This window comes from Empidonax traillii, unplaced genomic scaffold, assembly GCF_003031625.1.
Source record: "Empidonax traillii isolate 1590-97213 ecotype Southwest subspecies unplaced genomic scaffold, ASM303162v1 scaffold325:size649781, whole genome shotgun sequence".
NCBI classification, from domain to species: Eukaryota; Metazoa; Chordata; class Aves; order Passeriformes; family Tyrannidae; genus Empidonax; species Empidonax traillii.
Window position 1 is genome coordinate 1 of NW_020955518.1, and position 116,814 is coordinate 116,814.

Here is a 116,814-nt window from a genome sequence, read left to right on the forward strand (position 1 = left end):
CACCTTCTTTTTCTTCTCTTTCACTGTCTCAGAGGCAGAGTGCTCTGGTTCAGTGGCAGGAAGTGCTCTCAGAGATGGGTCTGGCTCTACCACTGTACTTTTACCCTGCTCCACATCTATGTAGATGTGATCAGCTAAAAATGGTTCTTCGTGGAATAACTCAGCAGGCTGGGATGACTCAGGTGAAGCTGAAATCGAAAGTTTACCAGTTAGGTAAAACTTTTTCAAGCAATGCTATCATAACATTTGATGATCGTCAAATAATTATGTGGGTAAAGGTTTGACCCTACACTCAGCACAATAAAGCACACCTGTGAGTGTTAAGCCACTTAGTAGGTCCTTTGCCTTTTTATTTGTGGTCAGAATGGAATACTTACCTTCCTCAACTTCTGCAGTGTCTAGTCTGTTAGGTGCAGCCTGAGGATCCAAAGGGGTTTTACATAGGAATTGCTTAAGGCAATTGATGGTATGTGTTCCAACAAGAGTACTCCTCCCAAACGCTCTCCAGTCGACCACGCAGATGCTCAGTGGTGGATGCAGGAGTTCGTTTTCAGGCAGCTCCTAGTGTAGGAGGACACACAGCAGCATGAGGATTGATAGAGAATATAGAACATGTGTAGAATATTTCTTGTGCGCAGCAATGAGGCTTTTACTCTTGACTCCCTTCTCCCCTTCAGCTACTAACCTACTCAAAAGGCAAAATGCATTCAGCACAAGCAATATAATTTCATCTCTGGTTTTCTATAAAATCTGGAGAAAGCCTTGTTCTTAGGAATACAGAGTGGACTGTACAGAGTGTGCTGATGAGTTGGGTCCCATGCTGTCATATACAAGCATCTCTTGCTAGAATAAACTGGGAGAATCAGGAACATCCAGAAAGAATGAATACTATCTTGGAATTTGGGAGTCTCAATGGTACTTCTACTGTGTTGAAGGCTATTAATCCTATCTGACTGAGTTTTCCCAACCAGGAGATGTGGACACTGGGTGGTTACATGCCTTACAGGATGAACTACCAGAGGGAAAACAGCTCTTTGGACATGTGACATACAATGGATCCTAAAAATGCTGGAGAAACTCTTCTTTGGTATCAAGGTTATTGCTTTAATATCCTTTTTTCTTATAAATAAACCTCTCTCTAGATCCTAGCAACAAGAGCAAATTGAACAGACTAATTTTTTCTGTTGCTGACCTTTGTTCACTGAAAGAACCAGCTCTTATAACCCAAGCAACAGGCGATACATAACTTTCCAGTTCATAAAAGCAAGGGTGACAATGTGCAAAGGTCCAGAGCTCATAAGCCAGAAATGATCAGTGCCCTTAACAGCCCAGTAACATAGGGAGGAATATTAAAAGAATGGAAAGAAAATAAAGGAAACTGAACTGTCAGCAAGTTCCAACCTATCAGCTGGAAAATAGGTTGGTAAGTAAAAATCAGATTGCGACATATTTCCTTGCCTGCTTAGGACATAACTTGAGGAACAACTCCTTCTCTTGTCATACAGTTTTAGCAGAAGTCTTTTAAAAGCATCTTTGGATCAGTAGCTTTTGCATGAGAACTGCCATCCTTTAGTATTTAATCAAGACACAGAGGAAATTATTTGACAAGAAAGGAAGGACAGTGAGAGTCAACACCCTGCCTAACCAGAGCAAGACTGCCTAAACAGAGCAAGGGGCAGCATGGTATACACACCACTTCAAACCAGTCTGCAAGGCCAGTGAAGTTGGGATTTTTCTTGTAGCTCTGTATGACAGAGGATTTCACTCCTTTCCCTGCACATTCGATGAGAACCTGAGGGCGATCTACAGAGAGGAGCTGGACTTTCTTCAGCTCTCGAACACCCCAGAACAGGACCTGTGTTGTGCAGAGAGAAACACTGTTAGCCTGCAGAAATCCCTCAGTCTGGGGAATCCACTGCTGGGATCCTATCACCGCATATCCTACTGGGAATGCACAACTACTAGTAAAAAAAAAAAAAACCAAACAAACAAAAAAACCAACATAAATCTAATATCCAATAACCATCAAAATTCATTATGGAAGTTAAAACAACTAATAATATCCAACTGTTATCAGGAGTTATTGCCAACAGCAAGCCCTAATAATGCATTTGCAAAAGGTGTTTTTTCAGCAGGGAAAGGGGACTATTCATCTGAACAGCAGAGGCTTGATTTGTTTAGAGTGTTAGAGCTGTTAAAGGAACAAACATATCCCACAGGAGCAGAGGTGATTAACAGAGGTTTGACAGCCAAGCTAGCCCTCAGGTCTGCACTGGATGGCAGGAGGTCTCCAAGCAGCTTTCCCTTAAAGGACTGTGCTCCTGATCTGGAGGACAAAAAGGAGACTGGCTCTGTAGAACAGGGGTCTGCAGATAAAATGGGACTTTATACGGAACATGTTGGGAAGCCCTAAAGTAGAGGACTGGGACAGTTGGGGATGGGTATGTTGTGGTTGGTCAGGGAAACTGTGAGTCTCATGAACTGAAATGAAGACTGGAAGCTAAAGGGAGCATGGGGGCTTTGTGGACAACTTGAACTCTGGTAGGGCTGGGGATTTGTGTGAGACAGGGAGTGGTAAGGAGCACTGGAGAGACATGAGGATTGATGAGATTCTGCTCGGTTGCCAGAGGTTCCCAGCTAAAACTGGGGCACACTTGTGTAGTGGCCTTTTCCACCAGTGCAAGGTATAGTCTATAATGTCTTCACAAAAATAGTTGTGTTATATTCATTCTGTGTTAATTGCTTTCTGGATACCCTCTAGAGTTCATCTTTCCTTCAGTTGCACTTCAACTATAAACCTGTTCTTGAAGCAATTTAACTTTCTGGATCTGGATGCAATTTACCTCATTTTAAGCTACCCAAGGTATCAGATGCAGGAGTGGGAATGTCCTGGTGTCCCTCCAGAACCAAAGGATCCAGAGACACACTTCCTAAACATAATTTAATCTATTTAAGATCTGAAACACTCTGGGAAGGTGGCTGCTCTGCTCAGCCATCCAAACAAGAAGGGAGTAAGTAAGGGAGCTTCTAAGCTGGCTACCCTAGAGCTACTGGGGATGAAAGTCAGAGCAACGTAAAATAAAAATGTACAAACAGCACAAAGCAAGAGTGCAAGCAGGGGCAGTGGGAAAGCCTTCACAGCACAATACCTTGACAAACACCTAAATTTAAGGATTAGGTTGTCCATTTGCATCAGCAGAGTAGTTCATGAGGTTGTTTACCTCACAATAGCAGAAGTTAAAAAAAGGAGTACTGCTAACAAAATCTCATTCCTAGGTACAGAAAGCAATAGCTTAACTAAAGGATATAGTAGAGCTAATAACTGTTCTCTGCTTTTCAGCACCTCAGTTCTTGGATCTTTGAATGCAAAGCTGGAATTGCTTTGGGCTTCTGAAAAAGGATTTCTGGGGAAAGACCATCAGGCAACATAAGCAGGGTCTGACTTGGCATGGAAAAATGGGCAAATAGGCAGGTGGTGTGAAGGCTGTAGGATGAGTGGCAGTGAGTGGTGAGGGTGGACAGCAGCATCCAGGCATTGTACTGATACAAAAAGCTGCCACATTACCCTACTTTCTGACATAAGAGTACTTTGGACACAAATGGTGCAAGAGAGAAGGGCGGGGAAGGTGTGGACATTTGCAAGCAGGCAGAGGCATTGTTTGGCTTAAGTTTGGGACCCAGAAAAAGCTGTGAGGTGGCTGATGCCACTGGAGCCGACAGCTCCAGTGATGTCAATTGCAAGGAGAAGCTCTCCATCTCCTACAGACACTTCCTTAGGTTGCACAGAGCAATGTCCATCAACTATGCTCTGCCACAGGAGCAGTCCCTTCCCAGCAGGTCAGGACTGAGACAGAGCCCTTGCTGGCCTCACTGAAAGCACTGCCTTGCATTCCCAGGCTCAGAGAAACATTTTGATCTGAGCTTTCCACATTCATTTTGGATCTCTATGCTATTTTAATGTGATTCCTATTGATCAGGATTTAAAAATCATCATCCCTTACTGTTACATTTCAATAAGAGAATAAAAGGAGATGAGGTCAGCAAATGGAAATATTCAAAGTGACTCACCTCCACTCTGTATTTGCTTAAAACAGGTCGTATATTAGCTGGGACTGGGAAAATCTGGCCAGCATCTGGTGGATCCAGTGGGGGAAGTCTGTCTGGATCTGACTCAGGAATCTGAAAAATGAAGCAGTCATAACTTAGGTTGGTTTTTGGAAGAATAAAATCAGTATCAGAAGTATCTGAATGACACCTATATAGAACCCACCAATTTAATGCCGTTTTATAAGATATATTGCAGAGCAGAGCAGTTGTGGTGTGAGAGGAATGTGACCCAGATTGCTGTCTCTCATGCTGTGATGCTAAAACATTTGGCAGAAACAGTATTCAATAGATTGCATTTATGCACCTTTCTGAAAAAAGGACTCCTTTGTCCTAGGAGGACATAGTCTTCCCTAAAGATATGTATGTGCTGAAGCATGTTAATTCTATTTAACAAAAATCCTGAGCAAAACTGCTTGGAAGACTTCCACAGGAAAATTCTAGATCTGATTCTAGTTAGAAAAGGCCAATGAAAAAACAGCGCACATCAGCTAAACCACACATTTGCCAGAGAGACATAATGCTCTCCAGCTGTTATGGAATAGCAGTCCTGAGTTATTGCATGCTCTCACCATTGGAGGACTTTGAAACCCCATCTCCAGCATCAGGGCTGGGTCTTCTCCGTGCAGCTACTAAAATCTTGTGGCAGGTGGCACTTACGTTCTTTGTGTGTGATTGCACATGAGCCCTAAACCACGATCGGGAGCTTCTCTGGGTGCACACGACTGCTCTGTGCCAGCTGGGTGGGAGGAGAGGAGGCTCCACTGCACCTCTAAGGCTTCACCATCTCCTCCTCTTGCTGTGCTCTGGGCTTTGCCACCTGCTTAGTTCACCTTCTGTGAGAAAGCTCATTGGTTTCATTTCCCAATAATTTCCTAAATTTTAGCAGTGTAATTATAGCCTTCTCAGTCCATACAGGGCAGAGCTGAAGCCTGGCCTGATTTAGCAGATTTCTACATAAAATAGCAGAGGACACCTGATGATGAGTCCTGTCAGAAGCTAAGGCTGAGAGAACAACCTATGGACAGAGCTCTCCTCAGCTTTCACTTGAAGCACAGTACCTAAAGTACATGCAGCTTCTGGGAAGCAGAAACAGGTTTTCTGGAGTGTGTCAGTGGCCATGAGCTAACTTGTCACCGCTGAAAGGTGAAGCAGGTGAGATACAGCTCTCAAAGGATCTGGGAAGTCTTCTGCTTCATTTAATTAGGTCATCTGTCTATGTGCAGTTGTGTGGGAGTTTAATTACCACAAGGGAGAAAGGATGTGTTCCCTAGCACCTTGCAGGGGAAGGAGGAGATGAGTGGAAAATTAATTACTAATGTAGCACCTGCACCATAGGTGAGTATTTACATAATTAGCAGTAACATTTCACATGCACATGTGATTTCCCTTTATCAGTAAACCCCAAAGCAATTAATTTAATAAATGCACAGAACAAGAGGTGAAGAATGATCTAGCACTCAAATGACAGTAAAGGAAAATACCCACAAGATGTGTTTAAAAGGAGATTTTCCTTTTTTCATTAAAAAAAAAATAAGAAATCAGTAAATCCTGAGCTCACTTTGAGCAAAATCAAGACTCCTAGTATTCATTAGTCTGTATTTTTTTAGTCTACTATTACCTTAAATGCCAGGAAGCTTTGTTATAAGAATAATTTTATTCCTTCAGCAAGACCCAGCATTCATTTTGAGAAAGGAGCAAGCACTTCTTACACAACACTCCTTCAGCTGAACCAAACGTTACCTACAGATCAGAGTTACTGAGCACAGTATGCCATAGGAAAGGTTGTGGGTTCAAAATGACAATAAATTAGTGATGAGGGATTTTTGTTTCCATCCTCACACAGAGCATCATCAGGAATGCACTGATGTTGGAAGCAGCCACCAGTGTATCAACTCTGGGAGAGCTTTGAAGACTGGTAGATGTTTACATATATATTTTTTCCCCCCTGAAAATTTCTTTAATGTTGATATTGCTATTGTCTGCCATGTAAGATGCTCTACAGTGTTACAGAGAAAAAAGTGCAGAGCATGAAGATAAAAGGCTCTAGGGTTTTTACTTACAGTTCTTGTCAACTTTCTAGAGACTTCTTAGGAGTACATTTGAGTATATCCCCAAAACAGTGCTGTTTCTTTGTCCCAAAAGATGGCAAAACAAAATACAATACTCTTTCGTTCACGTGAAAGTAAAATTCAACTTAAAAATGGGAAAATTATGGCTAAAATACTAGTCTCTATCCATTGGTGCCTACCATAGTGAGGAAATATTTCACATGGTGCCATATTTCAGGCTTTCACCAAAAACATAATTAGCCACCATCCTTAAAAGCCTGTTTTATATTGGGAATATCTAGAAAACATGTCACAATGTTTCATATTTTTCCCATTTCAGAAGAAACTGCTTTAGATTTTCAGAAGATAGAAGTTTCCTCCAACTGATGGCTCTGGAAATTTCACTGAAATTTTCTGAAACCCCAGGTATGATGCACCCCAGCCATGCATCTGTCAGGCTAGCCAGGGAGGTAAGCTAAATTTTCCTTTTGTCTCACAGCTGGAAACCATGGAATATTTCTTTTAATACAGTAGGGATACCTGAAAACTCAGCCTACCTAATCAAATCTGTATTATTCACCACTTCCTAAGAGTGAAAGCAACATTGGGAGCTTTGAGGTTGGTAAAGTCAGGGCCACGTGCTACTCCAAAGAGCACGCAGGGGGATTTTCTCAGATATTTCTCATGTCAGAGCATAGTTTAGGGCAGGGCAAGTGACAGGCAAAGGAGGCTCAGAGTGTGTGAAGGGTTGGCAGGATGGAGGGGGTGACAGAGATTGCATGGGGACTATGAGGTCCAACGGCAGAATGATCCTGCTCTGGTTGCAATTCCCATTTATTCAAGAGGGTGATGGACCTTGATGCCACGGCACCTTTTGTGAGCCCAGGGTGTAAAAGTGCAATGGCCAAGAATGTTAAGTATACCTCCAAAAGCTCAAATGTAGCAAGAAGGTCTCCTCCTGAAAGATTTCCACAGTACACTGGGTGGTAAGAAAGTTTGGGTGGTTCGTAGCTTTGATGAGCAAGTCTCACCACAGGGGCAGCCACTGTAGATCCAATATATTCTGCCTTACCCTAAATAAAGGAGAATACCTGTCAAATGCATTTGGATTTCACAGCTGTCCGAGGAGCCAGGATGATGTAGAGCTTAGTATTGGTGAAAAAAGCCTTCTTGTGGAAAAGAAAAGGCAAGGTAAATGCAAAGCAGCTATGAAGATGGAAGAACTACTTACTACCCCTTCAGAGCATCCAAAGTTCCCGGGTTCAGTCAGTAAGACTGTCAGAGTCTACATGGTCAGAGAAAAGGCTGTCTTGCCCCAGAAGTCAATACAGTTTTTACAGTTGTGTTCCAGGGAGATGGGAGCACAATGCTTCTGATTTCTGTAAGCCAGCCTTTGGGAGCAAGATTCACTTGGGGAAAATACAAGGCCACAGCTTTGCAAGAACATGAAGTGAATCTCAGGGCTGTTCTCAGATATTAAACTGCAAACCACAGTAAATCTGAGCTCCATTCAGCAAGGTCATCCATTTAATGCCTATTCAGTGACTCAGCTTTTCTTTCAGGCTGGCAGTATGATGCAAAAGCCCAGGTTTTCACTAAGAAGAATTTTGAATTTACCACTGCATCATCATCGTACAGCTCGATGACAATCTCTGGTGGGAACTGAGCGATCTCCTCTCTGTCGCCGTGGAGCACAATGCTGTTGAAGAGCAGCATCTGGTTCCAGGTGGGGGATAATGTCTGTGAAATGATCTAATGAAAGAGAGGAAATGTTTAATGAGGTATGGACTGGTTGGTTTGGAGTCCTTCATCAGGACATGTTGATCTGCTGGTGACATCCTTTCCCACAGCCTGAACAATTCCATGTTGGAGACACCACATTTTTTGGCAGCTATTCCCAGCCAGAAGAACATGAATCTTTCACCTATCTGTTTGCCTCACAGTTCCCTTACAGGCATATCAATATATGACTACCTTTCTGTGTAGACAAACCTCAGTATTAAAGTTAGAGGAAAGCTGCTGGTTTAGGAAAACAAGTACATGCCCAGCACTACTAAAATGAAGTCTTTGTCCTAAACTGAGGCCACTTTTCACATCTCCAGGGTACATTTTTTCAATCTTGTTTTTGCTTCAATGTAATGACGTAACACTTCACGAGGGGGAAAAAAAAAGAAAAGAAGATGTTTTCATTTATCACTCATAATAAATCAAAAGTTTTCCATTTGTTGTAATTTGGCTTATGTGGATGCTTATGGCATTTCATCACAGGCAGTGTTTTAACTATCTAGGCAGGAAATATATTTAACAAAGATAACATTTAAAGAGGAAAACTATGCCAACTGTGAAATGACTCATAACTTGCTATCATTCTTTTGAATGGAACTAAGGCTCTCAACTACAGTTTATTGGCACTTGGCTGATGCTCTTATAAAAATATGTAAGTTGTCAGCTACAATACTTTATTCAGGCAGTGAATAAATTTAACTCTTCTGTGCCTATAAAACCTCATTTTTCCCGGGCCAAATTCTACTTTTCAGAATCTGGTGCATCTAAACCCTAACTTCATTGGATTCATTCATCGGCTTCTATTAGAAGTTGAAATTACATTACAGGAAAAAATCAATTCATAACCTTGAGGCAAAAGCAGCACAAACAGGCATCTGCAACTAAGAGAAGAGTTTTTATTTCTTGCTGCCTTTGGCACAAACACTTTTTCTGAAGCAAGAGCATATTTGGTTTGAAGCAAGACCGTATGGTGGCCCAGCAAATTCTACTTGTGGCATGGGTCTCAGAACTCCTGCCCAGTTTTAACTCCAGGGTAGCTGTAGAGGGCTCAGGATCTCTGAAAATCAGTCTTCATGTTCTGTGAGGGACTGTCCTCCTGCTTATTTGCGAGTTCAAGCCTTCCCTTCAGATCTGTAGAAGTGTCCCCTTCTCTCTAGAGACTCCACCAAATGTCCAGAGGAGTCCAGTTGTCCCCTGAGGCCTATGGGCACGTTTTTGCAGCATTTAAGAGGTGCAGAAACTCTCCCACCTCTCTATATTCTGCTCATTTCCACACTGTCACTCTAAAACCACCAGTGTGCTCTGCTGAATTCCATCACAAGGATCCATTCTGGTTCACTTGGCTGTGGAAGCCAATAAAGCTCTTCACCATATTCAATCATTGCAAGCACAGACTGCAAGCACAGTGCAAGCTCATAGGAAAAGAGAACCACGAGGTTTCGTCTTTATTACAAGCAATGTCAAGAGCCCAAATTTAAAACACATAGAAAAAGATGCAGAGAAAGGTAATTCACTTGCTACAAAGTCTCAGTAGTCCCAGAGAATCTGATATCTGAGCTAAAAAAAACTAGTACTAATGCACTTCATGTTAGAGTAGAGGCTAACACATAAACCTTTGCCTTGTTTGCAGTGCACTGTCAGGGGCTGCCCTTTAATGGAAGGCATCTAACTTTTCCTGCTAGGTACCTCCTTGCAAAACCCAGATTTTTTCCTTTTCATAGCTTAATTGAGGGGAAAAAAAAAAACCCAAGAGTTTTCAGTCACCAAAAGAGACTTTGGAACTTACCTTTGTGGTCTGACAGCGTGATGTGAAAGTAACTTTTGCAAAAGGATCAGAAAGTCCGGTGCTGTCAGCGGCAATGAGCCCCCTCGCCTGATACATGTGGGCTCTCAGCTGGAAGAGGTGTGGGGCTGCATCATTGCAGAGAAAACAGCAATGTCAGCTTCAGGGAAATGATGCAGCACATAGGTGGGAAGGGAAGGGTTCATCACCTGCTGCCCCACCAGGATCTGACAAGGTGAAATGTTGCTAGTGCTATCTCGCTAAAGAAACACCTCAGACACTCAGAAGTTGTGCAAGACTTGTGAATCAATGACTGATATAAAGTCTCTACCGCAAGGCTGTTAACTGCAAACTTTTATCTCCCATCACTATCTTTTCTACTAAGTGTTCAATTCAGTAGCTTCATCAGAGAACCGAGGCGTGCTTCTCCATAAGGAGACAGACCCATGAGACAGGGAACAGAAATTGCAACAGAACAGATTCTTTCTTTCCCTGACATGTACAAAGTGTCAGTGACAGAACTGATGACTTGGCAATGAAACCAGCCTTTTGTGATGAGAAGAAGGTAGGTCATGATCATTTTAGAACAGTTACTTTATACAGGGGTTGTGCCACCCTCGAAATTAGAGCTTTTGGGGCAATTTCTCTTAATTGCTAATACAGAAATGAAACAGTGACTTACTTTTATACAGCAGGCAGGCAGGTGAGGGCACCACACTGTTCCCTGAGCTGGTGTTAGACGGCAGTTCAATCTCATATCCTACAGGTAAATTCTCCATGATACTGTGGGCATAGCTGGCAGGTCCAAGCCACAGGTAGATGTCCACCTTTGCCTGCACAGTCCAGCCCAGAGGGCGCTTGCCTGGTAACTGAACAAAAAATCCACCCATCACCAACAAGCTCAAGAGAGATGGCTGAATGCCGAGTACTACCAAGCCAGAGTAAAATAAAGGAGCATTCGCTGAGCTGATGTACTGACACATGGCATTTCTCCCAATAAGAGACTCTGAGACTCATTTAGCACAAGAAACTTTTGTGATTCTTAGGGAAGAAATAAGTAATATTCTCAATCATCAGTCTATGTAAATGACATACTGCCTAATATGCAGAGGTTTGTGCAGGCTACCTTACAGTGCAATCAGTCATAGCTGATACCCTACTTTGCCCAGACTTCAGCCCAACTTCCATGTCATGAATTTTTGCTGGTCTCCCATAGTTAGTCCTGTATAGTACTAAAAATATTACTCCATTGGGCAGGTTAGGAAACTTTTCCACTATAAAATATTACTAGTCTTGACCTATTATTTCCTTTCCCTCTCTTCCTATTTCATCCAGATCTGCTAGATATTTGCAGTGGACTGCAACTAGAGTTTAGTACTATCTGTTTCTAAGGTAACTCTAGATACTGAAGTGGGTGGACAGTTAATTGTGGATTTTTTTTACTTCATGAAGGTAAATAGTACTTTGTTTACCAAGTACCTATGGCAACTATCAACAGCTTAGATATTTCTATCTGCTCTTTAGCTGTGCTTTATGGGAGTAATCCCCACAGCACAAGGTGAAAAACCACTAAAAAGTCATTATATGAAGTTACTGTTGTCTTGTGTGTTTGGGTTTTTCCTGATGGCCACAGTAACAATTATATTGCACAATATTCCGCTGCAGGTACTACCAGTCACAGTGCCTTTGTAGGAGTATATCCACGAAGACTTTCCTTCAAGACGAATAATCCCATAGCAGTACTTTGTACATATATTGCACAAACCTAGGCAGGCTTTAAAAAGAAGTATAAATAATTGCTCTATTACCCCTGAATAGCTAGGTTACCTTACTATCTGAGTTGCTGAGTGCTGATCTCTTACCAGTCTCCTTCCAGGCTTTCATGTGCTGCATTCTGACATCTTTGCCAGCAAAGAGGCTGTACCTTTTCTGTTTATGTATACAGCCATAGATAAACAATGCTCTATGCTTGCCATAACAAGCAGTCAGAGAATTACTCATACATCAAAAGCCTGGAAGTAATAGAGTGCTTAAATAATGACAAGCATACATGAAAGAAGCAAATATTAATAAATGGCAGATATAAATTTGTATACTTTATACATTACAAAGATGAATCTGTAAAATAAAACCCCTGAAAGAAATTTAAGTACAAATGCTCCCCAGGCATTACCTGTGTTTGCAGAGTGCCACAAACTTACTTTGAGGAAATGAGTTTTAATCTTCCCACAGTCCTTGCCTCTCTGCTCCTTTGCTGGGGAGTAGAGGATGTTTTTTGCTGGGATTCTTGCATATGCAACTCTCTTGTTGTTGCTGAGCATCCAAATGAACACATCAGGCACCGTATTCTGTGGCTGTTAAATGAGGAATATTGAAGTAAAAATGATTTTTTTCTATGAAACACCACCATTATTTTTTGTTGAAACACTCTCCACTAAGAGCTGATTCCCTCATGGCCCCTGTGTAGTGGCAGATATGTACGTCAACTACGAGGCTGTCACCTCACGCTTTGCAGTCCACACCTCCATTTCTAATTACAGCTGAAGGTAAAGAGCTTTGCAAAGCAATTAAGGAAGACCCTCTTCATAAATCATTTCATGACAAACTAAAACTAAGAATCTGGGTACGAGTCTGTCTCAAGGAATAACTTACCCACAGGCTGTATAGTAACTACCGTGGAAATAACGTCAACTTCCTCTATGCCAGCAAACCCAAAGGACCAGGGCCAAACTCAAGCACTAGCATATAATCTGCTCATGAGGATGCTTGATGAGATCACCTTGTCCTGCCCCTAATCATGTTTCCCCAAACAAAGCCTGAGCGTGGTTTGTAGCAAAGATCCGCCAAGGAGCTGTTCCCTGGAAGAACTGAGTGAAAGGTCACTCTTTTAGGAAGGAAGAGAATTTTGGTGTAGGCTGCAAACCATGCCAGGCTGTGCCACTTGCTCTCTGAGCCAGGGAATAGCCATGGCCCTGCTTAGTTTGCTAGCATGGACAGCTCTCAGAGGGACAGCACTGTGCTGCCTGGATTTTGGCCTGACCAAACATGTCCATTCTTCTGCAGAGCATCCTCTCCATACCACATATCCCAGTGCTTCCTACCTTGGTTTGTTAACAACTTTACTTAATACAAAACAGGACTGGGTCCAGATATCCAAAGGAGAATTCTTTAGATAACCAAGCCAGGACTTACTTTTAACATGAGATCATTAAAATCAAAGTCAAGTCCTGGATTTTAAATTCATCTGAATTCTGTGCAGATTACCTCATCAACTAAGAATCGAATTTTATCTATGAAGATCTGAGTCTCACGAATCATTTCATCTAGTGGCATCTTCTTTTTCTGATGCTGAACAATTCCCTTGGCATCACTGGACATTGCTTCCTGCAGCCAAGAAAGACAATATGTACTTTTTATGCATTATCAAGCAGTTTGAACTGGAGGAGAAAACAGTCAAGTTGAAAAGAGAGGATAGAGACACTCAGTTCAAGGTTTCTTTGTCACAACAGAAACTGATCAACCCTTTGAAACTGAATATTATAAAATGAGAATATTCCCCATTTTGTCTCTGTCTGTATACATACTGCATGTATGGAAGTCCTAAGAAATATGTGATTGCCACATGGAATTATTGGGCCTTAGTTATGACAGAAGGTACAACCTTTTGTGCTGCAAACAGTAAATAAAGCTAATAAACATTCAGACAACCTCCAGCCAGTTTGGTTTCTTTTCACTGATTCCCTAGAGGAGGTGACTAGGTCCAGGAATATCAAACACCAGACTTTACTAGTTTTGAAGTTCACCATCACCACAGTAATTAAATGCCTAACAGCAGTATTAATTTGGTGATTTTCCACTGAACTCAGTATCATCCCATTTTAAGATGCAGAGAAAAGAAAAATCAGCTCATTATTATAATGACATTTGTATTTAAAAACAACATTTTCTAATTTATTTTAGAGTATCTTACAAGTCTCTATTAAGCACAGCAAGTTATATTAAAAAAAATTGCTCTCGGATACTATGTTCATATGAATTACAAAGAATTCCAATATGGTGAAATCAAATAGAAAATAAAATACCTGTAACCATCATGCTTTCAGTTAACATAATTGCATCAATGCTTAGAGGGAAAAAAACCCCATACCAGCTCTTGCTTGAACAGCATGAGTCTCTTTTTGTCCAAAGCGGTGTAGTTCAACCCTTTGGGCTTCTTTTCAGCAATGGTCATGAAGGCCCTAGGACACATGAAGAACGGGTTCTTTGAATGTGTTGGTTTTTTTAATGTGAGTTGCTAAAATGTATCGGAATGTTCTGTGCCTAATGCAGTACATGAACCAGAAGACAAAGATTTTGAAGTTCTTTAAAATAAATATTATGCACCTGTAAGACTCAAAGAAGAGAGTCCAAAACTTCTGCACCACACTTCACAGAAATAGATTAATATGTAGAAATTGGGGTTTATTTTGAACCAAATCATGTCATCTGACACAGAGTCAACTGGGTGATTTACACCAGCATATGGAATCCTTTGTCTTTATCTTAACATCGTCCTTTTTTTGCAGTGTGTCTATCACACACTTTATTAAATCCTACTTATTCCACATTCATTCTACTCTTAGGGTCCAGGAAGCCAAATTAATATGATAATGATTGGCAGTGATCTGTCATCAATACTGAATATTGAAAATAACAATAAAACATTTTTTCTGTTTAAGTAGAAAGTGTAATTTGGGAAGGCCTTTTCCCTTATAGCAGAATAAATAAAGTATATAACTTGGTACGTTTACTGTACTTTTTCTTAATTATCATCAATTTCCTTGTCTAGCCTTGAATTTGTAGCCAACATTAAAGGTGATTTTCTGTATTCATCTAGTATTTGCAGTTACCTGCTTTGGCTGATAAAGTCATTTAGGGTCTTCTTCATTTTTTCCTCAGCTGCAGTCTCTGAAACCTTGATCGAGTCCTTTACTTGCTCTAATGATTCTTCCTATGAAAAAACACATGAAAAAGCTGTTATGGAAAGGAGGGCACTTTGTCACTCTGCCAGTGCTGTAACACCATTAGCTATGACGAGCAAGAATGAGGGAGGTGACTTTGTAAACTGGCAGAACAGAACCTTTGATAAATCATTACACTTGAAGTGTGCAGAGAGAAGACTCCAGCAGCAGGATGTATTCTGACCTCTTCCTGGTCTTTCCAATTGCCAGACCAAGATACTACTGCTTGTAGCAGCCTTTTGTTCTCACTTCTTTGATGAAGATCAGCCAGTGGGAAACACTGTCCACTAGATAGGAGAAAAAAAGGTAGTTCTCCTTGGTTCTGTTCCAGCAAGGCATGTAGGTATTCATGTGCACTGACAAATATCTCTCTCTCTATAAATATATATTCAGAAGTTCAATTTTCAAATATCTAAGTTCAAAATGGTATCTTATAAGCCTCTGTCTTCTCGTGATACCACCTTGCGTAAGTATGACTTCAGTGTTGTTGCTCATGAAGCATTATAGAAGGATAAATATAGGATGGGACACTCTTAATCTGAGTGCCCCAAATTAAAATATTCAACATTAGAAGTCACTTAAAAAAAAGAAAAACAAACAAACAAACAAACAAACAAACAAACACAAAAAACCCCCCACAAAACAAAACCTACTTATTTGAGACTGTTGATGATCAATTTAAACAAGGGTAGAAAAAACTAACATTATGGAAAAACGCTATGACTAGAGCATCACAGTGACTGCCCATGAGATGATATGCCATTCTGTCTCTGTCAATGTTTTCAGGGAAACTAAAAGCAAAAAGTGTCCCTTAAAGAGTGCCCAGCATAAACATATGGCAAGAAGACAGAAGAAGAGCCAAGGTGAGAGCATCTCATATTTTAGTTCTTTGAATGGTTTTACAAAGAATAGAACATTTCTGAGGAAAGAAGACCCCAGCCCTACAGGCCCCCCCTATCCCTCCCCCCCACCAAAAATTGTAGACAAGAATATTTGACTGGCTCTAATAGTTCAAAGCAATTGTGGGGGGTAAAAAAAAAAGGGTTGAGATCAGCTACTTTCTCAGAAAATGAACAGCAAGGAATGCATCTAGGGGAAATTTTGAAGGCCCGATTTGGGGAATGTGGCTTCTCACTGCCATCCTTTGCTGAACATGAGCCTGGGAGGATGGTTGCCACTTACCAGGTAATCTGCCATTTTCTCAAGGGTGTTGGAGGAGTACAAACGAAAGGTCTGGTTGCCCCAGTAGCTCTTGACACAGACACAGGGCTTCCTCTCGTCGAATGGCAGGTACTGATAGTTCCTGTGGAAACAAAGTATGGAGCAGATCATGAAGGTGAGGGAGCAGTTCAAGCGGAAGCACAGAAAAGAAAAACTGTTTGGTGCTCTCACAGCACAGAAATGGAAAATACAACAGGATGTGTTCACCTGTGCTAATCAGTAAATACTGGGGAGAGCAAACACAAACATCGCTCGTGCTACCTGTGAGAACCCTGAAGAGAAAAATTTGAAGTCAGTGGATCTAATTCTCGTGCTTTCCAGAGCGGGAGAAAAGCCAGGCAAAGAGGCATGCAGAGAAGCTCTGGAATATCAGTGGTGGGAAGTCATATGGGAAAAAGGAACAAATATCTGATCACCTCTTCCAAAGGAATGGCTCCACACACTGCACAGTGGGCGAGGAAGGGCAGTCTCAACATCATGTTACTTTTACAAGATGCTCTTTTTCAGAAGCAGTAACTTGTGGAAATTGACATTCCCTGGCAGAAGCTGATCTACAAGACCCTGCTTAGTAAAAGCCATACCAAATTCATAAGAACTCAGTGATAAAATGCATCTACTGCTCTCTCTTTTCCCACTTCTGATCTTAGGTCCAAGCTATCATATTGACTGGTTTTGTAATGCTGCTTTCTTTGGGTGCATGAATATCTTGTACTGAAAAAATGAGCATGATGACAGCAGACCCAGAGTCTCTGCAGACCTGCCACAAAGCTGAATGTTCTGATTAGAGCTGTGACAGGCACTATGTCAAGGCCATGTACCCAATAAGCACGTTTTCCCCCATTTATATAAATACTATAACTTTATAAAACACATTGCTCAGCCATACTGGGCTTAATACCAGAGGTCTCACAACTTTCTGTACTAATGGTGAGACAGTGGAGAATTTTTTAATGCCTATGAATGTTTATAAACTGCTTTATGTTCTCAGATACTCCAACACATTTCAGATAGAACTGGCCATATGTGTTTGATCACTAAGCCAAGCCCACAGAAGCCAAATTTCCTGCTGCCCTTGAGCAATAACTCCTAACTTTCACACATTTTTAAGAGGTTTATGTGAGATTTTTTTCAGTTTAAAAAGATTAATATCTCCTGTACAACTTCATTTTACTGCCCTTTGTGATATCAAAAAATAGAAAGAATTTCCCATTTACTTTCTCCTCAACAATCTACAGCAAGATGAGCATTAGACATTGAATTTGGTGAATAGCAGAGCTACACAGGTCTTGGGCATCATTAATTTTTTGCTTTTGTAAAAGGGAAAAACAATTCAACCATCTCCCAGAGCCAGAACATCTTAATCTGAAATTCATAGAGATTGTGAGTTTTTAATTGGATTTACTAAGAAAATTATATAGCTATGAAATAATGCACACAGAAAACTGAACTCTCATGTCTGTTATTCCCACTATAACAATTTTGTGGAACTTTTTCAGTATAAGCTTATCCTTACTTTGACATAAATGTGGAAAATTCCTGGCAGTTTCCTGTTGTCTGCTTTAGAAGTCTTACTGTTCTGCCTGTTCCTTTTAGCAGTTAGTGGGCATAATCTCCAAAATGGACTCTTATTGGTTTCCATTGTTCATTTATGATCCTAAAAAGCAGAGTTTATCTAAACTATTGGATATCCCATTAAGTACTGATTAATACTAATACTGGTGAGATCAGTAAAATGCCATTATGAGATGACAGTCAAAAAGTCATTAATTGGTAACTATGGCTTACCAAACTGTTTTGGGAAAAAAAAAGATGCAGCATTCTACATTAATTTGAGTGAAAAGGAAATTTAATGAGAGAGAACTTTGTTAATATTGGTGTGAGCCGAGAAGCAAATATCAGAATTGAAGACTGATTCATTCTTTTACAATGGTTCTTTAAATCTAAACTCTTGTTAAAGGAAAAACTAAAAGATCCCACAGTCTCTCTCAGGAAGGATAATAGTCCTCCACATGTACCCAAATCTGCAGTTCTGTTAACGAGGAGAGGCAGCTATTGAAACGTTCTTTTTCTCCCCCTTCTCTTTGTTTACTTATTGGAGTAACAAAATTTTCTATCATGATATTTTCATTCTTATTTTCTTCCACTACCTCTTAACCCCACTGAGCCATTGATTGCAGAAAAGAAGAGAAGTGTTTTTTAAGTTCATAGATGTCCACAAATCAAACAGATCCAGGTTGATACTTCCCACCTGGTCCTTGTATCTGTAAACTGCTTGGCCTTCTAAAGAAAGAGGTACCATCTAGTCATGGCAATCAACAATATGGGGTTCTACCTACCAAAGCAACAAAGAAAATATTTCTTTTTATCAGCAGCTTTGAAATTATTTAAAGCTTTATTCTTCTGTTTATAACCAAGGCCATTTAGATCTGTTCTGCATGTTATCTCCATTGCTCTATTCTTTTTTCAAGGACTATTTCCTCCTACTTCTGTTCTTACTTGCTATTTAACTCTCTCTCTGTAATTATTAGCTCTACAAGGTGTTCTGGGAAACTGACTTTGTCTTGACCAGATTTCAATATTTTACATGTGATATTCTCCTTCTGGAGCTGATCACTGGGTGGATGTTACTTGTAATCACAGTGTGGAACCCTAAACCAGGGGTGGCACTAGAGAATTTGCATTTTTCTGTAGCTTTCCAGTGTACGGCTGGTGTCCCACAGCCCTTTTAGAAAGGGTTCAAAAGCCCATGAGGCCAAGATCAGGTGAGTATAAAATGGCTCAGCCATTCACATCAGCGGAAACTGAAAATTTACTATTGTGAAAGATGTAATCGAGGATTTGAAGACCCCAATTTCACACAAACTGCTTAATACTGCCAGGGTTCATCAACGAGTCCCACAGGACTAAAAAATAGGAACAGAATCCTTTGTGATGAGCTTTTGAAAAACAGATCCTCACCTGTTCCCACCTGTGATCAGAGGTTTCTCAGGGAGTGTGGTAGATATCAGGGGTACTCCAAGGTCATGAGAAATGTCATCCCCCCCCTCATGCAGAAGGCCTTCTTCTGCTTCTCCATCACGTGTCTTCTTCTTCCCTCCAGCTCCTGCTGACACCCCATCTGTAATATTTCCAAAGTTACCTAGAGGAACAGGGTTACAAGAGATGAGTGTCTTGGAGGTGCTAAATATGAATGAGGTTTAAAAAAAGAAAAAGACCAGTCATACGAATGGAAAACCTTTGACCCCTCCTGTTCATTGGCTGTTCTGGCCATACCACAGTTCACAAAGGTCCTGGCCTATTATGTTTGATGCCAGTAACATCAGACTCCAGGACAATGCTTCCTTACTTGCCCTATGTGATACTTCTAGTATATCACATTACTAAGAGATGTGACCCTCTGATTGCTGGCTTTGCTAAAGAAATTCAGAAACAAAACCAATACTGCTGCTGACATTTCTAGTCTCAGGAGCCCTGATATGGGATTGATTTACATAGAAAATGTAAGTCTTCTTTACAACATATTGATGATCATTCCAAAGTCTGATCTCAGAAGTGGTAAAACTCATTTTCAGACAAGTACGTTTTGCATACTGGAGTTGCACAGATAGTAATAACAATGCTTTGAGGCCCCAGCTTCAAGCCTAGTGCCAGACAACTCTGCTAATGATACAGTCATCTTCCCTGATAGGATTTTGCCTTAAAGGGCAATTATCAGCACTAGGAAAGAGATGCATCCATCAAACTGATAACTACAGATTTTAAGAGAGACAGGGAGAAAACATTCCCTACAGGAGAAGGATGTGCTGAATGACATCCTGATCTGGACTTTTGGTTCAGTCTTTCATGTAAATAATGTATTAATTCTGACAAGAATCACTATAATTTCTTTCCAAAATATACAAATGAGTTTCTTGTGATCCTCAGCTCTGCTTCCTGCTACATTTCAGCAGGAATCAGTATCACTCATTGTTTGCTGTTTGTCACAGGCATCTCTCCCTGCACACATGGCCTTACAGCTGAGCACAGTCATGTACACAAGCACAAAGACAGGAAATGTCAGGGTACTTCTCTGCCCTTAACTCTTCGTGGGTCTGGTACAGAAATAAACCCCTGCAAGGGAAAGGAGATCAAGCGTCTCTCTTAAGAGAAATTTCTTTTGCTTTGAAAATATCCACCCACTGTTCATGAAAATGTCTTCATTTTCTCTGCTCCTAGGGACAACTTAGCTCCACCATGAGGAGATCCCTCAGGCAGTACAGTCCTGCTTTACACTGGAGGAGGACAGGACTTACCAGGAGGATCAGGAGGACAAGCTGTGCATGCATTTTGAGGCTTGCCTGCAAATCACCCCCATGCCACACTCACAGACTCACATGTAGCTCAGTGGGGTTGGCCAAGACAGTTCCCAAAGGGTTCTCTCACAGCTGGGGACTAACTGCAATGGACACCACAGAATGAACTCTGCCCTGAAGTAAATTATCTGAGTTTGGTCTCCTAAGAGATTAAGAGGCTAAATACTGGCTAAGTTGCTGTATAAAGTGGGTGAGTGGATTTGCATTAATACAAGGCATCTGGGAATAGAAATAGCAGGAAAACAGTATGCCCAGCTTGACTGCTATCTAGAAAAATTATGATCAGGGTTTAACTCAAATGTCAGCTCTACTCTGAAGATGATTCCTGTGACACAGCTATCCATAACACCTCTCATCCCCTTGCTCCTGAGTCTCCTCTCTGCTTTGGAAAAGATGTTAATAAACTTACCCACGGAAACCTCAAAAGTTATTGGTTTGTCCCCAACCTTCCTATCAATCATTGTGACTTCAAAAAATGTCCCAAAGAGAAGGAATTCTTCAAATTTTTCTTCATAAATCTATTGGAGAAGAAGGAGGAAAAATTGACAGTTTATTTTACTTTCTACTCTTTTTTTTTTTTTTTTTTTTACAGCACAAAGAAGTCTTTATAAATCTCAAGCAGTTGTGTTACTATCATAGATTTATCAGTCTGAGGCGATCAGTGAGGCACATTTTGTGGGAAGAAGTAATAGCTCTACTCTGAGAAAATATGTATGTGTGACTTTGGTCTTGTCAATAGAGCCAAATTATAGCATAACTGATTATGTAAAAGCCATTACCCCTCACTTCATACTCTGCCCCACCAGTAGTTGCTGTTTAAATTATTTCAGCATCTTCATATACTCTTATCCCACCATTCAAACGATACACCTATCAAGGTTCAAGGGCAGTTTAAGGGCACTCTTTTAGTACAACAGCAACAGGTGAGTGAGGCCATAGTTCTCCTTTGCATTGCAGCAGGAAATGCTGCCATTGTAATGCATCCAGTTCCACTTGTCTCCTGGATGTCTTTAGGCTACTGCCCATATGTTTGTACTATCAAGACTTCGACCTTTCTCAAAGTCAAGACTTTGACATTTATCTCCCAATGACAACAGTAGATACAAAAATTTTTAGTGTCCACATTTAGATGGCAGCTGTATGCCAAAGCCTACTGAAACAAAGCAGTCCACGGTGGGTTTTTTACCCTGCTGTGTTTTAAACCTCAGGCCCAAAGCTGGGGGGGTCTCAGTGGCTGGGGAAAGGAGGATGGTGGTGAGCAGTTCTCTGCTCTTTGCCTTTCCTGGCATCACAGCACAGAAACCAGTAACCAAGTAATATTATTTTCAGCTTTTGACAGAATGTGGAAGCACAGAGACCAGAGGGTCTCAACATAGCAACACACCCTGAAAAGTGTAATGGTCTTCTGTGAAGTTTTAAGGCTCTGCTAGATTCTGTTTGCACCTATCAGAGACCCAGAATCTGCTTGTCCCTGGTACAGACTCTCACTCAAGGAAGGCCATCTCTGACACCCTTGGATCAGTAACAAAACAAGCTGTTAGCCCCAAACCAAGACTAAGTTCAAAGGAGATATGTTTTATGGCAGTTCTCCCCAAATTTACACCCTGACTGCCATGATCTTTCGCATGCAAAACTCTACTCATTCCACAGCATGGACACCAGAAAACTGAAGCCTATTAGGCAAGATCCTTCTGCTACAGGGTGAGGTGAGAATAAAATATCAGCTGTACATGAATATTTCTTTCCTTAACTTCTGCAAAGCAGAAACAGCTCTTGACACAGCCCATGATTTCTCCATTTTGAAAAACCTCTGTTTTACCCAGTAAAAGGGCATAGGTCTTTGGTGAAAGGATTACCAGCATCATATATCAAAGCCAACACCACAAACAGATTGCAGCTCCAGAGTAATTTTATCTTCTCTGCCCCTTGTTTATTTCCACCATGAAACCTGGAGCATCAGATGCCTAATAAAGCCAAGGCTCAGAGACTACGACACACACATCTATCTCCCATTGCAAAGAAAACAAATTGCAAATGTTGGATATCTTCTTTGCTGCTGGAATAGGTCAATAAACTTGTGCTGTGGGGATGGATAATTTGCCTCTGATGTCTCGGAGGCTCTGTGAGACATTTTTTGCTTTATATGTAATGTCTCCAGTTCTTGCTTTTCCTTTCAGAGAATTGTAATACAATTATTGTGTCTACTGTAGCATGAAATATTGCTGAATGTCAAAACTAAAAGAATATCAAGCATCACTGTATCATGGTGTTGCCCTTTATTCATTCTGTATTTGAAATGGAGACACAGTATGAAGAAATAAATCCTTCTTACTACTATTAATGTTTGTTAGTATTACTGCAGGGTTTGTTCCTCTACCTGGAGTATTTTTCTAGGGTCTAATACAGCTACTCACAATAATGTATTTCTTCCATATAAAGTAAAATCTATATGGAAATAAATGTCTTCTAATCTCACCTCTATTACAGTCTTCAGAGAAGAACTGAGGGACAGAGGCAATTTACACCTATATGAGTATATAAAGCAAGACCAGGACGTAAGTTCACACAACTGGGTTGCAGTTAACCTGTGCCATTTCTCTACTAACACACTCCTTGACTTGCTGCAGTCAGCACTCATGCCAAAGATTCCAGAGCATAGGCCAAGAAAGAACACTTCTCAAGGCTAGGCCTCAAAATGAAAGAACAATTGTTTCTCTTCTATTTACTTGTGGAGATGGAGTTGAAAGACCGAGAATCACATCTAGTAAAGAACACAAGTATTTTAAGAACTGAGCTGGGACTCCCACTACAGAAGCCAAAGTTTTGATCAATGGCATAGAATCATAGAATCATTAAGGCTGGAAAAGACCTCCAAGGTAATTAAGTCCAACCTTCAACCGAACCAGCATGCCCAATAAGCCACATCACAAAATGAGACATCTACTCAGTTTTTGAACACTTCTGGGGATGGTGACTCTACCACTTCCCTGGGAAACCTGTTCTAATGTTTAGTCATTCTTTCAGTGAAGACATTTTTCCTGGTATACAAGCTGAACCTCCCCTGGTGCAACTTGATGCCATTTCCCCTTGTCCCATCATCAGTTACCTCAGAGAAGAGGCCCCACCTTGCCACAACTTCCTTTCAGGTGGTTCTGGTAGACATATTGAAGTGGGAGGAAAATTGGTTATGAGAATATTTTTTCCTATTTACTGCGTTAAAATAAAAATAAAAATAAAAATAAATAATAGCTTGCATATGCACCAATGCTGCTCCCAGAAAGTTATGGTTGAAACTGAGCATATAATTTTCAGTAAATCTCTCTTAAGGAGATCATCGATCTAATACCACACTGGCAACACAGAGTTAAAGGAGGAGAGCAAAACAAGCTAGACTGTATCTATCTCTCTGCACTTATAAAAAATCTGTGTCACTTATTCCCTCCTGACTTCAATTGAGAAGTACCGATTTTCTCGAATGAATGCAGGAAATCAGACTTTATAAGTACCAGCTGCCCCTGTTGGTTCTCTGTCATTTAGCAGATACTGCATCATGTAAGTTTCTGGTGGGGATCTGTGGATGCAGCTAGTGCAAAAGGGGCAATAGGACAGGAGACCTAAGTTTTAGAGATTTTTAGAGACAACAAGACCTACTTAAGAGTTTTTTGAGTTACAGGTAGATATTAATGCTCCATTTGTGCTGGACTATTATGGGAAGGTCTCAAGACCATGGGGACATGGAGAGGCTGTAGGAAGCAGAAAAAGTAGTATTATATGGCCTGAACCCAACATACATACCAATGCCATCCTTGGAGGTTTAGGGACACATGACAACCAATCTCTTAATATCATACTGACCTCTAAAGGTACATCAAACGGCTCGACTTCCACTTCAGTTGAGTTCATTTTACTTGAAGGAGCAGCTGACTTTCGATCATCTCCTGCTTTGTCAGTTTTGTCTTTTCCTTTGGGTCCTTTGAAGTCTTTACCTTTGGATGACAACTTGATATCCTTGATAATACTTGAAAACTTCGACTCTCGGGCACCTCCTGAAAGTATTTCCACAGCAATCTCAATGAAGAGACGTCCCCTGAAGGAAACCCCTTCTCCAAAACCTTCATTAAGCTCCTGGTGGTCATCAATGAGGCTGTGGTTCCGGGGTGAGCCGTAGAGATTGATCCAGGCAGGCCCAAAGGTAGGCAAAAACCCTGGAGACAAAGTACCTTTCATGGCATTTCTGTTAGGTGTTGGCATGCTCTCCTCACTGTCTGCTCCAAGAAATCTTGCCTCTTGCGCACCAAACGTCAAACGTGGACCCATTTCTGTGCAGTGGGGACCACTTCATACAGAGCACTGTTTTGCCTCTGCCAATACCCAACCTGGGATTGTGCTGGTCTGGAGCTCTTTCTCACAAGGTGCTTGTACTGCACATGTTGGATCAGGAGGTTTATTGCATCTCTTGAATAAAAGAGCTTGCTGCTATAGACTAAGGGCTGGGACATGGTGGGAGAGTAATAAGGCTTTCTCTTTTAGGCTAAAATATTTCAAAGTCCATGTCACTTCTCAGCTTATATGAATTTTTCTTTTATTTTCTAATTAGGGACTTGGATGCACATTTGAATTGGCAGGTTTGAGGAGTTACTGTGCCTTTGCTGAGCTGTCATAACTGACCATGTTCCACACAGAGATGACACAACATAAACAAGGTTATACATGCAGACTCAAACATGGGTGAAAAGACTTCAGGTCATGAGCCTCACCTCACACAGGTGCAGACAACACACTAGTCCATGGTACTTCCTTGGGCTGTGACAGCACCCAGCTGAGCGTTATCTAAACACTTTGCTCTTACTGGGTACAGCAAAAACACAAGCCTGCTCTGCAGGTGATTTTCAGGTTTTGTGTTTATTGCCCAACAGAAAGTCACATGAACTACAAAATTACATCAGTCATCCTTAATGGACTAGAGTAGACTATTGCCACAGTCACAAAGAAGGTACCAAATTATGCAGCAACCCTTTAACAAGAAAGACAGTGTCAGACCACCACACACTGAGCACAATGTAATATGATGTCACATTAAGCAACAGAAGGTCTCTCAGAACCAACACTTGAGCTCTGGAGATTCCTAAAATGGGATTAGCCAGTGCCCAGTTCCCATGCAAGTAGATTTTACCTTAGGGGCATAATCTTGGAACATTTTCACCTTTACCTTTGTCACCATCTTGTTCATTTGATATTTTCTTCAAATCAATGAAGTGTGTTGCTAAAGCCACATCATTCATGCTACCTTCATCCCAGACCTGGATTTTGACTCTTCGGCAGAGTGGGGGGAACATTTCCTTGAAGATAATCTGTTCCTGCCACACTGGATCTGCACAGCTCTTTTGCACTGTTGTCCGGCCCTGAAATGAAAGCCCAGCAATCTCAAATCCCAGAGGGATTGAAGTCTGGAGAATGGCAATGAGTATAGCACAAATTGCACTTAGCAATATCTCTCTAGAAATTTTTAAAGCACAAATGCCCTATCTTGAAAGTACTTTGGCTTTTCTATTAGACTGTTTATTTTACCCTCCATATCTAATAAAAGATAACATTATTGCTAAAGAATTCTTACCTGCACAGCAGAGCCTGGAACAAAATCTAACGCTTCAGGGCCCCTTTGCACAAAATACATCTGTAAAGCCAGATTTTGGCATTCCTGCTGCAAATTGCATATTTTCAAATGGCTTTTGAAATATCTGGGCAGTGGTGATGCAGCGCAGCTTGTCTCATAAAAGATTAAATTCATTAATTCTGCCAGGCTGCATGTACCAATGGGATTACCCTAAATGAGGCAGTTTATCTAGCAAAAAATCTAGCAATTTATCTGGCTCACATTCTGGGCACAAGCCTGTGTGCTAGAGGTGTAGGTTCCAGAGCTATTCCTCCTAATCTGAAGATGTCAGGGTTGTATCATAGTCCATGCAGTTGCTGGCTGTGGTAGAACTTCTACTTTCAGTGGGGAGAACTAGTCAGGAAACTCACCAACACTCCCTCTGAAACCATAGTTTATACACCAGTGCAAACTCACATCAGTGACCCATTCTTATGTCTTCTTCAGTCCTCTACTGAACCTGAAGGTTTCATGCATTTGAATGTTTTAACCACACCACTTTGAGAACTAACATCTTGCAATTTGGATTTACAACAAAACATGAAATCAGCACCAAAAGCCTTTTTCTCATGCCTGAAACATCTGGAAAGGACTGACTGGAGCTGTCTCTAAGGCTTCCTTGCACACAGAAAGCATTTGCTGGCTTAAAATAATTGCCAGTTTGATTCTTTCCTTATTTACACCAATAATCAAGACTCCCTGAGATATGTCTCATGGATGTACCCCAGAGGAACCAAGCCCCTGGACCTCCTCTACACTCCTTTTCCACCAAAGTCAGAAGGTCCTCTCAGGAATCACACCATGTTTGATGTTGAAGTTGCTCTGGGAGCAATTAAGCCAGGCGGTCCTGAGATAGTCTGCTACGATGCTTACTCTACCCACAAAGGGCTGCAAGGGTCCTGAATTTCAGCAGAGTAATTCAGAAATCAACACACAGCCCTAAAATCCAGACTGAACCATCCTGACTGATTTCAGCTCTGCCTCCTTATTTCACTCTAGGGAGACCAGAACATAGCACTTACCGAATATCATGCTGGGTAAATCACTGTCTTATAACTTGAGGTTTTAGTTACAGTACTATAGAATCCTCTTTCCCCTCCTGCTGCCTGCCTCAACCCTACTGCTGTGAGGCTGATATTAGATCTGCTGGCATTAAGTGTCTCCATACCTTTATTCCTGCATAATTTAAGAACTGAAAATTTTCTGATGACAAAAATATGTGTTTTACTTAATTTATGTAACTATAAGTTAAAGGACATCAACATAATCACCTGCCTGTAGCACAGCTAATAGGAAAGAAGGCCTACTTTTGTGATCAAGAGGATCCCAATTACCATTTGACCTGCAAACATGACCACCACATAGGGATCCACAAGGTCCTTACTGTCGCCTATGAATGCTTTGGTGACATTGGCCATGATGCTAGAGTTCATCTTCGGAAGTCCTTCTGCTTTGTAAATTCTCACATAAAATCTGGCCCATGGTCTTTCAGATGGAAAGCCTTTGGGGATCAAGAGGTTTCTGAAAGAAAAAAAAAAGAAGCTGTTTTCTTAAAATTGAAAATTCAGACACTGAAGTGATCTTTATTCCAACAGTACTGTCACCTCAAATTAGAGTGCATCCTGAGAAGACACAAAAAGGTGTATGAATTTGCTTTTGCATCTAAATCAAATAAATTCTGGTTACAATGAGGAAATGATATAGCATTACTCAACAAACTTGTCTTTGTGATATAGAATCATGTCCAGTTAGACTGTTCGGGACCTTGTGCCTCTCTCTTTAGGTCCCTGTTACACATGACCATCCTCATGGTAGAAAATCTTTCCTGAAATTCCCTTGTTCTAACCTGCATCCGAAGCCTCTTGTTCTTCTACCGCATTCATCTGAAAAGCGCCCTCTTCATGCAGGATACCCCTTAGACTTCTCTTCTAAATGCTCGAGAAACCAACACCCACCACTGTCCCCTGTAAACCATTAGCATAGAGAGCTCCAGCTCTTCATCATCTTGGTGGCTCTCCATAGAATCATAGAATCAGCCAGGTTGGAAAGGACCTCTGAGATCATCAAGTCCAACCCTTAATAGACTTGGTCCCTTATGTCAGCACTGACCAGAAGCATTGCCCCAGTAAAAAAGTATGTTGGTAGCATATTTACCACATTGAACTTCTGTGTTTTATGAGGAGAATGATAATGCTCTCGAGTTTATCTACGGATATGGAAAATATCCACACATACATATCTGATAGTGGTGAAGGAATAGTTTTTCCTTGTAGTTTTTTTTCTTCTTAGTTTGCTGCTTTAAGAAATCTTCAACTGGTTTCAGATCAATGAACCTTCTGTCAGAGATAATTTGAAACTTAGCCATGGGACTTGGCCGAGTCTATCAGCTGCAGAGAAGTGACCCTAACAAGCCTTTCAATTTAGTCGAGAGGATTGTAAAAACTCTTTTTGAGCACATCAGAACAGCCAAGTGTACAATGCTATCCTCCTAGTAATGCTAAGTTAACAAGGAAAGGACAGAAGGAAGGGCAGAGGACATACTGAGGCATCTAGTAAAGAAGAAAGCAGGTTAAAAAGCCCAAGAAACTATTGCAGTACTTTTCAATCTGCTCCTCAGTATCAGCTGTTTTCTGTGTAGCTTGTATTGCATCACCTTTCCCAGTCACACTGATGTCACACTTCAGGTATCCCTTGGCTCCTGTTCTAATGTCAGCAGGGTCTGTGAGAAGTGCCCACTTGTCACAAAACTGATGACCTGTAAGAAGGACAAACTTAAACACTCATACAGAGGATGCAAAAAAGATGCAAATATTTTCCTCTTCACTCCCAGAAAGGGCACATCAAACAACATTTGTTCTTCCAGAAGGATTGTGCTTGTTCATCAGACACAGCTAGAGGGTCCAAAATGTTATGTGACAAAAAAGTCAAACACAGCATTGATCCAGAGCTCATCAGAAAAAAGATCATTTTCATCCATGTTTACTGAGATCATTGACTAAAGACCAGTGGAAGGTCGGGCGGTATTTCAGCAGCTGATGATCACAGAACTCTGCAGCAGCAGAACCCTTTCTGGGAGCTGTGGCCAGGTGTAACACTGCAGACAGCTAAGAAACAGAAGAAAGAGAGTGGACAGCCACCAGAGGAAGAAGTAGCCAGGAGCAGGTTCAGCTCCATCTTTCAAGTGGGAAAATGCACATGACAATTCACCCACAACAGCCCTTGATGTAGCCCTGCTTCAACAACTCCCTTGAGAAAGGTCCTAACATAAAACATTAAGTTCTTGGACATCACCCTGGGTGTGTAGAGGAGTGGGAAGGAGAGACCAGAGCACCAGGGATATGAGCTCAAGATCAACCCTCAGAAACCACCCTCCTGCAAAAGTGTGAACAGGAGATACAGGGCAGAGACTAACACAGTCTGAGTACAGACTGAGTAAGCCACTCATTTCAGATAGGCGATTCCTCTCTAGTAACTCTTGCAGGAGCCCTGAAGAAAGGGTGTCCTGAATAACTCACACTTTTGTCATACCTGTGTGACATGTACAGCAAGTGGCCTAAATGCCTTTTTTCCCAAGGACCAAGAGACCAGATCCTTGAGTAATTATGGAAGAGGTACATTTTTTGTGAATGTTTTGGTTGTAAAACACACCAAAAAAAGGGGTAGGTGATCTTTTCTTAGCTTCAAATTTCAAAAAGCACTGGACAGCTCTGAAGATGACAAGCCAAGATGACCCATGGTCACCTCTTTGTCATCTTCACTCTCCTGTTCTTGTCTCCTCCTCCTCTTGTTTCATGCTCTCCTCACTATTCCTTTTACTCTCCATCCTGCTCTCCCTCCCCCCACTCCTTCTACCCCAACACACATGACAGAGCTTTGAATGCTCTACAGCAAATGAGTGGACCTGGGTTTTGTAGAACTGCCCACTCTGACCAGTTAAAGAAAAGCCATCCTTAATAAGTGCTTCCCACCAATGAGCAGGTTGGCAAGGTGTATTCAGTGCTGAACTTTTTCCCAGCAGTTTGGCTGCTATCCAAATTTGAACACAACGCTTTCAAAAACTTTTAAGTCTATCCCTTCACATAAGCCACAAGCGTTTAAGCAGAGAAGTTGCACATCTCCCCCTCTTCCCTGCTTCACATCTCATTTAACAGACAAAATGGGTAGAAAATGCACCACTTACCTGGCTGACTGTACACTGTCCCCAGATCTACTTTAAAGGAGCCTATCAGCACACTCCCAATCAGTTTGTTGTGCATAACCTGATAAAAAGGTTAAAAAATGGTTAAAGAATGTCACTACCTCTCTTCCCAGTCATCATAAGAAAAAGTAGCCCAGACAAAGATCACATTTGGTTCAGAGGTAATGAGCAGCAACATCCAGCACCACCCAAAACTGGGGACACATGGACACAGAAGGTACAGAAAGCATTTGAAATATTTTCCCTACCCAATATTGTGCCAATTTAGAAAACAATATAGTTGCATCTAAGCAGAATCACACAGGTTCATCCCAGGTCCTAGGCTTACATAAAGCAGCAATTAGATGGATGTGTCTTCAGAGGAGACGCAGTTATAGTACTTACTCTGGCAGTTTTAAATAAATCATAACGAATGTAAACACACAGGACATAACTGGTCTCACACTAGGCTGCAGAAATCTTATCGCTTTCTGTGCAATAGCTGAATTGCCATAAGAACTGAGTACACTCAGAGGACAAAGAATTGCAGTGTTTCTTTGCAACATTTCAATGTGCACATAAACCAAGAGACTCACTTCTGATTTACCCCCTACAACACTAATGAGATCAGAGGAGTAATACAGATGTAAATGAGATGGCAAGCAGGCCCCAGCAAGTCTGTCTCCTTATTCTTCCTGCCAAGTAATGAATTTAATTTCATTTAATTCAAATTTAATTAATAATTTCCAATTACCATGATTCCCAGATCTATTTATTTCCCTGTCTGGTGTTCAGATACTTGTATGTGGCTTACTTCACAAATAAGGCAGAGGCTAGAACTGCATTTCTCAAAAAATGTATCTCACCTGCTTTCAGAATAGCTTAAAAGGTTGAAACCTATTTCTTGGCTGTGGAAAAGCCTCTGAAAGCAGGATGAATTTTCTGGAATACCTTGACCAAATTACAACGAGAAACTAAGTCCATTCAAGTCCACAGAAGATAAATCTAGACGTCAGAAGTACACAACTAAAGCACTGACGGCATTTTAGGAATCTGGAAGACCTCATACCCTCTCTTTGGGCCTATACATCCTGGATAGGGATACAAGAGTTCTGCAGTTTTGCACTGGATTTGTAATGTGACTTTATTTTGGGTACTTCTCAAATGTGGAGACATGCATTTCAAAGTAAAGATCACCGATGCCTTCATCAAGATTCAGCAGAAAATTCAGGAGGTTTCTAGTTGCAGTATAATGTCATTCTCTGTTAAGGGCCTGGGGCTGCTGTGCCTCTGCAGTTTAGGGAACACACTCAGTTGTCCTTGGTAATTCCTCACTTCAAAAGTATTTCAGTATGGGAGATGCAGGTTTAGCATGAAAGGGACACCTCTGTTTTACTATGGCATTATTACAAGCCTGCTGGTATACACTGCTGGATAATAAAGAAGAAAAAAAATCTACTAATTAGCAGGTGCTGATAAATCGAAAGTCTCATTTTCCTCTCAAATGCAGGGTTTGAATACAGCTACACTAACTGCTGAACTGATGGACAAGGGCACTTATCTCTTTTGTTTTCCTTGAGCTTCCATATGCAGATAAGTTCATTTGTACAAATTAAGCAAATTCACTGCATGAATGATTTCTGATAATGGAGGCTGCCAATCTTTATTTCTCCTTAAGTGAGATTCATGTTAAGCAAGTGCTGTGAAACTTTCAATCCCTCAGGGTTTCCTTCACTGCCAGCACACACATTTCCTCTCTTCGTTTCTATTCCCCTGATAGATTGCGTTCTCCAAAACTGTGTTGCAGGGTAATGAATCTCTGTTTTCAGTAGTGTACGTAAGCACTGCACTGGCTTACTTTGTTGTTGTTTGTGGGGGGTTTTTTAAAGTCATTTTTATCTAGAGGTCCTTTAATTTCTTAGTGCTGCACCTTCACCAGCCATAAATCAAATAAGTTTGCTGAGCCTAATGAAACTATGCAGATATACAGCAGATAAAGGTGACATGTTTTCCCACATCCCCAATTCACTCAGAAAGCTGGCACTCTCCCCTCCACCACTGGATATATCGAATCTTTATCAAAAGAATGTGAGATTGGAAAGACTGGCCATATCTTGGAGAAAAATAACCACACATGGCCGAACAGCAGCAGCAGCAGCACACAGGAGCTGATGCCTTGGCACTGTGCTGATATGAACCACGTCAGAAACACATATAGGGGCCATACACTGGGATGTGAGTCATAGCAGCAAGGAGATATCTGCTCCCATGCAAAATATGAGTCATTATCAGCCTGTGGTAAATTCTATCCTCAAAGATAAGAGATCTGATCTGTAGATACATTCTGTATGAACTTCATACATGTGAGTTGTACATGTAATACAGGGGCTTTCAAGTGAACCTTAGGATTCAGACTGTCAATTTACAACTAGCATTGAAAACCTAGTTGTCCAGCTGGCCACGTGCAAATGAACACTTTTTATTCTGTAGGGAAAATTCGCTCCATTTGCAGCTCAGAAAGGCAAGTATAAGATGTACCCTATGGCTCCCGACCAGTGCTTGTCTCTGTTAAGCACAACCAGCAGAGACCCTTTTCTAGTGTATATTTTTGAAATGGACAAAGCATTTCAGAGACAAATAACCTTTCCTCAAGCAACAACTCACTGTTTATTTGCAGAGAAATCTCTGACAAAGTGGATGAACTTTGGGGAAAACAAACAAACAAACAAAAAAACCAAAAAACCACACACCAGTTCATGAAGGGCATAGCCCGTGGTATTTCTAAATAATACAAATACAGCATTGTCCAGAGTCTCATGAGATCGTTAGTTCCTTAGCAACCTTGCTAAATGTAGTGATGAGTCTCAGACAGGATAATTAGCATGGCTCCATAGACTTGGATTTCCAAACTGCATATCATTATCTAATGCCCCAAGTCAAAGAGCATACATGTATTCCATCAGGACTGTTCTGAGATGTCACAGAATCATGGAATCAGTGGATTTGGAAAATACCTTTATGATCATCAAGTCCAGCTGTTAACCAGCACTGCCAGGTTCACCTCTAAACCATGTCCTCAGGTGCATCTGCAAATCTTTTCAATACCTCCAGGGATGGTGACTCAACCACTTCCCTGGGCAGCCTGTTCCAAAATCTGACCTCCCTTTCAGTGTATATACTTTTTCTAATATCCTCCCCTGACAACACTGATGCCATTTCCTCTTGTCCTATCACTTATAACTTGGGAGGAAAGACTGAACCCCACCTGTCTATAACCTCCTTTCAGGTAACTGTAGAGAGCAATAAGGTCCCTCCATAATTTTGCTGGAGCCTCACTTGCAGTGAGCAGTGGAAGCAGCACTGAACACTTGGAGAACACTCGGATGCTGAGAGCAGCCAGCCACTGGCAATCCCAGACAGCCCAAGAGCCACTAGTGAGGATAAAGTACCTGGACTAGTTTAGGTAGAAACAGCCCTATCTGAGGAACTGAGATAAGCCAGACATTTCAACTCAGTTATTTGAATGAAGTGGCAGCTTGAAAACTAGAGGGATGAAGACAGTGCTAGCAAAAGTGAGCTAAGCTGAATTTTCTCATTACACCTTGTCGATTGCCAAGCCAGCAATGAGTGTCTCTGAAAAGGCAGACTAAATCTTCCTTTAGAGTTATGTTCCTTCAAATCACTGCCAGCTGCTTCTCCTCTTTTTCCTCTCCTCTATCCTTTCTCTTTCCCCCACTACATGCTGACTTTATAGCACTCTTGGTACCTAAAATTATTTCTGGTTTGAATTACATTAAGAATCATTCAGAACCAAAGTGACAAAAACAATGACCTTTGTCAGGGGTGGACCAGAAGAGGCCTACAGAGAGCGGAGAGAGATGCAGAAAAGCTGCAAGGAAGGCTCAGAAGAAAGGATCTATTTAGAAGACTTCTAGCAACTTTAGCTGTGCAGAACTGCTTGGGACCCAGCTACAAGGCTGCAGCCTTGCAGCTTCAGCAGATTCCCCTGTCCGTGCACCCAGAACAGTCCTTCCATTATTCTCCTAGCTCTCCCTTCCCCCTAAGTGACCTGACATATCCCTTTAGCCTATCCCTCCAAGTTCCCATATCAGTAGCTCTCAGGATTTGATGTTCCTAGCCGGGGTTCCACCTTATTCCCGAACTTTCTGTATTCCCCTGTATAAAAGCTGTCTTCTTGTTTTAATAAACTGCCATTTTGTGGGTCATCCTCTGCGTGACTCGTCTCCCATACAAAATGTGCCACTGGGTCTTGTAGCGTGACCCCCGTAACCCACGATAGACCTTTATTTACTGTGCTAAGCTTTCCCAGGTACTTACAGAGATGTTGATTATTTTGTCGAACAGCAACACCTGTGGTCCAACGAAATCGAACACAAAGTACTGTGGGAAAAGGTGACAGCAGGTCAGAATCATCCTTGTGACGGCAGCCAGTGCAGTCAGCTGAATGGTTCAGCTCTTTGGGTTACCACACAGAGCCCCAGTCAGACACTGAGTGTGCTGGGGAGGCACTGGTGGATGCAGCAAAACCCTCTCCTTGCCTCCAGCTCGTGTCTGCTGTGGCCCAGACTAGAGGGTATTGTCAAAGGGACAGGAGGTACAAGGAAATCCAAAGGAGCTGTTGGTTTTGGGGGTTGTTTTGCTCTTGTTTGTCACCAGCTGCATCAAGCATCTGTGAAGGAAAGGCTGAAACAGTGAAATAATAGGAAGGGGAATGAGGGTTTGGGGGTGGGGTGGGGTGTGATGGGGTGAGCAGCACTATAGACCAAGCTCCCAAGTAGATCATTTGAAAAACTGCAGCAGCAGTGGGAGTAGAGCAGAATGAATTGGAGAGGGTGAGGAACAGGATGGACAGAGTTTGAGAAGAAAGAGCAAACAGAACTAAACCCAACAGAGCTGTTGCTGGTGCTTGACCCCCTGGACAGACCTCTCACCTCAGACATGTGGGTGCTACAAACTTAATTCATCCCCTTTTGACCTACTAAATAACAGACTACACCCAGAGCCACTGAAGAAAGTATATTCTTTAAGGGAAAGCACCTACCTCATTGTAGAAAGGGGCGTTTGTGCCTTCCTTTACTGTTGTTTGCTTTTTCTCATCACCTATCTCAATGATCACCACAGGGTCGATGTTCTCACCCACCAGCTGCCTGGCCTCAATGATGGTGATGGCAATCTGTGGGGCACAAGGATACCAGGCACACTCCTGGGCTCAGGTACAGCCTGCCTGAGGAATTCAGAGGCACTTAAGGGCCACCACTCCCTGCTCACCTGATAGTTCTGGGATTTCAGCTCCTCTTCATGAATTCTAGTCACCAGCTTTGCCCTATTTAAATGACAAAACAGGTCATTAGCCATGTCTAGGCACGAGCTGGTACTTGGACACATGTTGGAAAGACTTCTGGACACTAAGCTAGTATTGTTTATGACAGGTAGCTTTGTTGTGAACTGTTAGGCTTGATTTCAGCAGCAGAGACCACCTCTGTTCTCATAAACTTGTTAATAGGGAAATGTTTGGCATCCACACAAACCAGTGCAGCTGCCTGCCATGCATGGGAGTGATTTCACTTGCTGATCCCATCAAACCTGACCCCATTCCTCCCCTGGATGAAAAAACAACTACACAAGCTCTTTGCTATAGAGATTGCTGCTCCCTCTGGCTTGTTTTCTTTAGCAGAGTTCATTAGCACAGTTGAGGCACTCACAGGATCCGCTTCAACCTCTCCCTGCACTGAACAGCATCTGTTGATATCTTTGAGCTGACAGTATTTTGCTGACACGTACATCCCACTCTGTCATGTGGGGCAGCAGCAGTAAAGCGATCACTGCTATCTGTAAATGGATTATCTGTCAGCAGATGTATTGTCCTAGGGCAATGCCATTCCCCAGAAGGATGGAAAAGGTGTTTTGAGGAATATTAGATGAGATACACGAAAGAGCACCTTTTCCTATTTGGACTTAGGGATCCAAAAACATTGGACAGGGCATCGCTGTTCATTGGATCTTCCTCTCCCTCTTCTCTTCTTCCGAGATTGTCATGGAGAAGAATTGCACTTTCATCATGATCACCTGGTGAAGAAAACAAACAAGAAAGTAAAACCCACATCTGATTTCTTCTAGCAAAAAGGGTCATGTGGAGCAGAGCAGGGGATTTATCAGCATGAACTGAATATTTTATTTTTGGTGGGGGTGTCCCAATTAGAGATACAATGGTGGTTTGTATTGAGCAGCACTGATTACAGTAGCAGCTCCCCTCCTGTGCAAACCACCAGGCAGGTACAGACAGGCACAACTTTGCTTCTGTTGCAAGGCAGCCAGGCACAAGCCAGCTCCACAAAGGTTCCTTCCCCAGCAGTCTCATACAACATCTATGCTCCCCAGCTGTCCTCTGACCCTTGTCCAGCCTTCCTAGAATACAGGGAAGGTCAAATTGTCTCTGCATCAGTGTAGGCATAGCCTGGTTTTCAATCCCTGAGGGAAAGGCCGTAGTTTTGCACCTGTAGCACCAAGTTCCCATGACTGCCCTCCATATCCTATTTACCCTAGAGCACACTGTTTGATTATGGGCTTGCATTAGCCTGTATTGTTTGCTCTGAGGCTAAAGCAGATAAAACTTCTCCCCAGCTGGGAGGAATGTCTTGTAATTTAGTAAGGAAGTGGTCTTTAGTTTTCTCTACTCCAACAACCCAAATATCTTGCTCTAAGGACCAGGGGATAAACTTTTAAAAAGTAGTGCCTTTTAGCTTAATAATGCATACTGCACAAAATAGGCATTCTTGTTTCTGACACTTGTGGTTTATTACAACACTGTACTTCAAGGGCTGCAAAAATAGTTTGTGAGACTACAAAAATAAAACTACTGAAGGTGAAGTCTTTTTTGTTGTTGAACTACAGGTCTTGGTGAACTGGTGGTGATAGGAGAGGAATGGCAGTGGGAGGATGTGCAGAGGAATGTATCTGTAGTTTGGAAACCAGTGGTGTGTTAAGGGAAAGAAATAAGAGAATTTGTGCCTCTTATGGGTGTACTCACATCAAAACAAAACAAAACAAAATAACTGCTGTACTTTAAGAGGAGAATTGTTACTAAGTAAAGTTCACAGCTTTATTGAGTCAGCCCATTCAGCCATCAGGGCCTACACAGGTTTCTAAAAGAAGTGGTAGTTCTGGAGGAATTACACACCTTATCTATCTATCTATCTAAATGACTTATCTATCTCCAGAGTAGACAAAAAATACTTTCAAAAATGTGACACCTCTCTATTGTAAAAGTCAGACAGTTTTATTTTACCCTACCAGACAGAGCAGTCTGAACTCAGAGAATCTGAATGTGGACTTAGTTAACGTAAAAAGAATTAGCTCTCTGTTTATTTGGGAGTGATAAAGAGTGTACTGCCTGTTTTATCAATACTAAGCCTTGAGACACAATTCAAATGAGTTCACATGAAATTAGAGCAAATATAGTCTCCCATCTGCTCTTCCCAGTTGCAATATTGATTTATGAGGCCTTACCCAGTGCATCTTTGTTTGTAATAGTCAACCCTTTCTCGCCTTTTTTCTTCTTCTTCAGCTTCATGCCACCAAACAGCCCCTTTCTGAAAAAGTAAAGAAAATTGATCATTGCAGTCTCTTTAAGGTCTTTTCTGTGCTGGACTCTAACTCAAGGAGCCGTAAGGAGGAAGTTTTCATTTCCAAGCAAGACCATTATATTCTGAATTTCCTTTTTTTGGGAGCAAACAAGAGAAAGCTCTGATTTTATGCTTCATCTAATTTTGTTTATTTTTAAAATTTGCCCATGTACAGGCAATAATAATAATAAAATAATAATAATAAAATAATGAGAGAAGAGCCAAAACTTCTGATTGAAGAAAGGCAGTAAGATGCAAAGAAAGTAAATCAAAGATAAGTTTCCAATCTACTGACTTCCCACACATGTAGTTCTTATGCCTGTGACAAGACCAGAGATAAAAGACAAATTACAGGATCCAGATCAAAAGCAGTTTTCCACTGAATTAAGATAAACATAAATGTAAATGTGTAAATTCCTTGGTGACGACCCCCATGGTATCAGTGGCTCAACCACCACAACAGCTTTGCCTTTTATTTAGTTAGTTCTCACTCCCTTCCAGCAGTAAAGCCATGAACAAGCCTGGACAAGGGTTTCTCCTCAAGCTATGTTAGAGAAATGCTTCTGCCCAGCATCAACACCAGCTCTAACTGTGTAGGACTTATCTGCCTCCTTGCTATACTGGATTAGGGAATTAAACCATCTTAAAACCAATCAACCCAGTTAAAAATTGGTAAGGTCCTTTTTCAGATCACGCCTGGATAAAGTGGCTCTGTAGCCTCATTAGGTCTTCCTTATTCCTTGTGTTCAACTTAGGTTTAGCCACAAATCCCTGCCAGGAGCCTACCACAGTCATCCAGGAATGCGATGCATTCACAGGGTGAGATGTAGGCAGGGAAGCATGGCCTCAGCTGGTTGCCATCAGAGGTAAACCATGGCAAAACATTCAGCAGAGACCCATGGGGCAGTCCTGCTTCTTGGCAAATTGATGGCAACTCTCCCATGGCCCTGAGTCAGGAGGCAGTACAAACTAAGCACCTAAAGCACCTCTCCCAGCATCAGCACGGAGCCAGGCTGGCTGTTTAGAGGTCTGTGCTGGTTGTCCTTTTCTTATTTTACTCTTCTATTGGTCCTGCAGCTCTTCAGTGAATAGAAAGAGCAAGGAGAAGGAGCAGTTGTGTTTTGTAGAGCTGGTTTTAAACAAGGGGTGAAAAGAAATATCGCTACAAATGTCACACAGTATTTTCCTCCTAACTCCCACAAAACTCTTTGTCCCATGTCAGGCTCCAGGAGCACTGATCCTGCAACAGGACAGTGATGCTGTTCTGACACTTTGCAAGCACAGAATGAACTATGACTACAAGACTTAGAACTTCAAGTCTCCAATTCACACCTGGCCTACTGCTCCAGCTTCTGTTCTGCCATACCCACAGCCAAGGAAGGAGCTGATACACTGACAGAGCAGGAAAGCTGTGTGAAAAAGATGGGACTTCTCCCCTTTGCCCCTGAGCCCAGCTCTGCACAGCATCCATTCTTAGCAACATGGAAAAGAAACACCATTTTCTGCAATAAAGCTGTGCCCAGAGAGCCCCTTCCAACAGAAGATTTTGAAAGATGGGAAGATGCCAGCTAACCTGCAATTGCCTCCCTGAGAGATTAAAGAGGGTAATTTAGCACAGTTATCCTCACACTCTGGAAAAGTTTATCTTCATTGTTTTCTTACCTTTTCATCCCTTTTCAAAGTATGTGTTTTCAAGGCATATAATTGATCATTCAGGAGGGAGTTGGGGAGTGGAATTCAAATCTCTGAGCACTGGAGCATGCAGTTCAATCTTTCCAGGTCTTTGAATGCTTTTGGAGACTTTAATCAGTATTTAACAATAATTCCTAGAGTCTGCACATGTCTTTTTACAAATCAAGGCCTGGTAAAACAACCACGATAACATAGGAAGCATACACAAAAGTTCTTAATGATAAAGTGGACTGTGGTTGGAATAGAAGTGGGCAGTAATGGAACCTTGGCTTTGAATGTCTCAACTAAAATTTAAAAAAAATGAGGTAAGAAATTGATAGAACTAGACTGACCCTGAAAGACTATTTTCATTAAATAAAAGCCTGTGGACTTGAAATTTTGAATTAACCAGACCAATCTGACTTATACTCCGAAATTTAAAGTCATTGCAAATTATTCATCTAGCTTTATTTGATGGTGAAAATGTAAATCCCATTGCTGCAGATTTTACCTGCTTGCTGAAACCAATACAGTTCGTATTTTGTATTATATAGTAGTGAAATATGTGGCTCAGTTTGCAGGCAGTTTGGTCTTTTTTCAATTTGAAATGTGACGAAAAACGTTTCAGCATATCTGAAACCTTTAATTTTGAAATGTTAAAATTACATGGCTTTATATTTTGAAAATATACTTCTTTACACCTCTTTTTGAGAGCTGAAACAATCAGTGAATCCCACACAAATGTGTGATGTGGTGTATTTCAACTCACCTAGGACTTCTCTTTTATTAGTACATCGTTCTGTACTATTTTTCCCAATTATTGGTTCTGTTAGTTCAAGAGGAGCTCTCTGTGGTCATGATTTCATACCACAGTTCTTCCAAGGAAATAAACAAGCTGCATATTCCAGATGGAAAAACAACCTATACTGCTCAAGAATTTTGTGATATTAACTCTGGCAAACAAACCAGGGACTGAGAGTCAAACACAGAGGATTTAGTATAATGGCAGCATTTTTGGCCAGAAGTATGCAGTGACAAACGCTCAGCACATTTTTTTCCGCTGTCATCAAAGGACTTGTTTGCCTAAATTGCTGTAGGCATAAAAACTTACCTGGAGAAGCACACAGTCCAACCAGCCAAAACAAGCAGGCACCTACCAGCTGAGTTCACCTGATAGCAACCAGTGCTCAAACATCTGAAATCACCTGCAAACTCAGGGTGCCTTTAGCTATGGAGGAAAAGATACTGCAAACTGAAAAGGGAAGCTGATAATGTTTCATTGCATTCAGGGCAAGCAAATTAAGTTTACTGGCCAGGCCCAAGAGGAATGTCAGCAATGCCAGGCACACTAGTAAAAAACACACAACTTCTGTGTGCCAAAGAAACCCAAAATCTGACCAGTATGAGTGGAAATGTAGTAGCCAGACAAAACACGGCTCAAGCAAAGTAAGACCCAGAGGGTGACTGGAGGAAATGGCCACTAATAAAGCCTGATGTGGAAACTGGGCTGTCTTCCGTGATTCTTATGTTTATATAACACTGCAATTGCTTAAAGACAGAAGTGCAGAGGGTGCCACAGGGTGACAGGTAGAGAAATAGCCAAGTTCACCTAACTGCATGGTGCCAGTCTGGAAGTAAACTGTATTTTAGTCTCAGGTTTTCAGTTTGTCAGAAGTTTGGGCAGAGAAGGGTATCAGGATGCACCTGAGCTCTCCTGCACCCCTGACCATGAAGAGAAGTGTCCCTCAGCAGTACCAGAGAGACAGCAAGCACAGGTCACCTGCAAGGCTCAGCTGTGGGAAAGAAGAGTGCGGGTTGGTTTGCCAAGATGGCAGGGCAGCATTCACTGTGCATGGGACTTGCCAGAGAGAAACTTCTCTGTAAGGGTCTAAACTAAGCAAATGAAGTTTTCAGGGAACTGAAGATTCCTTCAAAAAGAGAGGCTTCATCACTTTGCTATGTAAACTGCTTTTCATCCAGTGGCAGTGTACGCACTCTACTATTGTGCACACAAGCAACAGCCACACTTTTAATAAAACCATTTAGGCTTATTAAAAACATTCTGTGGATACTTTTTTTGTGATAGACAGTTTGTTCTCTTGGAAGGATGGAAAAAAAAAAATCAATCTTTCCTCAAACTTCCACAAACTGTTTCTCTTCACTGCATCTTCAACATAGATTCAATCAACTGCAAGAAGTCATTCACTCATCATGGACCTGTGGTGAAGGTGGAGGTTATTAGTGTTGTGATAGTACTGACAAACTCAGTGAAGATTTAGCCCCTATATGCTACATGATGCACAAATACAGACAACGATTTTCTTCCTTTCTGGATCCAGGAAGTTAACTTAAGACACAATAAAACAATTTCACGTCCAAAGAGAAGCAGATGAAAGAATTCCTGCAGGCTACCAACAGGTTTCCTGTTCTAAGTGCCTTGATTAGAAGCAATTAAAAATCAGCCATCTCAGCTAGCCAAGAACATTGCTTAGTTCAAAGAGAACTGAGTCTCCCAGCTCCTTTCACATGGGGATTGTAAAAAAAATCTGGAGATAAGACAACTTTTTCTCTTCTTCAACAACAATGTGGGCCTTACTTTATGACTGTGACTCACTGACCTTGATATAAATTGTAAATAAGAGTGGGACACCAACCATAACACAGCATTTGACTGTACTCAGACCATGCTGAATTTGAATCAAAACTCTGTAAATACAAGGGTTCATTTCCCATTATCAGTGCCACAGGTTCACTGGGTCTGTGAATTGATTTTCATACTCTTTGAAAAAAAAGAGTCACAAATTGCATTCTCCTCTCATTAAGGTTCATCCATGGAAGATTCCAGCTTTTAAAAAAATCCTTTTGCGCTCTTTCTTTGTCATTTACATTGTCCCACCATCACAGAGGCTTCGCGATCACTTCTTGCACAGCATAATGTTCTCTAAGATATCCAGTAATTGCTATTTGCAGTCTAACTTAAAGGAAAGTTGGCAAAAAAAGCACTTCAGGGTTGTCAGTATGACAGTACAAGTAACCTTACTAATACTGAATTTCCTTGGAGTTTCTCCACATAGTTTAGACTTAGTTTCTTGTTCCAGTAAAAGCCTTTCAGATGTATGTGTGCTTGGAGACCTGCTGTATGAGGAGACTATCTTCTTGCTGTGGGAGTGGTCACCCATCATCCAGAGGCAAACGGGCATCTCTGGGGTGCATGTTATCTACCTCACTCCAGACACTTACTGCATGATGGCAGAAAACACTTCTCCATCTGTTATAAGGTCAGAAGAATAAGCTGAGCCACCTAAACACAGGCATGTGTAGCTTGAGGAAGGACCTTCTGTCCCCTTCCACAGAGCCCCCTCTCAGTGAAGCTTTCCAGTTCTTGCTCAAGCAAACCCACTCTTGGGCTTACCCTGCCTTAGATCAAGATGCTTGTCAAGGTCCATTTTCGTAGCCTTGAGCCTTGGGATGCCCTTCCCTAGTGCCGCTGTGAGAGCTGCGCTCCTGGTGGCACAGAGGAATGAAACCAGGGAGTGAGATTTGGAGACACAGAGGACAGACACAGATACAAACCCTGTTTTATCCAGCGTGTCCCCTGAGACCATCCAGCTCTCACGTGGACAGGGTGAGTGAGCTGCCAGTGTGCTCCTGGCAGCAGAAAAAACCTTATTGGAGCAGTTGCCCTGTTTTTTCCCCCCCAAGTCCCTTCTTCCCTAGAAACAGCAGTCTCAGCAAATTTTTTGGAACCATCAAAATTAAGCAGTTCAGGGATGATCAAAGGTTTGTGCAGCTCAGATCTGAGCCACCTTCAGTGCCTCAGGATTGTAAAGCCATGGGTACAGAGACTGCCTTGACTGAGGAAGTGTTACAAACCGAAAAAAGAGGAAAAAGCCTTCAGCGTTCTTACACATGAACATAAAATTGAATAGGTATGTCTGTAATTTGCATTTTGTAAGGCAGCTTGGTGGGTGTTTTCTTTCAACAGAAGTTCATTTTCCAAAGAATTTTGCAGTAGATCAAACAGTATTGCACAAGGTGAATAATTATCTACACATGATTGTTCTAATTTCCATCAAATAAACACAAGTAAAAGGAACATAATTCTTGAGGTTATAAAAATGGTTTATCCCCTCTTTTCAAATGCAAAAAAAAATTAAATCAAAACCATAAGAACTACTCTTGGCTCATTTTATCACTTCCCCAATATGTACTAGTCAAGCAAATTGAAAGGAAAAGTAAATTGTCTTATAATTTAAAACCCTCATTTCAAAGAATAAAACATAATTACAATACAAAGATGGGGTTTCAAAATGAAAAGCCTAATCAATCTAAAACAATCACATGAGCAGAGCTGGTTAATTCAGAACCATTTTTTATTAAGCTAGTGTGTCATTTGTGATAACAAATGAAGTCCCAGGGAGAAATTTATTGCACTACATTTAATTATCAAAGAGGGTTGAATAAAATAGCTTCTGTGTTCTTGGGCATATGGAAAGCAAAAAAAAATCTTAATAAGTGGGTAATGATGTACTTATTTCATGCCTTCTTTTCTCAGGATTTCAGAAGTTAAGGGAAGATTTTGCCTGTTTATTTATTTAATTTATTCTGCTTCCCAGTGCCAGGATTGCTTTGTACAGTATATGGTTAGATCCCTCATCCTGTTTCAGGAATGAGCTTCCCTTCATCCCAAAATCCACTATTTCTGCTGGTGACAATACAGTCAGTATTCAATGATACATACTAACTGCACATTCAAGAACAGGCTCTAAATGAGCTACTGGGGAAAGAAATTCTGCTGTCTTTGAGGATAACTCTCTGTAAAATTTCAGTTTGGTGCACTGCAGGAGTCAAAATCTGAAATCAGCCATTAAAAAGCTGAAGAAATGAGATAAAAATATGACTTCTATCATATGCCACTAATTTACTGCATTTTGGCTACAGATCATTGCTCCACTTGCTCCTCTCAAAAGGAACTCAAAACTCAGCAGTGTGGAGAAAACACTGTTAAGTGTGATCAAAGGAGGGTCCTGGCAAGTCTGAAAAAGAGACAATATTCTGTATTTTTAAGATAGTTCAGTGAGTAAGAATAATCAAGCACGCCTGAGAAGCACTAAACTGGCAACCAAACACAAGAAGATTGTCCTGGAGTCATCACTGCTGGTCTCTGAAGTCAGCAGCTCAGTGTGCAGCACCAGTTAAAAAAAGTCAACACAGTGCTGGGTATTGTCAGGATGGGTGTAAGGAAGGAAGCAGTGAGTGTCACTTTGCCTCTAAAGCACTGGTGAACCCACACAAGATCATAAGACAGGACACAGAATAAATCAGGTCAAAGTCTCACATTCTGTGGGGAGCTTTGGTCTCCACATCTCAAATAAGACAACAGGGTTAGGGAGGCACAAAAAAAGGGTGGGAGAAGCCAACTTAGACTGAAACAGCTGGGACTCCTCATATGGAGGACGGATGACCAAGTGGGAATAGGATCAAAATTTATAAACTTCAACTGGTGAATAAGGTGAAAGCAGAGCTGTTTGTTTCTCAGCAAACCCCACAACACTAGAATGAGGATGCACTTGACAAAACAAGACTGAAAATACTAAAAGGACCAGATGGGGATGTATCCACTAACACACGATAAAAATGTTCTGGATGCTGGGGAGAATGGACCACATCAAGTGCCCAGGCTTGTGTGCTCTCACTGAATATCACTTGCTTCTGCCACTGCTGGGGAAGAGCACAGTTTCAGATGGATATGGGATCTGACCTCATAGGGTATTTCTCATGTTCTGTTTGTTCCCTGGTCATAAGTGTCAAACCTCTGCATGCCTGGGTAACCTGGCAGTCATACTAGATTTCAATCAGGTATCAGACATTTCTGTCTAAATGATCAAAGCATGCAGCACAACCTTTCACCAAAACTATACCTAATCCAGCATAAAGCTTGATAGTGAAAAAACTAATCCATTCTTGGAACACACTTGAAGAGGAAGGTGATTTCATACCCAGTTAGCAGGGCCTCATCTGATCATCATGTTCTTGAGAGGTATCTGGATTTACTTATTGTGGTATTGTATAACCATACCTGAAGCAGTGTTTGGAAGTGAGCTATAAAATAATGAGTGACATGGAAAGATGGATAGAAAAGAATTTTCTCTGTTTTGGTCCCCAGACCACAAAACCACAGCGTGCAGTGACATTATCAGACAACAAGCTTAAAACAAATGAGGGTGTGAACAAATGAAGTGTTCTTCAGTGAGACATGTAAATTATAAGACGTTGCAAGAAAGGTTTTTGAGCTGAAGAAGTCAAAGAGATTTCAGGTATATTTATGGAGCTTGTAAACTTTCTAAGTGCATGAAACTGCTGAGGGCCTGATCCCCTGCTCATGCCTGTTTCAGACTCTATTCCCAAGTATCTAACTTTGGCCCCTCTTGAGAGGCAGAAGCTGGGTTAAAGGAGACTTTAATGGTTTGACCCAGTTGATTCCATATTTTTCAGCATTTTAATTAAAAAATATTATTTCTCTAGATACTGTTATATGCAGAAAAAGAAATACCAGATATAATAATACACACTCTGAACAGCATGTAATTTGAACTTTAGAATTGTGCACAGTTCTGCCACAAACTATGTAAAACTCCAGACCCTGAGGTTTCAGAGATAGCAGCACCATATCATGGGAACTCTGCAAATGCTGACCATTCACCCTGGCACATACAGCCTTGTTCTTTCAAATCCTGCCCCTTCCACATAAAATCAATGACTTTTTATTGACACATTTAGCATCCTTCTACATAATGAAACATGACAGCAAAGAAGCCACATCCTGAACAGGTCATAGTGTCAATAGTCAGCAACTTCTCTTATCTCAGTGCACAAGATCTGGGTAACAGATCTACTAAATACTAACACATGCCTAGAAAACAAAGAATGCAGTTATTACATGCAGGGACGTCATTTCTCTGGTTCCTGCACCTCCCCTCCACAGGGAGCTTGAGCCATCACCTGCTGAGCTCAGAAAGACTTCCCATGACTTTGTGCAGTTAAAAATTATTAAAGACTGCACAAGGCATTATAGACTAGATAAATACCAGAAATAATAACCACACTTCCCAGGAGCAGTTAAAACAAGCATTAAAGGACTTGTTGATTTTCTTTTCTTTCAAGAAAAAGTCTTTAAATATAATTAACTGAATTAGATTCAAACCTTGGAAGAATTTTGCAAGAGTATTGGACATACCTGTGGGCCAGAGGTGTCACTGCTGAGGGCTCCATCCTGCTGGGTTTTTTTCAGTTGCTATCTTTTAGCTTGGAAACAGTCTCTCCAAGCTTATAGAATCATGTAGGTTGGAAAAGACCTCTAAGATCATCAAGTCCAACTGCCGAGTCCACCACTCAACTCTGTCCCTAAGTGCCACATCTACACGTCTTTTAAATATCTCCAGGGATGATGACTCAACCACTTCCCTGGGCAGCCTGTTCCAATGCTTGATAAACCATTGAGTGAAGAAATTTTTTGCAGTATCCAATCTAAACTTACCCTGGCAACACCAGAGGCTGTTTCCTCTAGTCCTATTTGCATTTAAGCCTGCACTGAAGTTTGCTTCTTGCTGGTAGCAAATGTGGTGCCTGGTTAGTCAATTTGGTAAACACTGAACAAGAACAAAGACCTCTCTGCAAACATTAACTCCTCTTGCTCTGCAGGGAACTGCAAGAGCCAATCAGTGACCCAAGTGCTGCCCTTGAACAACAGCTCTGAGCTAAAAGGCCACCAAGATTTTCACACCCATCAAGACACCTTGAAAAAGTTTGGATTTTGTATAGACCTGGCAACCATTCTCTGGAAAAATAGATCAATTTAAAGTATTCTTGTATTTGCACCCACTTATTTTTTAACAGGAACATAATTTCTTTTTCTCTACTTTTTCTCTTTCTCCACCAATACCTTCCCTGACTTGTCCCTATTGCAGCCCAAAGTACAGAACTCTGAACTGTGGTTTTCCCTTCTATTCCTCCCACCTCCTTGGTTAAAAGGCTTAATATGTGTTATTTTTAGTTAATAAACCATCACATTAGTCTCAACTCTTGTCTCCAGTCTTGGAGCTACTTCCTTGACATTTCCTCTTGGACATAGTCCAGTCCTTGCTGATAGCAAATTACAGAGGTACAAGACCTCTTCTATTCTGCACTTCCCAAAGGCCGTTTTCACACTGTTCTTAACCTTGTCTGATGGGCACTGACCTTTAGAGAGGACAGTATTTTACCATGAAGTGGAACGTGTCATTAAGGACACCTTTGGAATTAAACATTTGAACCGCAGCAGAACCCCAGCAGGGGGATTCATTATTCCCAAAATACGTAATTAAGCTCCCTGCTGTGAAGAAGTACCCATAGCACATGAGGCATCAATAGTTTTATTGGAAGGAAAATGCAGAGAGAGGAAGCTACATTAGGCAGCTTAACCCAAGTGATCAACGAGGTTCAAAATTCTGCATCCTTTTGTTTCTTTGGGGTGAATTTAGGGAGATGGCAGCTTCTGTAGGTCATGCTTATTTGCTCTGCCTCTGTTCAAGAAAATTCCAGCCTAGCTGTCCAGAAGCTGTCCTGCCCTTCACCAGCACCAATTGTACTCTTGTTTGACTCAAGTGACTGAGCAAAGCTCTGCTAAGAGGAGAAATGATAATTAAATCAGATATCTCATACAATCCTGTATCTTTAAAAAGCATGTGCAATAGTCCCTTTTCTCCACTGGAGCAGAAAATTAATGTGGTTTTTTTTATTTATTTATTCATCCTTCTGAATTTTGCAGTTAATCCCAAGTTCTTATACTGACTTTTACTGGGGGTGCTCTTCTTTAATTTCTTTTCTTACTTTCTCTCGTCTTCCTTCTTTTTCTTACACAAACAAACTACTGTGAAAAATAATAACAACAGAAATCACCAGCAGCTCATGCCTTAGTTTTGGGTGATGACATGCCTGTGCCCCAGGCAGTTACTGTCGATTTAGCTGTCTAATTCCCTTAAAAGGCTCAATAACTTTTTCTTTGAAAAGCATTAGCTACACTAAGGAAGGGAACAGCAACATGGAGAATAACACACACACACCTAGCCCAGACAGACTCGGCCAACAGCAGAACAGTGTGAGCCCTTGGGATGTACCACACAATACTGCCACTTCAAAGCACATTCACCAAAGTCAGGTTTTAAAGCTCTCTGTTCCTAGATGAATTCCTAAACACTGTGAACAGTCAGAGAACCCTCTCGGGGGAGGGGTTGCTCAGTGTCTGGTAACATGAGGGGAAAAAAAAAAAAAAAAAAAGGAAAATTAAAAAAATAAATATCTCTTTTGCAGGGTTGAATTGAGAAATGATTCATGACCTGTACAGAATGGTTCCACTACCCTGCCATAAAAATTGTGATCAAGTAAGCTGAACTGGCAGCTCTGCAGGAAAAAGCTGTCAGGGAGAGTCAATCCCGGGCACTCAAGTACCCACCAGTAGATATCAGTTTTGGTTACCAGCATCTTGGCAGGCATCCAAACTCTCCTTGCCTCTCTGGAGAGACTCCCTGCCAGGCTGCAAGCCACCTACACCATCCAGGTCCCAAACAGCTTTTCTTCTACCTGGACAAAGCTTCCCACACGGCCTGAAATAATCCAGTAAACACGCCCTTTGCTCAGCTGGAAACGGTGGCTCTACATTCAGGACTCAATTAGTACTTGAAGAGCAAAAGCTGAGGTGACTTCCAGCAGCTGTCTTGACCTAATTGAGTCTCCCTCTCTTTTCTTTCTTTTCTCTCTCTTTTCTCTTTCTCTCTTTCTCTCTTTCTCTCTTTCTCTCTTTCTCTTTTTCTTTCTCTCTTTCTTCCTTTCTATCTTTCCTTCCTTCTCTCCCTTGTTCTCTCTCTCTTTTGTTCTTTTTCATTCTCTTTTACCATTCTTTTTCTCCTTCTTTCTTTCCCTTTTCTCTCTTCTTTTCTTGCCTTTCTTTTCTTTTTTATTTTGAAATGGTAACAAAACCAAGTCTTGATTAAAAGAGCAGATATTGTTGGGAAAGAGGATAGAGAGTATGTGTGTCTTGACTGCTTCATTTTCTGTAGAAAACGTTTTCAGAATTAGGAAATTTAACAGTTAAGGTTCAGTGTGTAAAGAGGTGTAAATCAGCCTCCAGGCCAGATGGGATGCCTGCCTTAAACTGCCAACACGGCTTTTTTAAGCAAATGTAAACATGTACACTGCTCCTCACTTCATGTGCCTCCAGACTGGCAAGGCTGGTGAGAAGTCCCACTGACTGTTCTGTAACTAAGCACTGTAACAGCAGGGAAAGCCTGTGAGGGTAGTATCTCCTGTTCTTGTTGATGGGAAGGACCGCGTTCCACGCGCAACTTCTGCTCACGTTTCCTGAAATTCATGTTTCCAGAGCTGCTGTGCAACAAGAAGGACAGAAGCAGATTCCATGTATATGTCCAAACACAGAGAAATCAAACCAGAACACCTGGTACAATGGAGAGTGTTCTTCCAGGAACTACCTTTTCCATTTCGTATTACTCACTAGAAGAGTCATGGCTGCCATATAAAGAATAGGTACTGTGTGATGTTTCCTATCTGTATGACCATTGTGCTGATAATTCCATTCCCCTCACCCTTTGCCAGTGAAACTAAAAGCTCTTTGCACTGTGTACATACCCTGACCCAAACACAGTGGGGTCCAGGCCTCCACCTGCCACACAGTAAATGCTGGATAAGGGGAACAGTGCCCAGGATTGGGATAACAGGCTTCAGGGTTGTGGTAGCCAAAATGAAGCTTTTTTTCAGCAGGTGATTAACAACATCCCACTAAAACTGGTGTAAAATAAAGGGGGAAAGGGTTGTTCTGTGCCACAGGAATAGGTGGACAGAAAGTGCTGAGCTGTTCATTTTATGAATCTCAGGTTGAACAGAAACTCCCTTGTATTTACAGAGAGGGTGTTTCTCTGAGCTGCCTGATAAAGCAAGGTGGGGGCTGTGCCCAGCACCAAGTTATAGGATACTTAGGAGTGTCAAGAAATAGAAAGCTTACATAAGGAGAGGTTTTCAATAGTCAATATGTTAAAAAAGTGACTCAGATCCTCTACTGTCATAAAAAGTAGACCAGACCTGGGCTAAGCCCAGCCTTCAGAGCAAGGGAAGGGATAAGAAGAAAGTCAAGATGTAGAGTCTGTTTCCAGCCTCATTCCTGGCACAGCTAAAGTTATATAGCTTTGAGTGCTCAGTTCAGTTAATGGATTTAAAACATTTACATGTCACATGGGAAGAGCATCAGGACATTTAAGTGTTTTTTGAGAAGTGGTCTAATAAAATCCACAGTGTTTACAGAGATGGGCTGGTGCCTCTAAGGCTTAGACAACATGTTTCCTCACAATTACCCTAGGCACTTAGTGATCCACATGTTTTGTGTTCAGTTCCTTTAATGGGTGCAGAATATTGTTCTCAATCACCTTTGAAACCCTGAGGGACTCGGTGGCTTTTGCCCCACTGAGCCAGGTGGGAGATGTCCTGTTCCTGGAGACATTCAAGGCCATGTTGGACAAGGCTCTGAGAAACCTGATCTTTCTGACAATGTATGGCAGGGGGGTAGGACTACAGGACCTTTAAAGGTCTCTTCCAACCCAAACCATTCTATGATTCTAAATGGCCCCAAACTGGGCACGTTGCTGCCAAAAGCAAGCAGCTATAAACAGCTATAAATTCATTTTGTGGCAACTTGGAGAACATGAAGCATAAATCAATGCTGCCAGGGAGTCATCAAAGCATTGGAACAACCTTATTTGAGAGAAATTGATACTTGGTTAGAAAAACTGAGACTCTTAAATAGGCTGTCTCCTCAGCAGGTATGAATTGGTGTGTTCCCTCAGTGACTGGGTGGCCCTGTATATGGGATTGCTGTAATTTTTAAGGGAAGAATCCATGTGTTAAATGCCACACAGAACCATCTAGCTAATTATCCAGCTGAAAATAAGTGAAGAGGTTTGATAGAGCCAAGTATAAAGAGCAGGATTTGACTTTCGTTAAGTGATGCTGAAAAGCTTAACAGCTGGGCCAAGAGAATTGCAGATAAGGTTGTGTCTGTACATGAACATGGCAGGAGCATTTTCCCAGTGCTTCCTACAGCTTTGGGGAGCATCCTGCAGGGTGGTCACACAGGGATGGAGAGCCAGAACATGCTGACTGCTGCAAGACGTGGCTGGTGTGGGGCAGTGCTGTTGGGTTACCCTTGGTGAGTTTATTTCTTCCTACAGTTGAGCAGATGGGTGCTTTGATGTAAAGGGAAATATTTAAAATTTGAAAAATGTAATAAATGCTTTGCAGAAGTGAAGTATTACATTCAGTGCCCTACCCAGGAGGACCTCAGAGTTGTGATACCATCTCTAAGTCAATCTTTTCGCATTTAGTGTACGAGGAGTTTTTATTATGGGAAGATAAGACATAGAAAAGTGCAGAGGGGGTGGTACTTGGGAGCCCTGAATTGTAATCCCAACCTTGCTCAAGGCAGCCAAGCAGCTCTCTGTGCCCTTGCTTCCCCTTCCACCTCCCTGCTTGTACAGTGGGTGCTGCAACGTGGCTCAGGCAGCACAAACTGACTCAGACCCTTGCTAATGCCTTTGGCTCTACCTTTGCAGTGTCATAAAAACCCACTGTATCTACAGAATTAATGAAGCATCGATGACAGACTTGGGTCTGTGCTGGTCTGCAAAAGAGACCTGCTCAGCTGAAAAGGCGGAGAGCAGCCTCATTGCCAGGTCAGCCAGGAGGGGTCTTTAACCTGCTCGTAATTAGTCATGATCCCTCACTTAGTGCTCTGTTGGTGTTAAAATAAGCCTCTGTCTCCCATCCTGGGAAGAACTGCTCCTGGCCAAGCTTTGTCTTGTGAAGTCAGCTCACCCTTGCTGAGCCATTTCTCACAGACAGTGATTCAATCCTTCACAGTCTGTGCCAGGTCTCAGCATTCCTGCCCATGTTTTGCACCTCATCTGTGCAACCTAATTATCCCCAAGGGGCTTGTTATTTTTCAATACTCCCACTACACCTAATCTTTGACTTTGCAAATACCATTGGCAAGATTTGTTAACAAATTACTGCAGAGCTAGAAAAGGAGAGGAATCATAAATCCCATTTGGGTGGACTTGGTGCACAATATTATGTATGGTTTGGATGCCATCATAAATCCCAAGTCAAAGGTTGGTCTCCTGTGAAGGTATGAATTCAGTCATGGTGGTTTAAGTCCTCTCCCTCCTTGCACTCCTGATCGTCAAAGGCTGCCTGGGCCATGCATATGAAACATTCCTAGGGCTGCCCTATTTTGCACCAAACCCTATCAGTCCCAAAGGCTCTCGTGTGATCTAATGGGGAAGCAAGACTCTGCTTTCTGTTCACTACAGCTATCAGGACTCATGACCCAAAATTACAGCCCATCCCAAGGTTCATCACCTTCCAGTGATGTTGTAAAATATACTATGAATGCCAATTAAGCAGTGACATTTGCAAAGCTGCTTCTGTTTTATCAGTACATTGTTTGCACTGGAATGTAACTGAACTGACTGTTCGACAGGGAAGTATTAATCCCAAATAAATCCTTTCTGGCACAAGAACAAAACCAGACTGTTTGCTGTGGGAAGTGCTCAGCATCTGAGTTTATCACATACAGAGTGAGATTCTCTACCAAGTAGACATGAGGTCCAAACACAGCTCGGGGAGACAAGCAGGTTGGTTTCCACAAAAAAAAAGGTGTGAGCACAAAGCAGCTCAGAAGTCACTACACCTGGCATGGAGCTGATTTTTCACTCCATCCTCAGAAAGGTTGTAGCTCACCTTACCAAGTATAGAGGTGCAGCAGCAAGAGACCTGTTAGGCACCTGCAAGGGCCCTGATGGGCCCATGTAGAGCATAAGGGATGCACTTTGCCCTCCCGGAATTTTACCAAAAGCTACCGCCAATTCTTGAACCCAAAATATAGTTCTCTGTTTACAACTGCCTATGTATGAGATTAAAGTAATGAATTTTGCATTGCCCAAATGTCCTGACAACACTTTTTCTCTTCTTGTGTCCTTGTGATCCCACACTACCATCATTAGATCCCTTTTCTTTTTAAATCTATCCTTCTTTATAAATCTGCTCTTACTGTGCCTTCTTCAGTCCCGGTCCAAAAAAGTACAAAGACAGTTGTTGACCAAAGTAAAAGATGCTCCTCAATGAAGAGGCCAGTAGCTGGTGTTCCTGACATTTACTGAAACAGGATGAATATCCTGCTTATCTTAAAGTGCAAAGGACTCATTTGTTTCTTGTTCAATGGGGCTGTGAAATGCTAGAGCTTACCAGTCATATGTTCCAGAATAACCTCGTGTTCTGCAAAACTTTCAAATTAATCTTCAGAATGATTTTAGAGGATTATCTTCATAACAGACATATCTTTTGAAAGCCAGAAGAGCAGATGCTGCCTTCAGTCTTTCTATAGATGCCAGGTTTAAAGTGAGCATTTTACGAAATAGCTGGTGCAGTAATTGTGTTCAAGTTCAAACAGCAATCATTGCTGGGTGATTTGCTCTTCACTTTGCATAGCCTGTACCCTGCCAGGCCAAATAAACTCCTTTGTTCTCCAGTCCTGAACTACTCATGAGAGAGAGAAAAAAATAATAATACCTAAAGAATTACTTATAGAGGATGAGGATAATTGCCCCAGTCAAATCCCAGCTTTTTGCGCACACCCAGCCTGGTGGGGCAGCATGAGAAGCTGAAAAGTCTTTGACTGAGTGTAATCACTGCTCAGCAACAATTAAAACATCAGCGTGCTACCAACATTATTCTCATTCTAAATCCAAAACAGCCCCCTATACCAGATACTAGGAAGAAAACTAAGCATATCCCAGCTGAAATCAGGACAACGTGCTTCACACTGATGCTGCCAAATGCCTTTAAACTGGACTGGAAATAGGACTTCTCTGGTGCTGCAGCAATTGTGCTTCCATTTGCTATCAGCAAATCCAAACTTGCAAAAAGAAAGTGTGTGACCATCATAGACTTTCCACAAAATCACCCTTTATTTCAAAGCAAGTTGCATCTTTCAGAGGAGGGGACCTGAAAGTTCTGGAAAAATATCTTCTCCCTCACCTTTCATCACAGCCATCAACATAACATCATTCATCAATTTTGCTCCTCCATTTTACAGTTGTTGGAGGGAAGCTGTTCAAATAAAGTCTGTTTAAAATGTCTAGAGCAATACTAATATCTACAGTAAACATCTTTATGTCTCAATATTTGTGTGTCATCAACATTCCAGAGAGCAGCCCCCCTTCACAAGGTGCAACTCAGAGGAGTTTGCTGTTCAGGGGTATGATTCACACTTTGTCAACAATAAGCGCATTTGGTTGAACCAAGAAGTTTTGGTTATTGCAGTATTTCTCAAGGCGTTTGGAAGCAGCCAAGCTGCAGCAATTGTCATAAGCTTTGTTAGTTTCAGAGATGGAAAAGGCTGGTCAAAAATAGCTGTCTGTGAAGTCTGGCAAGAAGCCTATCTCTACATAAAAATTGCTCCTTTTGTGAAGGATTGGGTCTGCATCAAATTTCGTTCATATTTTACTGGGTCTAATAAAGAAGAAAAGCAGACAAGTATGAAAGAATATACAGATTATTAAATTAAGAAAGATTGCTGTAGGAATTACTAATATGCCCCTTTGTATATAAACAGAGAAATAATTAATCTTCTGTTTATAGAATCACAGAATCACAGATTAGTTTGGGTTGGAAGCAACCTTCAAAAATCGTTCATCCCTACCCTGCCACCACCACAGGCAGGGAACCCTTTCATCAGACCAGGTTGCTCCAAGCCCCATCCAACCTGGTCTTGAACACTTCCCAGGCTAGGGCATCCACAGTTCTCTGGACAACCTATTCCAGTGTCCCATAAAGAAATTCTTCCTTATATCCAATCTAAACCTACCCTCTTTCAGTTTATAACCATTGCCGCTTCTCCTGTCGCTACAAACCCTGGTAAAAAGTCTTTTTCTGTTATTCTGTAAGTGCCCTCTACATATTGAGGGGCTGAAATAATGTCTCCCTCAAACCTTCTCTTTCCACCCTTAACAACCTCAACTCTCTCAGCTTTTCTTCGCAGGAGATGGGGTCCCGCCCTCTGACCATGTTTGTGGCTGTCCTCTAGACCTGCTCCAACAAACAGGTCCCTGTCTTTCTTGTGCTGAGATGCCCAGAGCTGGATGCAGTGGTGGCAGGGGACTCCAGGAGAGGTCTCACAAGAGCACAGGAGAAGGAAAGAATCACCTGATGGCCACGTTTCTTTTGATGCAACACAGGACACAATTGGCCTTCTGGACTGCAAGTGCCCAGTACCAACTGATGTCCAGTTTTTCATGCACCAGGATCCATAAGTCTTTCTCCTCAGGGCTGCTCTCAACCCATTCATTCTGCAATATATTGATATTGGTGATTGCCCCAGCTCATGTACAGTACCTTGCACTTGGCCTTGTGAACCTCATGAGTTTCACACAGAGCCACTCCTCAAGCCTGTCCCTCTGGATGGCATCTCTTCCCTCAAGTGAATCAGCTGTACCACTGAGCTTTGTGTCTTCTGCAAACTTGCTGAGGGGTTCAGGTGACTCAAGGAGAAAAGCAATACATCACTAAAGTAATTTTCCATATCCAGTATTACAAAAACCTTCTCTCCCTAGCTCCAGTGATTTCCTTTTCCTTGTGCTGCATTCCCTAACAGAGCTGTTGAGCTGTACTGAATAGGATTGTAGCTCCAAACTTGAAATAAAGGTCACCCACCATGTTCACTGTTGCTGGGACTGAGGGAGGGTGGGTCTGGTCTCACTGCATAGTAGCATGCAGGACCCTCCCAGCAGAGCAGTGGAGACAGACAGGCTCTCCCCGAGGGCATTTAGCTCCAAAGGCTTATCTGGTGTTATGTGAATTGTTATCAGGAGGAATACTTCCCTCAAAGATATCATGTGGCCTGGATCCTACATAATACCTCAAATTAAGCAAAAAAAATAAATCCCACCCAGCCTCCTATTGCCTTTCTACTGAGATAACCCTTTTTCAGAATACACTTTTGTTTGTTTTAAGGTATTCCTCAGCAATGCAGCAGAAATATCCATATGATAATAATTAGAAAGTCTTTCTTCTGAGGATTTTAAAGACCTTTGCAAGGGTAAGCATAGACTTATTTTAAAGATGAGCACACAACTACGCAACCCATGGAACTGATCATGAACTGGCCAGAAGGCAAAGATTTTTGCCTCCAGAGGAGGAGGTGATGTGATGAAGAGGCCCTTCTGTATAATGAACTCTGAACTTCTGAAAATGAAAAGCAGTGTATCCTATTTACTAATGGGTTGATGAGAGAAAAATTCTCCCCAGGAAGCTCATGGGAGGGTTCTCCCTTTGCCCTTCCCTCAGCAGTGGTACAGGTGATAGCCCATAGCAAAGGGCACAAAAAGGAGGGATTACAATTCCCTAAGTGCTTACAGAGAAACCCAAACCCTCCTCCAAAGCAGATAAGCACAGTCAGATGTCTCTTGCAGCTGCCCAGAACTCGCTGAGGGAGGTCCAGCTCCTTCCTTGCAGTTGTGTGGTTTTTCTGATGAGCTCCCTGTGCCTGTCACAGCCCAAAGCTGCTTTGAGAGACCAGTCTTGCCTTCCAGCATTGCACACAACACAGCTGCACCTCAGCAGACCCAAAGTATTCAGACTGTGGGGTGGCAGAGAGATATAGAATCACAGAACAGTTTTAATTGGAAGGGACTTTTAAAGGTTGGCTACTCCGACCCCCCCTACAATAAGCAGGGACATCTTCAAGCAGATCAGGTTGCTCAGCTCAGCCCTGTTCAACCTGACTTTGAACGTTTTCAAGGATGGGGCATCCACAACCTCTCTGGGCAACCTGTTTTACCATCCTCATTGTAAAAAACTTCCTTGTATCTAATCTAAATCATCTTATATAAGTTGAAACAACTGTGTTTTTTATTCAACTGTAAAGTGACTTTTGGACAAATTTGTAATAATTCTGCATTTTTTTTAAATCAGTCATTTACACCTTAATAAATAAATAGCTAAAGTTACATCATTTATTGTTAGTGGATTAAATCCTGCAGTCAGGAATGCTGATGTAAATTCTAAAGCAATTCCTTATTTCTCCAGAGCTATCCCAGAACTGCATCTGAAATAAAATCAATAACAATTAGCAGAATGTCAGCAGTAATATTACTCATATTTCCTTACTATCCACGGAAACCAGGTTCACTTCTGAAGTTACAAAAGCAGCACATGAGAAAATGAGTCCATGGACTGAATTAAATACTTCAGCATCCTCCAAGTAAAAATCCACAGAAAGAGCAATCTTAGCAAAGGACCCAGAAGAAATTGGTATTAATATTTTTTAGATTGGATTCATGTAATTGTTCTATTTCATGTTTTCCTATGAACAATTCAAATTCCAAAGTGTTTTACAACTGCTTGTTTAAAACACTTTGCATTGTTAAAGCTAGGGTTTCTTAAAAATCAACTACATCAACTGAAATGAGATGTATCTAATCCATGAAAAACACACTGTTACCACTTTCCAAAGCTAATAAACTGTTTAAAGTCAATTTTAAGAACCCTGAACCTGGGATGTCTCTGGTGTAGAGATTAACCCAACAACCCAGACATCTGATGGAGATTTCTGTCCTCTGCAGGATCAGACAACAGAGCATTAAATAACTTGGACTCCAAAATGACATATATCTCTCAGCAGAACAAATCCATTTCAGCAGAAGAAAAGAAAAAGTTGATCTAAATTTTATCAAAACCAATGCTAGATTAGTTGTAGGTACATTTTCTTAGACTGTTTCAATGAGGGAAGCAAACCACTAAAACAAAACATGGCTTTCTCTTCACACACACAAAAAACCCTTGTGCAGTTGTCCTAGAATTTAGGGCAAAGCACAAATTAAAATTTTTCACTACTTTAAATTTATTTAACCACTACAATTTATTTACTATTTATACAAACTATTAAAATTTCTGTTAAAATTTTCTGTTAACTACTAAAATATTTTCCATTAACTATTAAAATTTGTAAATTCTAAGGCAAATGCTCTATGCACTTTGGCCAAGCTTTGGTCTTAGTTCCACTTTCCTGAGTCTGTAGAGACACTACAAAATCCATGAAAACGTTCTGGGTTTGGTCTACTACAGCCAAGGCAAAATGTGCTTACAAGAACCACGTTCAGCTCTACTACAAAAAAAGGTAAAAACAAGAAAATACATTATAAGCAGGACATCCTATTTAAATAATCTTACTGTTAACAGAAATACAGAAACATATGAATAAACATGGATATCACAGAATCAAAGAATATGATGAGTTGGAAGGGACCCACAAGGATCATCGAGTCCAGCCCCTGGCTCTGCACAGGACTGTCCCCAAGAGTCACACCATGAGCCTGAGAGTATCATCCAAATGCCTCTTGAACTCTGCCAGACTTGATGCTGTGACCACTTCCCTTGGGAGCTTCTTCCAGTGCCTGACCACCCTCTGGGGGAAGAACCTCTTTCTAATATCCAACCTAAACCTCCCCTGACACAACTTCAGGCCATTCCCTTGGGTCCTGTCACTGTTCACCACAGAGAAGAGATCAGTGTCTTCCCCTCCTCTTCCCCTCAGGAGGAAGCTGTAGGATGAGGTCTCCCCTCAGTCTCCTCCAGGTTGAACAGACACACTTGTATGCTCAAAGACACAAACACTCACATACTCCATCCTCTTACAGCAAAAAGCCAGTAACCTTTCCTCATGAAAAACAAGCATTTCACAAACAAGAGCTAATCCTCAGCTCATGAACTGGATTAATTTCAGGAAAGTAAGATTCTTGCCAGCTGCTTCACCTGAGCATTAAAAGATTTAAGTGTCAAATTTTGCCCTTATATGCATCCTATTGAAATCAAAAGACATTCTCACTGGGTAAACTGACACAAACATGTATCCACATACGAAACATGGCAAGGCTGTTTCTAAGTACCTCTTCAAGGCAGAGTCACAAATTAGAGGGAGATATGCTAGTTTTGTCAGGCCAATTTATGCAGCCACAGAAACCACTCTTGTACATTCAAGCTCCAGGGCCCTGTGCTGGGGTACTTTGAGGGATTTCTGTTTTCTGACTTGGACTGCTGGGTCAGTGCACACCAAAGCAAATCAGGGTAGTCCTGAAGAAAAAAAACTTCTAGAAAACATTGGACAAGAAAAGAAAGACCTAAAACCACAAGAAAATACACTTGCCAGAGACATTCATCTCCTTCCATTTGCTGTTCAGTGGAATTAACGATCTTCCCTTACAGACTGTCAAAGAAAGAAAATAATAACGCAAAAATCACTGATGTAAGTGAAACCCTCATGCAAGCACCTTAATGTTAAAATCCTAAACTTCATTTTTTATCAGTGCAGAATGTCTTACATGTTTGCTCTTGTGGGGTTTTTCTGACAAGCTCCCTGTGCTCTAGAAAATTTAAAAAAACCACATTACCTAGGCTTTTTTTCCTCCATCTCCTATATCTTCCTGTTGTCCGGTGTCAATGTGGCCTTCAGCAACTCATCCAGCATCCACGAGACACACCACTGCTCTTCCCTTGGGTGCCATAGGGGTTCTGCCTCTGTTTATGACTAACCCACCCACCGAGAGATCCGCCACAGGAGGGTGAGGCTGTTTGAACACTTAATTATATTCATGACGGTTATTGTAGATAAGGTTTCCCAAAGCATTGCAGTGTACAAGTGCAGTTAGCTGCTTACTGAAGCCTAGCAAAAGTCTGTGGTTTTGGCTCACGGTACTACTTTACAGATACGTGTTTTCCTCCTCCTGCCACGAGTGGATTCTCCCCGCTGCTGTTGTCAGGTGGAACCAGCTTATGACTCAGACAGTCACTCCACAAGTGAAGTGGACAGGCACAAGAAGAATTTAGTTCCCTCCAGAGTTCAGAGAGATTGCTCCCTATATGTCCTGGATATATGAAAAAATGTTTTCATGATGAGGATAGTCCAGCATTAGAAGAAGCTGCTCAGTGGGGCTGTGAGTTCTCTGTCCTTGCAGGTTTTAAAACCTGGTTGGACCAAGCCCTGAGCAACCTGATCTGCACTCATGGCTCATCCTCCTGAGAGCAGAAGTTGAACTAGAGACCACCCAAGGGCCTTTCCAAGCTCAGTTGTCCTGTGATCCTGTCCTATGATACTATATTCTGATACTGGGCATGGTGTGTGCAGGCATATCAGGATTTACAGCACGAGTGGAGGATGAAATCTGCTCCCTGTAGAGATGATGATGTGACCACACAAGCCATACATCCTCTCTGAGCTACAGCTTATGCAACTGCAATACGGGAATCATTCCAGTTCCTTATTTCCCTGGGGCATTTGCAGGCATAGCATAAAATTTTAAAATTATTCATATGGCAAATGGTGTTTTACGGTCTCCCAGCAAGACAACCAATGCATCATTTTCATGAGTCCTTGAAGTAGTACAAAAGTAAACTTTGGGACAAAGCACAGGCACAGTTTAGGCCATATCTTGCTTAACCTAATTAAACTAACAACATCAACCTGCTGCAAATACAGAGATTGTTAACCATCTGATCATTTAATCTCTCTACAAAAAACATACATGGTACACTGTGCTCCACAGTTCTGCAAAAGTAAACCTGTTTCATGTATTAAAAAAAGCCATTAACAAATGAGAATAAAGAAACTGCTATAATGAATACAACTAGCACAAAAAAGGGGACCCAGCTTACTGAGCAGTTCATTGCCCAGGCAACCATTTTGTTACTCAGTGCAGTACCTTGACAATTCATGTCCAAGTTTTGCCAAAGAGTGGTGTTAAGGAGCAAATGAGGAGGAAAAGAAAAGCCTGTCTACTTGGCAAGAGGAATGTCTTATGTCATGAAGGTTAATTCGGGTCTTTCCGAACAGAAACTGCTCTCTATCTTAGATAAAAATGGTTTATGACAGAGGGAAAGAGTAAAGGGCATCAGCATTCATTATTATTTTCTTAATTGCTTTTTTCAGGGCTTATGGCTGTTTTAGCACTTGGATACTCAGCACAGATGCTATGGGTGCTAAGGGAAACTCATAGGGACACATTCGTATCATGTAGTTTGGACATTTATATTTTCCCATGGCAATCCGACTTAATTTAAGAGCTCTGTGATGCTGAGAAGGGATGGGAGCATCACTCCCCTCTACCAGTCCCCTCTTCTGCTCTCAGCCATCTCCCTGATGTTATGCCAACTTTAGAAACACTTCTCTGAGACAGTTTAACTCACTAATCCATCACAAAGGGAAGTGGTGGATTCTCCATCCCTGGAGGTTTTTAAGATGAGACTGGATATGGCACTTAGTGCCACAGTCTAGTAACCACGGTGGTAGTGGATCAAGGATTGGACTTGATGATCTCAGAGGTCCTTTTCAACCCGACTGATTCTATGATTCTATGATTCTATGATTCTATGATTCTATGATAATTTGGAACTGTCTTCCAGGGGGAACCAGAGAGTCTGGAGCCAGAAGGAATGGAGGGAGAACTGTCATGCAGTTGGGAACAGAAGAGGAAGGACAGGAGGGAAGATGGAGCCATCAGGTTGACTCAGATGCTGATGAAACCCCAATTTAAGTTCTTGTTCTAGACACACAGGTTCCCTTGTGTGGCCTCTGAAGATACCAGGTGAGTGGTCTCTTCATTCCTTCACCCAATTATATTTTTATCCTGACAAAGTAGTTGCAGCAGCTTTCTGAGGAAGAATCTAGGTATGTTTAGGTGAATGCTCACCAAGATAGGAACTAGAGACAGGAGAGGATCTAAGGATGCAAAGGGAGCAGTTCTGCTCAACAGGGGCAACCAGTGACATCTGTGGTGCTTCAGGACATCCAGCTTGGTCTCCCTTCACTGCTTCAGAAATGTCTGAGGGTTCTATAGATCCTGTGTTGGACTTACCAACCCTTGTGGATGGCTGAGCTCCATTGTATCTCTAATGGAACGAGGTGCCTGTGTTTATACAGTTCCAAATTGGCTCGTGATACAGCACAGTAGGGGCACTGAGCATGACCCACAAGTTGTCAGTAGGTAATGCTGCAGGGTTCAGTTCTGGAAACTGATCAAAATAAAACAAAATATGCAAACTCCATTTTTTTAAAGGCATTCTAAGTAACCCTCAATCACTCCAGCTCCCACATTCAAGAGAGTTTGCCTTTCACAGTGTTGAGCACTTTTACTTCATAAATATTTCAGGTATTTTTCTGCAGTGCAGGTAGCTCAGTGGATGTTAGGGCTGCCACTCATCATGACTTTACAGCATTTATGTATTTTCCTTCACATTTAGGATACTGACCTATCTCGAGATATATGTGGGACATAGATATATATGCATGATATTAAGATATAGGTATGAGAATCATCTCTCTTGGTGACAGACATCCACCAAGTTTCAGCTGTCCTTGACTCAGCACTCTAGGGCACTTCTTAATGTACCTGTCCAGAGGAGACCAGCAGAGCTGTGCCTCAGTGCTCTGCAGGAGCTGGAAAGGGCTTTATGAGATTAAGGGGCATTAATCTCACCCTAGATACTTTTGTTTTTCTAATTCCCTAAAAGACACCAGTCTCTTGGCTCTGTGGAAGACCACTGAGGGCTGTTCTGCACAGGAGGCAGAGGGGAGTTACTCTGAATAATGTTTAAAGTGGGCAAATTCAACTGGAATAATCTCTGTGTAGAGACACACACTCAGAACTACTATGACAGTAATTTGATTTGGTTTCCTTAAGTTTGGAATTTAAATAAATGAAAGTGAAATGAGGGACACTTCAGTGCCCTGGAGGAGGTCACCCAGGAGTCCAGTGAGGTCTGTCTGATTTGCTTGAACATCACAGGGGCAGAGGGCACTGCAAAACATAACTGTGAGCTGAAAAGCAGGGACTGTAGTGAAGACCTGTTGTCTGCAGGAAAGAAAGGAAGAGTGAAAGTGTATCAATAGTTTTAGTCTGCTGATATCTTAGGGTTAATACATCCTCGGCAGGGTACTTTGTAGCAAGTATTTGCAATGAGAGATAATTATTGACTATTGGAAATCCACAGTGGGACTTCTGCTGTCCTCCTACAGTGGGATTTCGGTTGGTATTAATTGACTTTAATAACTCAAGTAGAACTTTTTTTTTTTTTTTTCAAAACAGCTACCCTATGATTAAAGATGGAAAACTTTGCTGTATTTCAATAGGGAGGGGGGAAAGGCAAAAGCAGGTCTGTCTGGACCCACCTCCAGCAACGCAATGCTCATTGCAGAGAGCTCCCTGCCTGAGGGATTACATACCTGGGTACTTTCCTGCTTCCCAGGCAGGTGTCTGCTAGAAACCACTGTGACTCATAAGTGTTTACCCACCAGTATTTCCTCAGCCCCTGACAAGGCAGGTTTAGCTGAGAGCAGCCAGAAGGTGTGGCTAGTTGTCATTGTGTGGTTATCACTGTTAGTTTGAGCAGCGCTACCATGCGTGCAAGGGAGGGTTTGAGGAAGGCAGTGTAGGGCACTGAAATGCCGAGGAGAAGCACAGTCTGTGTAAAGTACATCACTGGACAGAAATGGAACAACAGGTAATGAGGAAAAGGGCTCCACCCAGGCAGATGCAAAGCTGGAAGAGGTTCTTACACACTTCAGAAGGAAAGGGGGAAGAAGGACAAATTAAGAGGTTCATTGTGAATCTCACTCTGGGATTTCATTACAGGGACATTTTATTTATGCAGTGGCCATGTCCAAGAGTCCCTTTTGTGGATGAAGCATCTATAATTTCTTCACTTTGTGACAAAAAGTATTATGCCACTCTACACTCCGAGTTCTTATTCTCTCTGCAGTCTAAAATTCAATCTTTGCAGTTGTGCCAAAATAAGACAGTAGGAACTGACAAGGGACAAAGGAGAGTGACTGAGGTCACCAAGAGCATAGAGTAGCTTCCAGACAAATTACAGCTCAGATACTGATGCTTGAAAAAGACAAACAGGTGGGATACATTAGGGCCTCTAAAATCTTTAGTGGAATGGCAAAGATTATCACTTTTTTCTTACTGTAGAAACATATTGCATAAGACACATAGCTACAGTGTCGAACAGATGAAGCAGTTCAGCTGCTGCTACTTAGCACATGAGAAAGTAATATTGAGATACCAGAAGAAAGTAAGGGTAAAACTACTCCATTCAAAGCATAGAGGATGAGATTTTCACATACAGTAGGTTTTTAAAGAAAGGTGTGGTTTTTTTTAATTCCCAATTAATAGACTATAATCTTTGGCTTCTCTAGCAGTTCATGCTTCTTGGAAAAAGTTGCTGGGTTTCCATGAATAAATTCAGTCCTGAAAAGATGGTTACTGATGTAGAGTTGGAATAGACATCATGCACAACCACTGTAAAAACATTTTCCATGCACTGAAATTGAAGGGTTCCCATGTAAATGAACTCCAATCTGCCATAAAAGTTTGATGGCCCCTTTCTCTGCTTTCAGAACAGGAACCCCCTGAGGCACACAGATAAAATCTTATATAAGGGAGGCTGCAGCTCAGCCCTGCCCTACCACAGCCTGGTCAAAGCTTGGGACATCCTTCCCAGGAAAAGCTTGTGCTAGAAGTCATTCAGATGGGAGGTCTCCTGGAGGTCCAGGTCTTCCTTGTTTTTCTCTGAATTAGTTAATAGAGACAGCAGCAAGAGGAATATCTGCTGGGAAAGGGTGGCAGGATACACTCCTGAGAAACACTGCTAAGGGGACCAAGAACCCCAACAGGAGGATTTTCTTGGTCTGTAGCAGCTGAACTGGGAGGAGAGAGAAGGAAGAGGAAAGCACTTCATCCCAGCACCTCTACCAACTACAGCACTGACTTGCTGACATGACAGACTTAAATGCTCTGGGTTTTTTCCCCCCTGACTTGCTGTGCTTAAGCATCAGAAAACAAACATGGCAAAGATTTGTTCTCTCTGTAGCTCATACTGTAATTCCTACAACACTGTATCTTCTCTCACGCAAACCCACTTGCTACATTATTGCCATTACAGCAGGAATATTTGTAATTCTGCTCTAAAAACACACAGTATTAGTCCCCAGAATACTGTATTTTTTTGCAGATGCAGAAACTCTCTTTCATTTTGCTTCACTTCTCAGCTTACCCCCAGCTCAAATCACTCCATTTCCCTTCTTACCCACTAACAAAAAAGGTGTGAAATGAAGACTGCCAAGCACAAGCAACTCTAAAATAAAAGGAGGAACTTCAACCTGCTGTCAGATTTCTTACTTTTCTTCTGCTATAAGAAGGGAGTTGAGCTGGAAGTCACAGTCTGCTTGGTCATAATCCGCCTAATGGGGATGACAGAGGTGAGATTCATCTCTCCTAACTCCAGATGTCTGCAGACTAAATGTTTATATGTGAAATAGTCCCCTAGAACCTCTAGGTCAGTGGAGGTAAAGAAGCATTTTGACAGCTGACCTAACACACTCCTAGAGAGCTCAGGCAGGTGCAGACATCTACCAGGGGAACGTCCTGAGCTCTCCTGGCAGGTTCAGGTTTCACATTTGCAGCCATGGCCCAGGAAAGAGGGTGGAATAAAAGACCCAAAAGTCCTTCTCAGTTTTGTGGTACTAAGATTAAACCTACCAGTATAACAAGAAGGTATATCTAATAACCAACACCATGAAGAGTTATTGCTCCTGTTCAATACTCCCCTCAAGCTCAAAACATCAGGCCACCCTAGTCTTGCTACAAACAAGGTCCCCACACCGTATTAGCTGGCACCACCCAAGAACTCTGTAGTATTTGATTCTGCCATCAAGCAGAAAGGACATCATGCAAATATATACGAGACTGACCTGACCCACAGCGTGATCACTGAAGCCTTATCCTTCTGCTCCACAGGAAAGGCTTCAACCATGTCCTTCACCTTGTTTTACTAAACAAAATCAAAAGCAGCTTACGAAGGCTTGAACCTGGATCCCTCACTGTTCTTAAACGAGCACTTCCCAGTGGTTTGAAGATAACACACAGAGAGACATCTCAGTTTCATATGCATCCATTTCTCACTTTTATATGTAGTATGAAGAGACTGGAATTTACAAAGCCAGATTTGTCCCATGTGAATTGAATAAAATTCTCCTCATTTATATTCTTACAGCTTCCCATGTAGCTCAGATACAGATCTTTTGGTTTCCCTCTGTGATACAATTCTGTATAAACCTTTCAAACAGTTGTGTCTGCACAACTGTAATTAAAAATATGATAAAGTTAGTTGCTTTCTCCAATGTGTTGCACTAGAAAAGGGAAGGAAAATTTTTTAGCAACTGCATTTCTGGTATCCCATACAGATAGGTTCTGGGGGTTTATTTAATTCACAACAAGCTTATTCATTTAAATTGAATCTGAAATCCTGTGGGTGACATTTTCCTGCTCATATGTCAGCAGATGCCTATTTTGGTTTTTTTTTTACTTCAACAGAAACAGAATTTTCTCTGCAGTGTCCATAATACAAATCTCACCTCTAGGCAAGCTTCCAAGCCTCAGCAGCTTGGTCATATGCATGAGGGACTGTTCTGTGCTTTAAAACCTCACATAGCATTACCCACAGTATTCTTCCATTCTCCTTTCCAAAGTTTGTCTTATTACTGTCCCCTGTTGAGCCTGAACCTAATTTTCCACAAGCAAGTCGCTGTAAAGCTAACATTGCCCATAGAATTATTTTTATACCTTGACCCCTTTTGCAAGACCTGGTAGTTACTGCACCTATAACATCACATGTGTCTTCACTTGTTTGACCCTATTCCATAGCATGGGCTTGATAAGGCAAGGACAACTACACCTTTGAAATGCTTTTCACTTGGATGTGATTCAGACTGAGCTCCTGATTATATTGGATGATTTGTCTTCTTTTTCCCCAATTAGTGCACTAAACAGATTTAATTCCTTCTATAGGCACTTGTGAAACATTCAGTTCTCCTTGTAAAGTTATTCTGTCATTAATTCTGATTTTCCCAGCCTTGTATGTTTTATTCTGTGTGTATAGTTATGGAGAATAGTTATTGTTGGTGCCTTGCACAGTTCCCAAATTACTGTTCCAGCCTCAGCTTTGTGTGAATTGCTTGGAGTATGCATTTTTATCAACTTATGGACACCTGCCCACAAATTTCCATAATAGACATGGGGTTTCTAAGCACATCCACTGCTAATGGATTTGGAATTGCTCTGTGTATTTTATCCGCATTGCTTTGCCTTCATAATATTAGTGGGATGATTTATAAAGCAGTTTTAAAATTATATCTTTATTTAATTTTCTTCTGTGATGTCTCAAACCAGAATGAGACCAGAATGGTGATGTCTTAATATGGCTCCACTTCAAAGCTGCATACAGGTCTTAAACAGGAGATCACAGCAGCAATGGGCAGCAGTCTCTCTTCCTGATGCCCTAACATCCATGCAGACCAGCTCCAGAAACCAAAATACAGCAGAGGGCCAGCTGCAGATAGGGACTGTCTGAAGAGCAACCCCCAGCAGAGGTACTACAGTCCTTAAAATGCCCAGTCACCCAAACACTGTAATTTAGAGCCCCAAAAATACCTCCCAATGCTATTGATAAAGATTTCTCAGGTGTGGCCCACCTAAAAATATAAGGTATCTCTTTTCCCTTCATTTGATTTTATGGGCAGGCAAAGGCTCTCCCTGTGAACAGCTCTGCCCATGTACTGACTAACTGGGCCAGGAGACACCAACGCTGCCTCTGAATTAGCAAATTTTGTTTGAACTGTTTCAGGTCTGAATATGTAACCAAACAAGCTTTCCAAATAATTATGTTAACTTTTGGGCACGGCAAACACCTTCACAAATATCCACACTGGCACTTCTGAACATCTGATAACTTGTCCCTGATTTAGGCATCCCAGATGGTGTTCAGTTCTCATTAGTTCCTGCAAACTACTCAGTCAGTTGAAGCTTAAATCAGTTACAGAAAATGATGAACACATAGCATTTTCTGATTTCAAAGCAGCAAGTGTAAAGATGTTTTTTCCTAGTGGGTAAAGTACAAGGTATTACATGGACAGTATCAATCAATGCCATGAATTTTTCACAAGTATTTCCATTACCAGGTTTACCTTGATTTTATAATGACTTTATCATTAGAGATCCTACAAAGTATTGTAGTCTCCTTTTGCATTTTTTGTTATGTTTGGGGTTTTTTTTAATAGCCTGAGCTGTTAGAATATTACCTGAGAATCCCAGCCTTTTCTTAAATACTTCTCTCTATTTCTAGCATGATTTGGCTGCAAAGTAAAACTCATCCACATGTCCAACAAAACCATTTACAGGTTGAGAAATCAAGGAATAACTCCCCATCTTACCTGTTGGGGCACTCCACTCCAGTTGGTTTGTAGTTTTTAATGTTCCCACACATCATGCAAATCTCAGTCCTAGGAGATCAGAAAATTTGACACTATTATTGCAAATTATTCAGGTCTAGCATGAGAAGGGAGAGGAGATGGGGCTTTGAGCAGTGTGGTCTAGTGGAAGATGTCCCTGCCCGTGGAAGGATGGTTGGAACTAGATTATCTTTAAGGTCCCTTCCAACCCAAACCATTCTATGACTCTGTGTAACGCAAACTCCCATCTACAGTTCTGCCCATGGCACTCAGTTCTTCCCCTTGCAAAAGCTGTTTTTCAGTTTTTGGCTTCCTTTTGATTGTCAACCCATTGAAATCACTATGTGATGCACTTTCTACAGCATGTATCAAATGGTAGGGCAGGTACAAATATAAAATTGGGCTATAACATGGAGTTCTGCCAAGTAGGCTGGTGTGTCAACACCACCTTACACTGTGTGCTTGGACCAGGTAAATCAATATTGAACAAGGAGCTAAATTCGAGGAAGCATCTTGTTATTTCAGTGCCACTGCTATGAGAATTTTCCTTGTACTTTTCATAAATCAGTATTTACATGGTTACAATTTCAGGTGCAACTTCAGAATGGAGTATGCAAAGCCAGGATGATGGTTTCTCTGGCTCTGAGGACTCACTTCCCCTCTTGGGCACAGAGGAGATGGCAAGGCTGGCAAACATCACCCAGTAGATTCATCTTTGTGGATCTCACCAGGGTACATCCTGGCTCCATGTCTGTACTTCAGACCTTTTCCCCTGGTCACACAAATCTTTTCCTCAGAAAGATGCTACTGCTGTTGGCCAAACACAAGTATTTTACATCTCACTGAATGGCCTCAGCAACTGCTAAGTGCTTGGGAGTGTCTCCATTTTAGCAGGACTGATCAGTCCTTAAAGATCCCACTGAAAATGTGGGTGCCATCATCTTAGGACTTATTCAGACCTATAACAGTTCCTGCCTATAGACCCTACAAATAGACCCTGATTTTCAAAATTACAAACTGGAGGAAAGAATTCTATTTAGTGAAAAAATGAGCTCAAAAAAACCTGGGAGGTGGATAAGAAAATGAAGAAAGCCCAGAGCACTCAACTCCCACTTTGGAGAATGAATGAGGCAGCCCACAGCTCCATACTGAGCTGCAGAAGGAAGCAGTGCCAAGTGGAAGTGCCAGAAGCATCAGTGTGCCCCCATGGCAGGGCCCCACGGAAACCCTTGGAGACCCCAGCAAGGGACAGTCAACCCAGGCTCTGATCCATGAGCGGTGGGAACAAGGCAGGACAGAGACTGGCCCTTCACTTTGCATCACCCAAAACCTTCCCCAGGAGACCCTGAGCTCTAATTGGGGTCATTGGAATAGCCAGGATCCTGCTCATTCACACACTGCCCTGCATGACTCTGTTCTCATTTGGTGACAGTGATCTTTAATCACCTGCACAGAGCTGGCTCAAACGTGGCTCTGAGCTCTCTTTGTGCCAGCATCTTCTCCCTACCAAGAGTTCAAAGAATGGACAAGAGCATTTTGGTCCCAGGACCTTAACTGAGAGCTTAAACCCAAACCAAGGGCTAAAAGGAGCTTGAATACGGTGTCCACTATTCCACCCCTCTCCCAGGACCACAGTCTGGTTTCACAGTAGAAGTTTGGAATCTTCATTACGACCACTGCCTCAAACTATAGTAAAAATACAGTAACCATGAAAGGCAAAGATAGAAGAAAAGTAGATGATTCTTTTTATACAAACCACTTCTATTTTATATCGCTCTGTTACACATTAAAGCCAGCTGAGCTCTATCTGGAATGACAGAGACAGGAGAATGTAGTTGCTACTACATTTCACTCATTACCCAGCAAAAAAAAAGAGCATATGAGAGATGAGGTTTCTCCCGAAGCTCCCTGTGACTTGACTCATTGTTTATTAGGATGGTTTGATTTGCAAATGGGAGGAAATATGTCTCTATTAATTGTCTTTACACACCAAACAGATGCTGCAAAAATTATAGCCCTTGTTAAACAAGGAGGAGCACAAAAAGCTGCATTTCCTTCAGGGCAGTTTTCTGCAGAAAATGAAGTTGGGGTAATATTTGCTATTCTGAACTGCCATAAGTCACAGCAGAGATGTCCAGTTATTGAACAGAATAACACTGCCAGCATCAACACAGAAGCAGCCCATCTCCTCACTACACCAGCACAGGTTAGTCAGGCATAAAAGCCAAATAGTTTTCTTTCTGATTTGGCAACACAATTGCTGGCCTGCAAAGGGAGTGATTTATTTTAAACAGCAAAAATCCACTGCACCGGGGACTTGAAAACCAGATAAAATAGGCATCTAGGAGTATAAATAAGAAAAAGCAGAGAGAGAAAAGACATTTCTCTTTTTTTCATTCATCTCAATAAATATGAATGGAAATCTTTTTTTCAAGACATTTAGATCAGTTTTGGGATCTACTGTGTAGGCTGATAGCCACACTTTTGAACTTTATTTAGATATTAATATAATTAAAAGATAACAGAAATTTGAGATGTAATAAAATTTAATTGGTACAAAACAAATCCAAGCAGCACTGTGCAAACCTTAAAACTGGTAATGCAGCTGTCAGTCAACTGTGTATAATTTATTTACAGCAGCATTTGAGCACACACAGCCTTTGCTATTTGCAAAATCTCTATAAAACACAGACCTGGATTGCTCTCATAGAGGGTTTCATATCCAGGGGTAGTTTATCAAACCTCTTATACCCAGGAAATGGGAACACCTAAGAAATTTATAGCTGCACCAAAAATCCTACTCCTTCTCTTCTCTGTACAGTTCCTTTAAAAATAATTAGCTCATCCTTCATGCAAGAAACAGTGCACTTAAGAAACCTGTCATATGTACACAAAAAGAATTCCTTGAATTTGGAAAAATTGAGAAAAAATGAGAAAATGAACTTCAGATTGGGTTCTTTTGGGTAAAAATGACTGTAGATGCAAGTGAGGAAAATTCAGGAGCTGAGAGATTTCTCTCAAAACAGTCACTCACAGGAATTTCTGTGTGCAAAAATGAGCAACTGCATTTAGGAATCATAGATTTGCAGACCTCGGTATCTGTAGGAGTCTCTGCAAGAAGGTCTGCAGGGAAAATGCTAGACTTTAACTCCTCTGCCTTTTCCACAGCTAAGATGTTTTATGAAAAATTTAACAAAGCTCATTTAACAGTCATTATGTTTTCACCCAAACAGAGAACAGAATTGGAGGGAAGAAAGCTTGATGCTTTTTACCAAGGATAACCAAATCCTTTGTCACTTAATTGCTTACTTTCTGGGTAAAGAACCCTTTGCAAGCAGAGCTGGGAGCGCACCTGCTCTTTCCTTTTTGCCTTAAAAGCTGCAGCAGCAGAAGTCCCATCCCATTTCTTAGAGATCCATTTCCTCCACAGCAACAGAAGCAGAGCTGCAGCATCAGGAACACACATAGCTTAGATCACATTCTGCAAACAATCCCATATCTGTATATATCTTATATATATTCAGGAGCCAAATATCCACTTATCAGAGTTTGGATAAACCTGGTAAGTAGTCATAGAATGGTTCAGGTTAATAGGAAACTTAGAGATCATCTAGTTCTGGTTCCTTTGCCATATGTGGTGACACCTTCCACTAGACCAGGTTGCTCAAAGCCCCATCCAACCTGGCCTGGAACACTTCCAGGGATGGGGCAGCCACAGCTTCTCTGGACAATCTGTTCCAGTGCCTCACCACCCTCACAGTAAACCTGAAATGACATTTATTTCCAAAATCTCTATGCATTTCTCCTGAAGTGCCTGTTCAGCAATTCAAGCTTTCCATGATAAAGTCTTGACACTCAACACCTGCCAAGGTATTTCCTTTAAAGTTTCTATAAGAATATGGGAAAAGCCAGGTTAAGTCAGGTTAAGAGCAGCCCAGTGGGGAGGTGAGTCTTCTACATCCTACCTGGATTTGTTGGTCATGATACTAAGAATTAAGGAAAAAATGAAAAGAGACAGGAAACATGAGTCTTGGTCTCTCCTGAACTTGCTGTTCTGCACTACAGAAATAATCATACATTGATGGGGTGGCAGGGACGGGCTCCCCGAGCCAGCACACACAAGGCACAGCCTGGAACTGCAGCATCCGTGGGGTCACTGCCCTCAGCTGGGCTAAACCCGGGTTGGGTCCTGGAGCCAGGAGACAAACCTGTTCTCCAAACAGACGAAAATAGAAAATAAACAGATCTCGGATCTCTGCCAAGGTGCCAGGGTGCCGTGGCACAGGATCACCCAGCCCTGGGGCAGCCCAGGAAGGCACTATGCCAGCAAAACACATGAACAGGCAGTCAGGTGCTGAATGCAGAGCAAATGCACCCTGGAAGACTTTGAGGGATGGTGTCAGTGTTTCCTATTTTACTTTCAGGTCAGCTACTCCCAAGCAGTTTCCAGGCTGATGTAGCTTTCCCACTGAACTTTAGTCCCCCTTGGAACAAGCACAGTTCTGGCCCTCCTTCACTAGCACAATTCTCCAGATTTATTTAACTGCAGGCTATTCCCATTAAGCAAATCCATGGCTTGGAAAAACCTTGAGCCATTGCCTGCCCACCTCTCTCTTTCCAGAATTACTTCAGCCTCTGTTCCCCAGTCTCTTGTGGTTTTAAAAGCTCCAGTGGGTTTATAAGATAAATTCCCCCTTGAATCTTGCCAGCAGGTGCCTGAACAACTCAGGACTGCAAAGGTCCCTATAGATACAGGTCAGAGAGCTGAAGCCAGACCTTGTATTTATGTTATCTGTCCCATTACAGAGGAATGGCTGCAGTAGCAAGTTCAGCAACATTCGTGGGCTTTTTTTATCCTGATTCAAGTATACGGGAGGAATAAAATTCCTATTTTGCATACAGTAGGAATAAAATTACCATTTTGTCTGACAGTGGGATAAAACTTTACTGCAACAAGAATTAGAGACAGGCACATGCATCCTCTCCCTGTCTTGGAGGTTTGCCTGCCCATGGCAGGGGTTTGGAACTAAATTACCTTTACGGTCCTTTTCAACCAAAACCATTCTGTGATTCTGTGATTTCAAAACATCTAAGCATTTTGTCCTCTAACTTGCAATGACAAATATTTATTGTTAACAACAGCAGAGCAGGGCACATTCCTAACAACATCCATTTTACCAAATATTTGCCAGAAAGGCAGGCCGTTGTACATTTTGTGCGTTTATTTAGAAATACTCTGCCAAAGACCCATTTCAAAATATGCTACCCAAACACAGCTGTATTTTAAACTTCCAGATGCAGGAATTTGCATGGTGTTTTTGGAACTAATCTGGTGCAAAGAAAGCCAAGACATTTTGCCTCTTTTACTGCTGCAGATCACATTAGCTGGGTTACTCCCGGTGAACTTGCTATTGTGGTTACCATACTGGGTTTGGTTTCAGCAATCTTGTAATAGGCACAGTCAGGACATCAATGCTTTTTTCACTTCACAGTCATGATACAGATCTCTGCTCTTTTCCTTTTAAACAAAAGGAATTATGTGACCATCACAATGCAATACATTACGTGAAGCTGATGAATGAGTCAGTCCTAAGAGGCTGGTTGGAACCGCTGTAATTCGGATGCCCCTTCACTTCTGTCCTCCTATTTTCATCCAGGTCTTTACTTCTTATTCTGAAGTATCATTGTTCCAGGTGTCAGCCACACAGACACAGCACTGCTGCTCAGCAGCCAAGAAAATTGAGGGATTACATAGAGTTAAAACCTTTTTGCCCTTTACACCCCTCAACACATAAACCTATTGACTTAGACAGTTACAACCTCACTTTATCACTTTGCCTCTCCAGCTCAGCTCTCATCAGCTGAGGATGTGCTTCCCATCCATGGGGGGACACACAGCAGCCTCACATCTGCCCCACATGCTGTGTCACCAACTGAAAGGAGAGCAGCAGTTTGGTTTTGCTGATGAAGTGCAGAACAAAACCTTGATCAGTTTGGGATTGAATACCTCACAATGGAATACATTCAGATTAAATCAGGAAATAGTTGAACCTGTTCCATTTGCATTTTTTCAACAGGCAAACTATTTATCAAAAATATGTCATTCAAATAAAGTGACTCAGGGTGAATCTTCAGTTTTAACTGTCTTGTTTGCATCAGAAAGAAAATGGGGTGATACTTCAGGCTGAATTTTTTTAAAATATTATGATTCTTTCACAGATGATATAAACCATAACATCCCCCTGTAAATAGGTACTTTGATATTAGTGTGAGCATTTTTTTCCTTTCTTAGATAAAATTGCCTCATCAATTTTCTGTTTAATATTGTTTTATAACTCATGTAGAAGAAGATCAGCTCAATTTCTCCAGAAAATACCTCTTATCTGTTTTCTTTGAAGAGAGTGATAAAACAAATTAGAGCTTGGTGCAGGCATGAATCTTTTTGCCATCTGACTCCCTGTGCAGGATTGCTTACTGGTTTGCAAATTTTTTAATCAAGTGAGGGTGAAATCTCTAGATAAATTTGAGCAGCATAACACAGACAATTAATTTTTTTCCTACTGTCTGTGTTCATCCCAAGGAAGAACTGCCAAAAGCCAGGCCCGTTGGAGCACACCTGCAGCACAGAAGAAGATACACAGGGCATAGCTACTGAATCTTTTCCTCCATAGTTGACCAGGAAGATGTAAAAACTTGTCCAGTCTTCAGAGTTTTAGATGGCAAAAGTGAAATTGTACCCAATTCAGAATAAATAAAATATGACCAAAGGAAGGAGTGATTTTTGCTTCTGAAGAAGGGCTCACAGAACCCTAAAATGAGACATCTGATAATCCAAGGTACAAACTGTTGACTGTATTTCTCCTACGAAACTTCTTCAGCCTTTATTCCCACAGCAGGGAGTTATGAAGAGAGGAAGCACGATTAAAACACAGACCAGATAATACACATACATGATGCTGTCCCATCCACTGCTTCTTTCTTACCCAGGGACACTAAAAAACACCAAAGAGCACTGAACACAACACTAGCAAGAGGCCACGCACATCTTGGCCAATAAAACATTTGTGCATTTGGCTCCAAAAACCCACCAGAGAAGCTGGTTTCTTCTTGGCTTTGCCCAAGGCAGGCAGCAGCCCAGGCCCACTGCAGATCAAGTGCTGTTTGTGGCATGGGAAGGTAGGATTAAGCTCAAAGGAAGAGAGTGGAAACAGCACACGGCATCACTCCAGAGGAATAGTAAATACAGGGCACTATTTCTTACAGAGGAGCAGTCTGCCTGTACTGGGTAAGGGAAAGAACAGCCCTATCCCAGCTGGAAAGCCTGCTGGCTGCCATCTCCATCCGCTGCCAGACTCTGCCATCCCTACACCTCAGTTCTGATGGCACATGAGATTTGGAAAGCTGCGTGCTTTCCTCTCTGGCCACGACAACGTTAGACCTGAAATACCCTATGTGAGATTGACAGCTCTGTATGGGGATGTTTTAATTACAATTTCCAAGGGCTGAGTTCTCAGTGACAGAGCACAGCACTGCCATGGCTCAGCCCTCACTGTGAGCAGGGCTTAATAGAGCTGTCACAATGGCTTTTCGTTGCCACATCATCGCTCGAGACGTGACAAACAGGTAGTGAAATACATGCAGAAAACCTCCATGCTGAAAATGGCCTTTCTCACCTAACCACTCAGTGGCAGTAAATGTAATAGTATGACTGTTGCCAGCAGACCATCGACTGCAACTCAGGTTCCCAAACACATTTCTAGATTTTCAGCACTTAGTGTCTGCTTCAAACACATAAGAGAGCTGCCAGCATGATCTCCAATCACAGATCAATAAATTTCAAAAGATCAAAAAATTTTCTGTCTAACTTAAAAGCATTGTTGGGCGTTTTTTTTTTTATTTATTTTCTTTGTTCAAAATAACTGTGTTATTATTTTTCAGCTCAGGTAGTCACCTTTTTTGCAAAAAGTGAGTGTCACGCTCAAATGATCTGTAAAACTAAGAACAGCTCTTCCAGAGTATAATTCAGTGACTTTTCAACCTCTTCAGAGCAGGTAACTAAAATCCATTTACAGAAATCCCAGCACTCTGTACAGCTCTTGAATACTTTTAGAGAACTACAACACAAGCATCAGAGGCAAAGCTCTGTGGGCAGCAGGTGTTAGGCAGGGATTAAACGCCGTGGGGAAGACAGTCACTGAAGTAAAACTGTTTAGCAGACAGATACTAAACCCTCCAATCCTTTCTGCATTGCATTCTCCAAAATGCAGCTCCACCCAGAGCTGCTAACACTGACAACACCAGCTGATGCTCCTGTGCATAAAATAAACATACAAGCCATAATAAGTCCCTGTCTACAATGGGCTAATAGGTTCTAAAGATATAAATCATTGTAGCATGATATGGTTCATATATTTGGTTTGGGTTTTTATTCCCATTCGTTTGCCATCAAGATGTTCTGATGAAAATATCGAGTCCAGGACAGTTGGTTCACAAAATCACTCTGGGAAGGTAAACATTTACAGTAAAAAAGTAAATATTAAATATGACAGCAAAATGCCATGAAGCTCAGCTGCTTAGTGTCTGCAGACACTATGGTAAGCTTTCAAACTGTAATAACAAAATATTGTTCCTGAATGTATCATCCTCAGTCCAATATCCAGATGAGTGTTTCAGATCTGCTTCATGCTTTAAGTGTTCACACAGCTCTTCAGCCTGGAGAACCTCAGCTCAGTTTTGGTACTTCCTTGGTGCCTTCCTGAGTGCTTTCAGTTCAATCTATTTAAAAGCTCAAAGGGTGTCTACCTCACCTGCCATTCTAGGAATGTCACACAGACATAATCACAATTTTTCACTGTTTTTTTCCAAGCATAATCCCATGTTTCGTGCCACTACAGTCACACTCAGTAAAATGCCCACTTGTGTGTTTCACTGCTGAGTCATCATAATTGTTATAATAATGATTATTATTGACTGTGCAAGGTATTTAAAGCACTTGCAAGAAAAAGTTCTGGGGTACCAAGGAAAGAAAAGGCTACCCTCAACAGTCAGTTTTCCATTTCCTTAAAATAATTTGCGTTCTTTGAAATTAAGAGAAGAAGGATCTGGGCTGTGATGTTTTATTGTTTTGCTGTTTGCAACACAATTAAACATTTTTTATTGCTGAAAGTTTCAGGAAGTTTTCTTGCTGCATAACTGATGCCACAAATAAGAAGAATTTCAGGTTTCCTCCTGGAGCCATGTGCTCAATTCTCATTTTTGTGTTTTAGTAAATCTACTTCTGACCCATGATCTGAGCATAAAACGTTGATTCTACAATCAAAGTCAAAAATCCCTCAGCACACATGCTTTTTTAATATTTTGTGGCTTTTTTTAGGTTGGGAAAACTCATACCAGCTGGACACGTAAATGCTGCATCTCTGATAGCATGTGGAACAATGACCACTTTGGCCAATTTTAGTCACTTTATGAGAATCATGCCTCAATCATCTGCCTTGAAAGGAGGCAGCACCCAGCACAGAAAGCTGTGCTGTTTTCACAGGGTTACCAGATTTAGATTTTAATTAGCTCCAATCTATTCATTAACACCTCTGGTTTCTTCTTTGCTCTTCAGCATTTCAATGTAGGAGTTCTAATCAACTTACCATGTGGGACAAAGATGATTGTTTGCTATGAATTTATGTATTTAAGACCTGTCTCTTAAAGCATCTAACAGAAACAGAAGATGTGGATGCCCCCAGGAGGGTCTCTGACAGGGGGATAAGGTAGAAGGCTGCTTTTCTACATTTCACAGATAGACTTGCCTGAGAGCATTTTCTCCAGAGGCACTTGACAGACAGACATGTTTTAGAGCAGGGAGAGAGGGTATAGAAGAGAGAAACACATGTGGTACAATATACACAAGTTACATAGATACACACACACCTTCCTTACCAAGCCCATCCACTAGAATTATCCTCTAGACCTCTACATTTCAGCAGCAGCAGGCAACGTTGCATAGGAGCTTCTCACATCAAAGACTAGGCTGTCCCTGCCATGCAGGATGTAGAACAACCTTCCAGTAGCTCCCCGGGCAATTAAAGTTGTAAGTTCAGTCAAGTTTGCAAATCTACAGCAAATTCATTCCTTTCAGCTTTGATGCTTTTTAGACACAGCCCTGCACAGAAGCAGAACAAAGCTGGAATACCTCCTGAGGCATCTCCCTCCATTCACCTGCATTTGACCTCCTGCTGATTCAAGCCCTGGTAAGAGCTCTGGCAATAACCCAGGGAAGCGGGAAGTCGGTGGGAAAAGGTCCCCATCAGTTCTAGAGCAGCAGTGATGTGTTCTGCAGGTACCATGCAAACATCACAGTGTCAGCTGCAAGACTTTTCTGACCCTGACCTTTACTCCTTAAAAATGCCACTTTCATGGGTGAAGCATATTTTTTTTAAATTATTAGTAAGAAGGTATCTATATTGCTTATAGCAAAGTCACCGGTGGCTTGCCTATTTCAATTTAAAAGTGAAACGGCACAATGCAGTCACAGTCATTATCTCCTGTCCCATTTAGAGCAAAGATAAGCCTGCAGCAAAATGACTTGATACACAGCATGGTTCTGTAACTTTCAGGGCTAGGAGCTCTATTTCTAAATATTAATAAGATGTCCCAAACCTCAGAAGACCTTCATCCATTTTCATTTGGTTTAAGCATTCTTTCCTTCCCTCAAAACTGCAGTCTCTGCCCTGAGCCGACTCCCCACATCCATCCACAGGCAGCCTCACACTGCCTGAGGAGCCGCTGAGCACTGAAGCCTCAAGTACACATGTGATAGACAGAGCAATGCGAGTTAACAGAGGGTGTCTGTGCTGTTACAATAATAAAGCCTAGAACTGCTACCCTGATTAAATACAGATCATCAGCAAAGATTAATTCTCCCTGAGTGTGACCTGTGCCACAGCAACACGGATGAGCTGTTGGCAGATGGGGATAACCTTTCCCCACAGCTGTAATTAGCACGATGGCTCCATCATTACATGGGAGTTTAGATTTGTGTGGAGATGGAGATGAAAAGCCTACTGGGATGCTGGTAACTACATTCATTACCTACAGAAACATCAGCATCTAGATCAGGATTGGACACAGAGAGCTACAGGCACTGCTATGAAATCCAAGAGTGTGCTTCCTGGACTGCATGTGTGGGACTGGGGACATCCCAGGGACAGGCAGCACCACAAAACCCCTCTAATTTCTAAGTATCCAAAGCCAACCATTCTCTGTTTTTTCTTTCACCCCACTGTTGCTCCCAGTTAACACGACAGAGATGTAGAAAAATGACAGTAATGAACTGTAGCTTGAACATCCATATTTCTGCATTCCCTTTCACAATCATGACTGGGATGTGCAAGACTACATTACAAGGCAATGCAGCTCAGGGGTGGCAAAATGAGAAAGCACCTGCAAAGGGCCGTGTTTGTTACACCCACAGTGCCGGGGTGTGTTATCAGTCAGGCAATGCAGGAGCAGCTAAACAACAGGATGAGAGATCACTGCAGTCACCTGCTGGCTGTACTTTACCCCAGCTAGCCCTGATGAGCTCAGTTTTAAGCATATTAGATTGGCATTAAACAGGTCAGGGTGCTCAGACACACTGCTAAGCCCCCAGCTCAGCCCTCCCACCTGCTGCCTTGCTGAAATCCTCTGATGGAAGGAAACCAAACCTGTGATTTCCCCAGCAAAGACCTAATATAAGCTCAGTTAAAGCAAGTGCCTTTCTTGTAGCTTAACCCTGGCATAAGGGAGCTCAGCACAGCTGGTTTGAGGACCCAGCAAGCACCAGCCGTGCTGCAGAGTCCTCAGAAGAACAAGCACAGAACTAACTCAGCCTCTGCTCCCTCTGCTCCCTCTGCTGCACTTGCAGGACCAGAAATGCTCTTACAGCACACAGGGGTTTGCAGTAAATCCTCGTGGCCCCTCAGCAAGGCCAGTGACACTGGATTTGCACCTCACTGACAAAAAAGAGACAGAGAAACAACTTGCATTGGTTGGTGGGAGCTGGCAGCAGTGCTAATGCCAGGAGTCGAGTTCCTGTGCCCAGTTTAACCTATTGTTCTTTACCTGTGAAGGTTAGCGGGGAGCAAAGAGGGGTTGTAAAGGATGTCACTGCCTCTCACTCAGCACTCTGTGATCCCAGACTATGGGCAAAGTGCTCAGCTCTGCCTCTCAGCTGGGAGTCAGGTTTGACACCCTGTAAAAACAGAACAAAGTGCCCCTCCAAGGGAAGGGTATGGCCTGTTCCTAATGCAGCTCAGCCTGCTGAGATAAAACAAATCACTGTGAAGTCTTGAGGGTGTCAGGGAGAAGCTCCACACTCATACAAGCTATCCAACATCACATCAGACCTGTATCACCCCTCCTCTTTACACTCACATTGCTTATATCCCATCCACCTTGGCAGAGCTTCTTTAAAAAGACCAAGACAAAGAGATTCATTCTGCACTTGGTAGTCACATCTTTCCTCCTGAAAATAACTGGCATCAGTTTCCACACCCTTTTTAAACTTATCCACTGCAAGGAAGTTTGCTCTCAGATCATTTCTCATAGTTGCTCCAAAGCAGTAAGTTTCCAAAGGCAGCACTACAGCTCCCCCCTACTCATGGAAGGAAAAAGTAAACCCACTCTGGGGACAACATTGCCATTTTTTTGCAAAGCAGTAAGTCAGAAACTAATCTAATTTACCCCCAGTATAAAACACCAGTGCCAGTCATCCAAATCATGGCAGGAAAGAATTGCACAGCATTCCACAAATGCTAATTTTAACCATTTTGTAGGGGTAAAACGTGATGGAATTGCTCTACTGCGCAAAATAATTCAAGAAAACACTTTCCTGGGACTGGCTTTTGAAGACAGGTGAAAATTAGATATCTCCTTACAGGACCATAGATATACATCCTCACAGTGGACATTTTAAATATATATAAAGCATGCTCAGAATGGGGATTTACAAATTCTGCTAGGAATTTGATGAAACCCAAGAGGAAACCTTTCCATCTCCCTGCTGTAGGCACATGTCAAGTGTCTGAGAAGTGAAGACAGCAAACTGGCTCGCTGGAGCTGCTATAAAAAGCCCAAACCCTCCAGGAAATATTCCCAAGTGGGAAGTGATACCCAGGGACACTTTGTGTCATACACCATTCTCTCACCTCCCCTTTTAAATATTTTTTAAGAGAAAAGACTATAAAATGTGAAGGAACAGAACACAAACCTGCTCAGCCCATGCACATCTCAACTCCAGCAGTCACCTGTGGGCCACATTATCTACAAACCTCCACTGGTTTCCATTTCAGCCACTCCATTGTTTTGACTCACAACCAGGTGAGCCCAGAAGATGGAGCTGCCTTCTTAATGATTCCTTAAATCAGGCTGAAATCAGATGGATTGGACCAGACTGCACACAGATGGGTCCCTGCAGAGCAAACTTCAGGGTGTCCAACCCCTGCACATCTCCCTCGGGCAGCAGCTTACTGAGAAACATAGGGGGTGGAAGGCAGGGAGGGCTGGTTCATTCCATATGTCAATACATTTCAAAATGTTTATCTGCAAAAGTCAAAGTTAGTTTGGAGGTGGGAGCACCGTTCTGCAAAATCTTTTTCCTTTTCCAAGCTAAGCCTGCCACCAGAGGATAGTTAGTCTTTACCAGCCATACATGATGATTAAAAAACCCCTTCTTTGACAAGTAAGATCATCTGATGACTTCTTTGAAGCACCTGAACATTTTCTGTCATTTTTTCCTTCCTGTGCAAGTAAAGTTGGATTGGCAGTTTGAAGCTTGATATTAAATTCGCTCTATTTTTTAAACCTCAGGGACCATAATGTATGACAAACTGAACTTTAAGCAGATGAAATCCGTAAGACAACGTGAGGAAAGAGGAGGGGACAAGCAATGCTCTAGCAGAGTTACCAGGTAGCTCAGGTATGCCAGTGTAATGCTCCATGAGGGCACCTAATCCCGGATTAAAAATAACCCTATTCCAGAATGATGTCTCCTCTTTCAAGAATAATCACCCTCTTCTGAGATGCCATTCAATTCTGTGCTCCAGAAAAATTAAACTTTATATTGATTATGATTGGAAAGATTTATTTCAGAGATGCAAACACAACATTATAAAATTAAAAGGAGGCCACAGCACTAAAAAAAAGCTTGCTGCATTTTTTTCCCTGCATATAACCCTCCTAAAACTTTGCAAGGCTGCTGACAACATTGATCTTGCAATGTTTCTTGTGCACAGAGCAACCTTTCCAAATGTTTTGGCTACATAAGCTTTGCAGCTCTGAAAGCCTCTGTTCTCAGTGCACACCTTTTCTATTTACAGAGACAGCACAGCCCTGCCAGAGTCCTCTCTGCTGGTTATTGAACACATCAGCAGCCACAGCTGTCCCTTCCAACCACAGGTTCCTGCCCAGACCTTTCTGAGGCCACATGAGATGAGTGGACCACAAGATGCTCAGGAGCAGCTTGGGACACTTCTCTTGTTGTCCAGCACAGTAAAGGCTCTGTGAGTGGGCAGGGCAGGTGTGAGGCACAGGCAGGAGCCTCCGCTGACAGACACAGTGCAGCTCTGTCATGGGGGGAAAACCCTTCCCAGAGAGCTGTTATGTGCTGGAATACCAGCACAGAGTAAATCATGAGTTTGACAGCATGGCCAGAGGAAATGGCAAAAGCAATGCTGGCCCAGCAGTCCTGGCATGGCAATGCAGCAGCAACAGCAACAAAATTCCTGGGGGTCCCCTCAGTTGTGTGGTACCATCTATTTCTACTCTTTCTTCCCCGCAGCTCTACTAAGAGCCCAGAAGCACCCCAGTGTCAGGCTCCTTCCCTTGAATCATTCACTAGTGCTGCTAATTGATCTCAGCACTAACTAATTGATCTCAGCACAGACTTATTGATCTCAAAAGGGGAGATTTTTTTTCCATCATGACAACACTTCAGCAGCAGACCCCACAGGGTTTAATCAAACTATGCTTATAATCTAAATATTTTAAGAAATCCACCTAAGCTGTTCTCTGTTCAAGCAAATGGAAATCTATTAAGAGCATTAAAAATTCTTGGGGGGGGGTGTGGGTGTGGTTTCCCTAAGGTCTAATAAGATCCTCACAGTAAGAATCATTTCTTCCTCTCTCTACTTCCCTCCTCCCACAAACTATTACCTGACTAACGTCTGGCTGTTAGTCCACTAAAAAGCAAAGCATAACCCAGAGCCCAGGGCACACCTGTCTACAAATTACATAAAATAATCTGTCAGACTGTGTCACCAGCTTGGCACCAACCCCCACCCCAACTGTAAGGGCAGCAAGGAATCCAGCCTTGCTTTGCTACTGTGGCATGGTCCAAAGGGGTGGGACACAGGGATGGAACTCTGCTTTTGGGAACGTCTGTTGGGCTGTGCTGCTGAAGTGGTCCAGGGGTCCCTTTTGAGCACAAATGGAGCGCTGTTGTTTGCCCTGTGGGTGCACACACACCGACTGCAGGCACTTGTCAGACAGACTTGTCATTCCTGAGACAAAGCAATGGCCCAGGTGGGGACACAGCTCACAGGCTGCCACACAGGACAGTGACACCTCCCGGGCTCCTCGGTGGGCAGGGAGGGACCACTGTTGCAGGCACCACACCAGAACACGGCCAGGGACCACTTCTGCCCTGGAGCACCTGCGAAGGAGAAGGAAAAACAAGAAGCCAAGGCAGGAGCTGCACTCAGAAACTTAATTCCTTCACACCAAGCTCCTCCACTCTCTGGAGATTCAATCATGAATAAAGATAAGAGAGGAGAGGAGAGGGCCTGTTTAAAAAAACAAATGTATTTTTCTAAAAATCAAGAGCTTCTGGGTAGCTGCTCTTAACTGTTAACCTAGGAGAATCAGACACAACAGCACTTTTCTGCAGTAGATTGATCCCATTTTTTAAATGTAAGGCTGCTCTCTGTAGGACTGGAGAAGCCCTGCTTGCTGTTTGCAACCCATTAAAGCCCTGTCAGGCAGTAATTGGTGCTTTTCCAGTATCAGCAGCACACCAGCCCCACTGTCTGGGAGTTAAAAATCAGTTTATTACAAAAAAGTAACAGTTTGTTTTGCATCCTAAGAAAGCAGCAGTTAGATTTTTCCCTTGATAAATGAAGCAGCTGTTCTGCCCAACTCAGAGCCAAGACTATAAACAATTCTCCTGCATGGGGTGCTGATTTTTTTTTTTTTTGAAATTGCTAGCTAGAGTTTCTTTCCACAATATGCAGCTATTTATATGAATCATACTGGTTACAGCAAAGTTATACCAGTTCAGAGTAATGGCACACCTGGTTCAGAGCAGGGAGTGAGTGCCCTGCAGACTTTTCTGCTACAGGGAGAAAGGATCCATCACACACATACTCAGGCCCATGTAGTTCCCTTTCGGCAAATCAGCACTTCCCATCCAAGACTGTGTATAAAATGTTCCTGTTTCACTGGTCTAAAACACAGGGTGTGCAGACAAGGTGTCCACATGCAGCTTCACGCAGGCATGTCCTTGTCACAAGAATGTCTCCCTTGCTCATAAGCACAGGGTAACTCAGTCACTCCATGTGTTTGTGCAGCCTTGTGATTGTATTTTGTAGCCAAGGCCAAGCTCTTCACTGCTGCTGGCTCTGCATAGGGCAGGTTGGCTTTGCCCAACTCACCTCACTGAAAACAAGCTTAGCGACCTCCCCAGGAGCTGCTGGCTTCACCAAATCAATCTGCAGGCTTGACACAGATAAATTAAATCTTTCAATGCATAAACTCAAGTCAAAAGATAATCTCCAGGCCATCCTGTCCAGAGGAACTGCCTCTATTTTATTTTATCTGGCTTCGCTCAGATCTCACGGCACCTTTCACCTCCTGTGCAGGCAGCCTGAAGACAAACACACAGAGCACTTCAATTATAGATCCTGCCATATGTTTGATCACGGATTTCAGATGCATCCACACTGAAGAGGAGGGATGAAATGCAGAATTTCCTTCTCCCTTCTGAAGTATTATCAGGTGTGTTACCATGGATAAACCTTCAGTTTTGTCACATCTATTCAGTCCCCTTGGGACACATTCCCCTTAGTTGTAGCATCAACTCTCTAGGAAGAAGGAAGAAATTTTCATCTAATGAAGAATTTAAGCCAACAAAATCACACTTCTAAGCCAAAGAAACTGCTGTATTGAAATTCAGCTCATAATACTTTCTTGGACTGCCATGGAAGCAAGTGCCAAGGAGGAGAGCTCTTCAGTAATTCACAAAGTCAGAAACACAGACCCAGCCTACAAAAATTCTGGCCAGAATGAATGCAGAGTAAGAAGTGCAAGGAATGCCACAAAACTGAGCTTCAGCAGACTTCCAAATACAAATCCCAAATGTATTTCTGAATCACATGGCTACACCATCAGACTTGCCAGGCAGCTGGCAGAATACCAAGTCCAAGGGAGAAGATGCTCCACATCAATTTTCTTGCTATGCATTAAAAAAATGTTTCAATTCACTCTCCCATCCTTCGAACCACAATTATAAAATAAATCTCATGTAAACAGCACTGGGTAAAATCACCTTCCTTCTCCTGCTTCTAAGGTGTGTCAAACCCAGGTTCTCCAGGTTGCTCAGACACTCAGGTTACACACATTTACTCAGAGCTGAGTCACCTTCCCAGATGTGGCCTCCAGTGCACCAGGAAAGCCGAGGTAGAGTAAGCCTGCCCTTGCTGGTTTACAGCTGACAAACAAACATCAATGTGAACCACCTGCATGTAAGAAGTAACAAAGTCCTATGTCCCATCCTGAGGTTCATGACTCTGCTTCAAAAGTCAGAACTTTGCCAACCTGAAGCTAATGCTTAACCCAGGAGATGCTGTCACACAAGGCAATGATGTGGAATCAACAAGCTCATTACAAATGATGAATGTTATTCATATAAATATTTGCCAAAGGCTTACTCCTCGTTTAGATACGTTTTATAAACAGCTGAATTATATCCCATAAGTAACATTTTTACCAGGTCTATTTTCTGAAGCCTCTTTATACAGTAAGGAGAGTTCTGCCTGTTAATTATATAAACTGCCTTACTTCAGTAGTGCTCACCAGCAAAAAACATGCACTTGAATAATACTTTTAATTTAAAGAAAGAACAAAAACTCAAATCCACTGTTTTTCCCTCATGCTGCCTGTTGCTGGAAGTCAGGACAATAGCAAGAGAAGTGCTGACACCTAGAGGGCAAAACATTTCTGTGTCTAGAAACCTCTACTGGTTTAGTCCTGCTACATCACTCACACTGTGCAGTACAATTAAACAAACATATGGCTTCAGAGTATGACAGCTACTTGATCTGATTTAGTTTACAAATGACTGGAGTAATACTTCATGCATTTCTTCAACTTTTTTTTTTTTTTTAATACATCTGCTGAGCATACAATCCAGGCCAATTCATGCTGCTTGAAGCTCAGAAAGATGAAAAAATAAGCCATAAGAGTACTTTCCAATTCCATTTTTACCTCCCAGTCTGCTCCCACCCCTGGCACTTCTTATTTCTGTGCCTAGCTTCCCTCCATTTTTTTTTTTGGGTGGGGGGAGGGTAAGAATAGTCCCTGAGGACTTGTAATTAAGAGGTGTGTTTCCTTTTCTCTATTCTGCTAAGATTGAACTCTAGGACATAACAGGTTGAACAGATGCTTCCCTTCTCCCAACATTTTTTTCTACACTATTATTCCTGCCCCCTTCTCATCATTAGGTTCTTCTCATTTCCATTTTTTTTCTCCAGCTGAATATATTTAATATATAAAAGCTGTTGTAAACTAGTGCCTCCATCATTCTACTCCCAGAGTGGGACTTTTGATTCACTTCCGTGCAGGAGTGAGGAGTTCCCTGCAGCCCCACAGCCCATGTTCCTGAGGGCAGCAACTCAAGTTCACCCAATGGAGCACATGGTGCCACATCACTCAGTGCCCTGTGCTCAAGAAGCCTGGAGCTCTATCACAATGACAAAGGTAGGCACACGCACTGGGAGCTTTCATGGGGAACAACTGGGCTTGGGATCAAGGAAAAAGGGAAAAAAAGAGAAAAAAGTACATACATGTTCTCAAGAAAATCCAGGACAGCATAAAGGAAGATTTAAACACAAGGAGGAGGTTATTAGGTATCTTTCACCACCTTGGTCTGTATTTCTTTTCTGTAGTGTCATCACACACTGCAGTTATACTGCTAAAATGAATCCTCAGCCTGGGTTACTTCACATAAACAATTTTGGACTCATTTCTTCCAAGTTCACAGTCAAAAATGTCTTTAGCCAAAGGAAACAGATAAGACACGACGTGTGCAAGTGCCTTCAAATATCCAGTATCCAAATAACAAGTTTAGATTGTGGCTGAAAGAGGTAGAGCAGATACCATCCTCTGGCACTTCCCCTTCTCCTCAGAGGTTAAGATACGTTGATGACATTTGGTGGCTTGAGCACTATAGTGACAGAGTGACACTTTAGTGCTCTGTCCAAGAATAAAACTACTGCATGAGAAGGATTCTGCACATGGTTTGACCTACACCACAGTTTATTTGTAAACATTCGTTACATGTGTCAATAATTTAATTGAACACAGACTTTGTACAATTCAATTTATAATATTAACAGTGTCACACTAGAAGAGCACAACTGTATTCGGTTACAGTTGTACTTTAAAACTTTCAAAATACAAAACATTTGAAACACCGAACAAGAAAGTAAGGGAAAATTTGAGAACAACGAAGGAAAAGAAAAAAGAACTGTGCAATAATAAGTCATGATCAAAAAAACTGAAAACAAACATAACATACTTCCTAACTGGCTCCTGAACATCTTCAGGTATATCTGTCTGGCCTCAGTACTACTTGGGCTGTGCCAGAGCACAAAGCCAAGCTCTCTTCTGCAAATTAAAAATCTTGCTGAAACAAAACGGATTTACAAAGTGTAATGCATGTGATTTTCCCCACAGTCAATAAAACTACCTGAAGAAAAGAAATTGATTTAATTTGTCTTTATTTGCAATACAATATAAAATAGATTCTTTTGGTATCAAGATCTTTGAGATCTTTTGGGGTTTTACACCATATTTAAAACAAAAGTCACATAGTTTGAAGCCTCTTGACCATCCCAAGCACTGGTGCTGTAGTACAGTTTCAGGTATTTCACTGGACTTCTTTGGTTGCAATCTATTCAGTAAACTTCAGATATGCGGACTTGAATATTTAAGCTCCTAAACTAGTGTTGAAGCCCCTAAATTAGAGTGGCCAGAGTTCTAAAAAACTGAAACATATCTGGAATTCTCACCAGAAGACTTATGGGTATTAATCAACTCTACTTTTATTTAGAAACTTGACTTTAGACCACCTAAATAACAAAGGGCATCCTTCACTTAGCAACACTGAAGAATATGCAGTGAGAACAATAAGTTTTCATCTATTTTCAAACTTCCATAAAACTGGCACTATCATCACTTTACATACTAGTATAGACAGTGCATGGCAAAATTCAATACAAAACAGCAAACTAGCTCACCTACTGCAGCTTACTGTAGCACTTAAAGTAACATCTATAGTCCTGAAAGTGTAAGCCACCACCTACTGCTAAATTCCTCTACAGTGCTAGGTATTGGCTTAATCTCCCTGTAACAGTTCTCACAGTAAATGTTTCCCCTGCCATTTCTAGCAGACTGACATCCAATTCCTCTTCAAATTAATTTGAAGGAAATAAGGCAACTTAAAAACCACTATGGAGAATATGCACGTCCAGCACAAAAGTCACTGTAGTATAAATGATCAACTTTACATGGATAATGTAACTCTGTTATATATGCAGAATACTAGGTTGAGCTGTTGTTGGTAAAATTCCAGAACAAAACAGATGTAAGAAAGCAGCACTGAGTAAACCAAAGTACTACAGACTTCCAGTTTTTTGGACAGCAAGTCCTGCGCTTACACTAGGAATGTACATAAAGCAAAGGAAACAGAATGGAATTTTCACAGTTGTAACTGAAGTCACTGCACTATCCTATTGTGGTGCATCTGTCCTTTTTCAGTTTCTGTCCTGTTTTTCCTTACAGTCGTGCACAACAGAATACAAACCCAAATGTTGCCATTTTCCTCCTTGTTGCTGTCCAGCATCATCTGTGCCACAGATCCTTGGCAGGCTAGCAATGACAGGATGGTTAAGTCTCATTTTTAATTATGACTATTTAAAACAAGGCAGCTGTAGTAAAGAAGGGAGTTGGCAAAGAAATCTTAACATACTACATCTCTTATTCTCCTCATGTGCTAAATGGGACAGACTTTTTTAAGCTGGCAAGAAGTTATTACCTAATATAAACACAGTAAAATCATGTTACATAAAATCATTCCCTACAAACAGAGCCAGAACGTGATTTTAGCTGAAACAGCTCACTGTTTTTGTCATAATCAACAGCTAACGGATCAAGGAACACAGATTCAGAGAAGCCTCTGCCTTTATGTCCTCTGCTGTTACCTTTCTTTGCTAAAGACTGACATGAAAAATCAAGAGCTCTGTTCTTTCAAACATTAATCAACAGGACAAAACTAGTTATCTCCCTTAAACTCAACTTATGACAACAAAAGTTTGCCCACAAACAGAAATCATCACCAGCTTCAAGTTACAGCAGACTAACTCCCAGTGTGATCAAACCTCATACATCCTGGTTTCATACAAATCCTGGCTTCAAACAAAGAGCAGGATGAATCCGTTATCACTATGAACCCTCCAAACAGAGATGACCACTTCAGACCTTCCACAATCCCGTATCTCCATCAAATTCTGCCAGAGATGAAAGTGCACCACTTATCTTCAAAGCGGCCTCAGGTCGTCAGCAGGACTTTGAGTCTGCACTAACTCATCCCCCTCTTGCCATTGTATTGATTCGTCAAGACCCCACTGTTAAGCTGAATTCAACAATTCTTAATGCCCCATATCACCATGATACCTTTTTTTTAATCTCTTGGTATCACTGAGCTTTCAGAGGAAGAGACAAAACTCTTACCTTTATACAGAAAGATTTTCAGCAATACAGTACAAAACTAAACAGAATTTATGTCTGAGTAACGAACATAGAAAACTACTATTGCAATTTTGTGGTGACAGCATAGAAATTTAACAATCATCAGAAAGCCTAGAAAGGGCATGTTTTGTTATAAAAGAAAGATTGTCTTGAGATAAAAATAGTGCTGACAGCTAAAAAGCTCTGTGTTGCAGCAAGATATGCAGTAATGAGTAACAAGTTCTAGACGGTTTAAGTACTTTCCCAATACTGCAACACAACACATTTTTTGTAACACTACTTTTACACGGGTTATGCTGCAGCAGAAGTACAACTTCTTAGTGGTTGGCACTAGGAATTAACCATAATAGAAGAAAGGCATTTAGTGATCAATGCACAAGAACCTCTGTTTGACCTGTTCCTTAAGTGTGGTTGAAAAAAACTGAGGAAGGGGCCCATCCATTCCATTCAGATAAAACGCCTTCCTTGAACATGAGATTCTTGGCAGGAAGAGGAACACCCACATCTGCAGAAATTGGCTGCAAAAGTGAACTTGAAGAACCAGCATCATGGAGCTGATCCAGTGTTGAAATACCTTCCTAAAAGCAAAAGAAAGAAAACCACGTCTCAAAAACAAATGAAGGACTTAACAGGAAAAACGTGACAGGCTAATCTAATCTGCAAATACACTTCAAGTTTCTGAAGTATGTTACTTTAATCCAGTACATTCCAAATAATTATGGAAGCAAAAACAGAATAAACAACATTAAATAAGCATACAGTTGCCTCAGCTGCACCTGTGCATGCATTATTTGGCTTCCAAGAAACCCTCAGGGAAGCTTGAAGCTTAAAAATTAAGACCTAATAAAAAATGAATGGAAAGCTCTAAAATCTTCAGGACATCTTTTGAACTGCTATTTATCCCACAACGTGCTAAGATGTACACGAGTATTTGGAGGCAACAACTTGATCATACACTGGGATGTTATTTCCCAGAAGTTTGATTTTCTCATCTTTTCTTTAACTCTCTACGATCATTGGCTAGAAAAGTGTTATCTCAGAGATAACACCTCACACATTAGGGCTTGAGTCACTTGAGACTGACAGATTGTTTCAGGGCTTCAAACCTACTGGGAATCATCAACATTCTTAATCAGGACACAATTCCAGGATCACACTATCCATCCCTGGTTAAGTAACATACAAATTTGTTACCTTATTGAAAAGGTAAGAATTTTAGAGAAAAGTGCCATAAGACAGAGCAGTTTAAGCAGATTCCATGTTAGGGATGGACATGCCTTGCTTGGATACACTTGCATGCAGAATTAGAGCAAGCTGCAGACCTGGCACTGCTCTTGGCTTGCTCCACAAGACCCCTGTTCTCTATCTAAACTCTTAAAAAATTCTCCCAAAGTACGTAGTTTTATATATTTATTACATATTTATACTCATTGAACACCAAGGTCTAGAAACAACCACAAAAGAATTGAGACAAGTATTAAATGAGGCTAGAAAAGGGATAGGGAAGTACTTGTTTTTTGCTTCCAGCAGCATTTTAGGTTGATAGTGCTCTTAATGCAGTTACCATTTAAAGAAAAGGCAAATAAAACAAACCACATGTGTTTTCATACACCCAAAAAAGGCAATTAAGAGGGCAGAAAGGGATGGTAGACCATACAGAAGGATTAACATCTGGATTATTGCTCCTTACCTGGAATGAATGAACAAAATTAAGGACCTGCAGAGACAGCTTTCTACTGGAATGTAAGAGTTTTTGAAGGCTGTAAAAAAAAACAAAACAAAAGAAGCTATGTTCAACGTGCACAAATTTTTACTGAAGTATCCCCATAGTAACTTGATCCCAAATAACTCTAGTAGTACCTAACATCATGTGACAAAAGATTTCACACAGAAGACTTGGTAATTCTGTCATCACTGAAGAGGTGCTCGACTTTTCTACTCTTGAGTCTAGTCAGGTAAATGATATTTTCCCTATAATTTACACCGCATAAAGTGAAATTATTGCAATTGAAAAATACTACTTTACATAAGGCATTAATATATTAGACTTCATCATGTCTCCTTCTATCTAGGACAGTCTGGTAACATGACTTTTAAGAAGTAGATTAGTGACACTCTGTTAAAAAGCAGGTCAACTACTATAATAAAATCCTTAAGCCGTATTTTCAAGCAGCCTCATTTTTGGTCTCCAGAACCACGCCTTAGGGAAAAAACAAACAAACAAACAAACAAAAAAACCCAAAGGAAAGAAACCCAAAAATCCCGTAACTGAAAGAATACTCCTTCATGTAAAAAAAAAGCTCCAGTAAAAAGCATTAGACAGCTTGATCATAAGCTGTGACTAAATTTATCAAGTATGATACAAATACTTGAAAATTTCCACAAGAACTAAATGCATTTTACATCAAAGAATTACCAGCAAGCTTTCCTCCAGCACTCCAGAACACTCAAGAGGAGGAAAAAAAGCCTATACTAGGTGAGGAAGGGAAAATGAGTAGGAAGGAACCCAAATTTACTTTTTTCCTGATCTGCTCATAGACAGTTTACAACAAAGAATTAATTTTTGCCTAACAGAAACTATAAAAAAGCCTAATCCTAATCTTACCACAGATAGGACTAGTTCTACACATCTATGAGCCAAAAGCCAACCCCCTTACATACTAGAATTAGGTACTCAATGAAACACAGCTCAGGTCTGCTTTACAGTCATTAAATTGTGGGTGTCTCTTCTTGCAAAAGCTCCAGATATAACAAAAACACCCTGTTAAACCTGCAGCTGATAAATGACAGCTCACCTTTCTTTTCTACATAATCCATGAGTGGCGATTTTTCTGCAGACCTTCTGATTCAACTCAGAGCTGAACAATGGAATGCCAAAGCATAATTCCAGGGGAACCCATTCCAGTTCATTTGTGGGTACTTCCGAAAGAAAAACAAGAGATTACCACATGGTAAGAAAAAGCAAAAATGTTGACCCCAGAATCGGCTATCTTAGATCAGGATCCACCAGACACTTCATACTTTTTCAGACAGCTCATTTACTGAACTGCTCAAACATTTAAGAGAATCTAAAGAGTAAGTTAGCATTGCACTTATCCCAGACAATAATCAATCAACTGGACTGAAAATGTTTAGTTCAAGCCATTTGTCATGTTTTCACCTTCAAGGTTTTGCTTGACTGCAGAATCCACTGAGGTTTCTTCTATTACCATCTCAAAGGATTCCGTGCTCCCATTTACATCAGATCCTGATGCTAGTTCAGTCTCTCCTAAAGGAAAAATAAATTCCTAAATAAACATGTACCTGAATGTAAGCTTAGCTACCTTTGCCCAAGGACTAAACAGCCATAAAACTGGAGGAAGGGATATGGAGAAACACAGGGCCTGACTAACTTTAGGACTAAAGAGTTATTTAGGGAACCTGAACACTTATGAAGGGTTATGTTCTTGTATATAAAAATTACACAATTTATTTTTAATATTTTAACGAATATTCTTTTTTTCTTCTGTTGGTTCTTCTAGTTCAGTGATTTTCAGTCTGTATTTGTTATTTCTGAGCAAGTCTCAAAGAAAAATTAGGAAGTAAGCCTACCGCCAATAGAATTACACTCAAAATGGGTTCGTATCTGTGTCGGACAGTATTTTATAGAGCTACAAATCAAAGAATTAAATCCTCTGTTCACCTTTGCTCAAGTGATTGTACGTGAAATTAGGAGGACAAAGACAAAAGAGAAATTCTTGGTGACCAACCTCTGCCATCAGAAGCATCGCTCAGCTTTCTGTTAGCATGTTGACTTGAAGGATTCAACATTGTGACATAGCCACAAAAATGCTGCAAGTCCACTTTGTTTCTCAGTATTTTCAAAGCTGTATGAATGCCCATGTTCACACGAGAGAAGTCTAGTAGGAAACAAAACACATTCCAGTTTATGTTACAAGAAGCCTCCCCCATAACCATGTAGTTCAGCTCTAGGCCATGCTAAGTTTTTTCTTTGGATTTTTCTCTCTTATAATGCTCCATCTTAGTGATGACCTTGTTAGATCTGGAATAACATCAGGTGTTAATTGGTATTTTATAGTAGAGTAACAGAGCCAAGGAGAAAAAGAAATACAAACAGAAGACAATCTCTCTCCTATACACTGGCACGCTCAGACAGCAGAGGTGGCAAGGTTCACTGGGAATCAGATGTTCAGCTCTCTCAGTACCAGAGTCTTTTAAGGCAAATTAATGCAAGATACATGTTTCATATATCTGAAATCCTGAAGAATTAGCATACGGTATTAGAGGTTAAAAGGAGTTTAAACACCAACTTATTCACGTCAGAACTTAAGAAATGCAGGATTTCTTCAAACTTAATGCTAGATGAAGAAACAGACATGTCAGAGAGAAAGAATATAAAAGTAACTAATTTTGAACCTAGTAAAAACTAATTTAGGAAATTAGCTTTATTTCTAATTGTCCCAGATTCTTTTAAGTGGTAGCTGAAATAATTTTAGATTTTGTATCTGGAAATTCGCACTTTTATGACAGCTCTCATTTGGGGAGGTTAAGGCCTCAACTACACAAAGCTTCTGTCCTATTCATCAAGGAGTATTGAGAACATGTTAATTCCTGCCTTTCAAAATCAGGAGACTTTGAAGGAATAGATTTTGCAAGCAAAGCTCTTCTTAGGGAAAAAACACCCTCCATAATTGTTGCTAGTGCTAATAATCAAGGGAACTTTAATCAGTTTTGGTCTCACCTGTCTTACAGTTAAGAAATGCTGAATATAATATATGGAATATTTATTTATGTACTTTTCTTTGTATCTGTCTTAGGAGAGATGAGAGACCAGAAAACTCCTCCTAGTTAGGTCAGAGAAGATAGAAAGAAGATGACATCTCTAAGCTCAGAACAGAATTGTCAACCATTTCCACTTTCTCATCTGACTCAGAAGCTCAGCAAAATCTGTATTAAAAGCATTAGTGCAACCTTACTGCTGAAGATAATGTGCAACAGATGTGTAACGCAGTGTAGAAATTGCATTAAAGACAATCAGTTACCTCCCTGTTGCTCAGCTTCATCAAATGGGAAAGGTATGTGCATTGTTTCTCCCATTCCATGCATGCCATGGCCCTGTACATCAAAAAATTAAATTAGGAACAGAAAAAATACTCATCAGCTTAGCTTAGTCCTGCCTGTGCTCCCTTTTAAGGACTACCAGTCAAGTTGATGAAACAAACAGATGGAGATATTTACACATTAAAGCTCCTGCTTAGCTTACCACACCTTTCCCCTTAAAATGCATTTGATTAAGCACAATGAAGTTAAAGTTCAGTGAAAAGGAACCATTTTTCTCTCCAATAACTGGTTATAAAAGTATTTGAAAAAGGCTGAGCACTTCTGGAGCAAAATGGAGTTTCCACCCCTACATACAGAACATTTTTAAGCAGTCATAGGCTGCTTACAAGTTGGTCTTTGAGTATGTGTAATTTTATGTTTGTTACAATATTAAACATCTACTTATTTGAGTGATTAATTCTGAGAGTTTGGCTGAACGAAAGAAACTGGAAAGAAAGCTATTTTACTTCTCCCAAATGGAAAAACCCAATCTACTCTGCTGTTTGTCATAAACATCATTTTTTGCTCATAATTTACTGTAAGAGCCAAATACCAAGCACTCTGAAAAAGTGCGTTTCCGGGATAACAGTTCATAATAACAGTTACCTCATATCACTCTCTAAAAAGCTTGTGGGCTCTTCACTTTCACTGCAGTTTCCTACCTCCCCCACATGTAACTAGCAAAACTCTATTGTGCTGGCCCATAATACCATAACACAACACATAATGTGCATTCAGTTCAAAACCCACATCTCAACCACCACTGAATCACAGCAGAACCAACTACAGAAGTTAAACATATATTTCCACTTTTGACAGAAGTGTAGCTCTTAACATTGTTAATCTCCTCAACTCAAAAAAATTACGCAGGTTTTCATCATTTATACAGAACACTCTGTACCTGAATTAGAACAGCAGAATGTGTTAAAGCATCATTCAACATTGTGAGCACATTTGAAGTAGGAACTACTCCTGGGTCGTGACCCCAAGATGTTATTAGTAAGCGATCATAGCCCTGGAAGAGAAAATAAGGAGTGTTTAGAGTAGTAATGAACTAGCTAAGCACACAAAGTCAAATACTAGAGTTATGCATTAGCATATTGTTACAATGCAGAAGTTATCAAAGGTAATTGCAGCTCTACAATGTTACATTTGGTACCAAGGATCACTCATGTTCATATTCCTGGTAAAGATGCTATTTTTAACAGGAAGTATCTGTCACCAATTCCTGTAGAGATGTGTGGCAATCACAGCAGTCTCCTAGCAACTAGGAGATTAAAGTAATCCCACATAAATTTAAAAGCAAAATAAAAGATGGATAAATTAACACTACCAGCAGAGAAAAGAGATTTATCAACCCCTAAAATACCTATCCAAGGGTGGGATGGGGAATAGGAAGACAACAACACTGAGTAATTTCCTAGTTTCTCAGTTTTCAGGCTTGAATTCCACTGCAACTCCCTAAGATTTCTAGAAATATCTTTACAGTTCCCTAAGAAAATGACACTACAAAATAGCAGTTAGTCATACATGCACGTAGAGGAAAAAAAAGTCCAATAACTTTGTGATAGTGCAAAATGTGAGATTTAGTTCATCAAAACCTGTGCTATCAGCAGTACCAAAGTTTTCCAGGGCTACCACACTGATTAATTTTACTAGTAGAAGTGCACGTTTACTGGTAGTTTCAGCTAACGAGATACTAGGGTTTGAATCAACTCATCACCAATGGCCTCACACAATGCTTTCTGCTCTAGAAGACTGGAGTCACTTAATCCAGTAAATCTTAGAGGTATCTACAAAATTTTTGCAATGATAAAGGGAAGGGACACACGAAAGGTTTGAGGAATGGAATATGCATCCACAAATCCTAGTGCTGGAGTCGACTGCCAGTGTAGGTACACCAAAGCATGCACTCCCTCTCTGAAGGTCTCTGTACCGTTCCAGTATATTTAGGTCCTCAAGTATCTACTCAGAATGAGATGAAAGCTGTAGCTGTACAATATTATTTTATCAATTCCACTGTGAGGACCCAAACACTGCTAAATGTCTGTGGCATTTCAAATCAAAGTGAACAGATAAAATGAATTTTTGATTTAGGCAAGTTTAAAAGTTGTTGTGGCCACTCCCACTTACATCTGCCTAGTATACAGAATACCCAGCAGTACTCCTTGGTGGCCCATTTGTCCTTTTTAGCATATCAGAGACAGAATGGGAGAAGGCAGCATCTGAAGTCTTTCAGGCAGATGTTGATCATCTGTGCTGCTTTGTGGGACTCCTTGCCAAAGCACTTATACAAAAAATTCAGTGGAATCAAGACTGGAAGGAATTTGGGAGATCAACTGATCACTGCAGAGATAGTAATTCAAGTCACAACCTCTGCATACACAGATCCCATACAGCTCAGGAAGTTCCATAACAGAACATATGGGAGAGCAGGAAGGTCTTAAGAGGAAGTATTACATGCTGTGCTGCTTCCTCCTACTTACAGACACTGCTAGAGACAGGCTACCGGGCCAGGAAGACCTCTCTTCCATCCTACTGCAACCTTGATTAAATTATGCTGTCATTTAAACTGCAGGAAGAATTACAGCCTAGAATTTCAGTCTTCATCACAGATTTGGACAAACTGGAAGTGATCATGTTAGCCATCTCTGTCTTCTTCACATAGCTTTTCTACAACTTTGTAACACACTCTAGGGATAGACTAACAAACAAATTCAAGACTGCAGTATCATATTTTACACTAAAATTGAAAGAGGTGGCATCAAATATACTGGAGTCACATTCTGAGAGACAAGGATCATTCCTTTTTCAGGACCTTGAAAGAAAACAAGTCAAGATGCTACATAAAGCTTGCTTCTTAAAAAAGAATATCATCCACAATGAACTGTACCCCTGACTTCAATTGTTATCCCTAAATAGCATACAGCATATCTTTGAAACATTTGGAGAAAGGAAGGAGAATAAATTCATGCACAGACTACCTGAAAAACGTCTGGAAGTTTTCGAAGGCGTGTTCCTTTAGAGAGCAACAGAGAGGGTGGTCCTTGTCCAGTTATGTGGTAAATATAGAGTTTAAACCAAACTGAACTGACTTCTGGTATTGCAGGTCCAATGTGCTGAAGAGAGATTATTCCAGAAATTAGAAATTACTTAATATTCAACTCTCACACATACAGACATCATTTAACAATCAGCAGTTTTAAAGAAATACAAATCCACTTCTGCAGTACTGGAGTAGAAATGTATTACTCTCTACTAACGATATTCTAGGTATTTAGTGAAGTAACAAAAGACTCTTCACAGAAAGGTGCTAGTAAGGGACTTTCTATGAATCTAATTCAAGAATAAAATATCTGTCCTTGACTCTACTTCAACAGATAAACTGATCATAAATTCAACGAAGTTAATTTACTAAATATTCACTATTTTCCTCAACAAAACCTTTTTAGATTGATTACAATAATATTCTACATGCCAATAATTTTGTCACTTTAAATGGGACACCCAATAAAAGTACCCAAAAAAAGCTATTAAGAAGATACTTTACTAGATGGGGAGGAAATCCCCCAGTATTTTTTCACCTGGGGTGTGCAGCTGCTAATAGGTCGAATTTCATTGGTGAGTGGTGCCATGGAAACCAGCAGAGTGTAGTTTTTGTTGAGGACTCTGCTGCAGGTCGCTGGATCCAAACCGAGCAAACTCTCGCATCGTAACAGGTCCAAGGGGAACCCTATGCTCAAAGTGTAAGATTCTTAAATTACCACTTAAAATGGAACACACAGGACAAAATATGATTCCAGATTTTCCATTTTCCCCTGCTAAACTGTAAATACAGGGTTTTCCATGCCGAAGTTTTATATAACTGGGGTGAGTTTTAATATATCTGTATGTAATTTTAGCAATTCCAGGCATACAGTGTTGTCTGACACAGAACTATAGTTTGTTCCTCTCTAACTAAGTGATCCAGGAAATAAGCAAAGATACTGAAGAAGCTGGCTAGGATTTAACAAAAAACCCCAAACCAAAACAAACAAACAAACAAAAAGCCCCATTAAAATAATACACTCTCTTTCAAGACTTGAAAAGTGTTTCTTTGACAGAATATCTGTGAATAAACAATGACTCCATATACAGGGTTCAAGAAGCACATGATTTGAAACCAATCTCTTCCTCTAGTTCAGCTTCTCTTGCCATCCTTATGCTTTAATCTGTGGCTCTGGATGTTAAGTTCAAGCCTTGGCAACAAAATCTGTCATTCAAGAGGCAAACCCAGTAACAGACTCAAAGGATGATGAGAAAGTGACGCCTTGGTTTCAAAATATTTTTAAACAAGCAGGATACAGACTGCTTTCCACAACAGCAGCACAGACAGAAAGCTGAGCCCATGGCAGATAAGTAACCCAGTCAGAAGGATTCCCAAAACTGCCCCCAGTACCATTGTTTGGTTGATCAGGCTGTACAGCTTGTGCCCCCAGGTCTTTGTTGTGCCGCAAAAACAGTATCGTGTTTCTCAGTGTAAGTGCATGATCGAAGTACCGCTGTGCTTCCCCTTCACCTGTGCTCTGAACCTACACAACAAACAAAACAGATGCACGGTGGCAGGTTGCATCAGTTACACAAAAGGAAAGATGAACAAGTTAGCATTTTAAAGCTTTCTCACTGAGTAACAACCTTGCAGCTTATACACAAAGGTGATCTACAGCAACTATTAAATGAAAAGCGAGTCTTGGTCATGCTAATGGAACGGTCAAAAAGTACACAAAGACCAACTCTAGAAATCAGAACCATGACTCAGTCTTTAGATAAAAGGCTTTAAGTGTCCAGTCAAGCTGACTGGTATAAAATGATACAGCAATTAACAGCAGTCCTCCTACACCATTCTACAGTTGTCCCTCCAGAATTATCTTTAAAATGTGGATAGGCTAAACATTCCAGCACATAATGGTCAAATTTTCCTACAAAAAAATGATGTGTAGACTTTCAAAAACATTAACACCCACTGAACAAGCCCTTAGGCAGGTGTGTGCACACAGACTTGGGCAAATGTAATTCAGGAACTCACTTTGCTCACTGGACGCACCACACTCATACACATACATGGCATGTCCTTGAAAGTCACTAGAAGTGTAAATGCAGTGTAAATGCAGTGAATATCAATGTGATAAGGTCTTATTTTCTAAGTCTTATTGCTAAATAAGCAGTTTTAAACAATGAAAATACTGGGAGGAGAGAGTTGGCCTCTTTAACATTTCAAGAGCTGAAAAGGCATTTCTGCAAACACGTAACAGATTACCTTTTCCAGCTCCACCAAGAAGCTGTCAAGACTCTCATCTGACAGTTTCCCAACTTCAAACATTGTGACTGCATGACTTTTCAAGTTCTGGAACAACAAAACAAAACAAAACTGTCATAACTCTTTGAGAATGGAATGGGCTAGTAAAAGTTTATTTAAGTAAAAACACTAATCTTAACAAACAATACAGAAGTTTTTTAAAAAATATTTACAGCTGTATTATATTGATATCCAAGTAATTTAAAGCTCTACATATTTATTCTTGGCATAGTACATTGAAGAGTTTTGACATACTGGTGAAAGATTTCCCATCATTAAAAAGGCAGTGAGAGTAGAATCAAACAGGAAGGCAATGCGTTTTGTGTGTCCACTAGACAGGTTCAGGCTGCTCACGCTGGCTGTTTCAGCTATTAGAAAACAAAAAGAAAGTGATCATATTTGTTTTATTTTAAAATAGCATCATTGTGTTTAAGTCAAATCTAATTTAAAAAAAAAAAAAAAAAAGGGAAAGTTATCACCATAGCAAGTAAAACAGAATTCCCTTATTACAACTAAACTGACTGACTTAATTCAAAAGCTGGTATCTTTGTGTCAATTTATACCCACAGTACAGATTAGTTCTCATCTTCAGAAAAAAGCTACTTAGCTAAAGAATTTTAAACCAAGTAGACACCACCTCCCCCACAGAATATTCCATATGAAAAAAAGGATCTGCATAATCTGTGTTTCAGTTGTTTCTGCACCCCTGTACAGCCTATGCCACTCTAGAAATACCAAAATAATTGATCCTAATGTATTAAAATTTACTGTTATTGCTAACCTGGATCATCTTGACTGTTGGTATCTGTATCTGTGGCTGATGACCCAGCTTCCTGTACAGGACTTCTGTTTTCCCCACTGTCCCATGAAAGCAGCATCTTTTGAGGATCCAAAGTACTCCTATTAATGTGAATTAAAATCCACATCTATCGGTCACTGTAGCACCGGAAAAGTATCTCTGCCTTCCAGTGCTAGTCCATGCACAGGCACACCAAATACATGCCTTTCAATATTTCTAAGCCCTAAAAGCAGTCAAACTTGATCCCCCTCAGAGTCCTGCTTTAGCTTCTGCAGGAAAGTTTATTGAGGGTCTGAAAATACCAGATTGCAAAAGAGATCTGAAAAATCAAATCACCATCACTGAATAAGAATCCAATCGAAAAAACCTAATCCACTTTGTTGTCATAGTCTGAACAAGCATCAAAGAAAACAGGTAGAACAGTCATTTTAAATGGCTTAAAAGATACTGAATTAAAAGTGCACCCAATGTAGTACACTGAATTTACAGGCTAAATTACCATTCCTTATTCTTAGATTAACAAGAGGATCAGGAGTTCTTGCCATTATATACATCAGAAAGCTGAGTAAGATTTGTCATTGCAGAAGTCAAAGAAAGCAACCAATAGCTTTACAATCAGATTTCGATTCTAAGTTTTCCCTTCAAGGAGAAAAATAAGCCCTGTGAAAGGGTGAAGGCACTTACTTCAGTCTGTTTACTGAAGGAACATTCTTCCACGATGGATGAAGATTATCCAGGTTTATTACTTGGCCTTTTTTATGAGCAAAGCCTAACCGACAATACATGGACACAGCATTCTGAAGAAACACACACACACATAATAAGGAACTGCTGTATGAAACCAGGCTGTAAGACAGTGAACTTTCTGTACTGAGTTCAACAGATGCATTATACACACATACCTTTACTAAAGATAAGTCAATCTCTAACACGTTTGCCAGCTAAAAAAAAAAAAAAAAAGTCAGGTCATCAATACAATATCAACAGCGGAGAGAAATTCACTATTTGTGGGATTTGGTGTCTTTCTGTTGCTTTTGCTTTCTTTACTTTTAAATCCAGCCTATATTGGTAGGAGCAGTTTTGTCTGTGTCAAAATTATGAAAAAAAGAGGAGGAAATCTCCTAATTGTCCTACTTAAAAGCATGCCAAAGAAACAGGAGGCTATCCTCCACTGTGTAATCTCTAGGTTAATCATGTGTATCATTTCCATTCTAGTTATGTTATCAGAAGACACACAAAGAGGAAAACAAATCCTGGATATATTTAATGGGTATTTTTCAGACGTTTATTAACAAAATTTTGAGAAGACCTTATGAAAACATATTTCTCATACTGAAACCATCCTTAATCAAAAGTTACATTCCTGCTTTAAGCCAACATCCTGCATGCTTCACTGCCAAAGAAAAAATTACTTGAATTTTTTTTATTTCACACTAGCAAAACAGACTAGTTTGTTCCAGTTCTAGCTCTATAAAAGTCTGGTTTAGTCACCTCTGTATAAATTCACTCCATCTGATGGAATTATTTCACTGAACTGGAGGTACTCCTCCAAGCTTAAAGTACTATAAAAGCTGCAGGTTGGACTTAAGCCTGACAGTATCTCTAAATAAAATGACTTGTTATTAATCCATATCTCTGCCTTAAGTATTTTCAGCAGTGTGCTTTGGGCCATTTTCAAGTATTCCTATCTCCGTGACATAGGTTAAATTTTACTTACCTCTGCCACATTAGTGTGTTCATCTATTGAAACAAATATCTTGTACAGGAGCGTTTCAAAGTAATCACCTTGCACTCTGTTCATCACAAAACCTTCAAGTGGTGGCACTGAAACAAGAATTACTTTCAAACTTACAATCTGGTAATTTACTTTACTAAACTGCGCTAAAATGGAAAAAAAAGTTTACACTTCTTTAATTTTCATTATACCTGCAATTTTGAGGATTTCCCAGGCACAAAGAACAAAAGCCTGAAGATTGCATATGCAGAATTTAAAACTCTCCCACTCCTTCAGAAAAGTAATGCTTGTCAACATGTTGTCTTATAAAAACTAAAGCCACTCTACCTTGCATCATAGCCTTGCACTCTTCAGCTCATCAACTACAGATAATTTCCAGTGTTGAGCGCATAAAATGACTTGGTAATGGAGATGAAATCACTGCTGTGCTTGGAGCAGGACACAAAAACACCACCACACCCACACACTACAGAACTGAGACTCCCAAAGTAATTACCTAAGCAGCCAGTCTTTTGTATTTAGAGGACTTTCACTTAAATGATCTCTACCACAGCAAGGACCAGCACTTCTGCATGACCAGGTTCCAAACAATTTATGTCTTTGCAGATCATATTGAACTCAAAAACCCCTGAGACCCATCACAGCATAACGAGTTTGTTCAAAGGGCAGACATATGCTCTGCTGGTTTAACAACCTACACAGTCCCCAGACACAGTCCATGACTAATTGAGGTGACAAGACCCATAAAGAATGGAACTGGTATCTATTAAAACGTTGCATCTGTCTGGAAAGAAGTCAAAAACCTACAATTTTTTGGTAACTACAATTCTCTGTGCTATTTTTCCTTTTCATAACAAACTTACAGAAGGATACTTATTCATTCATGCCATGACTCCCATAAAAGAATCTCATCTTACATATGTGTTCAAGATAGCCTAAAAATTTCAAGTTGAAATTAAAACAGTGTCTTAATATGGTTGAAAACATTTAGTCAGGAAAAAGTTTCATAGCTCAAATGTTTTGTTTCAGCACACTCATGTAAACACACAAGCAGCTTCCAAGACAGAAAACAAAGGATAACTGAAATTAAACTGAGAAAACATAGGTATAATAGTCATGAAATATTTACTCACCTGCTATACAGCTATCATCAGATATTGGTACATCAAGGTAAATAAATCCTTTGTTATACAAACCTTTATAAATAAAAGGACATAATTTTAGAGGAAAAAAAAAAACAAAACACCTTTTGCAGAGTACTGAAGATGTAAAGCAACTTCCCCATCAGCCAATTCAGAATTTAAAGTAATTTTTCCTAATAGCCTCCACAGTAGAATATTTCTTTGCAATGCATGAAACCACACCTAATAAATTTCTGTGCATAAACCACACCTAATACTAAACAGGTGTTGGTGTCCCCCTAAACCAGAGTTCCTCACCCAGAGCCTGCATTCTACAAGTCCTCTCAGCACAGCAAAATGACCACCGATCAGAGCAGCTCCATTTGACAAACATGAGTGGATCTGTGCTTAAATGTTAACTTTGTTTTCATCATCACTGTACTGTCAAGAAGTGGGGGTTTTATCCTGAACTATTTTTGTCAGTTCATGCTGACTACATTTGGGTACTCAGGACAGGACTCACACACTTGGTAGCAAGGATACAAACTAAATCACATCATTCTGATGGTCCTCACATTCCTTGCCACACATCTTCACAGAAAGTCTTGCTTATACAACTGCAAAAGTAAAATCTGGTGCCTTTCAGCACAAGGCATCAGCAAAGCTGCAGCAGAGAAAGATGGGCATTGTATACAACGAGGACAATAATACAGTAAACACTTGAATTAAATTTCCCCGCTCAAAACTGATTTGAACACTAAGCATCTCAACTGAGTTCTGCAGAGAAGATAAGCCAGTGAAAGTTTTTGAGGAATGGATAAAAAATTACAGCATAGTTATCTTTAGAGTCTAAGTTTTGTAACAGCTATCACAGAATCACAGAACATGCTGAGTTAGAAGGGACCCATAGGGATCATCGAGTCCAATTCCTGGCCCTGCTCAGAACATCCCAAGGATCATGTACCTGAGAGCATTGTCCAAATGCATCTTTAACGTTAGCTATCCTTTAATGGTAAAACATAAAGCTAAATTACAAGTATAAATAAGCCAAATTTATAGTCCATAGTTCCTTTGGTGGTACCCAAGATCAATCCATCTACACCACATTCATCAGGGTGGGGGTGAGGTGTACCAACAATCCTCAGGTGAAGTGTTACTAAACACCTGAAGTAGAATTGCCAGGATGTTTCACACACAAACACACAAATCTCAGCCCAGCTACAGCAACTATACACCTGTAGCGTCTCTAGTTAAATTACTACACTCAATTACACTGTAAAGATCTTAAATAAAATGCCTGCATTAACCCATCAAGTAACCTGAATTCATGTCAGCTAAGCAAAATAATGTGTATCAACAAACCAGCTTCAATGGACCATTACAAGTCATCAGCATGCTTAAGCTGCTTTATATTGTCTCTCCCTCAATTCAGTTCTCATAGCTGATACATCCTTACTTACATACCTGAAATGTACTGGTGGCATCGTACTCTGGACTAAACAGCTCTCTTTCCCCATAAAATACAATCTTGCCTGCAGTTCCATTACATTAATTGTCTGTATATCCTTTTTCCATACCTACTAAACCTGAGCTGTAACCCTCTCCACAAACAACAGTAGGCCATATATAAAGATCACGAAATGATTTTGGAATTCAAATTTTCTTAAGCCCTATACTGTTCAGATCCCTCCGGAGCATGAATTTCACCTACCTCACTTTTTTTTAGCTGTTTTGTTCTGCTCAGTAACAGGCAGTGAAATTCTGCCTCAGTTTTTTATAAATGAGTGCAGGTTTGAGTGCTTGTAGTAACCCAAGCACTTACAGGCAGACTTTCAAAGGAGGATTTCGTCAGTGAATTTTTTACTTCCTTGTCTAATATGATTTGTCTATACCTATTACCGGTCACACTGAAATGGGAAGACATATGCACACCATTTCCCAGTAACAGCTGCAGACTCCTGAGAACCAAAACAGCTTCTTAGAGTCCCATTTTCATGCTGTTAAAATAGCAGAAAAATCTCAAGGACTTTCCTTTGAAAAGCAAGGAGTGCAGTTTAACCATCCAGGATTACCAATTCTGACATTTTTAATTTTAGCTTCTGTTGTCATTTACATCCCCTTCCCCCACAATCTTTACAGGCAGTTTCTAATGAAAGAACTTGTTGACTCAAACAATAACAGAGCAACAGCTGCTACTTGCTCACCATTAAACCATTTACAAGATCTAGACTGCAATTTGTACAGCTCTTGAGTATTCTCCTTCAATTCTTCTTTTGCTTCAGCTTTCTACATTCCCTTTTGTTCCTAGTTTTCAGACACTAATCTCAGCAAATTACTAAGCAAGATCTAAAAACAGAAAAGGAATGTTCATTAAAAACTTACTGTGAACTACACTGAAGTCTAATGAACCAGCCAGCTGAGGACCTGAATCAATTATCTTATCAATAGCAGACTTCTCTGATGTAGTGCAAATCTAGGTAAAAGAAATGGTATTAGTCTTCTGTAGAAATTAATCTATGCAACTTGCTTAATATCACTCAAAAAACCCCAAACATCTCAGTCTCAAATCAGTCTTGAATAATATAAGAATACAGTAAGTAACCCAGGCTCTTAACCAAAATATTTGCACTGAAGAATTCACTGCAGTTCCTGTTGAAGTCTTACAATTTTTTAGCTTCTCCCCACACAAAATTATTCATGCTCTAGGAACAGCAAGTAATTGCACGAGAATTTGGCAAGTGAAGTCCACAGTATAATAGGTTTGCTGCTTAAAAACTTCCAAATTGGATGTTCAGCCACAGAAATGGATTCATTCTAGAAAGAGGCCCAGTGCTTCAGGTTAACTACCCCGGGTTGGTGGAATGTCAGAATGTAAGCAGCCACTGCCTAAGACATTCCAAATAGCAGCCAAAAAACAGATTCCATCACAGCTTCAAGTATGTTCTAATCTAAACAAAACACTTCTAGAGAAGGAAATAAATCCAGATTAAATGACTAGCTGACTGTAAAAAGAAGACTGTGAAAATGAAAACAGAATGATGTTGAAACGTTGTCATTTCGTAAGTTTTCCATGTGCAAACAGTGAAAAACTAAGCATTTCAAGAATAGAAACAATGAAAATATGTGTCAAATAAATCCACTGCCTTTCTGATTCTAATTATAGTGAAGATTCACCTAAAACTGGCCTGTCAGGCTTCAAACATGAAATTTAAGAAAACATATTTTGTTGCTTGTTCCCTACAAATCATATGACCACACACATTAGTTACCACAGACTGGTTGATGCAAAACCACCTCAGCACTGTACATAGTGCAGAAAGTACAAAAGAGAGGGCAGAATACGTCAGAGAAAACACCACAATCTCCCTTAGTTCCAATCTTTATTTCCATAAGGGAGTTGCTATAAATCTGCAACATAATCTCTGCATTCCACACAAAATAAAGCCCCCATTTTCAGGGACTATCAGTATTCAACCAAACTTAAGAGATGCAATCCCTACTCCAATACCTTGATGTCATCCTCGGTGATGTAACCGGCCTGCACGACCCACCACGCCTCTATAGCAATCTCCACAGGCTTCACGGGTAACAGATCATGAGCAGTTTTCCTTCTGAAAAATTTCTGCAGTGGTACAGTCCATTTGAGATAGTAATAAAGAGCACTTCACATGCACAGACAGCCAATCACCTTTACAGAAACTGATCTGTATAAATATCCATTTTAAAGCACATCACATTCACAGACGGGAGATACACAAGACACAAACATACTATTAGCTCTGCCATTTAGTAAAAGTTTCCCTCCTCTCTCAAATCACATGGAAATAGGAAACAAAAAAAAATTATTTACATTTGATATTGTTAAATCTTCCCGTAAACTCATCCACATTGTGTCACTAATTAAAATTCACACTATTCCAAAATTTTAGGATCGAGTCCAAATTTTAAGTATGACGTTTTCTAATGTGAACAGGTAAGAGAGCACAGCAAAAAAAAGTATACAAACAGGGTATTTTAAAGAAGTTCAGTGATTTTAAAAACACATTTTAGGAACATATTTTATTTATTTTAAAGGACAAAGTGTCCCAACTTTCTCAGTAAGCTCAGTGCTAAACATGTACAGTGAATGTCAGTCTAAGAAAGCAAAACTGGAGGACACTGTTTATTTATAGACCTGAACACCCTCTCTTACATTTCACTGCCATTACTTTTCGGCTCACTATCAGCTGCATGTTTTGGTAAGCTCACTTTCAGTTGAAGGACTGTGAAGCTACTGCAAGAGCACTTATGAGTTCCTTTAAGAAAAGAACAAACTGCTGCAAACTAAAGGCTCTGCTTCTATTAACAGCCATCACAATGTTTTCCACGCGCCGTTCACATCCAAGGATGTCTGTGCAGACTCATTAGCATTTCTCATTAGAGAAAAACATACACACTGCAAAAATTTACACCTAGATGGAGGACTGTCCCAGAATAAACTCTCATCTCAACTGCACACATAGAATTGTTCTGTGTTTCTTTCAGAACCAGTATCCTTTCTCCACGTTTGTAGTGGCCAGGAGACATTAGTTATCTCATGCCAGAGAGTAAGTATAGTTCCAAAAATATAAGATTAATAAAAAGTAAAAAGTAGCACTGATAGCATTGAATATCTTTTCCTTTAGTATACTTCAATTTTAAATCAAAAATCCTTTTATTAACTTGAGGACACATAATACAATCAGCAATACCCTACATCACACTTAATTAGCCACACTACTAAACTGAGCAGAGCCAGGAAATTATTCCATTCTTCACTTCCTAGTAAATAATATGGAGGGGGAGGGAAGGGACAGAAAGGGTAAAGTAAAGGGAGGGAAAGTCAAAGACAAACTTACTTTTGAAGACCTACATTGGTTCATTAGATCAATATACTGGTTTCTTCCTATGCCAAGAAGTCTTAGACCTGAAAAATAAGTAAGGTTTTATTTCTCTTGAGACAGGTTTAAGCCAAAGATACAAACATTCTTTAAAGAATCAGAACTCATTATATAATATTTTAATTACTCTAATCCAAAATGAAAAGATAGTTATAGGAGCTAAATTCATTCCATAATCCATACCCATTCATTCACTGTGTACAGATTGTACAGATTAAGAAAAAAAAAAAAAAAAAAAAAGAAGAAATCCCCTATCACTCAAGTCATAGAGTAGCAGGGAATAATCCTTTTTTCCTACACTCACATCAACAGCTTCAAATTAATAGTTATAGTTTTTCCTCCCTCTAACAAAGCCCAAGCCAGACACTGGATTAGAACTCAAGAATAAGAGCACAGAAGGTCACTTAACCTTCTAAGGAAGATGAGCAAGATACAGTTGAGTTAAACTGAATCAAAATTTATTTCCATAATCTTTAGCCTTCAACCATTAAGAAACTATGAACAGATATTGGAAAACTATTCATTAGTTTTAACTACAGCTTTCTGGTTTGACACTAGCTTTTATGATAAAATGTAACTGAAGAAGTTTAAGTTGACTATACTGCAGTCACTAATTTGCAGCTGTGCTAAGATAACAGAATTGCTGGTGGGGGAGAGAAATCAAACAAAACCAGGGAAGTCATTCCTCTCTTCACACTACTGACTAACACTAGATTTCCAACAAGCAAAGTGGTGCTGAAGAAAGAAGTTCTTATCTGTTTCCCTGGTGTGAACATTACATAGAGGCAAGTCAGTAGATAATCGACAATATCCTTTTAAAAACAAAACCAACTCTTTCCAAAAGCTGCAGGCTACTCCTCACCTGACCATATGTATGACAACTTTATACATATAAACAAAAGGTGAAGAATTAAGTCTTTAATATAGATAACTTCTCAGTGGCAGGTTTGATTAACACCTCCCCTGTGCCAGCAGTTTACATTTTGCTCTGTAAGACTCTTCAGTAGGCTGTTGATCTTACTCTGTTCTCTTCCACCAGGTTCAAGACTTTTGCTTTCCTTATCTCCCCATCCCATACCTGAACAGTGTAATAAATAAAACATCTGACACATACAGGAGTGTCATAAAATACCAGATTCTCTTCCCTCTCTTTTCTGGTACATCATCCCTTACTTCACACTGATGCCACTTCACTGGAGTGTGAACAGCCTCTCAGTGTCTTGCTAACATCTTCAGCCCAACACATGCCAAAAAACACAACTGGAAAAGACTAGCAGCTTTTGGATGAAGAGCACACACTGCTTAATATCACTATTTAAATGCCTCTACACCTTCATTCACATGCTCATGTTCAAGCAAACAGATGCCTGTAAATCCATTTTCAGAAGCTCCTTATTTCCAGCTCACTGAAAGCAATAATGCAAGTAGATAATACTTACAATCAGCTGCAGTGAAGTTGGGTAAAGAATCATAGCTTTTTTCACTGTTCATTATATCCTTAAAAAGAAAAAAACTTTTTAATTTGCAAGAAGAAAGTCATTGTTGCAGAGAAGCAGGACAAAAATCCTGCCTGTCCTTTTTATTTTAAGAACTAAATGAAATTTAAACAGATCTATTAAAGTCAGTTACCTTACCAAACTTGCCAATCATTTGATTAATCATTACACAATAATTTAAATACATAAAAAGTGAGACTTCTGTTTAATGTAACTTTTGCAAAGAAAAAAGCTGATTGAAATATTAATACACAAAATCCTGTTATCTCTTCACAAAAAAACAAGCACACAAAATGTCTAACTAATAACAGAATAAACAAACAACTAATCCATTATGTCTGCAATCACTATAATAAAACAAAAACACTTCTAATATCCAACAAAAACAAATGAAGGTTGCCAGAGTGCTGACAGAAAACAGAACCATTTTTGTTCTCATAAAAACAGATCTTTTTCAGGCTTTTCAAAAAGCTTCTAATATGGTTAAGTGTCCTTTTTGAAAAAAAAAAAAAAAAGAGTTTAAAAAAATGATTCAAAAGTGCCGAGTTTTTAAAATGGTGATTCTCTTTGTTTTATTAATCTTTAAAAAAATTAAGTATTCCTTTTACAGTTTGAAGTGAAGACTCACAAATCTCAAGCGTCAAAAGAGAAACTCTGCCCTCAGAGTGAGTCCCACCCCAGCTCCACATGACAAAGTCCAGCTCTTGAAAGGCTAATGGGGCAGAAAGCAAAAAAATGCAGGCACAAGTAGTTCTCTAGAAACTTTCCTTACTCTTTCCTTACTTCTCAGAAGAGCCTACACAAGACCAAACAAACGACCTAATAGTGTCTTGTATTGCATTACAGGGCCATTACCAGCACCTCTAGACAGAGAACAACACACTCTCGCCACAGTTCCGCACTCACCTCCATTATGCCTGTGTAATAGGAAAATGGTGTTACCCTCAGACCTTTCACCATGATGTCAGATAAATGATAAGGGTACAACATGAGATGATCTCGACTGTATTTTAACAGTTCTTCATAATATTTGCGTTCGTCTTTCTTGACGTGCTTAACTACAAGGGGAGAAAAAGTTGCACTGTTCTATGAACGTTCAATTTAAAACAACAAAAAAAAAAGTGTAACAACAAAAGGATTAAAAACAGCATAATGGCAATTGACAGCAAACTACAAGCAAAATAAAGCCCCACTATTCCTACATAGGATACAAGTAGTCTCAGAGCTGTTAGAGGTGGCACCAAAACAGAGCAGATTTATCTAATGGGTTACCAGGAAGCGGCCCATTGAGACAGAACTCATGAAGGCTGTAGAAAATTATCTTTTAATTAGTGAAACTATTATCTACTTTGGGAAGACAAATGGATGCAGTCAGTGCAAACTAAATTGAAATTCTGCAAACAAGTCACAGCCAATAGCTCATGGTGTCAGGGTCACTGCATCTCATCTAGTGACAGGCTTTACAAGTCAAATCCTCTCTTAACATCTCTTAATTTCTTGGGAAATGGCAGCAGAACTACAGCAGGAGTTCAGTTCCACCTGGTAACTCAGTAACCTTCAAAAGTGCTTTGCTAGAAGAGTTGCCAAATGGACTCAAAATTCGAGATTTTTCATGGTTTATTATTTCATAGTATTTATTTTCAAGGAAGGAAGGATCTTTGAAACAGGCTTTTTTTTTTTTACAGGGCAGCAATTAGAAGTTACTTTGCTCCTTTACTCACCTAAGTTATTCCGGTATCGTAACTGATTGCGGATGCTGTAGAGTACAACTTGCCTTTCATATTCCCTCTGGGAGTTTCCAAGACCCTTGAAAACATAAAAGCCTTTTAACTGACTTTCACAACCCTCCCTTTTAGTTAAACCACTGCAGTGTCTCATGAGGAAACCTATGCAGGTATTTGTCATTGCTCAGTGACAGTCTCTGTAGGACTTCAAAAATATCTTTAAACAGGTCTCTACACAGGATTCAGATTTAAGCAATCATCTTTAGATATTATTTTCCCTAATACCACTGTGATAAAAAAAGGAGCATCTGATTTTCAAACCAAGTACATCAAACATTTACCAAGTATTCAGTGTCTTTCAGCCTTGAAGAATTACCCAGAATTAGTGTGGCAAAAACCAAGCATAGTGAATGACATGTGAAGCTTCAACTGCTGCGCCCAAGAAGCTTATAATCCCCCAAAAAGTGAAACTGCTCGAGCTGCAGCTTCACGGAAGTGAAGCTATCAAGTGATCCTAGGTCACAAGATTAAGGAACAAGCACAGCACACTACTTGACTATCAGGAAAGAAGATAAAAAGAGAACTTTGGTTCTTGCTTCAAATGCCTTACTTCAAGAACTGTCCCCTCAATATTCTTTAAATTACTTCTCTACTCTGCATTGAGTCATTTGGGTTGTTCAGTTTTTCTCTTTCCTCTCCTGGTTCCCTCATTGATGCGTATACTAAAAGAGATCCTTTGATGAAAAGGTACTTTACTGCATATATGGGATAAACAAGAAAGTTGCACCCAAACTGCAGAATCAGGTATTAGAAAAGTAACCTCTGGTATCACAGACAAGGTCTGTAATTGAATAAATATCCAAAGAGGGATCCAAGTATTTGCTCAAAGTAAAAAAATATTAAGGACTATGTTAACACTGAAGTAAACATAACTCGATTCCAGAAGTTACATTGAAGTAAATAATGCATTAAACACTGCTATATTTCCTATCCTGAGTCACACAGCCAACATTATGGCACTCATGCTGGGCAAGTGAAGGGAAATCATCACTCATTCCCCTCCTACTGTCCCTGAAATCTCAAACTCAAGGAATTAAATTACTCGAGGCCTGAAACCGGGTACTCATCCTCTCCTTGCCCCGTGCAAAAGCAGGAATTGTTTAACAGCATCTCCTTTCAAGCAGCATAAGACTTTGGAGACAAGAACCTCCTCTCAACTAGACACAATACCTCCCCTCTGCTATCGGAGCCCCATTAAATGCAGGCAATCAAAATTTCATGAGGATTTGTTTTCCAGGAGCCACTCGCAGCACAGACCCCCCTGGCTACCGAAACACGGCGCTGCAAAAGCCTCCGAGGACACCTATCCTGGTTCGGCTCACACAGCCAGGGACTGTACGAGGACCACCCGACTCACCCGGTTTTACATCTGCACAAGCTCAGCGGGTACCCCACATCTCCCCCTACACACCCCAAGGCACCCCCACGTACCTCTCCTCCTCTCACCGCGCTCACACACACATACACACACATGCACACACAGAGCCCGCACCGCTTTCTTATCCCGTTCTCTCCAGAGACACCACACACACACACAAACACACACTCTCCTCACACCCCTCTGTCCCCACAGAGAGCCCCACACCCCCGCCCACATCCTCCCTCCCCGCACAGCCACCTCCCCTCCTCTCCGCAGTCACCCCACGGCCCCGGGGGCCCGCCCGCCTTCCCCCGGGGCCGGCAGGGCCGAGCCCCGCCGCGTCCCCGCCCGTCGCCGCCCCGGGCCGGGCGCTCGGCCGCCCGCACCTGCTTGACGCTGGCGGGCAGCCGGGCCCAGGGGTAGTTGTGGCGGATGTGGAACTCCACGTCGATGTTCATGGCGAGCAGGCCGCGCCGCGGGGCGCCGCCGCCGGGAGGCGCTCGGGCACGGGGAGGAGCCGCTCCGGCCGGGGCCGCCCTGCCCTGCCCGGCCCTGCCCTGCCCTGCCCGGCACCGCCGCCTCCCGCCGCCGCCGCGGCCCGGCCCGCCCCGGAAGCGCCGTGCGCGCAGTTCCGCGGGCGGGTCCGAGGTGGCCGCGGGCGGGCCGGGATGGTTGGGACGCAGTGCCAGGGGGTCGGAGGGGCGATGGCGCACCTTGGGGCGATGGCTCACCTTGGCTGCGGGCTGACACTGACCGGGAACGGATCCAAGCCGAAAGTGCCCCTTTGGCCTGCTTGGTTCGGCTTAGCAGCACTTTCCTCCCGGTGCAGCTCGCGGCGCGCCCGGGCAGGCGCCGGTGACGGCTCCGAGCAGGGGCGGGTGCAGGGGCAAAAAACGAGCATTCCTCAGCAGGGAATCCCAGGATCAGTTAGATTGGAAAAGACCTCTGAGATCATCGAGTCCAGCTTGTGACCGGACACTACCAGGTCAACCAGACCACGGCACCAAATGCCGCATCTAAGCCTTTCCTTACACACCTCCAGGGGCGGTGACTCCACCGCCTCCCTCGGCAACCTCTTGGAGGGTGGAATGGGCTGAATGAGGAAGATCGTTTCGGCTGGCTGCCCCAGCTGAGTGTGCCGTGGTATGCGGTGTGCACGGACAGGGCTGAGGGCTTGCAGCCCTGAGTGCCGGCAGCCACCCGTCCTGCACCCACCGCGTCCCGAGCAGCTGGAGTAGCGTCTCCAAGGAAGCTGCTTCCAATAAAAGAGCGGCAGGTACCCCTCCTGATCCTGGGCTCTGGGTTCTTGTGAGTCATTTAGAGCCTTAACCTATGTCAAAATCAGCGCCAATTTCCAAGCAGAAGAGTTTTCTTATTGCCGGGGAATTACTGATGGGGGAAGGGCGCTGTATTTTTAACACTACACAGCATTTTAGTGGATAATTTTATGTATAAGAAATAAAAACAAGTGAGGCCCTGATCTCCTGTGCCTTTTATTTTTTAAGGCTATTACGCTGCATGCTTGGTAATAACCTTGAAGCAGTGGTGGCAGCTGAAAGGGGACCAGAAGCAACAGAAGCAACAGAAAGAAACTCAGTTCTCTGTTGTCTTTGAGTAGGTCCCCAGGGAACTTTGGATCCAATTCTTCAGCATCACCGATATCTTCAGGGTCCTACTTGCATGTAACTGCAGAGACACGAACCCTCAGCCAGTGGATATGCCCTACAGAGATCCCTGCAGCTGAGGAGCAGCTCACATGACCTCCACAATCCATGATAAGGCCTCCCTTTTCATGTCACCAGCAGAATCCAGTCCAGGAAAAGCCAAAGCCTGCAAATCTGACCTCATCCCTCAATTCTTTTAAAGCCAGTTGTTAGGTTTTTTACGAGCCCTTCTGTGTCACACCCCACAATGGTTTATAAATAAACCATGAGAAGGCATTAATAAGAAACCCTGGTAGCCTTGCTCATTCCACATAAACCAGATGGTACGGGTTGTTGGCTGGTACTGTCTGTTTGCTTTTGATATCAGCAATTAAGACACACCTCTAAATAGGTCAGGGCAATTTTTTTCTTGGATGGTTCTCAGATAAAACATCTTGTTAGGGGCAGCAGCACCTGAATAGTACTTTTAGTAAGATACATATGTGAGAATCCACAAGCTAAAAATTAAGGTGCTCAGAATAACAGTAATGTAGGCAATTATATTCTGTATAATAGAATAATTCCTATT

At 41.2% G+C, this 116,814-nt stretch overlaps 2 protein-coding genes across 3 annotated transcripts; both read right to left on the reverse strand.

The window, feature by feature from the left end:
• Positions 1–3: 3 nt before the first annotated feature.
• Positions 4–66,407, reverse strand: LOC114061318 (fer-1-like protein 6; the record flags this gene model as incomplete). Its single annotated transcript, XM_027891685.1, has 26 exons — positions 66,346–66,407; positions 37,654–37,736; positions 36,087–36,213; positions 35,416–35,470; positions 35,189–35,320; positions 34,465–34,527; positions 30,130–30,208; positions 28,548–28,704; positions 27,284–27,470; positions 25,506–25,698; positions 24,152–24,501; positions 20,706–20,814; positions 18,903–19,083; positions 15,906–16,026; positions 14,613–14,713; positions 13,871–13,961; positions 12,988–13,107; positions 11,925–12,077; positions 10,406–10,592; positions 9,727–9,851; positions 7,773–7,907; positions 7,079–7,228; positions 4,069–4,179; positions 1,694–1,855; positions 378–561; positions 4–188 (listed from the first exon to the last, which is right to left on the reverse strand). Coding segments are annotated over exons 1-26 (3,603 nt in total), but the record flags the coding sequence as incomplete, so codon positions are not given.
• Positions 66,408–88,410: 22,003 nt separating this feature from the next.
• FAM91A1 (family with sequence similarity 91 member A1) lies at positions 88,411–115,372 on the reverse strand. Of its 2 annotated transcripts, none has more exons than XM_027891673.1 (24): positions 115,314–115,372; positions 113,160–113,244; positions 112,345–112,496; positions 111,382–111,439; positions 109,901–109,968; positions 108,532–108,645; positions 107,406–107,496; positions 105,036–105,098; positions 103,885–103,991; positions 103,070–103,108; positions 102,852–102,964; positions 102,150–102,268; positions 101,624–101,736; positions 101,330–101,416; positions 100,472–100,604; positions 99,618–99,766; positions 99,018–99,152; positions 96,935–97,048; positions 95,976–96,048; positions 94,683–94,832; positions 94,094–94,201; positions 93,729–93,852; positions 92,624–92,693; positions 88,411–91,511 (listed from the first exon to the last, which is right to left on the reverse strand). In XM_027891673.1, the coding sequence occupies exons 3-24, from the start codon at positions 112,426–112,428 to the stop codon at positions 91,335–91,337; spliced, it is 2,289 nt and encodes a 762-aa protein (XP_027747474.1). In that variant the 5' UTR covers positions 112,429–112,496; positions 113,160–113,244; positions 115,314–115,372; the 3' UTR covers positions 88,411–91,334. The 2 variants fall into 2 exon arrangements, with proteins under 2 accessions (XP_027747474.1, XP_027747473.1); XM_027891672.1 differs by lacking the exon at positions 115,314–115,372 and adding an exon at positions 114,969–115,101.
• Between the last annotated feature and the right edge of the window lie 1,442 nt (positions 115,373–116,814).

Coding starts and splice junctions, on each gene's coding strand:
- FAM91A1 (XM_027891672.1), bottom strand. CDS start 115,040: ATGAACATCGACGTGGAGTTCCACATCCGCCACAACTACCCCTGGGCC. Junction 111,440..112,344: donor ATTACACAGGCATAATGGAG/GTGAGTGCGGAA, acceptor TTTCTTTTTAAG/GATATAATGAACAGTGAAAA. Junction 99,153..99,617: donor TTAGCAGCTGCACACCCCAG/GTGAAAAAATAC, acceptor ATCTCTCTTCAG/CACATTGGACCTGCAATACC.